Here is a 144,179-nt window from a genome sequence, read left to right on the forward strand (position 1 = left end):
GCACAAATCTTTCAAGTACTTTTTATCAGCCTATTTATCCGCATTCTCATTTGTTTTGAGGTAGAAACACTAAATAATATATAAATCACTGTATAGGCAATGTACATGTTACCATCATGACTGTGACCCAACAAGTGTGTAATACTTTAAAACATAATAGCAACATAGTGAAGAGTTAAAACAATTTCACTGATTTTTATTTCTAGCTCTTAATGCATCACTGGTCTTCTTCCTTTCATGAGTCAATTTCCTTTACTACTCTTGCTCATTCAGGAAAATTTTTTCAATCATAGTTCTGCTACCATCACTAATAATTAAAATATATGTGAATATCCTAATGTTTAGCTACAGTGATATTTCCAGAGACAATGGCAATGGAACTACCATTTGTGGGAAACTGCCTTATACTTTTGTTTTCCAAAAGTCATTTTGGTACTCTCCTTTGATTAAGAGTCCATGCTTCACTCAAACAGAAGTCTATCCTGAAATTCTGGTCCATTACATAATTTTCAGAAGCTGGAAGAAAGGCATTTGCATCATTTCTGTTCCCAGATCTGTTCAATATATACTTCCAGTCTGTCATGCCTGAAATTAATTTTTTACAATCTGGATCTTTACTATATGCTAAAAATTCAGTACAAAAAAGGACCTCCTTCTGCAGAGAATATGTAAGCCAGAACATCATGTTCCATCTTTATAATGAAACACACAGTTCCTATCAAAAGGCAAATTTTTTGTTTCAAAATGTTTGAAGAGAATAATGCTTCAAAAGATTTCAAATAGTTACTTTTATGAAAGTGAAAAGATTCCTATGTCAGATATATTTTAGCCTGGATTATACAATTTTTGTATAAACTGAACAACTTTTTATTTACTTAAACCTATTTCCCTCTCTGTATTTCATGCTTATGAGGTTGGAAAACAAAAGCAAATAATCCTAGAAATAGTTTCTCTCAAAACGCTCACATTTAAGTGAATGGCTATTAAAATGCAAACTAATTGTTAATATCTATCAAGTTTTAAGTAAATGATAATTTACCACTTTGTCTCTCTAGTCAAGAAGCTTATCACCCTCACACCTTAGTATTTTGTTTTCCTCAAAGTATGAAATTACCTGTCTTGATTTTTTCAAACTAGTGTAGCCTCCCAAAAATAAATTTCACATATCATAAAAAACCATGATGACATTCAAAACCAAACAAATACAAACACTCTGTAAGATCTTTGACAAATTAGTTACCTCTGAAAGTGTGTTCATTCTTCTGTTAAATAGGGATGTGTACATGAGAGGATATAATGAAATGATATACATAAGGGTCATAACACAGGACCTGGATTCAGTTCTTCTCTTCCTCTTCCTCCTTCTCCTCCCTCTCAGCCTCCCCACCAGCCCTTCTTGAGGCTTCTGCTCCTCTTCCTCTTATTTTCCTTTCTCCTATTCCTTATTCTTCCTTAATTTCAAAAATAGAAATTTTTGAGGCTTCAGAACTACATAGCATTTGACCTGGGTCCAGGATTCAAAATGAGACCTGAACCACACAACATAATCTTTCTTCATCCTAGATTTTTAATTTTCTCTAGAGGTTCTATTGATTTTGCGTAGTGAATTTGCCACAGTCTATGAGAATAAAACTTGCTACTGTTTATTTATTTATTTTTTTACAAATACTGTATTTCTAAATATTTTTGCTTCATTCTTTTGGGTGCTATATTGTTTGGTGCATGGGTATTTATTAATGTTTGGCCTTTATAATTTTTTCAAATGTAAATAATAAACTTGTGTTTTTTGCATTAATTTGTAATTTGTTTGATAATACTAACACTCATATGACCGATTTATACAAAATTTATTCATAAATATTTGTCATTATTCTAGCTATGTGGATTCTTTTTGCTCTGGGTCCATTTCTTACACATAGTTAGCATTTTTTTCTATTCAATCTGATATTTTTAATTTTGTTTGTACTTTATTTCCATTCAGCTTCATATAAGGTTTGCTCTTTGTCATCTTCTGCATAATTTTATTAGTTAAGTTTAACTGATACTTCCTTTTCTACCACAGCCTTTGATGTTTATATTACGTTGACTATCATAAGGCATTATACAACTATCCTTCTGCACACTACATATACAGGTCTAAACTTTTATGGAGCATAAAGAATATTGTGCTTTTGTACAACCTCTTTCCCTGCTCTTTTAGTTTTTCACTGATTTTATCTGTAAATATGACATTGGTTCTTTTCTTTCTATATTCTTATTACTGTTGCTATCCCTACCATTTGTTAAAAGTAAGTCTTCTTTGGATTGTTTAATCAGTCAAGATCCACTTCTCTGTTACAGCCAGATATCGCAAACTGATCACGAAGGGGCACTACTTGAGTCACTTGACTATATGTGGCTGAAAGCTCAATTCACAGTAGCTTAAATAAACCAAAAGTTTATTTTTGTCACATCACCATATTCTGAAAGGGAGAAGTCCAGGGCTCTTATGTCAGCTTTTCCATGACATTAATGATGTGGTCTCCTTTAGGCTTTCTACTCAGCTGAGTTTAGAATGATCTTTTGCCATTGGGCTTATCATTCCAAGATCATAAAATGGCTAGACACCACCAGCATCTATCTGAGTTTTGGGAAAGAAGAATAGTAAAGCCAAAGACAAAAGGTATGTGCCTTCTAAGTCTTTCCCTTTAGAACGGCTATGTTTAACCACAAGAGAGGCTAAGGAATGTTGTATTTTATTTGGACATGTTGTTGTCCCATGCAAAATCAGGATTCTATTATAAAAATAAAGATGTAAAAAATAGATTCTGCATAGGCAAGTGTAGCAAAGTCTGCCAAGGGGACTAACTTCCATGCCAGTATCACAGGATTCTACTGTCCCCCTACCCAACCCCGTCACTGCTGATTTGTTGCAGGGTGGACTGGACCCCTAACTTTGGGTAAACAGATTTCCCTACGTGTCAACCAGGAATTGTGATTCAAAGAGAGTATTTAATCTGTGTTGGATGCTGGAGCTCAGGACCAAAGCTGGGGCATTCATTGTCTACCGTATGCATACTGAATTAGGGACAGTCCAGAGAGAGAAAAGAGAAAAAAAACTCCTCTCCAGAAAATTGCAGAGCTTAAATAGCATGTAACTTCAGTAGAAAAAGAGCAGTTCCTCCCCCTATTCCTTCAACACATTACCCTTTTTTTTTTTTTCCCAAGTAGTTTGACAGTGTTTCTGTTTTCCCATTCAGATATGCAGAAGACTATGGTATTCTCTCTTGGCATTTTTATCTAATTTTTGTTTTGTTTTAGTACTTCTGTTTAGCAAAAATTTAAACTCTGTGGGAGCAGGTACCCCTATGTCTATTCAACATTCTATTTCCTCAGCTTAGCATGGCATGTTATCAATAAATATTTATTTAATGAATAAAGCTTTATTATAAACTAAGCATTCCCTTATTCTTTTTATTATATCTTATCTTTGATTTTTTTATTGGTTTCACTAGTAAGTACTGGTTATTTTCTACAGCAGTATTCTCTTTTAAAAGTACCTTTGTTGAAAGATATCTGGACAATATTCTTAATGGTCCTGTAGGAACAGTTAATGTTGGTGTAGTCAATTATCTGAAAATATACTTTACATGAGAAAATCTTTCTTTTGCCTTCACATACATTAATATTTGAGGACATGAACAATTAGCATCTGCATATTCCCTGCCATATTCATAAACCAACCGAGAAACAGATAGAGATGGCAGCCAAAATAACATCTCAATAGCAACTATTCAACAAAGAATTGGGTTATATCTGTATTCTGGTACACTTCATAATGCCGAACCCCTGAATTAGGCATAATTGCTCACCCAGAGGTTCTGGAATAAGACAAAAAGTGTGCACTAAATTACACTGCCCTTATAAGATAAAGTTCAGAGAAATTAAAGTGAAGAAACCCAGTTGGGAGACGTCTCCCAACAAAAGGTTAATTCTGGCGTTTTGCATTCAGCATATGGGAGGGTTTGTAATCCACTTATTCATAATTCCTCCTCTCAGAGTTCCATTTGAGCCATCATTACATTCTTCCATATGTTTGTATGGCAGAATATGACTTGGTAGCATCCCCATTGTGAGGTCTTTTACAAAGTTCTTTCTTTCCTACACAGTATATGGAGAGCGTCTGAATTCCCGTTTCCCTCTGGTCCCATATTTTCTGTACTGCAGAACTTAACTGAGTGACTTTCCATCCACAAAGACCACAGCCTCTTTCTAAGCAAGCATTTGCAGATCTCTGGCACTGAGACTATTTCCACTGCCTCTTATGGAATTGCCTAGGCCTAATAAATACACTTGTGAAGGAAGTTTTCCTTCTCATATGTAATTAACCAATTCGGAACAAATGTGTAATCATGTGGTGGAAGGTAATTCTTGAGCCTTATGCAAAAGGCTACATTAATTTTAGATTACTCTCCTCACTTTCTCCTTCCTAATACTGAATGTAAAGTGGATTTGAGTTAGCTTATCTAGAACTGTCTGCCTCGGGATGGAGCTCACAATTTAAATTAGAATTTCACTAGTCCATGAAACACATTTGTTCGTCAATTTAAAAGCAGCGATATTGTTTTTAACCCATTGCTATAAAGACTCGAGGAGCTTGCTCACTGTGACTCTCCTCTCCTCTCCCACAGTTAAATCTTTGCCTCAGCTGCTCCTGCTTTTGCGTAATCTGGGAGATGGAAAGGCCAGGAGTGTTAGGTGGATAGAACCCCGACCTACAGAGGAGAAAGAAGCTTCCCATCCTCCCAACTCCCTTACTCCTTAACTCCAGCCATAAATTAATGACAATTTAGTTTTGCATGACATTTATGTATTACTGTCTTGCTTTCAGCATTCTGAGGTTAGCCTTCTCTTATATTTGGGCACTGACTTGATACCAACTGTAGATTCAGTTTAGATTTAGATTTGGTTAAGCCTCTCAAGTCTTTTCTAATTTACTCCTTAATCTATTTTCTCTTTTCTTTCCAATGGATCCGTCAAAAACATTGGACTACATCTTTCACAGAATTTCCCACAATCAGATATTTCTTACTGCATTTTTATATGTTCCCCTGTATCCTGCACATTGGGATTAGATCATTAGGCCCAATGAGATTCAAGTTTGAGTTTTTGGCAAAAATTCTCCATATTGTACACTTCCTTCATAATGTTTAAAATTTCCAGGTATCTCAATTTGTGATAATAATTGGCATTGGTAATCATCACCCAGATATAATTTCATTAGACATTTAAAAAATGGTGATATTCTTCCACTGTCTTCTACGTCTGTCATTTTATCTTGTTATTTCTGATATCTTCCTCATTTCATGTTTCTTAATTCTGTTTCCTGTTTTATGAACTGATGTCCAGATGATTTAATTTTCACTACTTACTTATTCTCAATAATGACTTGAATTGTTCTTCAATAAGTCTTGATCAATTCAGGTTTTGTTTCCCAGCTACTCTGCTGTCTTTTATTCCTTACAAAAGAAAAGCAGCTATTTTCAAAATTTACTTTTGTGGTGTTCTGTATCAGGGATGGCACAGATATTTTTTCCCTTGCCTTTTTTTTCTTTTACTTAGTTCTTTAAGTCAGTTATTATTATTGTTCTTCATCTTCCCTGATGATTATTTGGCTAAATCTTAGAGACCATGTCTAAGAGCAACCAGATTTGCGGTATGGTGCTAAGTACTCAGTTCATGGCTCTATTTCATACTGGGTGAAGTCCTACTGGTGCCATTGCTAGAAGAAATATTCTAAGATCCAGCTATAAACTCAAGAAATTACTTAGTCGGGGGGACAAAAGAAATTTCTTTCTTTAATGCTAAGACTTTTGTTCTTGTGTATGGGCTTTATACTCATTGAAGAGTTACTGGCATGATGTATCACATGGACTTGGGATTGAAGAGCACACTATCTTGGAGGGAAGTTTTATTCCCTGTCCCATACTCTACTCAGTAAAAGTTGGCTCTTCTTAGTAGCAGAGTATGTCTTCTATGTTTAAAAATTAGGAGTGTGTCAACTGGAGATGAGCATTTCATTCCTGCCTTTTTTCTTAGACCCTCGGAATTGGATTTAGGGCTTAGGCCAATTTTTTTTTCAGGTTTATTGGAGTATATTTGAAATGCCAAAAACTGCACATTTTTAATGTAAACAACTGATGAGTTCAGACATATGCACACACCTGTGATACTATAACCACAATCAAGGTAATAAACATAACCATCACTTCCAAAAGTTTCCTTGTGTCCATTTATGTTGTTTTCTAGGTAAGAACACTTACAATGAGATGTACCCTCTTAACAAACTTTGAAGTGCACAATACTGTATTGTTGAATGTACACACACAAGCCAATTCTTGCATCTACTTTTTTTCTTCATTCAGGCCTGACATAATTGGTCATACTAGGGGTTGAAATGTTGAGGCCATCCTCAATATTATATTCCCTATACTGCACCCAGGAGATTGATCCTACTAAGCCAGGTTCCAGAAATCCAAGCTGTAACTGTAATTGTTGCAGTTCATACCTCCCTTGTTTGCAACGCCTGACCCCTGGCAGCATGCCTTTCCAGAAAGACTGCCTAGGGATCTGAATGACAGAAGACATTGTTCTTGGGTTCTATCCCATTAGGTGAGAGAATCTAGAAATTCTTGTAAGTTTTGGAAATTTGATTTCTGTCATTCTTTTAAATAATAGTTAAGGATTATTTTTCTTTTTTAGACAATTTCATGGATATGTTAGAGAGATATAAGAAAAGGGAGATTTTGTTGTATTTGTATCTTGTAAGAACAATGTATTTATTTATAAAAAACTATTTATTTCTTAATATGCATCCATTGTAATTATTTTACCTTTATATAAGAATGCAGATTATCTAACGCTAGAATATTACTTTTGCATTCCCCACCTCAGTTTTACAAAACTGTCCCCCTTCCAGTCAGTTGTACTAGAAAATGACTTTGTCCTACACCAATGTAGGCTGCTGCTGTGAGAAGCCCCCAAGAACACCAGAGGTTTCAAAAAGTCAAGATAGCTCTTTCTGTGATAAATGTTACCTCTTTTTTTCAGGGCATGCATCAGAATTATCAAAAAAGAATTATTTGGAAACAGTGCCTAGAATACAATTTTGAATCTCTTCCTCATTTGCATAAAATATAGTTCTCTTATTTTCTACCTAGTTGAACTTGAGATTTTCATTTTGGTTTTGAAAAAAAGGAAAGAAAATTTCAACTAAGAAAGTGATCAAAAGGCCACCTTCAGATTATGATTATTTAACACTGGGACTGGTATATTTACAATGTAAGGTATAAGTGGAAGGTTTTTCTCCTCTCTCCTCTCTCCCTCCCTCCCTCCCTTCCTTTCTTCTTTCCTTCCTTAAGAAAGTTTTAACTCCACATTTTGTGTTCAGCCCTCACTTAGGGAGGGGCAAAATGGGTTAGACTACGGAAATGTGTGAAAACTGTATTCAGAGTTGCTCTTATAATGAATGAGTCATCATCTCCCTTAAGCAGAGAATTGGGATGTTAGATTTTGCTGACTGTGATTATGAGTTTGGAATCTCTTCATTCTGACTCACTATCTTCTCATCCTTAAGGTCTTAATCTTTACTAGTATTCATATCACAATGTTGAACCCAAAGGATTTGACCCTGGCCTAAAAGACATCAAGCCCAGTTTCTCTAGACCTCTGGGCCTTGGAAAAGAAATAAGAACATTCTTTTCCAAATGCTACTAACGTCTATTGCCTGAGTTACTGGACTAACTTGTTAATGTTTAACTATTCAGTAATAAATGCTGGTAATAACAGTTTTATTTAGTCAAACTGCCACACTGAAATTTATAGGGATGAACTTATTTTTTGCAGTGCTAATAATAAATAAGCCAAATTAAGTAAATTCCTTTATGAGTGAAGGAGACATAATCTGTCATTTCAACAGATTTTTACAACAATAGTATCTCATAGAGAACTGCTTCCAATCATATAATTTGTGTTATTTAGCAGCCTTAGTCGCTTTTCAGCCACTCTTTCTTTTCCTTTTTTTTGTATTTTCTCTTCCTAAAAGGTTGGAGTTATTTAGTCTTTCCACTCTCTGCTCACTTCACACAATTACGTGGTTAATTAATAACATCATCTCACATATAGAGTATCTCTTGAATCACTTTTCATTGGTTACATTGTCAAATGTGTAATATATTTAATTAAAGCAAAAATACTACCACCACCACATTGAATTTATTCTGGTTGGCGAGATTACATTGAAACATCCCAAATGTATGTTTGTCTTTCTATCTTCACTACTATTGTTGTACTCCATGCCTTCAGAAACCTCGACTTGCCTGCACTACAGATTTTGGAAAAGCTTCCTATTTTCCTGCCACAATTTTCTTGCTACACCACTTTTTGTTCCATTTTGCGACTAGAGTTATCCATCTAAAACCCAGAAATAATTATGTCATTCCCTCTGATAAAACCTTTACTGAACTTCCTTTTGCACATAGATTTCCTTAGTTTGATGTATACTGCCTTTGGAATCCTCCTCAAACTTGGATTTGGTAGATGTTCTTCTCCTCTACAGTCTAAGTGGCCCTTCTGTACTTTTAATAAGAGAAAAACACAGGTCCAGGTAGAATTCTGGTTTTATACCTGGCAGGAATAGAGGTTTGACACATTTCAATGTCAGTTATGATGTTACTCCTTCAAAACAGTCTATAAATAAAGACTCAAATAAAAAGTCCAAAAACAAAGCATTTCAGCCTAGAAACCTCACATCTCAAAACATCTTAGGGAGAATGGTCCAATGGAGTTGTAAAATCTTAAATGGTTTAAAAGCCAAAGTAACCCCAGGCAATGGAGTCTAACAGGAAAATCCAGGGGTGAGAGTCAGGAGGAATGACCATCTTAAGCTTTTGAGCAGCCACCTTCATTAATTTATATTTATTCAGAGGGACAGTAAGTTGGTGGAGGGTCCTGGATGATTAGAAATTGAATACTGAATGTAAAATTATCTCTTGTGTTATATTATTCAACTTATGGTGCTTTAACAAGTAACTGAAATCTTAGTCACTTAAAACAGACATTAATTTTTTGCCTGCAGGTTTGCAGGTTAGCTCAGCTTCACTCCACGTCTTCTCATTCTATGAACCTAGGCTGAAGGCAGCCTCTATCTGGGATATGCTGGTTTTTTTGGCAGAGGACAGAAGAACCCAACCAAAACATGTGCAAGCACATTTAAAGCTTCAGCTGACAGGGTATATGTCACACTCATTTGCAAAAAACAAGTCACATGGCTAATCCTGACAATGAAGTAGGAAACTGTCTACCTACAGAAAGTCATGGTAATAGTAGGGCTGAATTATACTTATTGAGGGGAAAGAGGGGATAATTGAGAACAATAATAAAATATATCATAGATCTCAAATATACTATACCTTATGATTCATCCCTCCTTCTCATATAGAATTCATCATTTCAGGAAAATATTATATATGCTCTGGCTTGTCTTAGAGTACTTTGAATATTTGGTATCATATGGGCTCAGATTATATATGACACCAGGTAATCAGCTATAATAGAATGAATGACAACTTTTAAGCACTATGGAGTTATTTTCATTATTATTTCTGTGCATATCTTTTACTTAGATTACTGGATCACAATCTAAACTTTCCAGACATTTATATACCATTTATAAGGCATTTTCTTGTAGTGCATTCTGGCAACTGCTCTGTTGCATGTTTCTTCATTTCCTGATATTAAAGTACCTTCAAATATGATTTTTTTAAAGATTTTATTTATTTATTTGAGAGAGAGAATGAGAGAGAGAAAGCATGAGAGGGGGGAGGGCCAGAGGGAGAAGCAGACTTCCTGCTGAGCTGGGAGCCTGATGTGGGACTCGATCCCGGGACTCCAGGATCATGACCTGAGCCAAAGGCAGTCACTTAACCAACTGAGCCACCCAGGCACCCCCAAATATGATTTTTCAACCCTTTTTCTCTGTGTGCATGGCTGCCAGTGGGCACACTGGGTAGACATAACACATACTACCAATATACTAGATTTACATAATATTCTAGAAGATTCCCTATACTTCCAGGTTAAGTGAATGTCACACTTTGTACATATTTGTATGCAATGATCCATAAAATCATTCTTTACAGATATTTATCATAATATTATGAACACAGATTTGAGCCAATGCTATTATCACCACATGTAAAGTCTCAAAATAAGTACACTTCTTTGAGATTCAGGGTAGATAACCAATTCAGAATAGCAAGAAACTAAAAATTCTGAAGACTTTAATCAGTTTTCATGAGTTTTTATTGAATATTTGATTTTTACTTCTAAGTTTAGCCATTCATATATAAGAAATTAAATAGAAATTGGACCCTCTGAGCTTCTGATAGTATAGTTATGCATTAGACAAGCCTCAGCATGGGTTAGAATAAAGCACAGTGAGCTCATTGGAGCAAAAAAAAAAAAAAAATAGGGATAATGGCTAAATATGGGGCTTGCCCCGAATCATGAAAAATTAAACCTTTTCTCGGGGCACCTGGGTGACTCAGATGGTTAAGCATCTGCCTTCGGCTCAGGTCATAATCCCAGAGTCCTGGGATTGAGTCCCACATCTGGCTCCTGGCTCAGCGGGGAGCCTGCTTCTCCCTCTCCCTCTGCCTCTCCCCTGCTCATGCTCTCTCTCTCTCTCTCTCCCCCTCTGCCTCTCCCCTGCTCATGCTCTCTCTCTGTATCTCTCTGTCTCAAATGAATAAATAAAATCTTTAAAAAAGAGAAAAAGAAAAAGTAAACCTTTTCTTTACTCAAATTCGCAATTTTGTTCCCATGACATTGTCCCCTGATTTTTAGTCCTTTATCTTTGCTATGCTGATCCTCTTACAAGTCATACAATAGGGATGACATGTACATGAAATATGAGTAAAACTGCTATCATTACATTTCCTTCCAAATCAGGATGGTGAGATTTGAATTGTTTACTTTTCCATTTATCAAGAAGAATCTCAGATGGAGGATTTTTAAATCAATTTATGTAATTATCTAGTTTGTAGATGATTCCCCTGGTGCTTAATTTGCTAATTTCCTACAGACTGAATGAAATCTATCTGTTGTGTTAATTGGACAGCAATACAAAAAGAAGTAAATATTTTGTCTATCCATTTTGCTACAGGATAATTGCACTAATAAAATTTCATAAAAAAATCATTGGTTGGAATTCTTGAACGAGATAATGGTTAAGTAGGAAGAGTACATTTTACTTTGCTTGATTTCTCCTTGCTAACTCTATGTAGTGTCCCATAGAAAATTTTGCTACATGTTTTTGTTGTTTGATTTTAGGATGCATAATAATTTTTTAAGATGTGTAAAAATTTTAAAATCTGCATGCCACCAAATCTTGTACTTGTTTTTAATATTTATTTATGGTATTTTGGAAAGAGTGAGAAGTCTGGATTTGTGATTGAGCACTAAAAAACTAAGTCAGTATATATTAAATATTTAGTAGTCAGAAAGATAACCAATTAAATATGGGGCCTACCGATTATGTGACAGATACGGAAAAAAGCTACTAAAAGACACATCACATATAGCATCTTCTTACTGCCCCCCTTTCATGTTCTTCTGGATAGGAAGTTGACTTAACTAGTCAGTTAAGAGGTCCCCGGGGGACAGGTAGAGAGGATACTAGGAAGACTAGAGGGAAAGTTCAGTCTTCTGCTACCTACAAAGGAGAAGGTGGTATCTGGAAGAGAGAAAATATGATATACAAGAAGAAGTCAGAGAAGCTTGACAAAAAAGAGGAGAGAAAAGTGAGTATAAAAATCCAGCATAGGATGGGACATGTCAAAGGGATGTAAGTGCCAATCTGAATGATCTCTCAATGGTCAAACTTGGAAAAATTTGAGCAACAAAGTAAACAGCATAATTTTATTGGCTTTGTAGGTTGCCATAAGAAATTACCACAAACTGGGTGGCTTAAAACAACAGAAATTTATTTTCTGCCAGTTTTGGAGTCTAGAAATCTGAAAACCAGGTGTTAGCAAAGCAGTGTTCTCTCAGAAGGCTCTAAGGGAGTGGTTGCAAGCAATCCTTGGCATTATGGTTTATAAGGCCACATCATTCTAATCTCTACCTCTGCCATGGTGTTCACTCCTGTGAGTATGCCAAATTTCCCTCTTCTTGTAAGGACATGACTGATACTGGATTTATGATCTACCCTAGTTCAGCACGACCTCATATTAACTTGATTAAATATAAAAAGACCCTACTGCCAAATAAGATTATATTCACAGAATTGGGAGGACAGGAACCTTCAGAGGTACTTTTCAACCCAGTACAATGATACAAAATTGGAACCCAAGGTATAAAACAGATATATATGAATACATACTGGCATAAACAAATAATGAAATAAAATAAATAAATGGGGGAGAAGAGGCAATCGTTACTTGCAAAAGAATTCCAAATATACATGTAGATACTCCTCTCTAAGAGCATATTTACCCAACCTCCTCCACCAACATCACACCACACACACACACACACACACACACACACACACACACACACTCCTTGAATATGTGACGGATTTAGTAACTCATCCAAAGAATGGAGTATGGAAACAGAAAGCATAGTAATTTATAGAGGAGAAATCTAGCAAACATGGCCTTACACAAATGATCATGTTAACATCACCCTGTTATGTCATATGATAACAAGTGCCCCTTAATATGATATGCTAAGGAAGGAAATTCACCCATGCGTTATTCTCTAAAACGCATAACTTCAGACTAAACATGAGAAAAATATCAGAGAAGATTACATCAAAGGACATTCTACAAAATACCTGACCAATAACCCTCCAAACTGTTAAAAACATTAAAAACAAAGAAAGATGGAAAAAATGCCACAGATCAGAAAAAACTAAAGGAGGCAGGATGATTGCATGCAAGATGGTATTCTGAAATCAATCATGGGACAAGGAAAAAGAACATTAATATAAAAACTGTGAAATCTATACACAAACAATGAATCATGAAACACTACATCAAAAACTAATGATGTAATGTATGGTGATTAATATAACATAACAAAATAAAAAAACTGTGAAATCTAAATTAAGTCTTGAGTTTAGTTAAAAGTAATGTATCAGTGTTGACTTAGTTTTCACGGATGTACCATGGCAATGTAAGATGTTAACATTAGGGAAAACTTCATGAGGAATAGTGGGGAACTCTACGTTCCCATTTCAATATTGCTGAAACCTAAAATTATTCCAAAATGGAAAGGTTTATTAGAAAAAGCATACAATATTTTTTAAAAAGAAGAAAAATATGAACAATTGTTTGATGTCTGAGACACCAGACAAGGACTTAGTTTCAAGAAGATATACAGTGTTTGTGTAAAGTGTTGTGCCTCCATTGCCTTCTTAAAAGATGACGGACATTAATTTATTTTAAAAATCATTTTCCTCAGATCTGAGTTCTTTCTGACGTGATTCTATTTTGAGGTTGACCTTGAGGTGGGAAGCAAAAACCTGTTCTGATTACATATAGGATTTGAAAACAACCCACAACTTTCACTGTGCGGTTATAAGAGTTAAAGAAATGGAAGCTATCTTGCAGAACAGTTTAAAACAAACTTGTATTATATCAAAGATTCTTAACCCCACAGAATTTGCCTCTGCCCCTTCTTTGATGAATAATACTATGACATTCTATCTTCCATTTTAAATTCTGATCTCTTCAAATGAAGGATTCTTCCTGGCTTCTCTGTGTCTTTCTCCAGAACCCCATGTAATGCTTTACTTAACAGAAATACACAAATACTGGCTGTTGAACTCGTGGCTATGACTCTCAAAATTCTTTTAAAGTGTTGCCCTGATGAGGTCTTTAATATTAAATAAAATTTTATTTTTGAGTTTTCTGATATCTTTGAGTAATCTTTCATTTTTCTGGTTCTTAGGCATCCTAAAGAGTTGGGCTGTGTGAACTCTCTGAGATCAAATTATAGAGAAATCCATTCAGCATTAATAGGCAACTTCTCATGAAAAAGTGTGAAGTAGAGCTAGATATTTTTTATATAAAATGTGTCTTAGTTTTTGAATTCCATTTGAAAAAAATGAAAATTAAAACCCTCTTTTCAATCAATTTCACCTCACCTTGTTAAAATTTACCTACTACGTAATTTTAAACCTCTGTATGTAAACATACTTGTATGTGTGTTAGAGACACCCATTTTACCTAAAGTACTTACTTAACTAATGAAACGATTTTCTAGAATACACTGTAATCATAATTTAGGAAGCAAGTTTGGCTTTTAGGAATGTAAGAGTTGTGAGAGCTGTTATTAGTACTAATAACGAAAAAAGTTGAGTATCAATATATTCATGGCTAAAGTTTCAAAGTGTACTTTAATTATAACTTCAACGCAAAGGCATTATCAGGTGTATGCTTAATTTAAAATGGATATTTGTATAGAGTGGCTAGAAAACATATAAATAGTGTATTTATATGCCACTCTTCCCTCCCTCCCTCCCTCCCTTCCTCCCTTCCTTCCCCCCTCCCTCCCTCCCTCCCTCCCTCCCTCTCTCCCTTCCTTCCTTTTTAGAGAGTGAGAGCATGCACACAAGTGGAGGGAGGGGGGGAATCTAAGCAGGCTCCACCCCCAGCATGGAACCCAATGTGGGGCTCCATCTCACCACCCTGAGATCATGAGCTGAGCCAAAATTGAGTCGGATGCTTAACCAAGGGAGCCACGCAGGCTCCCTTATGCACTACTTTTATACTGTTTTGAGACAAAAATATTTCTCTTCAAGATAAAAGATATAGACTATTATGATATGTATAACTTGCAAGATATTTTGGACAGATCAGTAATAGAAATAATAATTACCTTTAGGATATTTTAGTCTTGAGTCATTTAAATTATCACCACAGTTTTGTCATCCACCATTTAGAATTTTAGTCAACAATGCTAAGATCCATGATAGAAACATCTAACCAAATTTATACTTGCCTCTCATACTGACTGGTGATGGAACAAAAGATAATCATGGGAGAGAGGGGTAAAAGAAGAAGGAGATTTCTCATGCACACAGACCTCTGTGAAGGATAAGACAACCACTGATAGATCCTGAACAGAGGATCTGGTTTAGGAGACTGACAGAGCAGATGGAGATGAAAATATGACCTTCAGGGAAATGAAGGGGTACTGAAGATTAAAAACAAAAACAAAAACAGAAGTAGAGAGCAAATTGAACTAAGGACCATTCCAAAGAAATGACTGTCTTGAGCAATCAGTTTAAAATAACATCAGTACGATTTTACTTAACCTTTAGTTAAAAGTCATTTCCTACCACAGAACCATTTTTTGCTGATCCCATGGGTTATCTCCTCAGACAGATTTAATAGAATTTCTGTGTGAAATGTATGTACAACCCATAGACTAATTTCTAATGCTAGATTTCAGTGAGGATTAATGTTTGGTGTCCATCAATAATATCTGTAGCCATTTTGAGAAGAAAGACCCCATGTATTTGATTCTGTTTCTCCTTTTTTACCATTATGTATCTCTTAAAATAACCAGTCCCTTTGGATATGATAGTTTTCAAATCTTCACTGAATCATTTGTCAGTAATCTTCTAGTTGTTAGGAGAGTTCAAAAAGGTATATAATTTAGTTAATCTCCATTAATTACTATAATTTCATTTGACTTTAAGAAAATGTGATAATTGAAAATTATACTGTGATGGAAAGAATCATCAAGAAGATTGGCTGAGGATTGGCATAATAAATAAGGTTTTGTTTAAATAACTGAAAATGGCCTAAATATCATTTATTACATTTTAGCAACAAAATGGTATGTTCACTAAACATCAGTTTGACTCATCTCCCTATCATTGATTATTGATATTTTATAATTAACAAGTTAAAATTCCTTAAAATGGTATCAGAACTGGAAAATAGAATCTTTATAAAGACAATTTCATTAATTTTGATATGGTCAGATAGTTGTTTTATAAATTGATTCTTGGAGGATCTTCTCAAATAAGAATGAATAAAAATGTAAATTAATAGAAATATTTTTGAAATTCTTTTCAGTTTTATTGAGGTATAACTGATATACAGCACTGTATAAATTTAATGTAGACAGCATAATCATTTGACTTACATATATTATGAAATGATGACCACAATTAGTTAACATTCATCATCTCATATACGTATTAAAAAAAAAAGAAAAAAAAATTTTTTTCTTGTGACGATAACTCTTAGGATTTACTCTCTTAACAATTTTCAAATATACTGCATAGCAGTGTTAACTACATTCATCCCGTTCTACATTACATCTCTAGTACTTATTTATCTTAAAACTAAAAGCCTGTACCTTTTGACCACCTTCATCCAATTCCCCCACCTCACCCTCCCAGGTTCTGGTAACCACAATTGTGATCTTTTTTCTATGAGGCTGTTTTTCTTTTTAAATTCCACATACTGAATGAGATCATACAGTATTTGTCTCTAACTTATTTCATTTAGCATAATTTCCTTAAGGTCCATCCATGTTTCTGCAAATGGCTGAATAATATTTCATTGTATGTGTATACCATAACTTCTTTATCTGTTTATCCATCGATGGACACATAGGTTGTGAAATTCTTAATAGTGTTTAGAACAGTGAGTTCTCCTAGATCTAATTATTAATTTATTCAAACTATTTTTCCAAAAAAATTAAAAGTAAACTTAATCTTCTCGTTCAAAATGGTCGACTAAACTCAAATCTATGTTTTCTTTCTCTAAAATTCTCTTTGAAGATAAATGATAAATTTAAGTGAATGACACCATGATACTCTGGGAAACAAGAAATGTGCATCGTCAGTGAATCAAAATTTTATAAAAATTCTGGGAAGATAGCAAACAAATGAAATATGACTGGTGGAGAAATGAAAGATAAAGTTTAACAAGTCATCAGAGATCCCCAAGGTGAATCAACAAACACAAAGGGTGGGGACCGGTCAGGGGCCAATCCTAGGTCATTATTTAGTCATTTACTTTCCAAACAGCTGGGGAATTTGAGCTCTCTACCTCTACAGGTGTAAACAGAGCTACAATTTGGCAGCAAAAGCTTCTGCTTAGCAGTGAAAGCCCAAGAGCTGTTCTCAAAATCAAGTGGGCATGTGGGTAATGTTGCTAAGAAAGTTCTCTTGTGAAGATGCTGCTGTTTGAGAGGGAAGTCAGCAGACCTCCACACACTAGACTGCCATGCAAACACAGAAAACAATAGGTTTAAAGGGACAGTCAGAAAGCACTCCCTTCTGGGAGTGGAATATACTAGTCCTGGAGGAATTTCCTGTTCTGTAACCGGCTTTTTTCCAAGGGGCACTTGAAAGAGACTGCCTGTCAAAACATTCCCCTGACTTTCCCTACTTACACAGAACCTTCAGTCAGCTTGATTCTCACTGAGGTGAGAGGTCTCATGGGAAAACAGTCCCAAACAAGAGCAAACAGAATATGTGCTAGCTACCTTTTTGATTCAGTATAGTCCATCATTTATAAGTGTGACTACACATCCAAAAATCTTGAGAAAGTTGGGGAAAACCAACCATATAAAAGAGGAATATGAACAAACAAACTGTCCTCAGAACTGTCCTCAGGACTACAGGAAGTGGTATAAGACTTTTCAGTAGGGGGTAGATTTAATATTTGAATTTTTGGATGATTCTACTCACTGCAATATGGAAAACTAATTTAAGGGGAGCTCAACTATAAGAAACCATTTAGGAAATTGTTTCAGTGATTCAGGGGAGAAATAATGGTGACTGGAGAGGATGTGGTGGAGAAACTCATGAATATAACAGAAGTTTAAGAGATAGACCTGGCATTGATGAGAAGTAGGGGTCAGGGAGAGTCAGGAGTCAAGGTGATATCCAAATTTCTGACTCACCTTTTCACCTTCATTATTTTCATTTTAGAGGTGAGTGGATATTCTTTCCAACTCCCCAGGCCAAGTTACTTAGCAAGGGACATAATGGAGCCCACCTGGTCCAATTTGCTTTCTGCTGAAGCTGTGAACAATGCACTGATTCAAAGGCAGCCGAAGTCTGCTAAATTCCCAAGTACCTGGTTTTGGCCCGCAAGTCACCTTACTGTTCAATAAATCAGTGTATGTTAAGTGTCTGGATATTTTATAGAGTTACCAGAGCCCTTCATAGACAAAGAGGATAAGAATAATTTTAAAGTATTATATTAACATAAATCCAGGAAAAAACCTGATTTTGTGATAGAATAATATTGAGAAGATTGTTAATTATATATGCATATATTTATATGTATTTAAACATATCTATATATAATAGCTAATAACCATGTATTATAAAGATATATTTAAAATCTGTTCCTAATTGGTTTTTATGTTTTATATTTGGTATATAGTATGATGTTTCATAGTTTAGAAAGAATAAGATCCACTGTGAAATACTTTAGAATATTAGTATTGATAGCTGAAATTAATTCAGATTTTCATCAAATAGAGCTATTAGTTTAGACATATAATATGACAAATGCCATAATCATAAATCTATGCAATGGCAATCTGTGAAAACAAGTCATATGGTGTTTGGTTCTGCCCTAGACCATCTTTTTGGGTAAAGTAGAAATGTCTGGCTGAATGTATTTCATTTTGACTTGTATTTTCTAATGCTTCATGCACTGTGAGTATAAATGGACCTCAGTGACAATAATATAGAAAGCTTTACTCTTTCTTGTCTCCATTTCAATCTGTTAAACACAGGACCCAATCCTCTGAAATATTTCCTCAATTACATCTTAAAGTAACCAAAGGCTGTTTCTTGGATTCCAAAATAAAACCATGCACTCTAATAAATGCTTTGTATGATATAAAATTAAAACCCTATTTTTAATTTTAGTTCAGTTTTAGTTTAATTTTAGTTTAGTTTAATTTTAGTTTATCACATATGTTCAAATATCTTCGAATCCGTACCTAGAATAAAACTTGGTACCCCGCGAATAAAAGAAAAAGGCACAGACCATAAAAGGGAGATAAATCTATGTTGTTTCAAGTGTTAAAGGATCCTCAGAAGTATACTGAGTTTCCTGGCATCCTAAAAGGCAGAAAATAAGCATTTGTATGTAGGTATCCCAACAATTTCTTTAAAAAATCTGAAACGGCAGTTAATTCCAGTTTCAAGAAAGTAGTGACATTTTAATTTCTCTAAATATATTGAACTTGATTTCCACAATAAATTAGTTCTAATATAGAGGAAGAAAAAATATTTTAAGGTTGCATTTTGATCCATCAATAGTATTTAATTAAAATAGGTTAAATTTGGATAATGTTCCTTAGACTTTGTCCAAGCATGCTTGTATCTAATAGTTCATTGGGTCTCCACCATCTTTTGAGGCACAGCTAGAATCACAATCTCATTCGACTCATGAGAGAACTGAGACCCAAAGAGATGAAGTGATTTTCCTAAGAACACAGGGCTAGTGAATGCTAGGACCATGGCTGGAAAGCCATGTTCATGATTTATAAACTAGTATTTCACTTAGAAATTAGCGAAAATGAATACTTGAATTACAAATAAAGAATACAAAAGGCCACACAGTGTGACTTGAGAGACTTCAATATTTTCTCAACTGCCTTCCACAGAGCCTGAACGCCTCACAGTTCCAGTTAAGTCACTATCCCCAGAAAGTCCCTAGTTGAATGCAAATACCCAGGGTTTCTGATTTACCTCAAATCAATGTACATAATACCTTCTTTCCTGCCACACTTTTCCCACACACTAGTCCCTTGCAGCTGCTGAAATGGGAACCACAATGTAGATGAACGGGACTTTTTACAGATTCTATGGTGCAAGAAGTTGAAAATGAAAAAGGTCCCTGAATCATGAGCATTGTAGACAAAAAGATCCAGAGGCAAAAGTCTAGACTGGTATGATTTGCCCATGTGTTGGCTGCAAAATTAATCATTACATATTATCTGAACATTTTTAGCTATAGTTTTTCTGTTATATTACAGTTCTACAAATACATGATTTATTTCGGTCACAACTATTCTAACCACTCACCCTTTGGGAGATTAAGGGATTAACAGTCATTCGCACTTTCATGAAAGAATGGGAATAAGTACTCTCAAGCTGTTTTCTACCAACACAGTTGAGGTCACCTGTTCTAGGAGACTGACATTTCTGATCAGGAGAAGGGGCGGCCAGGAGGGGAGCAGGGGTACTCAATGTTAAATACAAGTCCAAGATTTTGTTTTGTTTGTTTTCTGTGAATTTAGAAGCACAGCAACCATTTATAACATTATTTCTGTAGATAATTCTCTGAACAAAATCCCTGGATAGAATGGATGTTTGCTTGCTTGTTACATAGGATGTGTAGTATATTGGTATCATTCCATTATAGTCCATGACACTCAGAACTCTAGTCTAGAAAACTGTAACAGTCAGTGAGAATGAACAAAATATATGGATAGGGCACTTTCTAAAAATCCTACATTCTTAGGGGCACTAAACTGTGGGCTCCCTGAGGCTTTGGAGTGGGAACACAATCAAGAAAAATGTACTAGAATATATACTAGAATAATAAAAAGAGATGCAGAAGGCAAGAGAACAAAAATTGACTCCTTCCCACCACTTATATAGGGCCAGCTTTGACAAAGAATAATTTTCATGACAAAACAGATGTAAGAGATCTCAGGCACTATTCCTAGTCTCCATTTTCAATTTTAATTTTATAAAGAAATTCAGGACACATGCTCAAATGAAAGTGCCTTCTTTATTTCAAGGCAACATGTGAACAAAGTGAGAAACTTCATAAACATCCTCACCCTATAAAAGAGCAGAACACAACTTTGCCTGTTTCATTTTGAGATTCTGTGTGTGTGTTGAGACTAGAACAAACCTCAATTTGTTCAACCATCACACGAAAATAAAACATTAAAAGGACTCCCCTACATCTTTTAAATGAAATCTTATATCCCACATTTAGCCAATTCTCAATTATCCATAGTGAATTTAAATCTCAGTCTGTCTGACTTTGTTCTGTCACCACAGCATACGTGTACTAAGTTACTTATCTCAGTAGTTATGCATTTAATTCTAACCTAACTACGACCCAAACATTTTAAAAATAAGACTAATTTTCTTTAAGAAAGTACTTATTTTAGAGGTAACTACGTGAGTTATACCTCTGTTGTTATAGTCGTTTATGTGTATACACACACAGTAGTTCACTACATTTAAGCAAGCTCAGTGGAAAACTTTTTTAAATGTTGAGGGTCATGGTTCCAACATATATATCTAATCGTTCTGTGAAGAGTAGACAAAAGAATAAGACTCTTATTGAAAGAGTCTTATTTTTAATCCTAAGTAAAATTTCAACTGGATAGCCATCATTTGTCTACTTCCAGAGGTGACTGTCTACCATAATTTGTTGGAAGATATATGGTATGTATAAAATCTAGAAATCCTGAGGACGGTATTTCTCATAATATGCAATGTGCTATGAGTGCATTTTCATACTAGAATTTTTCTTAGCTTCTCAACTGCTTCGGTTGAGAGCCTAGGTGTCCAGACTTACAATTGACCCTAGAAACACAATGTCAGAGACTCTCTCTCCACTCTGCTTTACTGTTTCATTTAAAAATTGGTGTATTACATTTCTGCTAATAAAAGCCTTTCTAAGGATTCTGTATCACTCTTTTGCAAGGCACATTCACATCCTTCAATGAAAGTTGCTATTATCAGAGCAATGTGCTTTTACTATTTATTTATTACAACAGCCCTCATGACTGCTTACCAGGCAAGCACTAGAAATATCCAACTCATTACCACTACATAAAATAGCATGGGGTATTTACAGAATGAAAGAGATCAGAGCATGACAAATTCTAAAGTTGCTCATGTCCCTGTTTCCAAAGAAAAGGAATGAATGCTTTTCAACAAGCACTGATAACTTGTACTATTGAAGAGCATACATTAGATTTTTAGTGAAAGTATTGCCCAGACAAAATCTTCGTGGATCTTGCCATCCCCCCCACCACCCTTTTTTGCAGTGTGGTCCGAATCCCCGGGGATGCTCTCAGGCCAGCCGATGAAAGAAAATGGACCCAGATGGAGTCCAAAACTGAAAATGCCTATTGACTTATTCAGCTAGAAGTTGATCCCGGTTGCTATTTCAATCTACTGCTTTAAGTGTCAGCAGACATGCTGCATTCCTTACAGTGGTACAGAGGGCAGACATTTGGGTCAAAATACTCTTGCCCATTCTCTACCTAATGTGGGCTTTACAATGTTTACAAACAGCTGCTACAACAACCCAACGATCCAAAGAAAAATGTGACATATTCAAGAGTCTGACAGCTAAAACCCAGCATTTGTCCAGATAGCACCTTGTGGTTGGAGGTAATAAGACCCATGATGATAATGGTATTTGTCACATTCAGAGCAGCTGTATTCATGAAAGTGGAAGTGACTACCCTCCTCCACACCCAGCGACTACTTTGAACCCAGGTCTATATTTTGGCTGTCTTGGCAACAGTGCAGCAATAACAACTGGGGCCATAGTGGCAATGTCAATCCCGAGACATTTTTGGATAAAACAGGAGTCTTGACTTTCAGTATAGAAAGACAGAAAGCAAGCCTGTAAAAGAAACTGAGAAGACAGGTATCCACAGCACAGATCAATGGAGTATACTGAGACTTTATATCCTGAGACTCTAGGATCTTTATTGTAATAATTAAGTTTTTTAAAGGCCAACAATTTTCTAGTGGCTGTTCTTGTGTGGAAAAAAACACGTCACGAAAAAGGGTCTTGGCAAGTAGGGGACTAGTTTTTTGTTTTTGTTTTTGTCTGAAATGAAACTATAAAGGATAAACTATTCATTAATTTTGACCATGTTAATCAACGTTAATCAATGATTCCACATAATCATTATGATGAGAAGAATTATAAATAACAATGAAAACAGACAAAACTGACCACTCGGCCTTCCCACCGGTTAGTCTAATTGTGATTGGCCACTGGTATCTCTTCTTTTGGTCACCTGGTAAAATTGCATTTCCCTGTCCTCATGACATGAAACCCATTTATATCCTCATGACTCACTTTGGTTAATGAAATGTGAGAAGTGACAGGTGTCACCTTGAATCTTTAAAAGAAAAGTTCAATTTGCTGTTCCCTTCTCCTGCCAAGGCAACGAGTAACTTTCCAGAGGATAGAAACATCATCTGCCTGGAGTGAGGAAATGGAGGACAGAGTTCCCAGGTGTCCTGGGATGAGCAAGAAGCTCACGTATGTTGCTAATCAACTGCAGTTTTGGAGTTGCTATCTCAGTATAAGCTAGCCTATCCTGGTTATGCTCACAGTATGATCTGCCGAAATTTAAAGAACACCATTCTTTGTTGAAATACATTGTACATACAATACCGTGTAAATATAAGTTTCAATTATAAATAAGTACACAAATACACATGTTAAAAAATTACAAAAGAACATCATTCTTTATCTTTTCACAGAATCAGAGGCTATAATGAAGACAATGCTTCAACTGTTTTGACTAGAATAAGAGAGGCTGTTTCTGCTCTGGCAAGAGATAAAGTGTGGGATCATGAATTTATAGTCTTAAGTATGCTCTTCAGACAGAAACTCAAATGCACACTAGGACCAATCCAGATGAACCGTTTCACTGCCTGAACTAACCAGAAATAATTCCTTTAACTTGTTGTCTTGTAAATCAAACCAAAATTTTATGAAATAATATTAATTTTCAGCCAGACCCCATTCATTTTCTTTTCATTAGCCTTTTCCTTTTGTATAGTAAACTTCATACCCTATCTTTTTCCCCCAGAGCCTCTTTCTCTCTTCTTTAGTTATATGGCATTCTCCTGTCTGACAACAAGAGAAAGTGATTATTACTACTTTATATAACAGATTCTGGCAAAGTATTTGTGCTTCTGTTTTCACAGCAATTTAAACTGTTTCTGCTGTAAGTGGAAAGCAAAGTGAGATGTTGGCGTTATGGAACCTTTGCTAGGATTATCAGTTCCATTAGGGATTTTTAGACTCCAAAAAATATTTGGGCCCTTTGTAATATGGGTAAAATAGAACACATGTAACTCTTAAGTAGTCCTACTGTATTTCTCTGTTTACCTGTGAGATTACTCCAGAACAACAGCTTGAGTGGTATTTCTGTGAGCACAATTAAATGCATAAAATCAAGGAGTGTGTACATACATGCTCGTGTATTTAAAGTAAAAAAAAAAAAAAGACAATGTAATCAGTTAAAAATGGACATTTATAAATTTTTAAATTATGACAAGTGACAGCATTATATTTGCTCATACTCTTTCTCCAGAATTACTACAATCAAGCTCCACACTTATGGATTTACTTGGCAGAAGGCCATGAAGACTTCCCAAAAAAATCTAAATAGTGACAAAGTGTATTATTTACTTTACTGATCAGAAGTAAATTCTTTTTTTAGGCCACAGAAGTTTTTTAAGTTTTGAAGCACTCATTAGTTAATGAAGCACTATGGTATGGTATATTTTTTTTCAGAAAGATGTTTTTTTTCCTTTGCAGACTATCAATTTTTCTGTAAAATAGTGGTTTTGCACAAGGTTTATTAGTTGTTACTTTCATCTACAGTATATGCACCAATAGAGAGTCTGCAGGCTTATAAAATTTGACTACGACGTTAACACAACTCTAAGTATTATTTGAATGGATCACATTCCATATTTGTATTCTCTGAATCATGGGTTGGGATTGTATATACATACATTAAGGAGAATTTGTTAACAAAGTAATAATTTTGATAATTTGTTAGTGTACTCATAACTCATGGTAATTATGGCTTTCAATAGGGGATTTTTAAAAGAAAACTCCCCTACCAGAGTTACCCACATACATCTTTTAAATATGAAAATCCACTTTGCATTGATCACAGTCTTTATTAAGAAGACTGTTGATTTCAATACGAAAAACATTCCAAAGAATGTCTCATTGTTCCAGAAAATTTCTGAGCAATTGCTTTTCTGGTGATCAAGCTGATCATGCGCCATTAGGCAGTACAGGATGAGGTAGGCAGGGGTGGGGGACTTTACATTTTCTAAGCACCCACTACGGCCCAAACGTCTTTTGGGCACTTTACATATATTATCATGTTTAGTATTCATAATCAGTCCATGATGAAGCAATTATTATCTCCTGATTACAGAGGAGGAGGCTGAGGCTCAGGGAGGTACGTAATTTGACAGGGGCCACATACCTGGTAAGAAATGGAGTAAGAATTTATAATTTAGGTCTTTTGATTTTAATATCTGTATTATTCCATTATGCTACATTGCTTCCCAGAGAGTGCAATTGCTGCTTCTCTAATTTAGGGCTTATTTTCAAATGCAGTGTCTATAAGTACTTGGCCAATTATTTTCCTATGAAATTAATTTAAAATATAAAGAAGATGTATGGTTCAAATTTTTCATCACTGATATTCATCAAGAATTTGACACACCAACAACAACAAAAAAGAATTTGATAGAACAAACTGGAAAGAATTACTGAAGAAAACTTCATTAACAGGACCAAAAAATTTGTAAGACATGCCTTACAGTTGTAGCTTGAGTCCTATTTAGGAAGGGTTGGACTGACACTGTTTCTACTCTGTGGTCTCTCTTTCCAATCTCTTTTCTTCCTTTCTTTTCTTTTTCTCTTTCTCTTTTTCCTTTTCTTTTTTTCCTTTCTTTGGAGGGGGGACGGTTTAGTATATTAGAGATGAAGCAGTTCCTTAACTTCTACCCATTTATCCCAGATTTGGAAAACTCTGAGTTAGAACTGTAATTTACTCTCTCACTCCCAGTTGAAATGCAAATGTAAATATATGGGCATTTTATCTACTATCCATACAGAGTTCTGCTGCTTTGATCCTGCTTCCTTCCTAGATCAGATCCTGGACATATCACTAATTCTAGCTTTATGTTATTCAGAGGGTGCTGTGCTTTTTATTTTCAAACAAATTATAAACAAAGTGGTATAATTCTGGCTTTGATTTTGGCATTCATATTTTCTAAATTTTAAAATAAGGCCTCTCTGCAATACTTTGTTCCTCCCTAAGATTTGGGGCAAAATTCTAATTAACAGATTGAACAACAAAAGAACCCACTGAACATCCCCTAGATTTTTTTTTTAGGGGGGAAAACATTCTATAAAAAAACACTGACTGCTGTGAGACACACACTGATGAACACCTAGTGCTTAATGAAATTCATCATCACCTAAATTCAGTTCCTTCTTGCCCCACTTCATTGCCTCTACCCCCTCCACACACAAGCAAAAGTCCTCGTAAGACCAGTTTTAATAGCATCTACACCACAATATACATTTTTCAAAGAGGGTTTGTAAAACTGGAAAACTTGGTTTGTGTTTCAAATAGATGAGATAATCGTTTCTCTGATGTCTGAGTTCCATTTTGTGGCATCAAACTAGACAGCTCGCTCTGCTTGTGCCATCCTAAGGACCATTTTAAAAATATCCCCTTCTTTTTAGAAATTATAAAAATATAATTTGCTGAAGATTTTTTTATGGTAGACTTTTTAAAGAAATGTATTTTTTTCCAGCAAATTAGTAATAACTGGAATTAAGCCAGAAACACACTAAGGAATGATTTACGATGGACTATAGATGACAGCAATGTTGAGCAAAGTTTTTTTCTTTTAACATAAAATATATAACAGGTAGTGTGCAGCCATTTTGTAATGTAAACTCTAGAAGATATCGCTTTGGGCTATACTTAGTGTAGGTATAAGCACGTATATTATAGGTGTAAGAATAAAAAAAAAAAACACTTGCTTATACATTATTAAGTTTTGGGGAGGAGGGGAGAGCCTAATAATTTTTACACAAGCAAGGTTTAGGCCATAAAGAGGATAGAAATATCTTATTTTCTATTCAGTTAACAGGTTTTAGCAGTTTTCTGAATACTTATGAGTAGCTCAGAAATTCATATAAGTTCATGTAATTCACACAGCATCTGTTGTGAAAAAATAAAGTGATAATTTACATCCAATTAAAATATTTTTCATTAGATAAAATGCTTTAATAAACTAACAAACATATAAGAAAATAGTATTCATTGGAAATAAAACAAGGTAATTTTCTATAGAGCATGAAAAAAAATCCAAGATTGGTCAACTAAAAAAAGAATTAAGAGTCCAAGTCTTTTATGTAAAAATTTGATCCACTGAATACTTTTTTAAAAACTGTGGATCCTTAATACCTTACAATTTGTGTAAGTTATCTGAAAGCATATCTGCTTACTGGGTGCATTCTTATTAAACTACTAAAAAATATACATCTACCAACCCCTTCATATCTACTACACAAGTAGAAATTTCAGGAGTGCTTCTTAAACATAATCACCTTTCGTCTTTTAAATGTTTGCCAATGATACTACCCGACAATACATGCAGCCATGGCTCAAAAGGGAGTTAAAGGTTGTTTTTTTATTAATTTCTTTTTTCTGATACAAGGATTCTTTACCTTTAAAAATAAGCTTATATCCAATTTGGCAGGCAATTATGCAAATGTATTCTGTTAGGGCAGATTCCAATGGTAAAACATAAAATAAACTTAAGAAAAATGGGGGAGTCAAGCAAAGAGAAAGTTGGTGGGTCTTGCTATTTTTTTTTTTTTACTTTAAATATTTTTAGGCCTCTTTACACTGCTGTTGGGTCATTTCTCTTAGCTATACTAAAGAGCCTTTGTCAGTCTGGAGGAGGCAGCCATGTGTCCATGAATGCTTATTTAGTACGCTGAGGACAGATGGCCTAGAACTGCTGAAGAAGACCTTAAGATATATTTAAAAGAGGAAAGGGAAAGAAACAATAAGGGAGGAAATAAATTAGAGAAGAGGCAAATGTGTAGCCAGGAAAAGTACCCGCACACACACACACACAGGCACACGCACACAAATGAAGGCAAACTATAAAGTGGTACGTAGGACCTGATTTTTTATAGATTTGCTTTTTCTGTAGAAACTTTAATTTTCATTATTGTTGATTTGTTGTCTTTTTAGGAGAAACCTGACAATCATAGCCACTGCTGGTTTGGGCTTAGTCTGTTTTAGCTGATATATAACTGCACTTTTGCTTCTTATAGCATCCAAACTTGAAATATAAATTTTGATTCAGAAAAGCTCAAGGGATTTACTTAAGTCAAACTGAATTAAATTGAAATCCCCGACACCCTAAGAGTCAATGATTTAACACAATTTGTTTGAGTCTATCGTAATTAATTTATCCTGCTCAGCATTTTATTTCATTTTTTTTTTCTGTTATTTTAAGAAAATGTACACACGCTTGTCCAATCCAAACCTCATGAAGCGCTGTTTCAGGTGTACTGGGAATGGGGGAGGAAGTGAGGATGGAGAACAAATGGGCACGGAGGCATCAGTGGATAACACTGTTTTTGTGTTTTTGTGTGTTTTTTTTTTTTTTTCAAATAAACCATGTGAGATGATTAAAAACTGACATTAGTGGATTTTTACTGCATATTTTTTTCTTTCCAACTTATCAAATTAACATTTTCTCATTTTCTTCAGATTCATTCTATTTCAACCATGCTCTGACTCTGCCAGGTATCAGAGGGCTGTTGCTTCAATTGCCAGGTTTTCTAATGCTCATAAAACAAATATTAGATTCCAAATTTCTTATTGCCTTCTGAGTTGTCATGGTTATCAAATGACACCTTCTCTAAATTCTCTCTCATTTTAACTCTTTTTCTTGCTTTGTATAAACAGGCTGCTTGAAAATCAAGAAAAAAAAAACATCAAGTTTGGGTGCTATAAGAAGCAAGAAACACAGAAGGAAAGAAATATTTTGTTAACCACAAATTGAAAGTGGAAAGATTTTATCCAGAAGCATTAAATGTCATTAAACATAAGAAGTCTAAAAAATACCTGGTTTATATAATGGTTCTCTGAACAAGCTCTTGGTAACTTGCAGCCTGCTAAGTGAGTGACTCTTGCATTGTGGTTAGAGCTTTTCTGCAACTACCCCCCTGCCCCCCCTCCCACCCCACACACCCACCAACCACCACCACCATTGAAATAGGCATCAAGGACGCTGGATCATTCTAAAGTAAATATAAGGGATTTTTTTTTTTTTTTTTTTGGATACAAGCACCTTTAAAAATAGAAAGGCAAGAAGATTCATAAACAGAGCCTTTGAAAATGCACAATACTTTTGTCTTACAAAAACATCTGTTGCTCAGATGAGTATGTGGAACACTGAGTGCTTCAGATTACCCCTCAGAAGGTGTGTTGGGAGGTGGCTCTCTGTGGACTTGGCCCCAGGGGAGGTCAACCCAACTCTCGGCCTGTTGGCTCAGCAATTTACCAGTGGTCAGCCCGTCTTGCCATAATCATATGCTGGCGCCCCAAGCCTGTTTCTTAACTGTACTCTGTACCTTCTAATGAAAGCATCCCAAAATATCTCCAACCGCCCAAATTCTGGGGCAGCCATGACCTCAGACTGGACTGCTGGACACACTGTATTTGCTCAGACAGAATCGCTGATAAAAATCTCCCTGCCTTGATGACTGAAATTCTCATTTTCTCTGCTAGTTCTTGTCACTTCATAACTTATGGTTACTTGCATGAATTCCAGAATCATTGACATGTAGCTGCTTAGGAAGCTCTAACCCAATGCATAACACCACAATCTCATGTAACCTGGAGCTTTTACAATCAAGAAAAGAAAAATAGGGGGAAAGGTCACTATAAAATAACTTTCTGTGCTTAAAGCAATAAATACAACAGCAACAAAAAGTAACATGTGCAAATCAAAAGAGATCATTTGCAAGTTATTTGAAAACTGTAGTTTATCTCCTATACAAATGAGAAATGATTTCATCGTGGAGCTGCGCTAAAGTGGCTGTGGATGAATGTGTATGATCTCAGACTTTACTACAACCCTTTAGGTAAGCTTTCAGCTTTGAGGATAACAAAACAAAATGAGGAGAAGCCAGTTTTCCTGAAAAGTTCAAATGGAAAAGCAAGGAAATAAACAAGAACTCTATTTAAACTCAACAGGTGTCCTTTGGGCACCTTCATCTTGTCAAGCCTTTGTGTTATTAAGTAAGGTAACCCAGTGTCTTGTTCAATGTGGCTTGAACAGAAAAAAAAAAAAAAAATTAACAACCTGTTAAGGAAATAAGCAAAAGATAAAACTTAGATAAAAAAAATCAGAGAGATCTCTATTGTTATTTTGCCATGTTTTATATGCATTTCGAGAGCTTTGAAGGCTCTTCAAAATAATGCTCATAGATATTCAGCACAATTCACACAACTTGATTCTTACAAGTGCCTTGGATAATATCAGTTAGAGCATATGTCTGAACTAGCCTCCCAGTATTAATGCTTTTATTTTCCTATTTCAGGGAAAAAATTTACTTATAAAAAATGGGTAATACAAAACATACTGACATGGTTTTGTTAAAAATACAAAGCATAATCGTTTATATGATAGTGACTTTCTCCCACAAGTATGCTTTGTAAATGTGATTGAATGAGAAGGAAAAAAAATCTTTTATTATCTCCGATCTCAAAAGCTTTACTGTTTAAGCTACAGTTGCTCCTAAGTATAGCAGAATTACAATATGTCAGGATGTTGTAGAGCAAGCAACTAACAAGGCACTAATAAGGATTCTTGCATGCATTTAAGTACAGGTTGGCAAAACTAATTCCTCTATTATTTATTTAAAAATATAATGCTGAAGGCCGAAATTCTGATGTAGTGTTTCGATTACTAGCCCATTTCCTTCTAAGATTCACATATTTCAAATCTATGCACTTCACTTTGCTGTGAGTCAGTAATATTTTCTAAATGCACACAAACATATTTATATATAGTAGCCAAATATACGTGTATAAATGCAGATTATATATATTTATCTCATTGTATGTGTCTTTATATATATATATATATATGATAATAATTATAGTGCACTTCTTACAACTAGGGAAAAAAAAAGCACAAAATCACTGTAACCTAGGAACTCCGTGGGTCTTTGGCTACTTTCATTTTTCTTTCTTCACTGGGGTGGGACAAATCTGCCGGAATCACAAGCAGTGCTGAAAACAAGTGCGAGTCAGTTGTACCTTACTAATTTTTCATACACGTTTTTCTTTAACTGCAGAGCTTTCTTTTTTCTCTTTTTCTTTTCAGAATCACTTAAAAAAAATTTTTTTTTTGCAATCTATTTTTTTCCCCTAGAAAGTAACCCCTTGTGTCCTACCTCAGGCTCCTCACTGAATGATCTCTTTTTCTTCTAATTATATTTCTTCACCTTGGGAGGGACTCACACTGCTTCAGGATAAGCAACCCAGAAGAGCCTAAGGTCAGGTGTGCCCTAGAATCTAACTCTAGAAATTACAATCACGGAATAAGAGCAAGAGAGGGAAAGAAGAGGCAGAATAGGGAATTTGTAATGATATTGAGGCTCATTCTGAGGAATAATTAACCAAACAGCATCCTATGTTACATCACTTGCTTGAAACCTCAGAGGACAGACTAAAGAATTTAGGAAGCTGATCTGAATTGGTTTCTGAAAGCCATGAGGTTAACAAATTAGTTGTATCAGTGATCAAGCCTCCAAGTTTTATTTCCCAAGTATTTACTGCTCCGGGGTCCAAAAAAATAGAAATTTATTCACAAACCAGCAGAACACAGAGAATAACAATGGCATCTTACTTACACATTAAGGATACTCAAATTTGAATCATCCAAAGAAGAGGAAACAGACTTAATTTGATGGGAGGCTTTCATTCCTCTTAAAATGGGGTTCAATGAAGGAATTAATGGGGGTCAGCAAGACAGAAGATTTCTAAGATAGTTCTTGAAGTAAAAGGGAGAAGTGTGGGGACATTTGTGAAATGCAAACTCTTCAGGTAGAGGAATTGTAGGTAGAAAAGGGAAGAACATTGGGAGAGGTTTTTAAACCAGATTTTCAGCTGGGCTTTTGTTTAACACATATGCAAATGTGTGCACTGCTTCATTTGAATATTTATTTACTGCATTTGTGAAGGAAATTGGGGGATTATAGCCTCTTCCCAGCTGTGTTTTAGTTAATGACTGGTCAGCCTATTAGCCTGCTCCACTAAACGGATTCTCTGCACAAGCAACACCTTTTTTACCCTGCCTAGAAATTCTTCACATAAACAACAGTGGGGAAAACAACAAGCCAAATCCAGGGAGCTTTACACCAAAAATGAAAATATTCCCCCAGAATCATTAAAAATAAGTAAGAAAGTTATTTGACAATGATGACTTTTGAATTTTTATAATAAACAAAGCAAACATTTGCTATCAAATGTTGTAGGGGAAAGGGGAGTCAGCTAATCAAAATTTCTCTTTACTGAGAATGAATTCAGGTTACTGTTCTAAATGGCCTTTCTTTTCTTTCCCTGGTACTTCCTCACTTATTGTCCTCTATGAGCATAAGCATACACATCAATGAAAATGTCATGAATTACTTGGGCAATTATTAATTTTTGACAAATTCATTGGAATGTGAATTTCATAATTTCCCCCCATCTCCTCACTGCCAAAAAAACACAGAAGGAGAAAGAGTAAATAACATTTCTCTAGCACCCAAACTCAGTGTACTCTCATTGCTCAAACCAACTTATTTGGAGGCATCAGTACTGGTTACGAGATTAAAGACTATATCAAGACAAGCTCATTTCTGAGGATTAATGGTGAGCAAATCTTTAGGTCAAAAAGCTCTAATATGTGTAGCAGTCTACAATTTATTGATATTAAGAAAAGCAGCATCTATTTTCTGCTAAGTGTAAATGTCTTAACCAATAGGAAAAAATTTACCTTACTTCCAAAATGTCTGTCTTCTTTATATCATTTCAGATTTTATTTACTATAGATCCACCCATCCAGGTGAGAACATGCACTAATTTTAATACAGTCAGAATTAATCCATGGAAATGCAAGAGCCAAATTCTTACCATCAAAATTCGGAACTTTTTTGTCTGGATCTAAGAGAAGCCTGAACTTTGATTTTATTAGCAAGGTGACCTTTACAGAACAAATCTATAAAATAGTTATTTATCAGAAGTATTAATACTTAAGAGGATTTTTTTGTCAACAGCTTGTTTGTGCTCGCTTCTATACGAAGTACTACAGCAAATAAAGAGACAGCGATGGAGAACCTAAGAGCCACATGGACATGAGGAATTGCTCCTGGAGCCACATTATCGTTTCTCACAGTTGGAAAAACTGAGTATCATACAATAGACTGAGAATTCAAATATTTATAGAACAAAAGCAAATAATAAAGGAAGACATGCTGTCAGACCTCAAGATATATAGAGAAGTAACAGCGATGTTGATGAAAGAATATTACAAGAATAAATATTCTACCTAAAAAAACACCTTCAGCTACTTCATTGCTAAGATCCTGTCAGTGCTGCCCATTATACTTAAAACCATTGAAACGAGCAGAAGGAAGTTTCAGGTACACATTTCATGCCATCTTTCTACATCAGAAGTGAATGGTGTGCCCTTAATGGCATTGTCTCCCCCCCCTTCCCACATGAGTTTCGAAACCATCTCATAAGCTTGTCAGGCATATTTCTTGTTCATTCCTTCTGTGGGGCAGAGGCAGACAGATTGCTGGATCAGATAGTGCAATACGCTGTATACTGCATTTGAAATGTGCCTTTTTTTAAAGCAGCAGATTTATTGATTTTCTTAAGTAGAAAATATGCACCCGGACATTAGACAAACACAGACTAAACACAGACTGAGAAAAAGCTGATAATTTGATTAAACTGACTGAGCTTTTGTTGTCTGTGTTTGGGGAATTTCCAATAATGCACAAGTGCCAAGCGCCCCTCTTCTTCTGAATTTAACAAATGTAATCCCTAAGCACAATGAATGTTACAATTACACTGTATTTGGAGAATTGTTTTTCTTGAGAAAAATATTTTGATGAGCCCATATATTGCTTAGGTTGAAAGGAAGGTGGGGTGAAAATCTTGCCTTGCTCAAGATACAGGACTTTATTCAGAAAGGGGTAAGTATTAGCTAGGCAAAAAGCATTCGTTCTATGGAAATGTTTTCTTTCTTTCTATCTACCTACCTATCAAGATTACGGAGATATAATTGATTAGATGTAATTTGCTCAATTTGAGGGTCAAATTGAGTTCAATATTTAAGGTTTATAATGCTTCACAGTGTCATTTCACATGTCTTAGGGAACAGTTTAGTTGTCTAGAGATGTCAAAAAGCTCTGGATATTTAATTTACTCTTGTGGATGCCTGCAATGAAATTAGTGGCAGAAGGTAGGTGTGTGTGTGTGTGTATGTGTGTGTGTGTGAACAGGGATGAGGGAATCATAGCTGAAAGTATGTGAGAATTACTGAGTTCTATGAATCAGCTGGATGAGACCTTGTGAACTTGAACTGTAAACACCTCTGAGCTGTCCCTGTATCCTTTTTTTTTTGTCATTTAGACTATGGTATTGAGAACAAAATCTAATTCCCTAATATTCTGCAAGGACCGTGCCACAAAAATAACCATTTCTAGCCACTTAACCACAAAGACTTTCACGTTTATTATTTTCTATGCCATTTTTAATCACTCATAGTGTTCCTCACTATCTATTAACCATTCTTTTGCGATGCTATTTTGTTCCTTCTTTTCCACTGGCTCAATCCTCAGGATTTTATGTGTTGCCATAAGGATATTTAACCTACTGCTAGTTTTTGTCTAGTCCAGTTCATATTGGATAGCTTTCTTAAAACTCTCTACTCCAGCTAATCTGGCTAATAATACATCTGATTACAACTTTTCACAAGTGTGTTGTGAATATATTTCAACTCTGGGCTCCTTTCCTTGGCCTATGCTTTTTCCTAAGCATAGGCTTAGACCCCAAATAGGTAATCATTATGGTGACCAGATATAATCATAACCTAGAAGGTCACCACTTAACAAGTGCTCATCAATAATGGGACAGCTGAACTATTAGCAAAATCATCTCAGTTTTGTTTTTACTTACTGAAATGAATTTCAATTACAGATTCTACTGTTCCTTTTAAATTTGAGTCAAGGATATTTATGCACAAATTAAGGTAACACTGAGGTTTAAAATCACTTTTCCTTCCTTGTATTAATATAGGAATTTATTTAATGATTCATCTCAGCTGGCCTGAGGATGTTTAAACAAAGCCACATAGGAGATATATTTAAAGATAATTTAAATCTAGCCTTTTTCTGACTTGCCTCTCTGCCTTTTCAAGTATATGACAAAGATAATTTCCACTCTTTTTCATCCTTCATGAACTCATTAGGGAAATAACATATAAAAAAAAAGTTGCCAATTTTTAGAGAACATTTTATAATTGTGTGAAGCTTACCACAATAACGTCCAATGGCAATTCAAACATATTCCATCTCATTCCATAATTTATAATTTTAGCATTTAGAAATTGTATGTGTGCATATGTGTGTATGTATATACATTTATTTAATTATATGAAATATGTAAATATGAATTATATGATAATATAAAATATTTAGATCTATATGTAAATTCTCTTTGGGGTTCTAAGAACTAAATCATATGCAACGAAATAATGGCCCATTTTAATTTGACATACATTCCTGCTCTTTTAATCTGCTCTTTTAAAAAGGGTCTGGGGGAAATAGGTATTTTCACTAACTATGAAATACAACATTTGTTGCTTAATATTAAGGTGGTAATTTTCTTTAGAGAAGTCAGCCTATGAAGTCCAAAGACTAGAAGTCAAGAAACCTATATTCATCTTGGGATTCTACCTTGGGCAACTTATTTACCTTTCTCAGTCTGTTTCCTCATCTGCAAAATCACAAAGTTAGAATAAATGTCCCTTACAACTTAAGAATTGAAAGTCATATATTAAAGTTCTGTGGATTTTTATTTTCTCTTTGTGAAAACTTTTTTGACAGTCATGAGAACCTCTGAAATCAACAATCAGGGCTTCACCACATTCTCAGATGTCTGGGTACTGAATCAAACCTCTAAGACCCACAGTCCATGAAACCCTAATTCAAATCAAGAAATGTGCTGTGGGTGGTGTAGGTGAGCTCCAGCAGCACACGGGAAGCTTTACCGGAAGGTATCAACTGAAAGGAAACACACATGGAAATATCCTGTCACCCATACTGAAACCTTTTGCAGCCAACCGAGGCCTTTTATGGGCTCTCCCAAGCATGGCCACCCACAGCTGCCATCATGTCAGCCAGCTTCTCTTCTTTTAAATAATTACTAAATATAGGCTTTTATGATGTGTGTGTTGCTGAGGATGTATCTCCCATATACCTTCAAATAACTGGCTTTTCTGATGAGGTTTTAATGCATTTTTTCAACCTAGGGCTTTCCATACTACTTGAAATTTCTTGGACTTCAGTGGAATTGAGGGAAAAGAAAGACTTTGCAATCTCTATTAAGGAAATTAGTTTTGAGCATAACAATGTTATTTCCCATTTTTAAACAGGAAAAAAACCCCACTCTGCCTTATATGTAACTTATTAAATTACTTTTTAAAAGTAGCAGAAAGGTTTATTCTATTGAAATAATCTTATCTCTTGCCAAAAATAATTATTAAATATAGGCTCTTTAATTTGTATTGTTTCCATGGAATGAACTATACATTTTACATATATTATGACATTCATTAACTGAACTATAATTCCATTACAGATTAACTATGACAAATTTTATCCATATTCCATTTTCTAAGTTATTTTTCTATTAAAAATTTTATTCCTAATGCAGATACGTACATTGATGCAAACAAAATACAGTTACCCATTTTACATGCAAACATGGAGGTTTTTAAAAAACAGAAGGATGCAGCTGCCCATGTCATGTCATCCTACCAACAAAATGCATTTCAAAAAACTAAAGCCGCCTTCTTCTAACCATTAACAGTATAATAATTATTTTAAATAGTCAATCATGTCAGAAATAACACCTAGTGATAAGAAGTGAGAATTTTTCTTAGTAGTAATATAATTATTTTATATATATTCAAAATATATTTATCAAGACTTAATCTGCATTATTTGAACAAATATTTATGGAGCCATGCAATTTTATTTGGTGGGGGGGGGGAGAAAGATATAAATAAGATCTGATTCTGGACCCAGGGATCTTTCTAATATATTAGGTGAGATAAGGAGGGGGTATAAATAGCTTTAGCACAAGATTCAATCTGGTAAGGCACTTATGTTTAAAAATGTGTGTGAGCATGCGCATGTGATTATGAACATTTCAGCAGGTAGAAACAGGGAAGATTTCAACTGAGGTTGATATCTGGGCTGCCCTTTGAAGGAAGAACATGTCAACAAGTGGGAAGAGTGGGGATACCTCTTAACCATGTGAAGGCAGCCGCATCACCAAGGTGTTTGTAACTACATTCATTCAACAGTGGTCAATTCTGATTTAGCTGTAACAGTGCAGGGTGACTGAGGGGGACTTCTAAGTGGCACATTATAAAAATGAGGTACAGCCTAATTTGCGGAAGGCCTTGAAAGCCAAGGTAACACCTCAGGGTTTGTTTAATGGGCCCTGAGGACTCATTCATGGGAATAAAGATAAAAAAGAAAAGGAGTGGCTGATAATGATGGACTTGGCAAGAGAGGATGAACAGAAACAGAAGCATCATTTAGGAAGGAACACAAAATGTGGGCAATGTAAAATAAGAGTCTGAACAAAATAATGAAAAGAGAAATGACATGGAAGTATCGGGTACAAGAGAAATTCCAACAGAATCAGAATTGTTGATGACCAGTAGATACCTGTGAATTGGGGAGAATATGGGGACACTGAAGAGGTCTGAGTTTGGATTAGGGGCAGGGAAACAAAACTACTAACATAAAACATGGTGATGGTTACAAAAGAAGACAGATAGAGGGAAATCAACTCTATACATACACTCTCTAGGTGATTTCCAAATGGCAACTTGAAAAGTAAGTCAATGGCATCAGTGTGATTATGATACAGGGTAGAAGGGGAAGCCTGAGCTTTTTTTTTTTTTTTAACACTGAAAGAGTAATTTAAAATGTTAAATGAAATGAAGTGGTCAGAATGAATCAGCTAAGAAGGTTGTCAAAGAGAATCATAACTATTTCAGGGTTCAGTCATCAACTTAATGCTTCCTTCCTCCCTGTCCTGTAAGTTCACATGCTCCCTTTTCAGGCCTGATCTTCTCCCAGGATTCGGCTTCTGCTGATGGCCTGAATCTTAAAGTCTGGAGCTGCAACGTTAGGATAAAGAAAAAGAGGTGGATGTCATGTTCACAAAGGCAAAAATAAAAATTTTGGAAGTGGATGGTATCACTAAAAGCAGAGGGAATAGGGAGAAAAGGGAAATGGCTTTAGGGGAAACACCTAGATTTAGGTTTGAAGAAGAAGCAGGAAAAATTAGAGGAGGCATGGTAAGAGGCATCCCCAGAGAGAATCTGGGGAAAAAGTGTCAGGAAAGCGGAGTTTCCTGAAGAGCAGAAAGGAGAAGTGGTCAAGAAATCTGAAATGTTGCTGGCAGATTAATGCACAGAGTTCTGAGGAAAAGCAATCAAGAAGAGATGTTATCATAAGAAGGTTAAATCAAGGCAAGATTTTCAGTTACTAACGGGAGACGTGGGGACTATACTGACTAAGGGTATATGATAAGATGAGCACTAAGTGGGGAGGAGATGGGTGGACAGGATAGGTCAAAGTTGGCTAAAGAAGGATTAAAAAAAAAACAGTGGAGAGAAAAGGTCAGAATTTGTGTCAGATTGGTAACTGTGCATAACACTTAATTGGAGCAGTGTGCAGGGACTTCTTAGGGAATAAAGGAGATTTTGATTAAACTAATGTATAGAGCTAATCAAAATCAAATCTGCAGTTACAATGTCAAAATGCCTTGCGATGTGGAATCTCTGTGATCAATGTTTATTGGTTCTACTGAAAACCTTTCCAACAAGCTGATGAAATCAGGTCTTGAATTTTGAAACAAGTCTGGCTACCACCCCCCACCCCAAATTCATATTTTGAAGTCCTAAGGCATTTGAAGTGATGGCATTTGAAGATGAAGCCTAAGGGAGCTAATTAGATAACTAGGTTTAAATTAGGTCTTAAGGGTCATAAGGTAGCACTCTCATGGTGGGATTAGTGCCCTTACAAGAAGAGACACCAGAGAGCCTGAATCTCTCTTCCCCACCATGGGAAGACATAGGGAGAAGGTAACCATTTGCAAGACAGGAAGAGAGCTCTCACCAGGAACTGATCATGCTGGCACCCTGATCTCCAATCTCTAGCCTCCAGAAATGTGGGAAAATAAATTTGTTTTTTAAGCCACCCAGTCTATGGTATTTTGTTAAGGCAGTCCAAGTTAATTATGACACAGTGATTTTTACCCCTATTTAGGGTATTTGTAGTATAATATTTAATTACAGTCTAATACCTAATTTAAGAATATGAAACTTTAGGGTGCCTGGGTGGTTCAGTTGGTTAAGCGACTGCCTTCAGCTCAGGCCATGATCCCAGGGTCCTGGGATCAAGTCCCACATCGGGTTCCCTGCTCTGCGGGAAGCCTGCTTCTCCCTCTCCCACTCCCCCTGCTTGTGTTCCCTCTCTCGCTGTGTCTCTCTCTGTCAAATAAATAAATAAAATCTTTAAAAAAAAAAAAAGAATATGAAACTTTATAAAACAAAACAGAATCTTTATAAGGTTTGAATAGAAATTTACTGATGAAAAAGCAGGAAAAAATTACAGAAGGAAGAAGGAGCAAAGAAACAGTCATTTGCAAAATTTTTAAACATCTTGCAAATGTCCTCAAATAAATAGCTAAGAATAGTAACAATGGAAGTTGATCTTTTCCTGTGTCCCTAGCGCCTTCCCAAGCCATCTCATTTAATCCTCATGAGATCCCTTTAAGGTAGGTAACACACTATTGCTACCCACTTTTCATAAGGAAAAAAAGACCCAGGGAACTAAAATAAAGCTTGCCCAATATTACCCACATGCCATTAAAAGAGCTAAGACCTTGTTTCCACAGTATCCATATGCTTTGAAGATTTACGTCAATTAAAAAAAAAAATTTCCTTTATTTTCTTACTTTTATATAAAGTTACACTTACAAAAAATATTCCATGCTAGCATTTATTTACTACCTCTCTGTCTCAAAATGGAGATGGTAAGCAGCAGGAGTAGAGATTAATATATACATGAAATGCCTAGGACAAGGTTTAGATTTTGGATTTTCAAGGTTATGTTCATTGCAGCATTATTCACAGTAGCTAACATACGGAAACAACCTAAATGTCCTTCAACAGATGAATGGATATATATAATATCTATCTACCGCCCTCCCCCTTCCCCCTCATACATACAATGGAATATTACTCATTCTTAAAAAGGAAGAAAATCCTGTCACTTGCAACAACACGGCTGGAGCTGGAGGATATAATGCAAGACACAGAAAGACAAATACTGTATGACCTCACTTATATGTGGAATCAAAAGTTGTCAAACTCATAGACACAGAGAGTAAGATGGTGGTTGGCAGGGGTTGGGTGGGGGAGGGATATGGGGAGATGTTGGTGAAAGGATACAAAGTTTCAGTCATGGGAGATGAAACGTTCTGGAGATCTAATTTACTGCATGGTGATGGTAGTTAACAATAGTATAGATATACTTGAAATTTGCTAAGAAGATAGATCTTAACTTAAATCTCACCACACCTACAACCACACAAGGGGTGATGGATATGTTGATTAGTGTGGGGTGATCATTTTATGGTGTATACATTTATCAAAATATCAAGTCGTACACCTTAAATATATACAATCTGTGTATGCCAATAACTCAATAAAGCTGTTCGGAATTGTTTTCTGAAAGGTCCATCATTTAGTTAAACTCTCCTTATTTTCTTATTCTACACAAAACCTCAGCAAAGATCTAGTTTCTTGATCATTCCAAGTGACAATGAAGAACTTCTAACCCTCAAAATGTCTCTTCTCTCTTAACTGCAAGTTTTTAAAAAGCTGTCTATCCAAAATTGGTTGTAACTTTCAAACTTGGATTTTAAAAAAAGAAAAGGGAAATACAATAATCTTCTAAGTGTAAGTCTATAGTTGAGGTGCATTGTCATTTCACAGAGCAAGGATCAAGGCCCTACACTTTATACTTGGCTGTTTTTACTAATGAGAGTTCATTCAACCCCTCTCATCTCTTGGCAAGAGCAGTGACTGAGCTAGGTGGCCTGTGCCTTATTTAGATCAGCACATCGTGTGGCTATAGGATGGTGGCACATTTCCTTGGGGCCCAGAGGTTGCGGAGGCAAGTAAAATTTTACAAGGTGGCTTTTGGGGGAATCTGTGGTTTTATACTTTTTCCAAGAGTTGAGGAGCAATAGGGAGTGACCTGATCCTGCTGGAGACATTGCCCAGTAGTCTGTTAGCGGGACAGTTGAATGTGTCCAGGGCAGAACTGGCCAACTCTGCCAGCGCCCAGCAGGCATTCATGTGGTGTATCAAGATCATCCCTATGGCTGTCACTGAGGAAGCAGCATTTCACTTCTTAAAATATCTTGTACAAAACTAAAAGGAAATTGCACCAAGTATGGCATCTGGGAGTGAGGGACACAGCTGCTAAAGACAGGAAATTTAAATTAAAGCTGCTTTCCTCCATGCCCCCGATTAGATTCCTTTGTATATTTTTTTCAGGTCTCATGATAATAGAAGATGAATGCAAAGTGTCAGAGAGATTGTGGAATTTCTCTATTTTCTAAGCAGTCCAATCCAATGCACCTCAAATTTTCCACTGGGGGTTTGTCGGATGATGTAAGAAGAAGGAATAGGTTGGTGGTTTGAAGAAAAAAGAAGAGGAGGCAGAACAACTTCCAATTGCTTACAATTTACTGTTGGCCAAGCAGTAAACATAACTTCTAGACTTGCCAGCCTCCTTACACTGGCCATTTTTATCTCCCTTTCTCTGTAAGCTGCTCAAAGCCATACCCCAAAGTACTCTGACACAAAACCATTGGAGGGTGTGGTCTCTGCTTGTACTGGGCAATGAATAGGGAAGCTATTTATTTCTAGGGCATCTCTGTTCAGTGACTCATGTTTGGACTGGAAAATTGGCCACAGCTTTCTAGCAGCTCTTTCCTGCCAGCTATCCTGGCATTCTACCCAGTGCTTCCACTGCCCCTCCCCCTTTCTCCTTGCCCAGTCTGCTTTTATATTCCTAAAGCCCCCACTTAATAATAGTCATTGTTCCATGTTAACCTTGAGGATCTGGGAGGAAGGACAGTGAAGGGCGTAGCTGTATGCTATAATGAGCATTTGGCGCTATAGCAGGTGGAAAAGGCTTTGGGGATCTGGGCAGATTAGGAGGAGAGGGGGCTCTAGCAGATGTTGAAGCAAGATGATGTATTGCTGCTCACTCTGGGATTCAGACAATACCAGTGCAAAAGTGGAACAGGGAAAAGGGGGGAAAAATTGATCCCTTTTGATACAAACTGGGCTAGAAACCAGACACACTTGAAAGTGAGCTTTTAAGGAAGACAAATTTGTTTCCAGGCACTGGGTTTTTTGTTTGTCCATTTTTGTTTTTGTTTTTTGTTTTCCTAATGGCAGATCAATTGCCAAATTATTCTTTTAATTTGAACATTAACTACATCCAAGGCTTGACTTACTCCCCTCAGCTAAACTCTTATTAATCTGACTTCTTCGTAGTAAAACAAAAATAGAAATAGTTGCATCAAGAATTTCGTTTTAGCCGCCTTCAGAACTGAGAACCCCAAAAAAGCAAAGGTGAATGATGTTTAATTAATGATTGGTTTTACCATTTGAAGAAATATATATTTAACATTATTCATTTGCTTTGCCCGAGGCAATTAAATAATTTTAAAAGTTGATGCAAACAAACGTTCTACTCACTTTACAAAGAATAAGAATGAAAATTAATCTTAATAGATCTATGTTAACTATTCCCAGTTCTAATTTCTAATATTTATTTCAATGTGTTTTGTGAAATTCTAGAAATAGACATAAAGATATATTACCTACTTTACTATATGGTTTGCTTAATTATTCACATATTTGCACATACACATACACCCACACACATATGTATACACATATACACACATACATGTATATAAGCATATAACATATTCCGAATGTGGATGGACAGATGGTACCCAAGAGCTAATCAAATGTATCAACAACAAAAAAAATCACAGTCCTCAAATGTTGATAGCACTGTTGAAGACAGTTATAATCAAATATATTTTAGGGAATATTATATACAGAGAACTGAATTGTTAAAAATTATTTCTAGAAGTTTTAGTCTCTTCCCTTTCCCCAGAACTCATTACATGTGTTCTACTAAATCAATTTGGGTAAAAAGGAGACTAAAGCCTATCCATATTTCATTCTAGTCAAGGATGACAATTAGAAACTAGAAATAATTTCTAGCCTGTGTCTACTTAGGCTGCATTGTTTATGACTTGATTGGTTTAGGGACCATCTATACAACTGGAAAATAATCATACAGTAAGCAAAGAGAAGTTTTGAGAAGACATTATGAGAATTCTGTCAAGGTTCTCCAGAGAAACAGAGCCAATAGATCATTTATTTATTTATCATAGGAATTGGCTCATTGATTTTGGAAACCAAGAATTCCCTTCATCTGCCTGATGAAAGTTAAAGAACCAGGACAGCCAGTGGTATAATTCAGTCTGAGTCAGAAGGCCTGAAAACCAGGCAACCCAAAGTTAGCATCTGAGAAAGAACAGCGAGAAAGTGAATAGTCCAAAAGACCAGCGAAGAAGAGGCAAGGCTCCTCTGACAGCCTTAGAAGTCATGTGGTACCCCTCCTGCCACATTCGAGTGGCTGCAAGAGTCATTAAGGCCAGCCTAGACTAAAGAGGTAGGGAAAAAGACTCCACAACTTGATGGGGAGTGGTAAGGTCACATTACAGAGGAGCGTGTGGGATAGGAGACCACAGTTGCGGCCATCTTGGGAAAATGCAATGTACAACGAGTTTTTCTTACAAAATATTACAGTCAATTCTTCCATTTTTTTAAGCCAAACTTTACTCTTCACAATTTCTGAAAATAAAAATATATGCATATAAATATAATAAAAATATTATTAAAAATCTGTAAATATCTATAGATTTCTAAAGCACTGTTGGTTGGTTGTGGTTATTAAAGCATATTTTCTTGAAATCTGATAAATCAGTTTGAATCCATTTTTCTACTCATTAGATGTGAACATTGAGGAACTATAAAATCCCTGGAGCCTCAATTTTTTTCTCATCTGCAAAAATATAAAAATAATTCCATCTACAAAATGAAAACAATATGAAAATTATGAAAATAATATATGCTTTATACAATTACTAGGGTTAAGTGATATATTACAATGAAACCAAACAACTTTCAGGATTTCAAAAAATGTTTGTTATCTCTACGGGTGTAGGCATTGTCTGTGACTATAGAAATAGGAATCCAGACATTTCTAGATTAATATCAACAAGATTATCTTATGGTACAATTTGTGACAAATGCTCTAAAGTAATAAAATGCTTTATTTTTTACTTAATATTATTAAAATTTTGAGTTACTTTTTTTCTGACATTTACTGAAGCCTCCAACACTAAGTAAAATAAACCTCTACATCATGTGGTTCTTTGTATACAGACTACATTATTGTCACCTCCAGAGTTATTAAATCAACATTCACCCACTCAATGATTATTAAGGTCTTTTAAGCCAGTCCCCAGTGATACACTGGTGATAGAGATGGAGTCTTTTTTTTTTTTCTTAAAGAAAACAGAGCTTACAATTTGTGGTAAGGAGAACGTCTTGTATTAATTCAGCTACGTGAGAAATATTAGGACAGATTAAAATGACAGAGCCAATGGACACAAGAAAAATTCATTCATCCATTCATTCATTCAATAAATATTCAACCGAGTGACCACCGTAATGCAGATTCTGTAGTAGACAGTTAACACAGAAAGATGATCAAGACACAATCCCTGCCTTAGAGGAACTCTCCTTCCCTAAGGGAAACTGACCCATTAAAAGACAATTCTAAAACAAAATGTGGGAGTAGTAATAAACACATATGTGTTTGGGTAGGGAAGGCTTCCTGAAGGAGGTGATGCAGAAGCTTTGTCTCAAGAACAGTTATGAATTAACTTGATGAAATCAAGTGGGAGAGAAGAGTGGGGAAAAAAAGGTTCACCAAATTTCCCTGGAAGGTTTATTCTGAACTTATACTACTTGTCTAGATAAACATGAGAGAGTATGTGGTAGATATTTTGCCCAGTTCATCCTTGGAGGAGGAGTTTGTGGTCCAGATACTGGGCATGCTATTAGAAGATAAACTTTTGCTGGGAGGCCCTTCAAGAAATTGCCTCATCTGGACAGAGCAGCCTCACCCAAGGCCACACCTTGTCTGGGAGGCCAACATCCCATGACATTTGGGTACAAAGACTTGGCCATTTTGGAGTCAAGATGGGGCAACAATGAAGGGCCAGTTTAGTTCCAGAGCTCCCAGTGGGGTCAACCAAGGTTGACACGGAGCCTGTGACACAGTTCAAGTTCTCCCTCTGCTCCCTTTGTTCCCTTTCACAGGTATTGATCCTGTGGCCCTTCTCAACAAACATCCTAAACCTCAGTCTCAGAGTCCATTTTCTGAAAAACCCAACCTGTGACACTATGATAAGCAGAAGGCATTTTAAAGAATTTGATTGTGAATTTATCTCTGTACATTTGATCTCTCTGATAGGAGCACTTCTCCCACTTTATGTTTTTAACAGACTGCTCAAATATTAATCACATCAGTCTGCATTGTAAAAATAATTACTCAAATTTGGTTGAAAAATATTACTTAGAAAGCACAGCATAAAGCTGGGTTTTACTCATGAATCTCTCATCCATTTATCATTTGATCATATTTTTGGATAACTGCTTGCCAAAGCTAAAAATTTTAATCAGAGCCATTTTTGAGTAGGAAAAGCAGAAAGGATGCCTTTGAAAGCAATAATTCCTTTTTTGTTTCTTTTTACTTTTATACAATTTAAAAATAGTCAACTGGATTTTTAAATTTTAAACTGATAAATAAAAATGCATTTGATCCTCGCCAAGTTGACTCATATTTTATAGATGAAATTAGATTAATTAAGATACTACAAATTTCATGAAGTTATTTATTTTTCTCTTCTGTTGAATAGCAAATACTAGCTTTGGTTACACAATGATCATGAGAAATAATTATCTTGAGAGGTTTCACAATATTATTATGATAATTTGTTATATTGTATTTACATAATATTTTTTAAATATTTTGTAGTCTTAGAGCCCAATCTTGCCATGCATACTCACAAACAGGGTTTGTTTCTTGATGCATGTATGTAATGATTCTTCCCATAAACTGTGGTAAAAATATAATGGAAAAAACACAGCTCTTTAGCTTTCCCATCTTTGCTTCAGCTGACATTAATGTGGTCCCCATTTTTCTCCTTTCTTTGCCCCATTCCTTTCTATAAAACCCCAGGACCATGTGAGAGATAACAATAACAATGATGCCAATAATAATAGCGAGTATTTGTTGAACTTAAACTATACACTTGTCATTGTTCTAATTCCTCCACGTATTTCAATTCATTTAATTCTCGTAACAAAACTTTGTACAGAGGTGCTATTATTTTCCGTATTTTAAAGATAACAGATGACCCTTCCCTAGAATGAGACAGAACCACTGAAAGAATACTGTACATTATGATTACTTTCACTTTGGGAGTTAAATATAATCTCTACCTGTTAATCAGATGAGAGGCACAGCTTGTGTGTTCATTAGGAGCGGTGAGAAAAAGAACCAGAGTGTTCATGTAAGTGTGAATACTTACATGATGTAAGTATTCACTGAATACTTCTGAATACGATGCAAGGAATTCAGAAACCAAGAGTCAGAAATGCAGGGAGACCAGTGGGTTTTTTTTAAGATCTATTTAATATAAAGAAAAGCTACAGTTGTGCATGTTCAGGTGGGTGTGTTGGAGGGGAGGTTGCTGAAAAATGGAGAGAGAATTTACCAATAAACTGTCCAGTGTCTCTCCATGTGTGCTGGAAAACATGATATTTTCTCTTTGAATTTCCACAATTTCCAGTTTTCTATAATGAGTATGCCTTACTTATATATTTGAAACACTAATATGAAGGAATTTTAAATGCTCACATTCTATTTTCATAAATACCTGTCTGCTCCTATAACAAACAACTATGCTCTGTCCCCTTACTTCCAAAGAGTAACTCACTTCTTTCACCACATGATTGTAGGACTGCCTGGGTCCTACACACACAGTGAGGAGGACTGACTAAATGAGGTCTCCAGAATCATCTTTATCAAATTCTGAATGTGGCAGGAATGTCAGGCCACTTACGCTTCTATATACTTTCACAGTCATTAATGTTTTAATTGGGAAGTTAATGTGACTAATATTACTAATTTATATATTAGGGCCTCGTTATAATGCCATCTTCTCATTCTTTGTGTTAGTATCTTCTGAAGCAAAACCCACTATGTGCCAGGCACACAGGGACTAGATTACTGAGCAAGAGCAAAACGGTCCTAACGTGACTGAGGTGTAGAGAGGGGTGGAGGACCCAACTTTGTTTCAGAACATCATTCAGATTTTTCATTTCATTTAGCTTATTATTATTATTTTTTGTTTAAGGATGGTAAAATTTCATGTTATATTAAATTTCATATTTTAACTGATTTTCTGGGAAGATCTTGGTTAATATCTAATAAAAATTAATCAACTGATTTAAGTTTTGCTTAGCACACTCCAGCTGACTTCACAAGCAAAGCCAAGTGCAGAAAAGTTTTTAGATACAGGTGAAGTTGGTGATTCTTCTCATTTCATGGAGAATATGAACTGCTAATTACTTACATATTGACAACTAGTAAAACCTCTTGCTCTGCCCAGGGTATACACTTCTGAACTTGATGAAAAAAAAATTATAGTAACTTGAAACTTTGGGTTTTTTATTTTCTTGAAGAAAGTGCTTCTAGTCTGTTACCATTTTTAAATGTTAAACTTTTAACGAATTTCGTCTGCGTATACCAGTGGGCATAAAAATCTACTCTGAAATATTTACTGTCATTTTGAATTTATTCAAAAGTCACCATGAATATGTGTACATTTCTTATACCTAAGAGGATGTTATTGGTGAGACGATCTCATATGTGTCAATACCTTGAGGATAGGGACTTACTCAGGCTCGCCTCTAGCAAGTGCTAAGTGCCTGGGAACATATAATAAATATTTGATGACAGCAAGATGTTAGAGTAAGAGGCAAAACCAGATTCTTAACCAAAAAAATTATACTTATTATGTTCTCATTTGTGTACTATTATAACTATAAAAGTATTTTAGTTAAGAATTAATTTGTATTATTAATACAAATACTTGTTTTCTCTAAGACTACCACATACACACTAATGAAAACTTAGAAATCACAAAAATTTGCAACATATATATATGTGTGTGTGTGGATATATACAGAGAATAAAATAATAAAATTTTCATCCTACCATACAGAAATGACTACCATTTGACATTATATACCTTATAAATGTATAGTTTCACATAGCTAAGGTATCCAATAGATTCACTTTTGAATCTAATTTTTAACTAAATATTATATCCTTTAGAATGTTCAATGACATTACTTATACATGTCTTTAAGACATCTGAAAAAATACATACGATAATTTTTAGCTCTACAATTATTTAAGGTTATCTAAAATTTGGGGCTTTTATTGATAGTAGCAATTTGCAATCATTTCTTGAGAGTTTGCTCTGTCAGTTACCGTGTCCTTTTTATAACAAATCCATGATGTTAGGTAAATTATCTTCAATTTCAGATGAAAGATTTCAGTTAAAAGAGGTTCAACATTTGTCTCAAACTAAATGCTAGTTCATGGTGGAGGCAGGATTTAAAGACAGGTTTTATCTGACTTCCAAGATTGCCTATTAACCACTTTCCTGTTTTGGCCCCATATTGGATATGCCATGTTGTTCAACATCTTTGTGGTACAGACTCTGTGTACTTTTTGGATGATAGCCTTAAGTATATTCTCAGAAATAGAATTAGAGAGTCAAAGGCATGAACCCTTTTTGAAGCTCTTAATATGTCTGTCCAAATAGGGGCGCCTGGGTGGCTCTTTTGGTTGAGCGTCTGCCTTCAGCTCAGGTCATGATCCCGGGTCTTACTGATCTCTAAACTCGTGAGCTATTTAGGATGTTACCCATACTGATACGTTTTAAACAAACTTTTACCTATACATTCCTCAGTGTCACATTTCAGGGCATTTTATATGTGTCCCTCCCAATCATATTTTTACAGAGGAGGAAGTCTGAGCACACAGAGAGAGTAAGTACTTTCCCCAGCTCACAGAGCTAGTAAGTATGGAAGTTCAAACTCTGGCAGGCTGGTTCGAGCAATCATGCTTTTATACTATGTATGTCTTACAAATATTCTGTAAACTTCACATTTTACATTTTATTTGGTTTATTATTACATATGTTAAAAATTAGGTTTCAGAGGTGCCTGGGTGTCTCAGTCAGTTAAGTGTCTGCTTTCAGCTCAGGTCATGATCTTGGCGTCCTGTGATTGAGCTCCCTGCTCAGTGGAGAGTCTGCTTTTCCCTCTCCCTCTGCCCTCCCCCCCTTCCCCTGATTGTGCTTTCTCTCCTTCTCTCTAATAAATAAATAAAATCTTTTAAAAAATTAGGTTTTATATAATCAGATACATTGATATAGACCTTCTTCTTTGGTATGGTAATTTTTTCCAAGTATATCCCAAGGAAATCAAACAACCGTACAAAGATGTTTGGTCAGGTACATTTGTACGGATATTGTTTAGAATAGCAAAACAACCAGAAGCAATTTAAATGTTCAACAACTAAGAACTGAACAAATATATTATGATACATTCATACATAGATCTTATAGTGCTAACAGAAATGGGGAATCTATATTTGCTGACAGAGAATATGGTCATGTCACACTGGCAAATATAAAGGTAAGTCTTGGAAATACAAGCTCACTATGTTAAAAAATATGTGAATTACATTTTTTACCTAAACCTATTAATATATTAGCAAAAATTTCTCTTGGCTGCTTATCTCTTTTTTAAAACATCCTAAAATGAGAATGGATTACTGGTAGAAAAATAGCTTTTTCAAAAAAATCGAGGTCCTAACTCTTTCACCAATGTACCTGGTTCACTGATTAAAATCAAGAAACATCCTTATTTCTAGGAAAAAAAGCTTTTCTTTATCAAGAGTCCAAAGAAATATGCACTTGTTTGGGCACTGACAGTTTTTCTAAAAAATATATAATCAATGTTAAGCAAACATGTTTTTTGTACCTCTTTCTAGATCTCCTTGCACTGTAGGTTACAAATATAAGCAATCCATTTGTAGGTAAGATCGGCCACAACCTCTTACACATAGACCTCTCTAAGAACCCTCTTAATACCCCATTATTAACTGGATACTTATGCTAGAGTCCATAATAGGCACATAGTAAATATGTGCTCACTACTGAATGAAGAGCAAGCACTAGCACGCTGACCAGAGTTCAAATTTAATTGCATTGAAGGTTAAGTTCAGAAGCCCATTCTTATTCTTAAAATGATTATAAAACATGTATTTATGTGCACCAAAATGTAAACTTTGAGGGTAGAGATTTTTATTGCTTGGTCACTGCCACATCCTTAGCTCCTATATCAGTGCCTGGCATAGAGCAGATGCTTGATAAATATCATTTTAAAAAGTAAATTAATTATGTACTATGTAAAATAACCCATTTTTATGAAATAATCCACTTGTCCTAATAACTGACAAGTGAGGTCAGTTTTATTGTCACCAAGTCACAGATTACAAACTAAAACTCAGAGATTAAGTAATTTGACCAAGGTATCACAATTCGTAAATCCTGGATCTGGAACTCAAAGCCTCATGGTCTGACTTTCAAGTTCATGCAGGCATGCTCTATAGCTTCCCTGAACACACCACTCTGGGAGCTCTCCAAGTAAACAGAGACTTACAAAACATGCTCCCCTACTCTATGGCTACTCAACTATCCTTTCATTCATTTGTTGAGCAAATATTTACTTCCCTAGCAGACACTTGTTTAGACACTGGGATTGCACTGGTTAAAAAAAAAAAAAAAAAAAAGTCAGGTGAGGTCTCCTGTCACATAGTTCTTACATTCTCCCCTGGAAGGCAAAAACAACAACGTGCCAACTAGGGAATAAATAAGATAATTTTAGAGACTCATACGTGCTCTGAGGAAACTTTAAATAGGTCGAGGAGGGATGGTGCTTCTTAGCAGGAGACCCCTTCCACACAAAGATTTAGGGAAGACTGTTATAGGCACAGGATTAAATAGCAAGTTCAAAAGCCCCGAGTAAGAAGTAAATAAGTCGGCACATTTGAAGATATAAAATGGCCAGTGTGCCTGGAATCAGGGAAACTGGGGAAAATGAGAGCTAGGTGGGAAGTCCTGCTAACTTATTTTTTCTTTCTTTGGAATTCTTAAAGCTACTATGGAATAGTTACTCAATTCAGGCACATTAAGCTAAATAATATAATGTCCCATTAAACCACAATTACAAATTATTAATCCTTCCAACCAAAAATAAGAGTTATTTTCACTTTCAACAACACTTTTTTTTAAGAGAACAGGGAAAACAGAGATAGTAAAACTAGCATTATGAAGGCAGTGAAAGATGAATTTAAAATAAATTACTAGGGATGTTAGGACTGGCTACAGAAAAGGTTGCTTAACACTGGCATTGGCTTTCAAGAGAAATCATGGAATCTCCCCTCTAGAAATGATTTAAAATAGGATTAGATATATTCCCTCAGCACAGTCTTGCCTGAAAGCCTCCGCTGACCTCTCAAGGTCTTGCCAGTCCTGTGATTCTGTGATAAAATTAGACTCTTTCATTGGGCGAAAACAACCCAGGGTTCACCATGCCAGCTGCAACCTGGGATAATTGGAAGGGACTGATTTTGGAGTAGTATACCTCCTACAGCTGAGACAAGATGCAATTAACAGATCCCCAAACCTCTCTTATTTCATGCTGTACTGAGTACTCCGCTGGTTCTCAGCCAATAATGGCTGGAATCAGTGATACAAGCAAAGTCAAGTGGTCTGATCCATGATTAAACCGTAGATGTCTTTATTAGCTGCTGACCTTGCTTTGAACAGCATGGCTTCAAGAATTGTGGACCTATTAGCCGATTCTTTGATCCTTGGAAATAGGAACCAGATGAATCCAATACTGCATTTTTATTTGGCCTCTTCTCTGCCATTCTCAAGATGAAATAACTCAAGTTCTGATGCCACGAGCCTTAACCTCATTAAACAACTCAGCTCCACTGTTCAGATACTTAATCATCAGCACTTACCCACTATATTTTCTCATTTAACAATCCCTACTTTGAATATGACTTCAAGCAATTTTTTTTTTTCTGTGACATTCTCATTTAGAAGCAACGGGCATCAGGACTAGAGCACAGCTCTATCTGGATGCCAACCTGGGTGTGATGTCAGCTCTTTCCAACCCAAGATGTGTGAATCTGAAGAAGCTGCCAAACTCCCCTGAGCCTTAATTTCTTTATTTGTGTATTAGGGACAACATGAGTCCTACCTCACAGACTTGATATTAGGATTAAATGAGATAATGTAAAGTAGTTTGCTTCCCTCATCTTATGCATTGTTCTTTCCTATCTCTGATGCTCATTTAACATAGAAGCTACGAGATATAGAACTTCCTCTCCCTCTCTCTCTCTCCCCATATATATATATATATATATATATATATATATATATATATGTTGACTTATTGTTCTTCTTTCACTTCCCACCTTCACCCTCTGTACACACACACACACACACACTCTCTCTCTCTTACACACACACATCCAGAGGTAAGCTCCATGAGGACAGAGACCCCTTTTGGTTTGTCCATGGTGCCTACAAAGAGGCTGCACAAAAATGTTTCTGGGAAAACATTCATGGAGAAAATGAAAGCATGAAACAACTTGTACAATGGTGTCTGATATGTGATCAGCATTCCATAAAATATTAGGTAACTTTTTCTCTTGGAAATAATGGAAAGTTTACTACACCTATTGGTTCAATATCTGAATCAGCCTTGGGCCAAGGACAGAGTGAAGGAAGCCTGTACAACAGACAGGAGCTCACTTCTGGCTTTGACAACAGTAACATAACCTGGGACAAACCATTTTATTGCTTTGGATTTCTCACATGCAAATTACTTCCATATATGAGATTGCCTGAGATCTATGTTCTTATTAATATTGTCACTTACAATTGTGTAAATACAGATCACGTTCCTTAGTAAAAGTGACATAAAAGACCAAGGGAAATATGCAGGTAGGCTGTTAGATGCTTTCAGAACCAGCTTCCCAAATTCTTGGCATCTCCAATTAACCTCATGGTAAATTGAGGATATGAGGAAATAGATCAAGGAATGGATGAGTATGCGAGCCCCTTCCAATGAACATCTACACTGCTACCCTTTTTTTTACCCAGGCTTGCCCCAGAAAATCGCTCAAGCTTGGATCAAACGGAAGAACCTGAGCAACTTGGTGTGAGTTTCTGGATCATACCTGTCTGCGTTGCATGCCAAGATATCTACAATGATTGTGTTCCAGAAAAAGTGGTTCTTTAGTCTCTTTCATAGAATTTCCTTTGCTTTTTTACTTACTTTTCATACTTATCCATCACATTCACTCTGTACATTCAGGTCTCACAAGCTAGGTAGGGCAAAGCTGGGAAGAAAAGCAGTTCATGGCATGAGGCTCAAATTCTGGGAGGAGGAATAGCTAACCTAGAGATTCAGATTCTAACACAGCTTCTTTAAATATAAAATTTTAAATATGCAAATTCAAGATTAAAGTATACATGCTCCTTTGTGTTTCATTAAGTAATTATCTGACGAGCATTACAGGATGGGACAGATGATCATGGAAAAAGAAAAAAAGGGACAAGAGGGCAGAATAAAGACAAGAAAAATGTATGAAAGAAAGAATAAAAATAAATGCAAACTCAAAATGAAAAGAAATGCTATCAACAGGTGGACTAATAACTAGAAAAAGTGCTTTAAGGGCAAAGTTTTTAATTAAAATTTTTTTCAGAATTTAGAAATTAGATGGTGATTTGATTGGAGAGATGTTTTGAAAAGGGAAAAAATGAATAGTAGAAATGTCTAAAGATGCTGATTGAGAGGAACAACAAAGCCAGATGGCATAAATGGCATCTTTAGGGATTTTGTGGCAGAAGAAGCTATGCTAAAAAGTGCCCCCGGTGTCCTAAAAATGCTGCAGTCACACTCTGAGCATGCTCGGTGTCCTAGCTAGCCATGATAACCCACTTACTGGACTCAACCTTAAATCCTCTCACTTGCTCTCAGCCACTCAGGCCTTTGCTTTTTCAGCTGTCTTCAGTACTTCATCAAGCTGATTTTGCTGCCCCTGTGGATATCTTAATCAGTAAAAGTCATCTTCTTTATGAAATTGTTATGGCATACCCACACTCACCAATTTTAAGCAGCTATTAAAAAGAACGGGAACATTTATATCTAATGAACGTAGATTAAGTTAAAAATTAAGCTGCAGAATAATTTATATAGTGTGATTCAATTTTGATTACTAACAACATGTATATCATTTATTTGTATAATTCTAGAGGAATGTGGGAAAATACACATAACTGCTAGTTTTGGTTTTCTGAGAGGTAGGGAGGGAGACCGAATAGCAAAGATAAATAGGGGAAATGATTAACTTTTTTCTTCGCACTTCTACATTGTTTGTTATAATAATGATGCATTGCTTTATTGTAAAATAGTATTGTAAAAAGCTATTCAAAGACTTCCTTATAGTTATTGTGGAGGACTGTTTGTTTATATGGACTAATCTTTCAGGTGAATTATTTGGAAGCTCATTCCCAAGTAATTCTCACGTTTGGTATTTACTCAATGCATGGTTTAAACATTGTGACAGACACTGCTAATTGTCTATCCAATAACCATTTGCCTTCTTCCTTACTGTATGAAACCTTAGAACAGTAGCAGAGTCAGCATGGCCAGCTTAAAAATAAAATAGAATAAAAAACAAAAATAAATAGAACAGAATGAAGCAAAACAAAACGAAACTCAAACAAAATAGAAGCTTTTATCTACAGACAACTAAGGGTGGTCATGAGAATAAAATCTAGCCAAGGTGACATAAAAAGAAGTTGTGTAGGGCTTGCAGAACTCCTTGAAAAGGAAATCAGGCAGCCCGGGCACACCCTCTGCCTTTCCCATCATGCCTCTTCCTGCTGCCTGGAACAAGGACTTGAGGAAAGAAGCTCTAGCAGCCACCATGAACCATGGAGTGACACTGAGGACAGAAGCCACACAGTGAGGACAACAGAGCAGAAAAAGAAAGGAAGGAAGGATTTCTGGTGACTCCGTGGTTCCAATTATCACGCTTGGCTGCTTACTTCTGAACTTCTTTTATTTGAGGGGATGAATTTTGTCATGTGTTCAATCACTACTATTTTTGGATTTTCTGTTGTATGCAGATGAATTCAGTACTAATTCATATAGACATATACAGACAAACTAAGTGCATGTGGAAAATAAAATTTCTTATGGGAAAAACAGAATTATAAAATTAGATTCCATGTTTTTGCTTTTGTAGTAACAGCCATATTCTTTTCATAGTCAGATCCAGAGCAGCTCCTTGCTACATCATGATAATTCTGGTTGTGTCTATTTTGCTTCCATAAAACACTACCAATTCTGATGAATAACTGAGTGCTTGTAGCTGTCGTGAAAGTTTTTGGTCTCTGTCTTTCTCCTGCTAACAACAGAAAGTTTTGATGAATTGTTTAAGTAAAAATAAAAGTGCACTGAGGTACAAGTGCTATAATCATGTAATCCTGTTTTTAAGGGGTCAAAGTGCTAATCTGTGAAATTTTAGACAACAACACACCACTGAAAATAAGAAATCTGAGCTGAAATGGAGCACGAGACTTGTTCAATGACATGAGAACAGACCTAGAAGTAAAACTGTCTAATGGGTTCTAATTCTGGCTCTGCCATCTAATTATCATTTGTGCCTAAGTGATATCATTTAGCTTATCCACGCCTCATTAGTGAAATGGGATAAGTGACCCATAGGGAAAGGAAATATTTCATGGTGGAGTGAAGCATGGGTTGAGAGAACTTTGTAAAAGTCTTCCCTCTATGAAAGAAGGTATATTCTGAATGCCTATGTGCCTGGCAATCCTGATATACTTTTGCTCAAAGCATGATTTGATCCCTGGCAAATGGTGCTTTGAACATATGGTGACAAGTCAAGAACAGAGAAGGTTATGGTGTATAAGGGGTTTTGTGAGCAAGCAGCATGCTTTCTTTCCTCACTCCTCCCAGTTTTGTCAACGACCATGATAGTGAGAAGTAACTGTAGTACTAGCTCCTTTCATTAAATATAGCTCATGTTACATAATTTTACAAATCATCCTGAATCTCCTGTGCAATCCATTTTTTAAATTTTGATTAAGCAGAAAATGGGAATTACTATCCCCATCTTACAGATGAGATTATTGAAACCCAGAGACAAGATATAAGTTGACCAAAGTCACTCAGGAATTGAATGGCAGAACTGGAATCCAAACTTAGCTATTAAGTAAAGAGTTTTCCAAGCAGAATCTTAAGATAACAACAGTTCAGAAACTCCAGCAGACAACAGGTACATCTGTTGCACTCCTGACACCTCAGGGCTTAGAACAATGCCAGTTAAAGCAAATGAAGTAAAAAATATATATATATTTGTGAATAAAGTGATGTTTGAAGAAAATCCTTCTACCTGTAGGTGAAGGGTCCTTTTGAATGTCTAGTCGTTCTGAAAATCTGGTATCTTTATAAGCCACGTAGTTCAGGTTCTTGGATCTATAAGACTAAAAATGTAAGAACTTTGCACAATGACACTACAAGATTCTAAGCCCATGTGGGCAGAGAAAGATGACTTTTCTTTATTTTTACTATAGTATTTTCAGGAATATCATACTGCCTGACACAGTTTAATTTGCAAAGTTCATAAATCAATGATGTACTAGGTTCATTTTCATGTAAATAATGGCTTTGCTACAGTAAGTAGAAATCGAATGGCTTTGAAGAGTTAATGCAGCTTTTACAAGAGGCTAACTTTACACTTGGTAGCAATTTTGGCACTACGAATTTCAGTCTCCAATGGAATCATTTATTTATGTAAAATTAAGGAACTCTTATAAGAAAAACAAAACATAAGGCTTAGGCCATCAATTACCATGGATTTAAGTTTAGGCCAAAAGGAAAAAGAATGTTCCTCTGTTCAGCTCTTGTTCCAACACAGGTAAGAGTAAAGACATTAATTTGGATCCCAAATGCCCTCACTACATGTAACAAGAATTGTTTTTTGTTGCTGTGACCATACGATGTGCTCCAACACTCCTGAGTTTACGGAATTTCCCTGAAGCAGATGGGAAGCCATTTATCCTGGGAAGGGCATGACCCTTTTTAAGATTTAGATCTGACAGGAGAACTGTGTCAGCACAAATGAGAGAAGGCTGGTGGCCCTGGAGCAAGGTCCCTCTGCCAAGAGGACCAAGAAGGAATTTCTCGGGGAATCGTACAGGAAGAAATCCTTCAAGGGAAAAGTAGGAACTTAGACCATTAGGCCCTTTCACCTTCTGCTAAGGAGAAGGATTAAAAATCTAAATGAATCCAAAGAAGTCTGAAAACAGGATGAAAAACGACCTAGAGTACAGTGCTTATTTTGTCTACATATGTCTTTTCTCCATTGAATACAGAGTCAGGGGCCTTCCCTGGCCAGAGACTCAGACTATACCAGAGAATAAAATATTTATTAAACCATATATATGAGAAATAAAAACAAACTTACAACAATACAAACGAGCCAGATAAGAAAAATAAATTGTACAAGTCACTCTATTGCTTCCTGGCAGACCTAAAATTAAAAAAAGTTCTAAATTCCCAACCAATCCAATGTGGTAAAAATTTGGGATTGTTTTATAAATAACTGTACCACAGTTGCCAAAGAACCTGGAAATCTATTCTATAAAAACAAAATTTTAGTTATGAATTTTTGAATTCACCATCATAAATCACTGAAATTCAGATTAAACACACTTAAGAATATACAACACTACATATCTCCCAAAATAGCTAGAATTAAAAATACAATACCTAGTCTTGGGAGGGACTTGCAGCAGCTGGAATTCTTATACACTGGTGGGAATGTAAATTGCTTCAACCTCTTCCTAAGAATATTTGTTAGTATTATCCCAGAAATTCCACTTCAACACATAAACCTAAGATAAATGAAAACATGTTTGCACAAAGATTTGAACATGAATGCTTCTGTCACTTTATTCATAAAGGTCAAAAACTAAAAACAGCCCAAATGTCCATTAATAGTATGCTGAATCAATATATTTTGTTATATTCATACTATGGAATACTACACAGCCATGAAAAAAACTTAATTGCTGCTTCATACAACAATTGAATGACTATCACAGGAATAATGATGAATGAATGAAGCCAGACACAAGAGACAACCAATGTATATGATTTCATTTATGTGATGTTCAAGAACAGGCAAAACTAATCAGTGATGACCGAAATGAAAATAGTGATTACTTCTTGGCAGAGAGGTGAGATGTGGATCAATGCTGGTATTGGCTGTGAACTGACACAGGAAACCTTCCAGGGTAATAGAAATGATTTATATCTTAATATGGGTAGTATTTAAATATATGTAGGTATGTATGCATGTGCTATTTATCCGTCTATCTCTATGGTGTATGCGTATGTGTCCATTTAACCACTCCCAGCTGTATACAAAAATACACATCATGGCTATCAGTTGAGCTGTACACTTCAGGCCTACACACCTTCTCCCCTCGTTGTGTACATTTATACCCCAAGTAAAGGTCTGTGTCTAAAATATTTATCTTGAAAACAATTTAAAAATATAAATTGTAAATATTCTCATTGAACATAAAGGTACAGTAATCTTCCCAATAAAAATCTAGTGTCTGACCAATGAGGGATACTTAATGACAGACATATTAAATGGATAATGATTTACTTAAACTACAGAAGCAAAAGATGCCCATAGTAGTAAAAGTGTGAATTGTAATAACCCATCAAAGGACTATAAAGTCATTCCTTTAAAATATTTTGTATTCTTTCACCTTTGCTCCTTATGTTCAGAAAATGTAATCTTAAAATGAGTAATACTAGTTGAGATGACTAAAAGAGCTGATTAAGGAAACAATCAGATGACTCAAAGAACTAAGAGGGAAGACAGCATGGGCAGGTGATGTACTGTTAGTGTCTTTTTGTCTTGAGTCACAACTTAAGCCATCTCTGAGATGGCTCAAAAATAAAAGGAAATACAACATAGAGCAACTCTAGGGATCTTAGGGATTAAGATGGGAGACGTTGTCACTAATGCTGCCATCCCCTCTCACCATGTTTCATAATTTTCGTAGGCACCTCTACATGGAGAAGAACATGTCTACAGGTTTAGGGTCACCTCTTACAGTTCATGAACAAAGCCTAAGGTTTCAATTTTGTCAAAAAGCCAAACACCAGTTTTTTTCAGCCCACTTTTGTCAAAGACTTGCTCTACCTATCAGAATAAGGTTATATCAAAATAGGAAAGTAATAACGGGGGCACCTGGGTGGCTCATTCGGTTCTGCAGCCGACTCTTGATTTTGGCTCAGGTCATGATCTCAGGGTCCTGAGATCCAGCCCCGTGTTGGGCTCCCCACTCTGATTCTCTCTCTCCCTCTCCCTCTGTCCCATTCCCCCCCCACTCCTTTTCTCCCTCAAATAAATGAATAAATCTTTTTAAAAAATTGGGAAATAATAAGCCAGAAAGTTTTGGCAGTTGTCAAGGCCAAAAACTATGTGTAGACCTTGTTGTATCTCATGTTTTGCCCTTAAAAGCCATAGAAATAGCCCTACTTTTCCTCTTCCAATGAATTCAACTTACTTAATGTTCGTCTGGATGTCTGATCTTACACAGCTTACATTTTGCTCTTTTATAGCACTTTGACAGCTCTATGGTCAAATAATCTCAGTAAATCATGTTGACTGATTGACAAACTCTTCATATCAAAATATCTCAAAAGACTTCCTCTTAAAGACTTCTGACATCCATAGTTCATCATATAACTGGTATTACTAACCATAAAAAATATTTTTATTTGAAGGGGATTCTGCTGATGATGTTGCTACTCCAGGGTCTTAGAGAGGTTACTCGCAACCTGTTTCATGATTAGCCAGTGTTTGGCAGTGATTCTTCCTATTTAGCCACCAGGTTTTTTCTTCTTAAGGTCTATAATAACCCTTAAACTCAGAGTCCTCATCTTTGACTGCTATGCAGAGGTCATTCTAAGTGCCTTTCTTGCAACTGATTTAAATAACTCAAACTTATATGTTCATCAAAATTTCATAATTTACTACCTGTGACTAAATAATTTTGAGCTATCTAAACAAAGCTTGCAGAAAATAGATCAGAATTCCACCAGTATATATATATATATTTAAACAAGTTGAATATTAAGAAAGGCTTCAAAGTCATCTTAAGGTCATCTTAAGACCTAGAGAAGGCTTCAAGGTCATCTTAAGCCCTAGAGAAATTCAGTGACTTGTTTGAAGCCATATGCTTCATTGGCAGATGAAGACAGTAACAATAGAAACTAACATCTGTTGGACACACAACAGAAGAGCCGACATCTGTTGGATGCCTACCATGTGTCAAGTGCTACAGTAAATGCTGTAGGTGAGTTATCCATTTAATCCTCACAGCAAATCTATGAGGTAGGTTCTATTATATCCTCTGAGAGCCAGTTTGAATGTTTTTTCCACCGACTTGCAAGACCTCTTGTTAATATTTGAGGAATGATGATATGCTTAGGGTTGATGTTAATCTTTTCACAGAAGTGAAATGATAGAATGCTAAGAATGTGTTTGTTTTTGACATTTTTAATGTCAGTTATGTGATACCATATTATAATTTAGACAGTTATTTTCTTAACTTTATCCCAATATTATTATGCTATCATCCTCTGACCATTGTGATTTGTTTTTCTATTTTATTCATAAGTCTGTAACTGAACCTTGGCAGTAAAAGCCAGTGGCTTTCATTAAGTAATTAGGAGATAATCATTGGTTCCATTTTTATTTTATGAAATCTGACTGGTATGTGTTAATCCAGAGGTCTTTGCAGAATATGCAAAATAACCTGTTTCATGAGTTTGTGATATAAATGAGGTCATGTCTATTTCTAGTATTCAAATTAGTCTCTAGAGCCTTTACACGCCCATTAGCAGAAACTCAAGGATCTCTCTTGGGACACCTCCAACTCCCCATAGACTTCAGGAACTCTGGAGACTTTCTCATTCAAAGCAATCAGTTCTGATTCACACTTTGAGAAAAGAACTGGAACATCTGATCAGTTCAGTGGAAGAAAGTTCCCCTGTTTCTGATGCATCACTTTGTTCTTAGCCACATTTGTCATTGTAGAACACCTGCGGACCCATGTACTAGGGTGATAAATTTATCTGCTGCTAATATCACTGGTATTCTGGCAATACTTTCTCAGGACCTAAAGGGCAGGAGGCATATTTACCAAATGTTTCTTTAACCACTACAAGCCTAAGTCCCAGTTCTGAAATTATTCCTACCATCTTGCATCTCAGCCCTGAAAGTAAGATCCCACAGTGTGAGTGTGCTAGGGACAAGGGTGCCCCAAGCTTGGGAACCCAAAATGTTGTAGTACAAAAATTGGTAGACACTAGAGTCAAACTGCCTGAGGTCACCCCTGGCTCAACCAGTTAATAGCTGTGTGATCTTGGTTAAGTCATTTACTCTCCCAACTTTCCTATAGGCAAGGTGTATATCCAAAAGTTGTTTTGAGCAGATTTATATGAGACACACAGAAAAATCCTTGCTACAGTAATATTATTTTATTGTTATTAATAATAAATAGCATTACCTGAAAGCACAGCATTGGGTGAGGCTACTAGCTTGAAACAAACTCCCCACTGCCTTTGTGCACCAACCCATGACCATACACAACTTGGCACTGAACTCAGTCACCATTCCAGTCATCCCATGTAGTAGAAATGCACTGAGGTGCCCCTGAGGAATCTCTTCCTGTGGGCCTCTGTTGCCTACCTCAGTTCATCACAGACAATGTACTAGGACTGAGTCTTAAAAGGGAAGTGGTGTAGGACTTGATCCCTTTGTTCCTAAAAGGTTCACTGACTTCTACACAAATTTTTCTGCTTCCTTCTCAGTGACCAATACTACTGATTAAATGGGTATCAGAGGGACAATTCTTACCCCCAAAAGAATATCTTGCTAAAACCTTTTAGAGTGCAATAATACATACTTGCCTTATATTTACAATTGTAGAGTCAACCTTAGAGGAAACATTCTAAAGCCAAAGAGGAACTCCTCTAAGGCAATTTTCTCTTTACACTAAGATAAAGACATGGCTGGCCACTTTTAGAAAACAGTTACTTTTTTTTTTTTTTAATACTAATGTTCTATCTACATCATGTGTCTTGGTCCCCATCTATTTCATACTTAATTACATAGGTTTGCTTTTTGTTTTTGTTTTTGTTTTAACATTCATTTATTCATTTCGGGGTGGGGGAGGAGCAGAGGGAGGGAGAGAATCCTCAAGCAGGGTCCCCACTGAGCATGGAGCCTAATGCAGGGCTAGATCTCAGGACCCTTAGATCATGACCTGAGCCAAAATCAAGAGCCAGCTGCTTAACTGACTGAGCCACCCAGGCGCCCATGTTTGCTTTTTGATATGAAAACTTGTGGACATGCCTAAAGGAAGTTAGACTGAGAGCACAGAATTTAAAGGACAACAGAAATAAAATCCATAGTAATAGAAGAATAACACACTATGCCTTTTGAAATCATGTATATCTTCACTATACTATTGTTAATTCAGAGAAGGATTGATTAAAATTCTCCACTCTGGAAAACCTCTGTAGTAGATAGGTCCCCAAAAGCTATTTATGAAGTTGCATTGCTGGTAATCTAATCGCACTCTATGCAAACATAAAACTCCCTCAACATCACAACTTTTACTATGCCTGCATATAGTAATAATGTACCTAACACTGGGTCTGTGCATCCAGTAAATATTTAATCCACTCTACTTATTATATGTTTTTAAGCTATCTTTGTACTAAATGCATTTTTTGCCAGTGAGTACTCTGTGTTGTCTCTTTTACACAAAAGGGACCAAAGTATGAAAAACTTGATATAAACATTGTGCACTTCAGAATGCTCATACTAAAAACCAGAAAGTAATGATTGTACTTCATACCAATCTCATAAAAATCATAAGTTATAGTATAAAATAGAATTTATAAAAATAATATTTTTTGTTTTGAAGGACCAGGAAGAAAAGAATGTATCACACTTTAAAAAAAATAGCCAAATTAACAAAAACCATTAGAATTATATGAAGGGTGACTGAGATGAGATCTTCTGTCCTAAGATTCTAGGGTTCTCTCAACTAGTTATTTGAGAAGTGATTGTTGATGGGGTTTATAAAGTATATTGTGGTCAGGACATTACTTTTAAAGGAAAAACCACATGATACTTAAGTGTGAAAAGTAGATGTGCATTACTTACAGTCTTTGCTTATGACACAACAGAGCATCAACATTACTTTAACTGTCTCTGTAGCAATGCTGCTATGATGCCATCAAGAGAACCAAACTTTGGTAGTCCAAGTTCATGGATACCCTATTATAATGCCATTATGGTAGGAAAATGATTTCAGTGCAAGTTAATGGAAACCACATTATACTGGTAAGCGATTTTATTGTAAGTCTACGAAGACCACATTATAATGGTCAAACAATTTCCCTGTAAGTCTATGAAGGCTGCATTAATAATGCCATTAGAAGAGCAAAACAATTTCAAATAAACTCTATGGGGACTCATTTCACTGTCATGATGGTGGCAAAATGATTTCAGGGTATATTTATGGAGAACCCCTTTACAATGCCATTATGACAGCATTACAATAGTAAAAAGAAATTATGGGGAGCCCATTATAATGCCATTATAATTCCATTACATTGGTTAAAAGATTTCAGAGTAGTTCTACAGCAACACTACTACAATGGTAACAATTAGGTCATAGAAAATATCACAGTGGGTGACACTTACAAGGAAAAACCTCTCTATGTTTGGAAAGATCAGATTAATGTCCAGGAAAAGATCAGGTCTATTAAAGTCTTAACCTTACTGAGGTGGTGTAATTTTATGAAAATTTCACCTCTTGATTATCCAATCCGTCATCAGGGATGGAGAAACTGTGGTTTAAGTTAAAAATTCAATCCCTTCTCTATGAGTTATTTTTATTGGCCCTAATACGTTACTACCTAGAATATGGTGTCCCTGGGGAACCTATCCTACCTGTGGACCTCTGTTGTCTAGCTGCCACAATCCATTAAGAAATATTGAACCTTAAGCCCCAAGAGGGAAGCAGTGAGGGGTCTTGATCTCTTTGTTCCCAAAAGATTCCTTGACCTTGTGCAAATTTGCTCAACTCCTCTCTGATCATTTCTTCCTTTTAAGTGGATATTCAGAAACCAATTCATAGTTGGGTAATGTTCAAGATTTTGCTACCACACCAGTCAAATGCAGTCTCATGAAAATCAATCTATTGTATGACAATGGATTATATCCCCATCTTCATCTAGCTGATCAATAAGCATGGGTTATTGAAAAGAGTGTAAGGTATGTAAGGAAGATTGTACATAGCTTAGTATGGTAGGCTGAAGAATGGCCCCCCAAAGATGCTCATGCCCTAATCCCTAGAACCTGTGAATATGTTCTCTTACCTGCTAAAAGGGTCTTTGCAGATGTGGTTAAATTAAGGATGTTGAAACTGGGAAGATCATCCTGAACTATCAGGGTGGGCCTGTATTTTTGCAAGAGTCCTTATGAAAGGGAGGCAGAAGGGTCAAAGACAGCAAAAGTGATGTAAAGGCAGAATTCTGCACAGATTGGTGAGATGAGACCATGACCCAAAGAATGCTGGAGGTCTTTACAAGTTGCAACAGGCAAAAAAAAAAAAAGATTTTTTTTTTTCCCCCTAGAGATTCCAGGAAGAAATTGGCCCTGCCAACACCTTGATTTTAGCCCCCTAAAACTCATTTTGGACTTCTTACCTCCAGCACTATAAGAGAATAAATTTCTATTATTTTATAACACTACATTTGTGGTAATTTGTTAAAGCAACAATAGGAAACCAATATACTCAGTAAAATGGATTTTTCATCTGCTATGAAATAAGCAAATTTAAAAACTTTGTTCTAATGACAAGACCAAAATTATCACATTATGTTCAACTTTTACAAGAGACAAAATACAATTCTTTATTTTTAGTTACTCCACTTATTTGCTTATATGTCTTTAGGGGTTGAATGTTTTACACTTGATCTTACCCAAAAGGCCAAGAAGCGAGAGGTGTTGGCTGTTTTAGAGATAACTGTTTTTTTCCACTGTTATCGTACTTTTCCTCTTGATTCAAGTCCTTCCAATAATGTCCTTCAAATAAGACATGTGGAGAAAAGGAGAAATACCAGAAACTTCGAAAACATAAAGATTGATACTGGCATCAAGAAACAGGAAACTTGAATGAATATTTTAAACTCAAGGTATCTCTAGAAACATCTCACTCTATAAATATTTATTTTTTCTTTCCTGGCAAGGGAGAGAATATATGCATATGGAGATACTTCAGGGGCTAAGAAACAGAAAAACAGAGGACAGAAGATCAGTTAGCCAGCGTGGAATGAGAGCAAGTTTGGCATGGCATATAAGAACCAAGAGTGCTCAGCAAGGGTCACTATGCTGACTCACACTTCCCAGCCTCCTTTGCATTTGGGCTGGGGACATAGAAGTGAGTTCTTGGCAGATGAAAATGTGAGTAAAAGTGATGTGTCACTTCTTGTTTAGAGCATTTAAGAGCCAGTGGCCTCCTACTCTCTTCCCTCTACAACCAACTTGGAAGTCATATGATAATAAAGGGACATGATAAAATGGAAGAAACTTGGACTCTTGAGTTAACAAATGGAAAAGAATTCTCTTGCTAAACAGTGTTGGATACTTCTTTGCGTTAAAATACAAAGACTTTGGAGTTTGTCTGTTGTGGCAACTAGCATTAATTACCTTAACTGGTAACAGATAGGGAACAAAAATGATAACTGAAAATTCTGTCTCATAGTTATTCTTACATTTGGAATGAACTCCATTTTTTTCCAGAGGTCATAGTATGTTACCCAAAATAAAAGCTATATAGCTCCTTTTTTTTTTTTTTTTTTTAAGATTTTACTTATGTGAGAGAGAGCATGAGCGGGGCGGGGGGAGAGGGGAGAGAGGAAAGGGAGAAGCAGACTACCCACTGAGCAGGGGAGCCCGATGCAGGGCTCCATCCCAGGACCCTGAGATCATGACCTGAGCTGAAGACAGTTGCTTAACTGACTGAGCCACCCAGGTGCCCCAAAATCTATATAGCTCTTAACTGCCACACCAACATAAGAGAAAAGGCAATAGGAGATGGAACTTAGAGATACGATTCTTCAAAAAGACCTAAAGAACTGATATCCTAGAAAAGCATTATTGTGAGGAGGGTGTTACAAAGGAACTTATTTTATAACTATTCTTCATTTAATTTTCTTAGAATTGGAGAAGGAATGAAGATAAAAACAAAAGAAACTTTTTAAGAGGTAGAAAGAAGTTCAAGAGCAAGGTAAGCTTGGGAAGCATAACCTCAAAGGTGTTTACACAGAGAAGGGGAATGAATCTAGTTTAATGTAATTGTGTAAGCTGACTTACACCTAAACAACTAGTCTTCCAATGGAAGGCTCATTTTAAGACACCTTGGTGAATTTCAAGCCCCAAGAAAAAGACTCCTACTTTACCAACGTTCAAGAGCATGTGAGCATGAACGTTATGGCACTAAGCTCTACCCAACAAAACCTGGTTGTGGGCACATTTAGCTGAAGGCCTTCAGCTGTAGCACCTCTAGATCCACTGTGTGGTTGGTGCCGAGTCCCTGCTTCCCCCAGCCTACATCATGCCCAGGGACAGACTCTAGTAAGCAGCCTTTGCTAGGGGACTCCTCGTCGGGCTGGCTGAAAATTTCTCAGAACTGCAATGAATCTGAAGTGCTTCCTATCCAGGTTCCCTGTCTTCCCATTCTCCTTGCACAGATGTCAGATAAGCATTGTGCCAGGGCATGGGTCTTCTCCTCTCCTACTACCCTACCCCCTCAACCTTCAAAGGCTTTTCCAGCTTGTCATCCAAAGTTTCTTAAAAGACCTGGAGTGACAAAAGTGACACTGGGAGTTAGGTTCGAGGACTGGCCCCCCTCCCACCCAAGGGCAATGAGGAAAACCAGCCTGGGTTAGCGCTTGGCACAAGGCAACTGCTACTTTTTTAATATCAGGTTTTTTTAATCCAAAAATTGTGTTCTCGTTCATCTGTTTTTCTCCTTGTCCTATTTTGTCTGGCTGTTGGGCAATCTAGAGTTGCCGTGGACCAATGAAGACCAAAATTACCTCAGTGAGGTACAACAATTTATGCCAAACCTACTTTGTTCATATTCATTTTAGCCCAGAGAATCAGAAAAACCAAGCTTCCTCACCACTCCATCCCAAAGTTGTCTAGTAAATCATTTCATGAAAGTAAATCATTGCATGCACGTATAGGCGGTATACGTAGATCTTTCTTTAACTTTCAAGGTTTATATCTTTCAGACACTGATCTTGGGAGACATTTGAAAGAATTTATCTCATGTTTCTCTCATATACAAGAGGAACAGAGCAAGCTGGTATATGGATCAATAAAGATGTCCTGGGTGTCCTTACCTATAACAACTTCTGAACTGATAAGCAGGTGAAGTATAGGATCTTTTTCATAGAAGCATCTCTCCCTGGCCTCCCATGTTATGTTTAACTGCAAAACCTAGTTTTCCGTTAATTTTGTGGAGCATGCTATTATGGTGCTGGTTAGGGAAAAGGGGGAGGGTAACCAAAGGTACAGAACAGTTGCTTTGGACAGAATTTATTATTGGATTTAAAATTGTGTGAAAAGTCCCCACACGCAAGAGCTCAACAGATATAAGGTTTTTGCACATCTGTGTGTAGAGTATGCACTCAGTAATTGTCTATTGTTCTTCAACAAAATTAACAAAGGCAACATTACATCCAGTGCCAAGAGTGTGCTAAAAATGTTCCTTTAAACAAATCCATAAAGGAACTGCTAGAGAAAAATGAATTGCCAAAATAAATGCGATCAAATAAAGGTAGACAAAAATTACTAAAAGATGGATTGGAAGATCATATGGAACCTGGCATGTAAATTAACCTATTAGAAATCAAAATGTGGTAATGTTCAATATCACTGATATGGACTATTAAAAGTAACATAGCAATTGCTTAGGATTGTTGAGGATTCTAACAAACTTGATCCAACAAAAATTGTAGATAAGCCATGTTAAAAACCACAGACTCATTCTTAGAATTTTGTAAGACCAAAGCCATGTTTCCCTATAAGGATTTATTAATGGTGCACTTGATAATACATATGGTTAGAAGAATAAAAATATGTTGGCATAAAGCAAAATAGAAAAGCAAAGCAAAACACCCTCTGGAAATAGAGTAAGTCAAATTTGAGGTTGTCTCTATAAATATTCAAGACAATTTTCTCCTTGATTCTATTTCATACTTAAAAAATTAGGCATCACACAACATTCATGCACCCCCGCACCCCAAATTTCCAAAATAATATTTTGGATATTTTTAGTTTGGTGAAGTCTAAAACTGTTCTACTCTCTTCCCTTTAAGTATTAGCAACTATGTGCAATTTCAGAGATACTTGATCCTTATGTTTCTGATTCATTTGCAATTAAAATGATTCAAAAAGTAACTTCTGACGTTTTTAGAATTTTTCCCCACAAAGAACGGGAGGTCATGCTTTGCCAAGAAGGCATGAACTTGAATTTTCAAAGGTTTAAGTTAGGTTTAAATTTTCAACCACAAGAACATTCACTGAGCTCTCAACTCAGAGAAGTAAGTTCTCAAATCTTCTGTTTCTTACCTGGGTCCTTCCCAGGGTCCTGACAGGCATCTTAACCAATAAATTCGAGCCTCTCTAAAGGTGAGAAATGACTGAATTTGGTGAAGACTGGGAAGCTATGTTCTAGATAAGTCCACCTCTAATCTTGGGGCTACAAGAAGAGACAGGATTATACTTGAGGAGCAGACCTGGGAACAAAAATACAGCCTCTTGAAACCCACTGATACCACCTGTACATCTCCTGAATTCTGACAGATATTAAGATCTAGGTTCAGATGCATTCCCAAGCCATGTGGACTTACAGTGGCGCATTCTGGAAAGCTGACTCTGCCCTCAACACTTAAGATCCTACGGAAAGTTATCCAAAGCTAGATTCAGGTATACTTTGTACTACACTTATGCTTGGTTCCAGTGAAGCCAACACTAGATTTATTTTACACTGTGTGAGGAAAAGTAAAGATCAAGTTGATCTCCAGAGAGTTTCTGACTCTATCTTTCATGAGAAAAACCAGTAGTACATTTCTAAGAAAGGGTCCAGTGGACTTCTCCTTTAAGTTGGACCCGAGTTCAGAGCTGAATTGCAGCAGGAGAGCTCTCAGGCATCTACACCTTGCCCTTGTGCATGGCTTACATTTTCCTGATTTTTCCAGGGTAGCAGAAGGTACATAAATGGCTGGTTGCCCTGGAAACTGCAAAGTGGGCTGCCACAGTACTTTCCTGGCCTGTGTGGGGAGGTGGACAAACCCTACTTGACTGCCGTCATTATTAAATGCCAAAGGAGAAAACAGTAACAGTTAAGTGCTTCACAAAATGCCCTACTGTTTATACCCACTTCTGCCCTCCTAGTTGCTTTTAAGGGCCAGGGTTGGGACAAAGTCTATATTTTATACATAGCAGCAATCATCACTGACAAACTAGAGAGGGCAAGGAGGGCGGTCGAAAGGACACAGGATTGTAAGTTGCGAGATTTGATTTGGTGTTAGCCACAAACCAGTTTTGTGACCTTTAGCAAGTCACGTAAGTTAAGCCATTCCCAGGATTCTCATTTGAAAAAAAAAACAACGCCCTGGTGATCCTGTGATTTCCTCATTTCTGTACAAAGGCATGGTTCTATGATTCTAAGTGGTGGCACAGGGATCAATAGGAGTTACAGAATGTCCTTTACTAATACATAGGATATTTTCATGGAAAGGTTAGACTGTGTTAGTGTCATGCTGAAATTAAAATTTCATCCAATTTCCAGGTGTTTTAGTTCCATGGAAGGATGGAATTGGTGCTTTGGGGTATAGAAACAGATGAGCTGTTTAGGTCAGCCCGGAAAAATATCTTGGTTGCATGTGACATGCAGGGGCCATAAGTGATGGGGAAACAGAGTCCAGTCGGTTCATCTCATGTCATCCTTGAAAGATCATTTATGCATTTGTGCATTTATGCTTAAAAGAGCTGACTCAGGAATGCTGTGACAGCTTTTAACTTAGAATTCTCTTATTTTTCTGGATTTCTGTCTCCTTCTTAATGGTATTTTAATGCAGTTTTTGTGTTCAATTATAATAGTGTTGCTAAATACAGTAGGTCTGATTCCACAGAAGAAGAATAGTTTTTTCAAAATCAGCATTTTCCTGCTGATTTGCCAGCTGTTTCAATAAATACTCATCTCCCAACTTCAAACGAGGGTATTGCACTCTTACTAAATATAAATGCCATCCACAGCTACTGTGTTCTGGCTTTTGAATTCTCCTTAGAGTCAAACACAAAATCGGCTCTAGGAGGGACCCCTTTCTCGACCGTGTGCAGGTGATTTTGCAGACTCAGGTGTCTTAACACGTAGTCCATGATTGCTTCTCCAATCATTTCTTCCCCATGTAGAGGGCTAAATATGAGCAAGGGAATTAGCACCGCCTCTTCTAGTTCCACCATCTCTACTGTTTCTATCTTTAAACTACAAGAAATGATTAGTCAGGGCAACTTAAATCTATAATAATAATCACACCATGTCTATTTCATACCTGTTTTTGTTTGTTTTCCAAAAAGATTTCTGATCTACCCAGTAGGATATAATCAAATGTATATTAGGCTCCAAGCATAAATTCTTACTTTTGGACATAGTAGAGCAGATGATATATAAGTTCAATGTAAAGAAAGGATATTGTAACAAATAAACTAAAATGGTAGTATCTAGTATCCTCAATATAAATTTTGTACTTTTATACATGAATATTGTAATAACCCTTGCTAAGGATCAGCAGGAATATCAGAGTATATTTTTGGCCGTACACTGTTTTTCTAACAGTCCTCACTGAATTGTATGTGTGCATTTTTCTTATTTTTAATCAGCATTACAAGAAATCCAAGCAATTAAGCCTTTCAATATCTCCTAACAATAGTAAAAAGGCAGCTATAGTAATTGCAGTAAGCATATTTGTTGGTGTTTGTATTTAGAAAAATACTAGTTGGTCTTTTATTTGACAGAAACTGAAGCTGGGGATTGTTACAGAAACAAATGCAATTCAAAAGCAAAGTTGCTTCACTTAAAAAAAAAAAATGTTAAGCAAGTCTTCGCTTTTGAGTAAACAGTGCCATCCAACAGACCAGTGAGGTTAATGAGGGGAAGCTTGCTGGGTTCTTAGGTAGCAGCCCCTGCTGGTTGATCCTTGGACTGATAATAAGCCTCTATGGTAACTATGTCTCTGCAACCACCAGGGAGACTATTTTCCAATCAAACTATTTTTTTCCCCACACCTTCAGAAGATGAGAAAAAATGTGAGGCCCTAAGGTACTCAGCCTGGTGTACTACATTCTTAGACACGTGGGTGGCCAAGAGCAAATGGCCAGAAAACACTCTTATTTGGTAACATGTTGTTTTCACAAAATGACATTAGTGGCCCACCCTGAATTCTTGATACACAGACTATCTATACATAAGCGCCAACCTGAGGGGGCAAGAAGGCTAAATGCAAACAACCAGGTATTTACTAGATTTGGCCACTTTTGGTTGTTGGTTTTGTCAAAATAACTGGCCATTTAAATGAATTCAATCATTTTTAAAATCAGTTTGTGGAAGCAGACACAGCCACAGTCTAACATAGTTGACATTCTTTTCCTTGCAGCTGGAATTAGAAAGCAGACACTTTTTTAGACTCTCATCCATTCATAGCCCATTTTCTTTGCATACTTTATGGTTTGAGATTTCTGAAATAAATCTTATATGCGATGTTTGATTTTAAAATGTTTTAAGTCAGTGTAATGGGAATTGTTTGCAGCATTTTCTGTGACTTTTATCAGATGATCGTCATTCTTACATTGAATCATACACATTTGGAGACATTCTAGAGTTTGATATGAGATTTACAGATAAAACTTCTAGTTGAGTACAATTTTCAAAGTTTATTCAGAGATTGTGGTTAAATCTGCAATTTGAAGAAGAGCTGTCTTTCTGATTTTACAAAACAATAACTGATTAGAAATTTTTAAAGAGCTCTACTTCTTCAACCATTTAGAATGCAAGTCTATTTATTTATTCTACCCACTGTACCATAAGCTCTCTGAGGGCAGGGACTTGGCCTATGGTTTCATAGCTGTACTCTCAATGCCTAGGGCAGTGCTTTTCTAATTTCAGCATGTCCCCAAATATATATTAAGACATTTCACAAAGTGTTATCATGTGCATGATGCATTCAAATGCCATGGCACCCTGCCTTGTTTCCGCAGTGTAGTGGTCATCACATTCACCTCACAAATGCCATGGCAGATTCTGGGGTCACCATACAAAAGATACACTTTTTGTAATAAGGAAGCTAACAGCCCAGTAAAGAGAGATAAACAGAGAGATGATTACAATATAGGATAAGTATCATTTGATGTAAAGCACAGAGGAGAGACCCTCTACCCTAGAATGAGGGAAGCAGAGAAAATTATCCCACATAAGTGATGTCCCTGCTAAGATTTTTAGGGATTCACAAGAACTGACCAAATCAAGGAGCAACAGACCGATGGCTGGAGAAGTAGGTAAGGAGCTAAATCTTGAAAAGCCATGTGAACTCAATTGAAAAAATAAATAAATAAGGACCATAATTTGAAGAGAACAAAATCACTCAAAGGATGTTTTGGGAACATGGCATAGAAGAGTTGAGGTTCAGAAAGATTGTTAACTACATTATGGAGAATGGGTTGGAAGAACGGTTGAAAATAATTCACTTGAGGCATAATGCAGATCTAAAATAGAGGAACGGCCTGGGAGCTGGAGAGACTTAAATGGATTTGAGAGATAGTTAAGAAGCAGGACAGAAAGAATTGAGACACCTGCAGGTTTAGGAATGGGATGAAAGACTTGGTAGAGCTAAGGGGGGGGGATCACCCTAAGCACAGCTTAGAAGACAGACCAGATGGTAGTGCCATGCAACAAGACAGAGAAGATGGAAGAAGGAAAAGTTCACAGGAGGTGGGTGCTTGGGAATCATATACTTAATTTAGAGCATGTCGAACTTGAGATGCAGTATCACACAGAAGTGTAAGTGTCCAGTAGAAAGTGAGAAATATATATGTGGTGCTGAACAGAGTGATGCAGGTTGACAGAAGGGCCTTGGAAGTCATCACATACAGATGAAGTGAGGTCATAAGAGAAGATGAGATCATGAGAAGAGAGCTGAAGATGGAACCAAGAAAAAGAAGCAACCTAAATCAGAATTAACAAAAATGTAAGAAAAGAGAACATTTAAAAAGGCAGTGAAAGAAGTGAACTTTAAGGGGAACAGAGCTGATGTCAAAAAGTGACATTAAAATCAGGTAAGATGAGGACAGAAAAAAAAGGTATTGAAAATAAAAGTCTATCAGACTTGGCAATTAGGTGGTTATTGGTCAACCACACTGAAACAGAATAGTGTGGTCAGTGGCCTGGAAAATAGAGAGGTTAGGAAGTGAAGGACAGACTCCTTTTTACAGACCTGGCTAGAGCATGAAAGAAATCCAGAAGCTTATAAGGCACAGAAGATTTACAGAGCAGCTTTCCAGTTTTAGCCATGATTATCTGTTTACTCATTTGTTTGCTTCAATATTGGATAGAGTTAAGAGGTAATAATGAAAAAAAGAGAGTCTCTGAGTAGGTGTGAGTCAATGGGATCCAGGCCATAAGGGATGCTATTAGCACTACTGGGGGAGAGGCAACAGTTCTCTGAGATACGAGGGGAGGAATGATGTGTATATGGGTACAGATAAGCTGGTTGGGGGGCACCTCATGGCTTCCATTTGATCTTTGAAGTTGGGCTAATAATGGGGTAAGCTTTAGCAAGCTAGTAATGTTTTGTACAGAACTCCTGTACAGAATAGGAGAAAATCTCTCTGGGGTGTATTTTACAATATAGCAGTGTAAGTTTAATCTTGTCCAGCTTTAGGTATTTTTTTCATTTTATGTTCAGTGGTTGTTCATCAACAACTACAATCAATGCGGGGCGCCTGGGTGGCTTAGTCGGTTAAGTGTCTGCCTTTGGCTCAGGTCATGATCCCAGGGTCCTCGATCCCAGAGTCCTGGGATGGAGCCCCGCATTAGACTCCCTGCTCAGCGTTGAGCCTCTTCTCCCTCTTCCTCTGCCCCACCCTGACTCATGCGCACGGACGCGCTCCCTCTCAAATAAGTAAAATCTTTTTTTTTAATTTTTTAAATTTACTTGACAGAGACACAGTGAGAGAGGGAACACAAGCAGGGGGAGTGGGAGAGGGAGAAGCAGGCTCCCCACTGAGCAGGGAGCCCGATGCGGGGCTTGATCCCAGGACCCTGAGATCATGACCTGAGCGGAAGGCAGATGCTTAACGACTGAGCCACCCAGGTGCCCTTCAAATAAATAAAATTTTTTTAAAAATCTACAATCAATGCTAATTTTGTCCAGGTGTACTATCTCTGTTACAGTTCATTCCTGGTGACCACCTGTGCAGCGCCTCTGGGTCGAAGATGGATGAAGAGGTAGTAAGGATCAGGGGAACAAGAGCAGGTTCACACCCAACTGACCTTGGCTTGGACACCTGCTTTTGCATTGTTTGCTGGGTGAATCTGCTCCCACCACTCTGAGCCTAAATTCCTCATCTATAGCACAGAGATGATAATCTCTGATGTACAAGGTTTCACAGGGTGATTAGGAGGGTCAAAAGAGATCGTGAGTTTAAAATTCCTATATAAACACAAGCTGTTCTCTTACAGAGTACAGTGTACATCACGACAGGCATCTAGATTCAGGAGATAGTTCAACTATGTCCCATGCAACAGATATTTTCAAATCTACCAGAGCCAAAAAAAAAAAAAAAATACTCTTTGTATGGATAATCCCATATTTCTGTGTGTGGGGGGGGGAAACAGTTTAACTAAGGCTTATTTTTTATTAAAAAGAATACTTTACCAGAATTCTTTAAAGTACAAACTGTTTTGAAGAACATCTAAAATTTGCATCACAACAAGTTCAGGAATGGTAGCCAATTGTCTACAAACCTTTAATTTTATCATCTTTGATTTACTGCTAGATGCAATACCGTTATTACACCTGATATATCAATAATTACAGTTATGCTTAGAGCTAATTAATTAGTCAGCTGTGTCCAAGCACTGTACCTAAAAGTGATAAAATAACCTATGAAATTGGGCATTCACCCATTACAGATGAGAAATCTGACATTCAGAGAGATTAAATAAGTTTTCTTCTAATATTATATCTGAGTAGATTTGAGCTAAGTTCTTCCTCATCCTGATATTCACTCTCTTAAATATGGCACTCTGTCTCTGAACAGTGCACATCCATGTATCCTGATATAATATGCTCCTGGAAGACAGAGTATATATTTAAAAGACACAAGTGGAGTGAGTGGAGAAAGGCTAGGGATGTGAAAGGGGTAAGGAAAATAGGGGAAAAAAACAAAAAACACATGGTACTGGACATCCAGCAATTACTACTACCTGGTGGGAGATACTGAATGTACATTCAGACGTTGGATTTAAATATATTTACGAAATAATTAAATATAACCACAATCATATGTTGAATATTCGCAAATATATTCATTTCAATTCATGCCTCCTTATTCGACTTCAGGACCATGTATCTAAATACTTCCTGATACCTGTAGGCCCCACAAGAATGTCCCTTCAGCCCAACAAGTCAAAAACTACACTCCTATATACCCTGACCACCTACCTCCTCACACCAAATTCTTCCCTTCTTATAAAACATTTGCAGCAACTGATTTAATATTTAATTTAGATACTGGATATTTGCTAATTATCTCTGGTTTGTTCACCATTATCTAATCAGTAATAAATTTGGATAGTTGTACTTCTTAAAAATCTATTTTTTTCAGCTTTAATAGTACTACTTTCATTGACTCTCATTTTCTTTCACCTAGACCATTGAAGTTTCAATTTATTCAGTGAATACTTATTGAATACCTATCATGTATTAGGCACTGCTCTTGATACTAGAGATACAAATAAAAATCTTTGTCTTCCTTGAGTTTACATTTGGTGAGAAAAAAGGGGAAAATAAAAATAAGTATAATAAATAAGTTGTATACATGTTAAGAGATGAAAATTGCTGTCCGATCCCATCATTTTTATCTATCACCTGCCACTTGACTGGATTTAACTTTCTAAAATAAATCTCATTAGATCAGGTACCTACAGTCTCCAAGCTCAGATTTCACAGCCTGGCACTCAAGATTGCAGATGAACGCACTCCCTACTCAAACATCAAGTTTATCCCTTCCCATCTTTTGACATACTCAGTTTCATTTCGAAGAAACTATTTTCAGTTCCACAAGTTCACTACAACGTTTTATGCCTCCCTCCTGTGCTGTTTCCCCCACTTAGATTGCCAATTTCTCGGCCATTTTTTCTGGATTCAAGACTCGGCTCATGGCCACTACTCTCTGAAGTCTTTCTGGTACTCACATACAAGGGAGATCTGAGATAGCACTGTCCCCCATGTATCCCAATGCCATCCCACACCTACTTCTACCATTCCAATTATAATATTGTACTGAATGTTTTGCTACCAAACTGCTTCCCAATATTACCCCTCAGGCCCTGTGAATGTAATGACCATCTTCTGGGTTGCCAGTATCTAATGAAGTACTTGTCATCAGCTATGTAGATTAATATTTGCTAAATGAATAAATAAATATATATTAAAGAGTTTAAAATTATTACAACTAGGGTTCTGTGTTATAGCTGATGAAGAAATTAGTCTTTCTAAAAATTATTCAGACTGCCTCATAGACTATAATAGTTATAGTTTATATTCATGATTGCTTTTTATATGACAGGTACTATGCTGAGCACTTCATATGAATTATTCAATTTCATGCCCCCAAGAATCATACAAAGTAGGTGTTACTATTATTCTTATTTACAGATGAGGAAACTAAGAGGTTAATCAGTCCTCTACAGTCTGACTTCAGGACCTAAGCTCTATATCCCTACATTGCACCGTCTTCCCTCACATAATTACCCATTATATTTATTCCTGGATATTGCCCCAAATTAAAGAGAATCTGAGAACTATTTAAATAACTGATTTATCTGACTGATGGAGAATGCCATATTGGATGTTGGCTATTACCCGTCCTCATCTGAGCCTCATCTTAAATTTAACCTTTGAAGGTTAAAACTGTAATGCCTTCAATTCCATTTATTAAAATTCTTATGCTTATTCATCATTTACATATGGCTTGTCTAGAGCTGTTTATTTTTTTAAATCAGGGTTGGTAAGTATTTTGACATAATTTTATATAACCCCAAATTTTTAAGTATATGTTTCTTATTATAGAGACATTATCTTAGTCATAAAATTATAACTGAATAAGGATATATGCATGTGTTTAAATATGAAAGCGCTTCTCTACATGGTTTCAAATTGGGTAATTGGGCAATGGGCATTAAGAAGGGCACTTGATGTAATGAGCGGTGGGTGTTATACAGAACTGATGAATCACTAAATTCTACCCCTGAAACTAATAATACACTATATGTTAACTAAATTGAATTTGAATACAAAATCATATATATATGTATATATATATAGAGAGAGAGAGAGAACACTCCTCTTTCAATAGAGTTACATGACTGCAGATAAATGCAAACCTATTGTATTCATACTTATAACTGCAGAAGCTGGAAACAGGCCTAATAACTTTTTTGTAAAATCAAAACATCAGGGGCACTTGGGTGGCTCAGTCAGTTAAGTGTCTGCCTTTGGCTCAGGTCGTGATCCCAGGGTCCTATGATCTAGCCCTGCATCGGGCTCCCTGCTCAGTGGGGAAGCCTGCTTCTCCCTCTCCCTCTGCCTGCCATTCCCCCTGCTTGTGCTCTCTCCCTCTCTAATAAATAAATAAAATCTTAAAAGAAATCAAAATAGGGGCTCCTGGGTGGCTCAGTCGTTAAGCGTCTGCCTTCGGCTCAGGTCGTGATCCCAGGGTCCTGGGATTGAGCTCCACATGGGGCTCCCTGCTCGGTGGGAAGCCTGCTTCTCCCTCTCCCGCTCCCCCTGCTTGTGCTCCCTCTCTCGCCGTGTCTCTCTTTGTCAAATAAATAAATAGAATCTTTTAAAAAAATCAAAATATCATATTTATGAAAAAATTCACTCAGCTTTTACTTCTGTTAATCCCTGCATGGGCCCCAGCTAGGCACAGTCCTGGACATGAGAAGAAGAGAAAAAAACTACCTTTGCATTCTACTTTTTTCTTACCATGTAAAGCCTTGAACTTGCCTGAAAAAACGTGAAGGCTATCTTTGGTCATCACTAGATTGTTTCATTCTTTTCTTGGGGAAAGTAGGTAAACTCTACAAGGGGTATTTTAGGCACCAGTAAATTGTTGGTGGACATGATGTGGAAATCAAAGCGGTCTTTGGAAGGACACTGAAAGCTAATCTGAAAACCAAGGCCTTTCATTCAAAAATAAAAATGACATGAGTGAAAGAGAAAGAGGCAGGAAACTCACAGCATATGAACACAGACACACATGCAAGAGATAGGATCTGCTATATTTCTTCAAATATGGATCCTGGGACAGTCCTGATCATAATAAATTTAGAAGAACATAAAATACATAAAACACATTTTGTTCCCCATAAACTTAAACTCATTGCTTACCATCTTCAGTTGTTCTTATTAGTGAAGATTTTACGGTAAATTATTTTGAACACATTCATGTGTCCCTTTCCGTAAACCATAAAGTCTTGAAACTTGAGGCTGTATCTTACTCATCTGAGTATCCTAATCATACAGCATAGTGTCTCAATTAATGTGTAAATAAAAGAATGAGTGGCTAACCAAATAAGTATCTTTAGCAGTGGGGTCACTGCCTTTGCTATACCCATGTGCTTAGTAATTTTTTGCCCGAGTCCTGACCCTAGTCATATGGATACTGTGGCAGTACCTTTCACATGATGGCTCTGCCACCAGGCTCACTCACTCCTTCCATAGGAACAGTCTCCCCAGCAGAATGGAGATGTTCTTCCTGAACATATAATTGGTCTAGTAGTAGGTAGATCTAATAGTCACCTGATTTAACTTGATCCAAACAGATCCTCTCTTCTGGGATGTTTGGTAGATAAAAACCACAGGGTCAAGAGTCACTGGAGTAAATTCTCAACAGGAATAGCATTCGAGAAAGAAAAACCTACAAATTTCTGCTGTTGTAGTTTAGTTTCCTTTTTTCAAATCTTAATTATCTTCTTAAATTTCATAAGCTATTTTTCTGCTCTTCCACTGAGTTTTCTGTTCAACTAGCCAGAGTTTTTATGCTTTATGGACTGCTAAAAATATGAGTGAGGATGAGTCTCAATCCTTTCCTTTTCTCTCCCATCTTCTATAGAGAGCTGCCTGTTGTGCTTCGTATGCTATATTCTGTTTCTGTGAGAAGCTCAGATTTTCAAGTGTCTCAATTTCCAGGCCAAATTGCTAGTCCATGAATGGCCCAGGTGTATTCTTTCTAGAAATTCTAAAATATTGGGAAGGGCGATAAGAGCAAAGATCTAAAAATAGTATCGAGGACTGTCACACACCAAGAGAAATTCTTTGACAAGGAAGCCTCAGTTTTATTGTTATTTCTATGGTTACCATTTTCATCCCAGAGATTAAAAAAAGAGACCAGTTCTTTTGCAAATTTTTTTCACTTTTCCCTCAGGGAGAACAATCTGTTTCCTTCTGATTTTCTGTTACCCTGTTCTTTACCCTTCTCTTATACTGTTCTTTGAAGTTATAAAGTCCTATTTTACTTAAATAAGACCATTTAGATATAGATAATGTGGTATAGAACTTTAACTTCAAACACCAACACGAGCATAACAAAAAGATGCAGGTCACAGGCAAAAAAAATTCCAATATTCTGCTTGAATCAGAAAAAAAATTCCTGTGTTAGAAAATTTAAAATAAAGAAAAGCACTTGTTTAACAAAATGGCCAAGAAGTAGCAAACACTACTTACTAGGCTAAGAGACTCAAGATAAGTAAATAGTGCATAATACAAAAATGTTAAATTAATTTTGCATTTTATAATGTTTACTGAAGAAATAAGACATCCAAAAATTCAAAGAGACTCTAAATATATTGAGATATATTAACTAGCCTTTAAATTTCCTGTGAGTTGCACATTTAATTTTGACAGGGAGATAATTAAAAAAAAGAAAAAAACTTGAGTGTTGATACACATTGGTAAGACAGCCAGGACTGTATTTTCCCCAGTTTGGTCTATTCACTCACCTTAAAGTCCTACAAGCCCTAGACATTAAAAGAGCAACAGGTAACATGTGTTTTGAAATTAAAATCATATAGAAACCTACTTTTTATAATTAGTGCCACAAAGAGCATCTTGCCTAATTCAAAATCTCAAACTCCAAATGCTGTCTTCCTTTGTCACCCAAAATAGTACAAAGATTTTAGCTAAATCCTCTATTTTTGTTAAAATCAAATATTGGCTGGAAAATTATATATTCAGATCCCTTTTTAAAGTTTATTTTTATTGTGAAATGGTTCAGACAAAAATAAAGACTATCAGACCCTATTTATTAAAATACATGTTTGACTGCATTCTCCCTTTTTCACAACAGAAGATGTGATCAAGCCCATCTTAGATTCTTATGATAACTTAGCAAATTACTCCTCAACTATAAAAATAGGACTGGTGATTTCCAAAGTGTTCAAAGCTTTTTAAATTTTATGAAGTACTTAACACAAGTACATGTAAGCCGCTGAGTTGGTAAAAAAACAAAATAAAATAACCTTATTGTTTATTTTTGTTAATATTCTAGCCACTAATAAATGTGATACTCACCTATTCAACCCTGACCACAACATACTCAAAATGCAATGCTGATTATAAATGTAAATGTCTCATGGACCCTGAGCTCTACTCTCACAAAACTTACCCCCTAGCAGGGAAGTCGTCATAATATAATACATGGCAATATATGGGAAATATCACAATATACTTGTGCAAACACCGTGCTATTGGGAGTTTGAGGAAAGGAAAAATATTTTTAAAATAATATTTTAAGTCTAAATATTTTTAGCAGCTATTAAATTCCTCAGATTTGCTTTGCTATTTAAGTCCCTCGTTTTTCATTAACTTTTGGCTATTTAAAAAGCCAAAAAGAATTCTTCAATTAGTTTATGATCAAATATGAAATCTTGCTCTTCAGTATCTTCACTACCCTCTGTTGGATACTGCAAGAGCACAAACTAATATTCTTTCAATTATTATCTTTGTTTCCACATCTCATTAGCACTTGCTTCGCTAAATACAAAGAAGAGAGTCCAAAGTTAAATGGCTCCTTGAGCCACTGCAAGAGGAAGGTCAGCTTCAGAAGAGTACTGTCGTAATTCAGGATGTGCTCTGAAACACAGTGAGACTTGGGGCATATTTACAGTCTTCCTCCTTCCCACCCCCCACCCAAGGCAAGGAAGGCTTTTAAGACCTATTGATGGAACACTCCCAGAGCTCAAGCTGTTGCCTGGTTGTAACTTTACCAACCCTTGGAAGCTGGCTCTCTCAGACCACTTGGGAACTGCTGTATTTAGGTCACTCACAAGCAGGACTTATAAAATACTACATAATACTCTGATTCAGCTTCCTAATGTGCCTCATGGACTTCTAAGGTGTAGTTCAGAGACAAGGATCTGATTTCTAAGTTATGTGCCTTTGAATTTACCAATATGTTGTGAAGCCTTTCTTCATTTTCACTTTGCTTTTACTTTTATTAAAAAATATATATATATTTTTTTCTATTCCCCTACTTTCATTCAAATAACTGTAACATTTTATAATAATGTTATATAACAACTAACTAGAGTTAGTAAGAGATGAAATGTAGATAAAACATGTAATATTTCAGGAACTACTAACCATCTACAAATGTGTGTTTGTATCATTCTCTGAGTGGCAGGCAGAGTAGTACTCTAAGCCGGTACTTGCTATATGCTGAATATGTTTTTAGAATACCCCAAGAGAAAGACTGGGCAAATGACATTACATTCACTGATTCACAAAAGGAGCTTTATAAATATTCCCTAAACATATGAAAAATGTCCAGACATGTTGGAATTAAAGTATTTTAGATTAAAGCAAAAGTATTTTTATCTGCCAAACATTTTTTAGTACTCATTGTTGGCAAGGGTACAGGGAAAGAGGCACTCTTGCATATTCCTGATGGGATTGTGAACTAGATCAATTCTGGAAGGCTAGTTGCCATTTGTATCAAGTGCCTTGATAGTCACATGTAAACTGGGGGAAACTGCAAAAAGCATTCCATTCTCTTTTCTTCTCTTTGTACTTGGTCCTACATAGTTCTTATATGCCTTTTGTAGGATCTTACTTTCCATTTAATGGAAGGGTTTCTACCAGAATATTTCAACAAAACTTGAGGACAAATGTCATGGATTGTGAAATCCGAATACTTAGTCCCATGATACATGGATATAGGACTAGAATATGATTTGGGGTCATCTCCCATTAGAGAAATGCTTATGTGTGGAATAGTTGATTATGTTATATAAATTGTATGTTGGAGGAGAAGGGAATTTTGGTCAGCCAAGAATTGGATAGTATGCAAATTAGTTGTTGAATATAACTGATAGTGTTTCTGTTTGTTTATTTTTTTGTCTGACCGGCATCATTTATTTGGAAGAACTGTTTCTCACTCTATGGTATGAAGTTCTGATAGTTCTTTCCCCTTATGGAGAGAGTATGACCCAAATTAGGCCAAATATATTCTCTTTTCCCAAGAATTATGGGAATGGAGGCACAAAGGGAAAGAAAACAGTTGGCACTGAGTCCCTTAAGAGCCAACCCTTAAGAAACTCTCCATTTATTTCTGCTGCGGAGGTCCCACAGATTTCTCTTGCTGTCGAGACCAGAGATTACAACCTACTTTTGTTCTGTGAGTTACACAATATTCTTCCAACAAAACTTTTTATTTAAAAAAAGAAGGAAAAAAGAAAAGAATGAAGGAAGGAGGAAGGAAGGGAGGAAAGAAATTGCTCATAACTTTGACCTAATAATTTCATTCCTAGGAATTTTCTTAAGAAAATTATGAGATGTCAACCTAAAAATTCACATATAAATTTACAATGGTAAAAAATAATAACTAATGAAAGGAGCATATTGGAATACTATACTATTAAAACAATTATTTTAAATAATATTTTATAACAGTGGGAATGATTATGGTAGTCATAAGAAAACAAAGCAACAACCAAAATATAAACTATATACTATATAATCCCAGTGAAACACACACACATAGACAATCATGTAATGTTAGGAAGAAAATCTACTACATGCTGACGGTGGTTATCTTTGGGGTATAGAATTGTCTGATTTAACAACTTTAATGAAATGTCATTTCAAATGAATTATAACAAAGTCCCCATAATTTTTCTTTTTTCTAACATTCTATCTTAATGAAAAAAGGTGAATGTTATTCAGTTATTAAAAAAAAATAAAAGAACAACTGTGATTTAGGTGTCATAACTTCCATAGTAAGACTGTGAAGTTTTTACACTTGTTTCCAATCCATTTCATCCAATTCAAAAATCCAAAGTAATTTTCTCTTCTGTGTAGTTGGGCCAGGGGTAAGGAAGTTGGCAGGTCATGACTATATACTAGAGTTCCAAGCCTTACACTCTGTGTGCCAATCAATTCACTTATTACAAATTAATTTATACCCCTTTCATACTCTATATTGTAGTTCCTTATGACCTCTGACCACTAACTTCCACCTTCTACCTACCTACACACGCTATTACTCATTCTGGCTATGTGACTGTTTTTTGCCTCAAAAATTCAAGAAAGGTAATCATCATATAAAATTGTTGGGTTTTCTGATGTTTAATTTCAATGTCACTACTATAATGTTTTCTTCTATTAACTTTATTTACATGATGCAGTAAAGAGAACTTTTCTAGGGGCACCTGGGTGGCACAGTCGGTTAAACATCTGAATCTTGGTTTCGGCTCAGGTCCTAATCTCAGGGTTGTGAGATCGAGCCCCTCGTCAGGCTCTGTGCTCAGAGTGGAGTCTGTTTAAGACTTTCTCTCCCTTTCTCTCTGGCCCTCCCTACCCTATGTTCACTCACTCTCTCTCTCAAATAAATATATCTTTAAAAAAAGAGAGAGAGGGCGCCTGGGTGGCTCAGATAGTTAAGCATCTGCCTTTGGCTCAGGTCATGATCCCAGAGTCCTGGGATCGAGTCCCGCATCGGGCTTCCCGCTCCTTGGGAGCCTGCTTTTCCCTCTGTTTCTCTCTGTCTCTCATGAATAAATAAATAAAATCTTTAAAAAAAAAGAGAGAGAGAGAGAGAACTTTCCTGAAAACTACTATTTATAATACCAATCCTTTAAAAATGTGTTTTACATTAAATCAATTGAAAAAATAATCTTTGGGGAAAAATAAAGATGAAAGCTTTTTATACTCAGCTTATATTGCATTACTTTGCACATTCACTTACATGATTATAAGTGGTCTTATGCTATTTGAGTCTATTATCTCAACTGGACTGTGTATTCTTTAAAGGAAAGAACTATTATTCCATTCTCTGTGTTTCCCCTATGCAGTGCTTTATACAATATCTTATATACATTAGTGGCTTAACATGTTTTCTAATCTACTTTATCATTTTTTATACCATGATTCAGAATTTATAGTAACTAGTTTTCAGAGAGCCATTAACAACAGTACCTGTGAAAACAGTGAGTACTGAAGCAAACCAGGGGGTAATTTTTACCTGTTCCCAGTCTAAATAACCTACCGACCTTATATATGGGTCATTTTAATTTAGTTTGTCTAATAATGAGTTTATATTGACTTCAAAGTTTGTCTCCATAAAATACAGTATTTTAGCATTTAAAACTAAAAATTGGATCTAAATTAAACCAGGAGAACATGACCTCTAAAATTCCCTTTATTGACCTCTTATTTAGAATGAGTTGCCACTTGAAACGGATCAGCCTAAGATGAAATTGTGTGAACCAATTCATTTCAATGAAAAATAAAATGCTTTTTAAAGAATCCCTGAATTTGTACAATAAAATTCAGCTATTCTACTATTTATCTAAAAAAAAAGAAGTGAAGAATACAACATTCCTCCCATCTACCTCTCTCTCTCTACCTATAACTATACACATATACATGCAAACATATGTGTATTATTTGCTTGTCTTAAAAAAATGAAACAGTAGACTTAAAAAAGTTGTTACCTTAAAAAGGAGAGCAACGTCAGAATGAAGATAGACAAAGAACATAGAACTCCAAGATATGCCTAGTTTTACATAGTGGACTTTGAATTCATGTAAATCTTTGAACATAATTTATAAAACAAAGCCAAATTGATATAAATGCAACCAATACCTAAAAATCAAAAGCAAAATGAAACAAACAAATGACAGTGTATTAGTGGTACATCACAGGGAAAAACTGTTTAAAGTGGCTTTAAACAGTGATTTTTACAGAACTTGGTAGTATGTATCTTAAAGACAAAAAGTATTTGGGAGGAAAAGCAAACTTCAGCAGCTTTACTAATATTGTTTTTTAAACCACTGTGTTGAGGTATGACTGACATATAGAAAGCTGTACATACTTAATGTATACAACCTGATGAGTTTGAGGATAAGTACACATACACCTTTGAAACAATCACTGCCATCAAAGATATAAACGTATCTGTCACCTCCCAAAGTTATGCGTCCTCCTGCCCCCTTTATTATTATTATTTTGTGTATGTGGTAAGAATATGTAACAGAAGATGTCTTAACAAATTTTAAATATACAATACAGTATTGTTAGCTCTACACTGTATAGTAGATCTCTAGAATTCATTTGTCTTATATAACTGAAACATTATACTCTTTAATCATCACCTCTCCATTTTCCCTCCCTTAGCCAATAGTACCTCCTCCTTCTACAAATTTGACTATCTTATATTCCACATATAAGCAAGATCATACAGCATTTGTCAGTAATCATATTGTTTATGATAATGGAGCCTGTTAAATGTATATGAGGAGATAAAGCAAATAAGTAATTAAATGGTGTCATTTACACCTTGGATTTTTAGTAAGAAGAAAGGAGATACAGATAAAAATAGAAGTTAATTAAAAAAAAAAAAGTAATCCTGAATTTGAATTGGAAGTACCAAGATGAACCCATGATTTTTTTTTCTTAGCTAAAAGAGCCTAGAAAGAGCCGAGTTAGTATTGTTGGGCATCTCTAACATTTGTATTATGCTCTCTAAATATCACGTCCTCACTTGGAGAAGTGGCTGGGGGGAGGACACTGGACACAGAAGCATCAAGTGATGCCCTTAGAAATCCACTCGGTTTGAAACTCTTCTCGTCTGCCTCCACTGTGTAGCAGCAATCCTAAGCCCACAAGTGTTTTATATATTTTATAAAACAAGTGGCAGTCAGAGCTTCAAGTTCAATGAAACCTGAAGTATGTACCCTAGCAAAAAAAAAAAAAAAAAAATCCTCTGCCCCACATGAAAAACAGAATCTCAAATTTCATAGAACCTAAGACTGTAGAGCTGAGAATCAAAAATTTCACAACTGAGTCAAAAAGATGATGATGGAAGGGGCCAATCACATACTACAACTTCTTTTTCTAATTCCCATATATTCTACTACCAAAGATATAGCACCTGATAGTGGCCATGAGTTCAGGACATATACCAACTCATAGAAGACAGAGCTAAAATCCTAGAGCTGATGCCTTAAATGAACATTTTCCAATGTTCTATTAAGCCAGCTGCTTCTGGGTAAGGTTATATATATGTTAAGACTAGTAAATATCTTGTTCTAGGGCCTATCATAACACCTCCTTTATCATAAAATTGGTTATTTGGGCTGAAGTAACATTGTGTGGGTACCTGTGTTGAGAGATGAGACATCCTGGTAAGCCCTGGTGGTCATGATGGCAGCATTTCAGGAGTGGAAGGCAAATCAATATCAAGGGTATGGTAAGGATCAATCTGGTGAGGATTCATTACTGATCATGTAGGATAGATGGTAATGATGTAACAAAACTGCCACAGAGTGGCTGACTAATCCACCTTGAGAAATGCTACCATCTTGAGTAGTCAGAATCCATGTCTGGTAATGGCAAGTCAAGACCTCAGCAATGGCAGTAGTGTGGTCAGGCTTATTGAGAAGGAACACATACTGTTGGGTCCACACAAAGCCTTCTGTCGTACCATCATGAACACACGCTTCATGGGCCCATTGGACCTGCCCTAGAATGTCCCTGTAGTTTCTGAGAGCTTCTCTGCAATGGAGGCTCGCGTATGCATTAATATAAAATTCTATTACTCCCAATTCCATTGATTGATCTATACACTTCTCCTTTAGACATCCTTGGACCTGCTCCTCTGATTCTGTCCTTTAATGACCCTAACCAAATCATTTACCACTAGACAGCAATCTGTGTATACCTGCATTTCAGTCCACTTATCCTTGTATAAAAAGCAAATAACTAAGTTTCTGCTCAGAGCTCTAGGCACTGAAAGATTACTTTTTACCTCTATTAATCAGAGTGAGCCCAAAATATGACAACCATGCACTTTGGGCTAGTACTGTTCACCTGGGTCTAATACCAACATACTGAATAATTTACAGATTAAATCCTCTAATATTGTCACTTTGCTTTAAAATAATGAGAGAGGGAAGTGATAGCTAGTAACTGGGCAAGGTATAGAAGAAACAAGTTGATAATTCTTAAAGCCTAGCAGTGGCTACAAAAGTGTGCCTTATACCATTTTCTCTATTTTCATATGTGGTTGCAATATTCCCTAATACAACATTAAAATAAAACTCCCACTACTAAGTTCTGGCAAGCATGCAGTGAAACTGCATATGCAATAACATGGGGAAAAATCATCTTAGCAGTTGGTATGATAATGCTTTTGTAGAGAAAGACTTACTCTGTAGAGAAGATAACAATCATTTCAATAAGATCGTATGTGCTTAGTGATATGGCCACTCTTTACAAACTTTAGTAAAGCTACAAAAAAAACATGCTTGATATATTCAGATTTTCTGGGAAATCCAATTAATGAATTCAGTTTTGAATTAAGGTTAGGGAGGTGCCAAAATACAATCAACCAGAGCAGGAAAGGATGACAGCTGGCAAATGGTTTACACAACGTGACAGGTAGTCTCTAAAGATGGATATCATCAATTCATTCCCTTTACATATATACTTGCTACTTTGTCATCCAGAAGGGGATCTATTTTCCCTCTCCTTGAATCTGGTCTGGCCTTGTGCTTTGCCTTGACCAACAGAATGTGGCAGAAGTGGCACCATGCCAGTTCCAATTTTAGCCTCTCAGAGGTATGGCAGCTTCTGCTATCTCTCTGGGAAGAAATCAACAATATTATAAGAAATGTGAAGGTCCTGAAACCACCATGTTGTGAGGAAGCCCAAGGTAGATACATGGAGTGTCTACATGAGGGAGAAACCAGGAACCAGACACATGACCTGAGTCCCAGACCAACATCTGAGCAACCATCTGAGCAATACCAACAGAGGCTCCAGACTTTATGAGCAGAGATAAAATGTCCCTGCTATACCATGTCTGAATTCCTGACCCACAGAGCCATGATTAAATAAAATAACTGCATTTTAAGCTACTATTTTGGGGGATAGTATACTATGAAAAATAGATAAGTAAATGTCTAACAATAATATACTACATTCACTAGACAGAGATTTGTAATTCTTTATGAATGATAGCAGTGAAAACAGCAAATGTTTACAAAGTAATGATGGATGACAAATTGATATACAACATTACATGTGTACTCTGATTAAAATTGAATATAAAAATAATGAAAAGATATATAGGAATATTATATTAATGACCTAATATTTGTGTTCAGAGTTGATATTAACTAAATTTACTGAGTATACAATAGAGTTTATTTTTATTTCATGACCATCACATTCCAAACAGTGTTCACTCAACTTGTTTTATGCCCAGAGATTTATAATTGCTTTGGGACTGTATGGTACCAGGATAATAGAAAAAGAGCTAAGCTTAGAAAATCAGCAGAAAAACGATTACCATTTTCTTTCTGAATCATGCCTGGGGTGTGTAAAATCCTCTATAACAAAATGCCTGGCCTAAGGTACTCTTTAAATAAGTAGTAGTTGACAAGAAGAGAGAAAGAGTGGAAGAAAAAAATGACAAATTTTAGATCTTGATTTTAAGCAGGAGTTACCCCAATATAAAAAAATGCACCTCAAGAAAGATACTGTAAGACCTAATGCAAAAAAAAAAAAAAGCTAATATGGAATATTCTCCCTTTATTACCAGCATTTATTTTAAAATTAGTTGGTTGAGCAGTAGAGCACATTTCCCAAAGAAATGACTGAACACTGGTATTATGCCAGAATGAGGTTTGGCTCTAGAAAGGAGCCATGAGATTTGCTACTGGTTACAAAACTAGAAGAGGGCCAAAGAACCAGCAAATCAAACTAACCACAAAGACTTTAATATATTTTCTGGCTTCATGATGAGATTAGGTTTGGAGACCTGTTGGAGTTATGAAAGTATATAACTCCAGAAACATTTGACACTACCAAGATCTCATAGATTCATAATTTTACTGGTTGACAAATTATAATTGAATAAGACATTTTTTTTTAAAGATTTTATTTATTTATTTGAGACAGAGAGAATGAGAGACAGAGAGCATGAGAGGGAGGAGGGTCAGAGGGAGAAGCAGAGTCCCTGCCGAGCAGGGAGCCCGATGCGGGACCCGATCCAGGGACTCCAGGATCATGACCTGAACCGAAGGCAGTCGCTTAACCAACTGAGCCACCCAGGCGTGCTGAATAAGACATTTTCTTTATTGATAAACACATGTGCAGGTCTTCCTCTAGAGAGTAACATAGCATTTAACATTTAATTTATACTTGGGCCATCAAAACTATTTCAGCAACATGGCTATTTAAGCTAGAATTATATTCTTATCATATATAAGGAATTATTACAGTTCTCTAATTCATAGTTCTGAAAACAAATATCAGTAAAAATAAACTCAAAATATGTCATTTAAATAAATATATTTCCATATGTAACAACTCTACTACTGTATACAATTCACATTCATTACAAATCTCTTTTTAATCATATTAAAGACACACAGCCATCCTAACTTGGGATCACAAGATTTTAGAGATTCTAATAGGGGTTTTTAACTAGATCCCTACCTTGGATCCATCACTTAAGAGCTATGTGAACTCAGGGAATTTAAATTCTGTCTCAGTTTTCTCATCTTTGATGCACTTCCTCCTAAGTTTGTTAATAAGTTGAAAAAATTCCCTCGTGAGAGTGTTTAGAATAGCACATGGAACTTGCTAAGTACTCAGTAGTAACTTAGTAAGTACTTTAGTAACATCTAACCTGATTTACAGTACAAACTTCCCATGAAAAAAAGTTAAAAGAAGATCATAGTCATTGATGAGGCAGATTGGCCCACTTTCTAAAGAAGGCATACTATGCATGTTGACTTTCACTGTAATTTCCTTCCTCCTGGAGCATTACCTTTCTAATATTCCCAAAGTTCTAGATAACCAACTTGCATATTGAATCTCTGGAGGATAACTTCTAATTGTTTAAAGTACCAAAAGGAAGAAATCTCTTCCTTTGTTTTTTATTTTTTTTAAAGATTTTATTTATTTGACAGAGAAAGAGAAAGAACAAGTAGGCAGAGTGGCAGGCAAATGGAGAGGGAGAAGCAGGCTCTCCGCTGAGCAGGGAGCCCGACGTGGGGCTCGATCCCAAGACCCCAGGATCATGACCTGAGCCAAAGGCAGCTGCTTAACTGACTGAGCCACCCAGGCGCCCCAGAAATCTCTTCCTTTAAAGCATTTAGAAATCAGTAAGTAAACCCAAATGGAAAATCTGACCTACACAAAGTGTTGCTAACTTGGAATATTATTTTCAAATATATAATATTTAAAATGGGAGCAGTTTACGTAAGGATATTTTATCAGTCATGCTATTATTATGTATCAGTCAACTGAAAGAGGGGCACTAGAGAATAAAATATGTACAGTGACTTTCCCAAGGTAATACAGAACCTGGATGGTTATTCCTGAGTCCTTAAATCCCTGTATATCTTGACTGGCCATGTGCCTGGGTATTATATGTTGGCCTACATCAAAAGGCATAGGTGAAAATTGCTTTATGTGATATGTCTGGCCTGACTTAGAAAATGTCTCAGAGGAGCAAGATGGTGAAGGAGTTAGAGACAGAAATTTCCTCTGGCCCCAGGAATTTGGCTAGATAGTTATCAAACCATTCAGAATACCTACAAACTCAACAGGAGATCGAAGAAAAGAATAGCAGCAACTCTCTGAACGGAAAAGTGACCACTTTCTGGAAGGTAGAACGTGTGGAGAAGTGAACCCGAGGCGTTATTCGGGAGGATAGACGGCAGGGGAGGGGGCCTCCATCAGCCCCTACTGGCAAGTGATAGAGCAGCAGAGCACAAAATCAGAACTTTTAGAAGTCGGCTCCGCTGAGGGACAGCGCTCCAGTGGCTAAGTGAGGGGTGGAACCCCCCCTGGGACAGTGTGGTCTCAGGATCCTCGGGGTCACAGAAAGACCAGGGGTGCCTGAGTGTGGAAGAACTCCCAGGTATTGGAACGGGGAAGCCGGCTGCAGAGATGGAGCCAAGGAGCGGGCTTTCAGCTCGGGGTTGCCATAAACCATGATCCGCAGCACAGTCGGGCCACTGCTCCTCCAGCAGGGACCCAACAAGCAGCAGATCTGTGGAGACTCCCCTTCCTCCCCCAGGAGGAGCGGCACAGAAGTGCACCACAGGGATCTGCTGGGTTTGGAGACTCCACACAGGGTTATGTACCAGAGATAGAAACGCTCGGTCACAGCTGGGTGAGCACGGAGTGCAGCCGGAGACCGGGGAGATGGGAGTGATTCCTTTTCTCTGGGGGCTCACTGAGGAGCGGGGCCCCGAGTTCTCAGCTCCTCTGGGGTGGAGATTGGGAGGCTGCCACTTTCACTCTAATCCTCCAAAGCTGTAGGGAAAGCTTGCAGGGAACAAAAGCTCCCAAGAGCAAACCCAAGCAGATTACTTAGCCCAGCCCCTGGCAAGGGCAGGGCAATTCCACCTCAGGCAAAGACATTTGAGGACCACGGCAACAGGCCCCTCCCCCAGAAGATCAGCAAGAACAGCCAAGACCAAGTTTACCAATCAATGAGAACCGCAGAACGCCAGCACTAGGGGAATATAGCACAGAGAATTCATGGCTTTTTTCCCCATGGTTCTTTAGTCTTTCAAAGTTAGTTTTTTTAATTTTCTTTTTTTCTTTTTCTATTTTTTTAACTGAATTTTTCTTCTTTCCTCTTTCAACGAACATCTTATCAATTCGGTTTTTAAAATTTTTTAATTTTCATTTTTACAGTCATATCCCATCCCTTCATTGTATTTACCCTTATTTTTTGTATATCTATTTTTCTTTTGTTAAAATTTTGGGATACAGTTTCTTCTAACAGACCAAGATATACCCTAAATCTAGTGTATGATGTTGTCCTAGTCTCCTGCCTGGTAACATTCTCTCTCTCTTTTTTAATTTTTTTCCATTCCTTTTTCAACCAACTTCTTATTTTATCGATTCCTTTTTTAAAATCTTTTTTAATTTTCATGTTTACAGTCATATTCCATCACTTCATCGTATTTACCCTTATTTTTGTATATATATAAGTTTTACTTTCTTTAAAATTTTGGGAGGCAGTTTCTTCTAACATACCAAAATACACCCAAAATCTAGTGTGTGGCTCTGTTCTATTCACCAGCCTGATCATATTCTCTTTTTTTCCCCCTTTCTTTTCCCCCCAGTTTCGGGTCTCTTCTGATTTGTTTAGTGTATATTTTTCTGGGCTCGTTATTACCCTTTTAGCATTTTGTTCTCTCATTCATCTATTCTCCTCTGAACAAAATGACAAGATGGAAAAACTCACCTCAAATAAAAGAACAGAAGGCAGTACCGACTGCCAGGGACCTAATCAATACAGACATTAGTAATATGTTGGAACTAGAGTTCAGAATAATGATTAAAAAGATACTAGCTGGGCTTGAAAAAAGTATAGAAGATACTAGAGAATCCCTTTCTGGAGAAATAGAAGAACCAAAATCTAACCAAGTCAAAATCAAAAAGGCTATTAATGAGGTGCAATAAAAAATGGAGGCTCTGACCGCTAGGATAAATGAGGCAGAAGAGAGAATTAGTAATATAATAGATCAAACAATGGAGAATAAAGAAGCTGAGAAAAAGAGAGATAAACAACTACTGGATCACGAGAGGAGAATTCGAGAGATAAGTGATACAATAAAGTGAAACAACATTAGAATAATTGGGATCCCAGAAGAAGAAGAAACAGAGAGGGGTGGAAGGTATATTGGAGCAAATTATAGCAGAGAACTTCCCTAATTTGGGGAAGGAAACAGGCATCAAAACCCAGGAGGCACAGAGAACTCCCCTCAAAATCAATAAAAATAGGTCAACACCCTGACATCTAATAGTAAGACTCACAAGTCTCAGAGACAAAGAGAAAATCCTGAAAGCAGCTCGGGACAAGAGGTCTGTAACTTACAATGGCAGAAACATTAGATTGGCAGAAGACCTATCCACAGAGAACTGGCAGGCCAGAAAGGACTGGCATGATATATTCAGGGTACTAAATGAGAAAAATATGCAGCCAAGAATACTATATCCAGCTAGGCTGTCACTGAAAATAGAAGGAAAGATAAAAAGCTTCCAGGACAAACAAAAACTAGAAGAATTTGTGAACACCAAACCAGCCCTACAAGAAATACTGAAAGGGGTCCTCTAAGAAAAGAAAGAGCCTAAAAGTAACCTAGACCAGAAAGGAACAGAGACAATATACAGTAACAGTCACCTTACAGGCAATACAATGGACTAAGTTCATACCTTTCAATAGTTACCCTGAATGTAAATGGGACGAATGCCCCAATAATCTCACGAAACAAACTGAGGGTTGCTGGAGTGGTGGGGGGTGGGAGGGATGGGGTGGCTGGGTGACAGACATTGGGGAGGGTATGTGCTATGGTGAGTGCTAATGAAGGGGGGGAAATTGGAAGGGGAGACAAAGCATGAGAGACTATGGACTCTGAGAAACAAACTGAGGGTTTTAGAGGGGAGGGAGGTGGGGGGATGGGTTAGCCCAGTGATGGGTATTAAGGAGGGCATGTATTACATGGAGCATTGGGTGTTATATGCAAACTCTGAATCATGGAACACTACATGAAAAAATAAATTAATTTAAAAAAAAAAGACACAGGGTATCAGACTGGATAAAAAAACAAGACCTATCAATATGCTGTCTACAGGAGACTCATTTTAGACCCAAAGACACCACCAGATTTAAAGTGAGGGGTTGGAAAACAATTTACCATGCTAATGGACATCAAAAGAAAGCTGGGGTGGAAATCCTTATATCAGAAAAATTAGATTTTAAACCAAAGACTATAATAAGAGATGAAGAAGGACACTACATCATACTTAAACAGTCTATCCAACAAGAAGACCTAAAAACTTTAAATATCTCTGCCCCTAACATGGGAGCAGCCAATTATATAAGCCAATTAATAACAAAATCAAAGAAACACATTGACAACAATACAATAATAGTGGGGGACCTTAACACCCCCCTCACTGATATGGACAGATCATCTAAGCAAAAGATCAACAAGGAAATAAAGGCTTTAAATGGCACACTGGACCAGATGGGCTTCAAAGATATATTCAGAACATTCTATCCCAAAGCAACAGAATACACATTCTTCTCTATTGCCAATAGAACATTCTCCAGAATAGATTACATCCTAGGTCACAAATCAGGTTTCAACTGGTACCAAAAGATTGGGATCATTCCCTGCACATTTTTGGGCCACAATGTTTGAAACTAGAACTCAATCAAAAGAAGAAAGTTGGAAAGAACTCAAATACATGGAGGCTAAAGGGCATCCTACTAAAGAATGAATGGCTCAACCAGGAAATTAAAAGAGAATTTAAAAAATTCATGGAAACAAGTCAAAGTGGAAGCACAACTGTTCAAAATCTTTGGGATGCAGCAAAGGCAGTCCTATGAGGAAAGTATATAGCAATACCAGCCTTCCTCAAGAAACAAGAAAGGCCTCAAATACACAACCTAACCCTACACCTAAAGGAGCTGGAGAAAGAACAGCAAATAAAGCCTAAACCCAGCAGGAGAAGAGAAGATCAGAGCAGAAATGAAATAGAAACCAACAGAACAGTAGAACAGATCAATGAAACTAGGAGCTATTTCCTTGAAAACATTAATAAGATTGATCCCCTGGCCAGACTTATCAAAAAGAACATAGAAATGACCCAAATCAACAAAATCATGGATGAAAGAGGAGAGATCACAACCAACACCAAAGAAATACAAACAATTATAAGAACACATTATGAGCAACTATGTGCCAGCAAATTAGATAATCTGGAAGAAATGGATGCATTCCTAGAGATGTATAAACTACCAAAACTGAACCAGGAAGAAATAGAAAACCTTTCAGACCCATAACCACTAAGGAATGAAGCAGTAATCAAAAATCTCCCAACAAACAAGAGCCCAGGGCCAGATGGCTTCCCAGGGGAATTCTACCAAACATTTCAAGAAGAATCAATACCTATTCTTTTGAAACTGTTCCAAAAAATAGAAATGGATGGAAAACTTCCAAACTCATTTTATGAGGCCAGCATTACCCTGATCCCAAAACCAGACAAAGACCCCATCAAAAAGGAGAATTACAGACCAATATCCCTGATGAACATGGAAAAATCTCACCAAAATACTAGCCAATAGGATCCAACAGTACATTAAAAGGATTATTCACCATGACCAAGTGGTATTTATCCCTGGGCTGCAAGGTTGGTTCAACATCTGCAAATCAATCAATGTGATACAATATATTAATAAAAGAAAGAACAAGAACCATATGATCCACTCAACAGATGCAGAAAAAGCATTTGACAAAGTACAGCATCTTTTCTTGATTAAAACTCTTCAGAGTGTAGGGATAGGGGGTACATACCTCAATACCATAAGCCATCTATGAAAAACCCACAGCAAATATCATTCAATGGGGAAAAACTGAGAGCTTTTCCCCTAAGGTAAGGAACACGGCAGGGATGTCCACTATCACCACTGCTATTCAACATAGTACTAGAAGTCCTAGCCTCAGCAATCAGACAATGAAAAGAAATAAAATGCATCCGAATCAGCAAAGAAGTAGTCAAACTCTCACTCTTTGCAGATGATATGATACTTTATGTAGAAAACCCAAAAGACTCCAGCCCAAAACTGCTAGAACTCATACAAGAATTCAGTAAAGTGGCAGGATGTAAAATCAATCCATAGAAATCAGTGGCATTTCTATACACCAACAACAAGACAGAAGAAAGAGAAATTAAGGAGTCAATCCCATTTACAATTGCACCCAAAACCATAAGATACCTAGGAATAAATCTAATCAAAGAGGTAAAGGATCTGTACTCAGAAAACTATAGAATACTCATGAAAGAAATTGAGGAAGACACAAAGAAATGGAAAACGTTCCATGCTCATGGATTGGAAGAACAAATACTCTGAAAATGTCTATGCTACCTAGAGCAATCTACACATTTAATGCAATCCCTATCAAAATACCATCAACTTTTTTCAAAGAAATGGAACAAATAATCCTGAAATTTGTATGGTACCAGAAAGGACCCTGAATAGCCAGAAGACTGTTGAAAAAGAAAAGCAAAGCTGGTGGCATCACAATTCCAGACTTTAAGCTCTATTACAAAGCTATCATCATCAAGACAGTAAGGTACTGGCACAAAAACAGACACATAGATCAACGGAACAGAATAGAGAGCCCAGAAATGGACCCTCAACTCTACGGTCTTCAACAAAGCAGGAAAGAATGTCCAATGGAAAAAAGACAGTCTCTTCAACAAATGGTGTTGAGAAAATTGGACAGCCACATGCAGAAGAATGAAAGTGGACCATTTCCTTACACCACACACAAAAATAGACTCAAAATGGATGAAAGACCTCAATGTGAGACAGGAATCAATCAAAATCCTAGAGGAAGACACAGGCAGCAACCTCTTCGACCTCAGCTGCAGCAACTTCTTCCTAGAAACATTGCCAAAGGCAAGGGAAGCAAGGGCAAAAATGAACTCTTGGGATTTCATCAAGATAAAAAGCTTTTGCACAGCAAAAGAAACAGTCAACAAAACCAAAAGACAACCGACAGAATGGAAGAAGATATTTGCAAATGACATATTAAAGGGCTAGTATCCAAAATCTATAAAGAACTTATCAAACTCAATGCCCAAAGAACAAATAATCCAATCAAGAAATGGGCAAAAGACATGAACAGACATTTCTGCAAAGAAGACATCCAAATGGCCAACAGACGCATGAAAAAGTGCTCAACATCACTAGGCATCAGGAAAAGCCATATCAAAACCTCAATGAGATACCACCTCACACCAGTCAGAATAGCTAAAATTAACAAGTCAGGAAACAACAGATGTTGGCAAGGATGCGCAGAAAGGGGAACCCTCCTACACTGTTGGTGGGAATGCAAGTTGGTGCAGCCACTCTGGAAAACAGTATGGAGGTTCCTCAAAAAGTTGAAAATAGAGCTACCATACAATCCAGCAATTGCACTACTGGGTATTCACCCCAAAGATACAAATGTAGTGATCTGAAGGGGTACATGAACCCCAATGTTTATAGCCGCAATGTCCACAATAGCCAAACTATGGAAAGAGCCTAGATGTCCATCAACAGATGAATGGATAAAGAAGATGTGGTACACACACACACACACACACACACACACACACACTGGAATATTGTGCAGCCATCAAAAAAAAAATGAAATCTTGCCATTTGCAATGATGTGGATGGAACTAGAGGGTATTATGCTAAGCAAAATAAGTCAATCAGAGAAAGACAAGTATCATATGATCTCACTGATATGAGGAGAATTTGAGAAACAAGACAGAGGATCATAGGGGAAGGGAGAGTAAAATGAAACAAGATGAAACCAGAGAGGGAGACAAACCATAAGAGACTCTTAATCTCAGGAAACAAACTGAGGGTTGCCAGAGTGGAGGAGGGTGGGAGGGATGGGGTGGCTGGGTGATGGACATTGGGAAGGGTATGTACTACAGTGAGTGCTGTGAATTGTGTTAAGACCGATGAATCACAGACCTGTACCCCTGAAACAAATAATACATTATATGTTAATAAAAAGAGGGAAATGTCTCAAAAATTTAGATTTTCTGATATGATTGTTGCCTATTCTTTATTGTTAATAGAAATCAAGCAGTCTAGTTTGTTTTCTGACACTTGTATCTTCAAATACCCATTTCATATGAGATTGTTTTAAAACAAAACAAAAAAGTGAAAACTGTAGAATTTCTTGAAACCATTTTCAGTAATCCTCTGATTTGGTTGTATCCGTGCTGTGTTACAGCCCAATTAGGAGCCTTGCTTCTAGAATTCCTATAAGGCCCCCTTTTTTTTTTTCTAACAAAAATATGACTTTTGAGGATAAATTCATTTCAACTGAATATTAAATAACCTAGAATGACAAAACTATAAAACTATGTGGTACAGTAGGGCCTTTCTCAGGCTGGGCAAAACAAGAATTGAGATAATGATTTCTTAAATCATTCCTATTTATTCTAAGGGGCTGCTTAAAAACACTGTAGATTCAGTAAGGGTTCATTTATAATCACAGTGATTTCAAACGTTTGCATAATTCTCCATTGATGTTCATACAAATGTGCACATGAACTGTCAACACATGCCTAGCCTTGAAGACTACAGTTTTATGTCCAAAACCACCCACACATGGTGAACCATCTTGGGCTGTTGTGCATCAAAAAGATTATATCTTGTTTCTATGGGAAAAATGACATTCCCAGTTCTTAAAGAAATGATCTTACTGATTCATTTCCAAACGGGTAAAGAAACCCGCCCTGGAATGTTTTTATAAGCTCAAATATTGGGGCGCCTGGGTGGCTCAGTCGTTAAGCGTCTGCCTTCAGCTCGGGTCATGGTCCCAGGGTCCTGGGATCGAGCCCTGCATCGAGCCCCTCATCGGGCTCCCTGCTCTGCGGGAGGCCTGCTTCTCCCTCTCCCACTCCCCCTGCTTGTGTTCCCTCTCTCGCTGTGTCTCTCTCTGTCAAATAAATAAATAAAATCTTAAAAAAAAAAAACTCACATATTATCAGTTACTTCTGTTTTTCCTGCTCCATTCTTTTGCTACTCCTCTCTTCGTGGAATTATGTTCTTCCATGTTTAGTCTATCCCTAGAATGTAGTCTTTCAAATATTCTAAGTAAATGTGGGGAACTCAAGGTTATGGCATGTACAATTAGTTGCTGTGCTGAGAACTTTGATATCACAATCTCATCATTTTGGTAAGTTTTTCAGTCTCCTTCCTATTTAACTGAGATCAGGTCACTTTTCCTGAAAATAAAGTTCACAGAACATTTGTGATGAATTTTAATGAAAACAAATGCTGTCAGGAAACACCACATTTTACTATGAGAAGATTGGTATCCTGTGTGGAACCATACCCAGCAAAATAAACTTAAGTATTATTGAATGTTCTGTTTAAACTCCTGAAAAAAATTTATCCATTTACCCACTCAATAACTTACTAAATCGTTCAGAAAACATTTTTTGAGGACTTGCTAAATGTTGGTGATGAAAGGGTTAAGAGGAGGTGGCTGCTTTGATAATTCATCTTAAAAATTTAGGCTTTCTATTCCAATGAATAGTCTGAGTATATACGGGTATAAGGAAGCATTTTTGTATGTCAGAATCTAAACCGTACAGTTCAAGAACATCTCTGGTACTAAGTGCAGCTCTGTCATTACAAGCTGCATAACTTCAAGAGAGTTGGATAACCCCCTAAACTCAATTTATTCATTTGTAAAGTGCATACAGTAGTGGTACCCTCAGAAACCACCAACAGAAGCTACTTCTCATGGCTTTCTCATTTATAGATTTCAAATAAATGATAATTTTAGAGTCAATATATAAAAAACATTTCAAGATGTATTAGTTAATGTCTGGCTGCTTCTTCAGATGTACAAAGCAAAAAGGAGTGTTGCTTCCACCCTACCAATAAGAAAAAGACATGTAATTTACAAAATGATAAATTTTCTTGGACTCATCAGATTGGTGAGATTGCAGGACAACCAATTAGCCTGTAATCTAAAGGAAGATGGCTTCTCAGGAGATACGGTTCTTAAGCACTGATTCATCAGGAGCAGATCAGGGGAGGAAGATGGGGTAAGTAAGGGGAATTCAGCAAAAATGTTAATTCATTGCTGAAGTGCAGGCTAACATGAGGTTATAAAGCCCCTAGGAGCCAAAAACATAGGGGAGTCTACAGCCACTCAAAGGTCTTCTCCATGAATCTCCACTCGGCCCCATGGAAGAATTGGAAATGGAGACCAGAGAAAGACTCCCTCAGAGTGCAAATGAGGGGAGGAGGGGCCCCTGTCAAGACCATTCTGCCCACGGAACAAGAGCCTAAAGTTGTGAGAAAGCCAGGAACCCGTGCCACTCAAAGGTACAGATACAGACCTGTGTAGCTGGGGAGGGAAAGGAAAAATTCCATTGGTACTGAGGGATTATTAGTCTCCTACCACGGAGGGAAGGGAAGACTCCCTGAGAAAAGTTCAAGCCAGGGACAAAGAGAATAACCCTATACAAAGGCCATAGAGAAGGCGCCTGTCTTTCACCAAAAGACTGGCAAGCACAGAGTAACAAGCAACAGCTGTACACTTCTGGGAAGGGAAGGAGCATGGAGACAGATCCTCCCTGAGTGTAGGCACAGAGAGAAAACCTCATACTAACAGAGAAACATTGGGAAAACCCTCTGGCAAACCAGTTCCACCCCAAGAACAAGGCCATGCTAGAGAAACCTGAAGTCAGTGATACCCTGAATGTAATCAGAGCAATGATGGAAGATAAACCCAGCTAACCTTTTGACCAGATTGACTCATACTCTCACACAAGTAGCCAAGGAAAAGAAAGTCCATGGCTATTTTGAGGCATAAATACTATTTACAAATCATACAAACTGTATGCTCGTCTCATAACAAAATTTAACTAGGAATCGGTGAAAGCATGGGGGGGAAAAAGCAGATGGAAAAAACTCAAATATTTGGAAATTAAGCAATATGCTTCTATATAACTCATGGGATAAAGAGGAAGTCTCAAGGGAATTTAGAAAATAGTTTAAATTGAATGGAAATATAAACGCAGAATATGAAAATTCTTGGAATTCAGCTTACTCAGTACTTTTAAGGAATATACAACGTGAAATGTTTTCTTTAGAAAAGACAAAAGCCTGAAATTCTGTGAATAAACTAGAAAAAGAAAAGCAAATAAAAAGAAAAGCAAACAGGAAGAAGAAAATAATAAAGGGCCTAAAATGATATTGAAGACAAAAAACAGAGACAATCATTATAGTAATAAAAAAAAAAACAAACTGGTTCTTTGAAAAAATAAATAAATAAAATGGATAAATCTTTAGTCAGACTTAGCAAGAAAAAAGGGAGGAGAATTACCAAAATCAGGTATGAAAGAAGGACCCCACAGATATTAAAATAGTAACAAAGGAATACTACATACAACTTTAAGCCCATACATTTGACAACAGATGAAATGGATGAATTCCTTGAAAGATACGAACCACCAAAGCTCACTCAAGAAAAACCAACAACTTGGATAGTCTTACATAGTAAAGTAATTGAATTTGTAGTTTAAAAGCTTCCAACAAAGAAAACCCTAGATAGGTTCACTAGATGACTTCTACCAAACATTTTAGAAAGAAAATATATCCAATTCATTGCAAAATATGCCATAAAATGGGAGAGAGTGCCTCCCAACCTCTTTTATGAGGCTGGCATTACCCTGAAAGCAAAATCAAATAGTGCCATTACAGTAAAACAAACCTACAGCCTAGTATCCCTCATGAGCATAGACACAAAAATATTTGAAAAAATTGCATCTAGTAATATAAAAAATGTTAATACATCATGATAAATCAAAGCATTTGTACCATACCAACAGACTAAAGAAGAGTAAAAACATATGATCATCTCAAGCAATGCAGAAGATCATTTGACAAAATACAATACCTGTTCATGATAAAAACTCTCAGCAAGCTAGAAATAGAAGAGAATGTCCTTTATCTATTAAAAAGGCACCTAAATAAACCTTAGAGCCAGTTTCCTACTTAATATTAAAAGACAATTAAGTATGAAAAGAAACATAACATTGGGCAGCTCATATTATGACTTTAGGAGTTGCTTTAAAGCTACAGCAGCGAAATTAATATTATATCAAAGAAAGAAGGGAAACACAAATCAACTGTAAAGAAAAGAGAGTCCAGAAATAGATGCACACATATATGGTGAACTGATTTTTTGGCAAAGCTGCAAAGGCTGTGGAGAATAGATGTTCTTTTCAGCAAGTGATGCTGGAATATGGTCATCCATAACCACAATAATTAACTTCAAATTGTATCTTATACCCTAAACAAAATTAATAAAAACCAGTCATAGACCTAAATGTGAAACCTAAAATTAGAAATCTTCAAGATAGAGCATAGGAGAAAAATCCTTGTGAACTTGTTGGGCAAGTGTTCCTTTGTAACACTATAAGCATGAGCCATAAAAAAATATGATAAAATGGACTTCACTGAAATTAAAAAATTCCCCCCCCCAAAAAAAACCCTTCACTCTTCAAAAGATGTTAAGAGAATGAAAAGACAAGGCACAGATGGGAGAATATATTTGTAAAACATTTATCTGATAAAGGACTCGTGTCTAAATGTACAAAGAACTCTCAAAACTCAGTTATAAGAAAATAAACAAACCAATAAAATAGGCAAGATATTCCAAAAGACACTTCAGTGAAGAAATAAAGCTGTCAGTAAGTATATTAAACCACATTCTCAACATCACTTGTCATAGGGAAGTGGAAATTAAAACCCAAATAAGCTAGATGGTAGGAAGGCTCTAACATGACCCTCCAATGACCAATGCTCTTGTACATCTGCGTCTCCACGAGTGTTGGCTGGGGCTTGTAACTGTGATGGGATATCAGGCCCATGATTACATTACATTATACAGCAAAAGTGAAAGGGTTTTATAAGTATGATTAAGGTCTCTCATCAGTTGATTTTGGGCTCATCATAAAGCAGATTACGTTGGTGGGCCTTTTCTAATTAGGTAAGCCCTTATAAAAGGGTTTAGTGGTCAGAGACAAAGGAAATCAAAGAGACATATTTCTGTTGGCTGCAAAGCAGAATGAAGCTGCCCTGTTGTGAGAGGGCCCATGACTGAGAGACCTTTAGGACCTGAACGTGACCGCAGACCAAGAGCCAGCAAGAAAACAGGGACCTCAGTCTCACAGTGCAATAAACTAAACTCTGCCAATGACCTAAATGAGACTGGAAGAAGATCCGGAGCCTCAGATAAAGTTGCAGCCCTACAGATACCTTGCCTGTCGTCTAGTAAGACTGTGCAGAGTAGTCAGATGGCCCATGCCCAACTTTCTGACCCATAGGAACTTGAAGATAACAAATTTGGACTGCATTAAGGTGCTAAGTATATGGTACTTCTTCACACAGCGATAGAAACTAATACAGAGTATCATCAAACCTTTATGAGAATGGTCAAACAAAACCAACCACCGATAAGAGCAAGTGCTGTTTGCAATGATACTGAACAACTAGAACTCATACATTACTGATAAGAGTGAAAAATTATACAGATACTTCACAGAACAATGTGACAGTTTCTTATAAAGCTGCACATACACTCACCATATGACCCAGTGAGCCCATGCCGGGGTATTTATTCAAGAGATGTGAATATGTATGTTCACACACAAACTTGTAGGCAAATGTTTACAGTGGCTTTATTCAAAAATGCCCCAAATTGGAAACAATCCATATACCCACCAACATTTGAAAGGTTAAACTGCGATACACCCATACAATGGAATACTCACCAACAAAGGGACATGAGCACGTGATACAAGCAGTAACACTGATAGATATCAAACATTCATGCTAAATTACTCAAAAGTCTACATGCTGTATGGTGCCATTAATTTTACATTTCATAAAAGATAAAACTAGAGGGAAATAAAACAGATCAGTGTTTTCCGGGGATGACAGTGATCAGAGATATGGACGGACTAAAAAGGGGGCATGAGTACTTTTTGGGGGGTGAAAGAACAGTTCTATATCTTGATTGTGTGGTAGTGACTACACAACTTTGCCAAAATTCATAAGCTATACACAAAAAGTGTTAATTTTACTGTATATAATTATGCTTTAGTTAAAATAGCAATAAGAAAACTGAAATACAGCTGCTGGTTTAAAATCCCAGTGACATAATATGTAAAGTTTATCTCTTGCCCAGGAAAGTTCAAAATAAATGTCTGTAATCCATAAGCAGTTTTCCTGCATATGTGATTCAGGGAACCAAGCTCCCTCCATTTTCCTTCTGCCTCTGTATTCATCAATACATGGATCCCAAGTTCTCCTGGCTGGTCTGCCTCAGGCTGGCAAAAAAGAAAGATCGTGGGTTGGCTCCCATGAGAGGGCCGGGCCTGAAAGTGGCATGCATCACATCTGCTCACATCCACTGCCCTCACTGAATCCAGCACAGCTACTGAAGGGAGTAGTCAAATTTAGATAAGTGGTTTATATGGGAAATACAGAAAAAATGTCTTAAGAAAAGATAATCAGTCTATTATCTTATAATAAATGCAAAAACATAGGGACACCTGGGTGGTTCAGTCAGTTAAGCATCTGCCTTTGGCTCAAGTCATAATCCAGGGACCTGGGATGGAGCCCTGTATAGGGCTCCTTGCTCAGCAGGGAACCTGCTTCTCCCTCTGCCTGCCGTTCCCCCTGCTTGTGCTCTCTCTCTCACTCTCTCACAAATAAAATCTAAAAAAAAGAAAAAAAACCATAAACTATTTCCCACAGACAATAAAGTCTGGCCTAACAATCAAACAAACAAACAAAAAATAAAACAAAAACAGAACCAAGTAAAACAATACCCACAAAGATGATTGTTAATTTTTGCAGACTATTAAATTCTTGTGGAATATTTCCACTTGAATATTTAAAAATGAATTCATAAAAGCATTCTTGCATAAAATGTTCACCTATGACATCATCTTTCAAATTCTTCCAATGAGACCTATCTCCTGCATCGAGATACTTTCCCACAATGCCACTTTGCCTCTACAAATTCAAATTACAGAAGTGTGTACCAGAACAAAGATTCTGTCCTGAAGAAATCTCCACAAATCACTTTTATTTAATATGGATAACTTTAAGTGATGTTTTAGTCTATTTGTTCAGCATTGGCAATCTAATAAGATTTTTCTAAAAAATTACACTTTCCTGATGAAAAACACATAGGGATAAAATACAACAATTTTGTTCCTGGGTTCAACTTTGGGAAAAACTTGAAAATTGATGGACTCTTCAAAATAATATTTAGTGACCTAGATTGTAAAATCATTTGGAGAATGAAAAATAAACTTAATTTAGCTCATTTTAATATTTTGGTTGCTAGATGATAGAGCATATAATTGCACGTACACAAAATGCTATTATCTGTTTTTCTGTACATAAATCATTCTTTTAGGGTTAGTGAAGAGCATTGCTACAGTTCACAGTCTACAAAGCAATATTGTTTTTTACTCATATAATTTTAACATGGTTTTCTAAAAGCCATGTTTTTAAACTTGGATTGAATAATTCCACACATCATTAGCGATAAATGAGAGACGTTTTGTACACTCTAAGAACTAAAGAAAATGATTTTTCCATTCTATGAATATTACCCAACTATTGTTTTAATCAACTTCTGGAAGAAAAAATGTCTTTAAAAAGGGCATGCTGGTCCCCTTTGAAGGATGAGAAAAGCAAAATGTCACAACTGCCTATTGCTTCATATATGTAACAAATCACACATGGCATTATAGATTCTGGTCGTCTGTGTAAGAGTGCAGATATGGTTCTTCTGTATACCTAAATTTCATTACTCAAATTGTTTCCTGGTCTATAAATTGATTTTAAGTTGCAATCTTATGAACTTCTTCTATCAGTCATCATCTATGGTTATTATGCAAGGGATGTGGCATGTTTGTGTTAAATTGGCACAGCATGAAGCGTGAATTTTATGATATATTTTAAACTCCATGTTCATGAATTGTTTTCTTCTGAGTGGGTGGATCACAGCTATATAAAGACACGTTATGTTTCAAGGTCTGTCTCAATTTGAAATATATATATTTATTTACAGAGTATAAATAAGAAACAAAATGAGGAAAATTAAATTTGAAGAGCTCAATATTTCAAAAGCTTGGAGCATTATTTTAAAAATTAGTTTTGAGGAGAGGCTAATCAGTGGAACAAAGATTAGAGAACACTATCAGACTGATTCTAATGAAAAGTATAGTGTCAAGGAAAAGTGTGACCAAGGGAAGAAGAAAACCAGGAAGTGCAGGGAGATGGTATGGAGTGGGCCTTCTGTGTTCCCAGGGATGTCAATTCTTCATAGGTTTTATGCTGCATGATATGCCTGGTTTTAAAAAGATTAGTTACTAATCAATTATTAACCAAGTAACTAATTTGCTGTTTGAATGGATTAATCTAATAATTCATCAAATTTAGTCAAAAGAACCCAGAAATTTATTAATGCTGTATATTAATAATAAATTCTTACTTTGGCATGTATGAAATATCATACAGCATAAAACTGGGAATAATATATACTACATAGGTTCAGAAAAACACACTTGATGCACATACATTGCAAGCTTTCAAAATTTACTCTCTCCCTTTGGTTTTCATGTCCTTTTCTGTGCTATGGTCATATTAGAGAATCACAAGGTTAGTTCTCTATTGAAGTTCTAGCCTAGTAGTAGCATACTTCATTAAAAATGACAGTTGAGTGCTGTCTAGTTCATTCTGTTCACAAAGAGTTACTGTGCACCTACCACTGCCAGGCATTATGACACATTGGTAACAAAAAACATTCCATGGTGCCCACAGGGAAGAGGCTGGAGATGTAAATTCTAATACTCCTACCAAAAGGGCTTGATATTATGATTAGGATACATGCAATGAAGCAGAATTTTATGGTGAGATGTCAACATATATGAGGAGATCATGAAAAACTTGAGTGCAGAACATCGAAGTGAGCAGCTGTACTCTGAAAGATGAACATGACTTAATCATCTAGAGTATCCCTAGAAAAGGAAACAGGGCGTGGAAATAGGTTATAGCAAAAAAGAGGGCACAGAGAGGGAGGGAGTAGTGACCAGACAGAAAGAGCAAGAAGAGTAGGAAGCATCAGGCTGGAGAGGTATGCCTTGACTGGACCTTGCAAGGCCTGATAGGTACTGAAGAAGTCGCCTATCGTTTATCTGAGATCAACGAGAAGGTCTCAGAAGTATTTTGTGTTTGTGTGTTGGCGGTGAGGGTGGGAGGTGGCAGTGCAATGAAAATATTTGCATTTCAGAAAGATCTTTCTGACTTGCAATGGGGAGAACCCACTCTGGGTCAGGGAGGCCAGTAAGGAAGCCACTCTAGTTGTCTAGGTGAGCCAGCCCAGTGCCCTAAACAGAAAAGATTTTCTAAGATTTTCTAAGATGTTCTACCAAGAAGGAAGATTTCATGGTCTTATTTGTAACCTATTCTTAATTACAGTGATAGTCAAAATCTAGCTGCTTTTGTAAGAAATCAGAAATCTTTACCAAGCAGTGCTGGCCAAGTCAGAAGTGAAGGACCTATCAATGAGAAGTCAGAAAGAGCTCTTGGAAAAAATGAGGGCAAAAGACTAGATATTAAGTCCATGTAGTGACTGATAAATCCAGTTTCTTCCAACCTGTATTTGTTATCTATTGCTGTTTAACAAATTATCCCAAGAGACAATGGCTCAAAAAAAAGGCAACATTTATTATCTCACAGTTTCTGTGGATCAAGAGTCTGATTGTTGGCAGATTCAGTTGCTTCTGTGCTATTGGACACAATGCTTCAGTTTCTGGCTGACAGTTGGCTGAAAGCTACCCTCAGTTTATTGCCATATGGGTTGTACAATGGAGCAGTTCTCAACCTGGCAGATCACTTCACCAGAGCAAGCACACAAGACGAGCCACAGAGAGAATGTGTAAGGTGCTCCTGCCATATTCTACTTGTTAGAAGCAAGCCACTAGGTCTAGTCCACACACAAAGGGAGGAGACTGTCCAAGAGTATGGCTGACTACCCAGAGGCAAGGATAATTGGAAGCTCTTTTAGGAGCGGCCTACCACAAAGGGCAAGCTTTCAAATGCACAACGAACATAAACTGGGAGACAAAATGAAGTCATGATGTAGAAGCTGTCTATTCGAAAGAAAGATAATAAAATACATTCTGGTGCATTCCAGGAAACAAGCCTGCAAAATAGAATAGAAAGAGGGGAAAAAAGAATAGATTTAAACCTCTAGAGAAAATGATGACAGGCTCCAGGCAAGCTGGGGATATAGACCATACTCGACAGAACTGCCTGTTCACTCTTCTGCATTTCCCACTAGACTATGAGCTCCGAGAGGACAGGGGATGTGTCATCACTTACCCTTACAACCTCAAAACCTAGTACACTATAAGAACATTTTAGGTTCTCAATAAATATTACATGAAGGACAAAGAACTTTGACCTCTTAACCTTGTTTTAGGAAGCTTTGCCTACGCAAGGGTAAACAGTTATTCCCACAGATCAGATATGAGATACCAAGGCCTTCTAGTTTAATAATACTTGTTTATGATTATGGTTTAGGAAAAACGGGTTAAGTTTAAAAATCTATTTGCACATTACCAGAGTAAGTTATATTCCCGATCTTTTAAATGGCACACAGTTGTGAGAATTTGGACAAGGGACAGGAGGAAGTGGGAGTAGAATAGCTATAATTCTTAGCAGCTATCTTCTCTGTTCTTCAGAAGTTTATAAGTAGAAAGTCCTGATACATAATGGAATAACCAAAAATTCAAGACAATTTGTAACAAGTATCAACTAAATTATCACATCTTAAGAGCTATGGATATTTAAAGGAGAGCAAAGTTACCAGAATTAGGACGGTCAGGAAACCTTCGTAGATGGCTTGGGAATTCAAAGGACGGAATTCTGAAAAGAAGAGAGGAAGGGACAGACAGGCTACATAAACAAGAAGATGTAAGAATACTCAGGGAATTGCTACAGTGAAACCATAATGACGGCTGATATTCTTTTGATCAGTGTTGGAACTCACATGTGGCTTGTGGTCAATTTATAGAACTTAAAATAAGAAGTATGGTTTAAAAAAATACTTTGCACCTTGCTTTTAGCTCCAGTTCACCTACCTATCAATTTCCTCATCTGTAAAATTGAGAATCATCGTAGCCCATGTCCTGGGATTTGTATGAGGATGAAGTGATATCTGTGTTCAGGGGACATTATCATTTGGCAACCATTACTAATCATGTTCTCTCTTATTTCTTCTATCACTCAGGCTGGAGACACAGATTTTCTATTGTCTTAGCCATCTTCCGACCAGAGGAACCCCCTTTCTAAACCTGAGATTTCAGAAAGTTGTCTAGGAAGGGCTTCTCTTTTCATAATTAAAAGATAAAATCTTCTGAACGTCTAACATCTCTCCAAAACTTTAGCTAAGGCTGCAACACACACAGAGATGTTAGGTGGTAGTTCGTCGGTATGGAAAAAATGGAACATAGAGATTATCAGCACGGTAGGATGATGAAATGATCCATAAAGTGAACTGATAGAGCAGAAGCTTGGAGTTAGTCCTTGTAGGTCCCCGAGAAATTCACAAATTCCCTGGAAACACACTGCATCTTCCACAGACACATAGTAGGGACAGGTTAAGTGGGGGTGCTAGGAGCATAGTAATGGGGACTGTTATTGGAGTTACAGGCATAAATAAAAGAGACTTCTCCTGACTAGTGATCAGACTGCACAGAAATAGCTGTAATATGAAACTCCTTAATGTTTGTGTGACATATATGAAGTTTCTCATATATTTAATATTATTCAGGAATAGAGTTTATTTATCAATTCTTTAATAACTCTCAACTTCTAAAAATTTGAGGGCTATCTTAATTAGGGTCCCATAATTTATTATAAGAACACAGAGGAAATTAGGGGAGGTTTTTGCAGACAACATTTTAGAGGAGAGGATCTGAGAGAAAACCTGGGATGACCAAGTGAATACTTCAGAAAATTGATCAAGGGATGCTGTTTTGTGACCATGGTTCTTATTTTTATTGCAGATATTCCACTGGATGCACATGCACGAGTGCATGCCTTTCAAGAAATTCTTTGCTTAACTGTTTAGCATCTGACACAGGTGGCTACTCCTTTGGTGTCCATGCTATTAGATTTTTCTGATCTTCTTTTGCCTTTCCAGTTTCTTTTTTGCCCTTTCCAGCTTTCTTCCTCTTTAAACTTTTTTGACAATTAGTAATCCTCAAGGTCTCTCCTTGGCTTGCTCTTCTTTTTCTTCACCCTACATTTCTCTGTCCATCTATGACACACACTTCTGCATCCCTGACCCACACCTCTCCCCTAAGCTTTTCCTGGATCTTCAAGTCAGCAATCCCAAGGCACATCCATCATTACTGTCCCCCTCCAAATCTATACCCACTCCTAAACTCAATCTGGTGAATGATACTACCAATGTCAGACTTCCAACTAATTACCAAATCCACCTAAACAAATCATCTGTTATCTGTACCTCTCTAGCCAAATCACTACTCCTCTCCGGGCCCTTAATATCGCTTACCTGAAGTCATGTCCTAACCAATTACCCTGCTTCTAGTCTTATGACACCACACCTGTCTTCCACATTGTCACCAAAGTCATCTTTCTAAAATGCAAAGCTGTTTATCACTCCTCAGATTAAGAGTTTCTTTAACACATATACAGAAATGTAAATATTAGATAGCATTAGGGCGTTCAATGATTGTTTCTCCACTGGGCCCATCGTGTTGCCTCACACGCTGGGCTTGCCCTCCCAAAATGCTCAGAGGTGTGTTACAGTTCTGTGCCTTTTCTCAGGCTGTTAGCCCACTGAAATACCCCTTTTCTGCCTGTTGACAATCTCTGTAAAGACTTTTTTGATCCCTCATAATTAGAAATTGAATACATATATTTACATGCACACACACACACACACATTCATTCCCAGTGTTGGTATATTATTTAAGTATTCAATGACTATGTGTTAAATCAATGTATAAATTAATGCATACATGGTGAAACTAAGAAATATTAGAATGAATGGATATTCTTGGTCCTTTCGCTTATATATACCCATATATATAAGCCACTCTGTTTTCTTTAGCTGCCATTTTGTCAGTTCAGATTGCTAGCTTCCACACATTAATGGTTGCATAAGTCATACAACTTTTAAAATCCATGAACCAATCCTTACTGGCACTGACATTTTCATCCTTTGATCCTTCACCACTTTGCTATTTCAGCATCCAAGAGTTTTAAAGCTTTGAATGAGTGGTGGTTGAACTCAAAGCTAGTCGGTGTCCTCAAGGCCCAACCCTCGCTCCCCATTGCAGAGCATACTCCACATTTAGCTTACAAGAACCCATAATATCCAGTGTAGTCAGTACCACTTTTTTCATTCCTTTGCTTTTATTAGTCATTCTGAAAGACTTTATGGATTGTTTATCACATATGCCTAAAAATAGTGAGACCCATTTTAATAATTTAGTACCAAATATATATAAACTGTTCTTTTACAAATGCATTCTAACAGCTATGCTAACTTTTAAATAATTACTATGTGCCAGTTATGTATACAGTTATGCATATTGCCTATACACAGGCATTATAATCTGTAGACTACCATAACACCCATTCTCCTCCTTTCCAATTCTTTCTTTCTGCTTGGCTCTGCTCCTTTCCTGAACTCTGATATTTGGCCAACAGCCAGTGGATATCCCAAGAGTGTGAATGGGCAGTAACATGGCACTAGTAAGCTCTCTCCCTCCCATTCCCCTCAGAGGAAGTGATGAAGGGCTACTCTGAGAGTATAGTCTGGGACCCTTGAGCAGAGTCCCTCAGGAAGCAAGCTTAGAAAGCAAGGGTGCATACTAATTCTTCTCTTTGTGTGATAAATTGGTAACACAGCAGCAATGGGCTCCAAGTCATTAAATCAAGCCACCTTAAATCAAAAATCTCTTTTCTATAGAGTGTGTTGATAGTAATATTGGATGAGTATCTGTGGTGTTAGCTGATCAGGATCTTCATTACAGTAATAATGTATTAATTTTCTTTTGGAGAGCCAATTTCACCCTCATTTTTTAAATTTCCGTGTTGTGATGGCCTGACCTGCATAGTTCAGGGTTGCACGTGTGACCCCGAAATGGCCTGTGAGAGTGAAGCCTGGAAATTGGAGTACAATTGTTAGGGAAACAGCCTGCCAGAGAACCAAGCCAAAAGAGTGTCTAGAGAGAGAAAGAGACAGATTACTTAATGTTATCATGTGAGCTCGTAGATCCGTATGTGCCTAAAGCCAATTAATTCCCCGGACTTTTCAGTTGAATGTACTGACATATCAGTAATGCACAGTAAAACAATTTTTGCAAGCCAAAATAGTTATGACTAATAAAAATAATTGATACCACACATATGCCAAGCAGGTAATGCTCGTTCAAACTGATTATCAACTTGGCTGGATAAACCTTAACTAACACACTTTTCCTAAGTATCTGCTAAGCACGTATTAAGCCTCCTGTATTCATGCATCGTGAGGTCATTGGTCTTCCAGTTTTCAGAGGAATGTTATAAAGTGACAAATTTCTCATTCGTTTATTATGAATATTGATTACGCATCTACGATGAGCCTGTCACTGTATCTGGCAGGAGGGTGTAATAATAAAAATAATAAAACCCATTTTCTGGCTTGAGGCCAAAGACTTGTAGCAAGGTGGACATCGAGTACGTAATCACACAAACAAGTGTACAATCACAACAGTTCAGGGATTGCCACATAGTGATCTGAGGGCCTATAAAAACAATAGAGGCATTTGACCTTTCAGGAAGATTAGGAAAGACTCTCCCAGGTCAATGACCACAGGCCTGCTCCTTTCATGGGCCAGACGTAAGTCCCATGAAGCCCCTGGGAAGCCACCCACCACTTCTGTTTCTATCGCCAGACCACCACCTTCGTGAACAGTTGACACAACCTTCACCTCCTTCGCCCCTTCTGGGAAAGCATACTGGTGCCCTCAGGAGAAGGAGCCAGGAAGACAGTCCAGCACAAACCCTGAGGGTGATCTCGGGCATATTTGGGCAGGAAATCTGGGGGTCCTGAGTACCTGAAATGTCATCTAGTTGGGGGGGGTTATGGGCGCCAACCTGGCCTGTCCCCCAGGCCAGCCCAATGGATTCTGTCAACCTTAAGAACGGCACAGTGAGGGGAGGGCCATAGGGGGGTCCTCCAAAGCACAGGGCTCAGAGCAAGAACCATGTCTGACCGTGTGCAAAGCAGAATACAGGACACTTACAGGAGCTCTGAAAGCAAAGCGTGTGAGACAGAAACACAGAGGAGGTAGGTAGGCGCAAGTGAGGAGAAAATGGCATGAGCTATCATTTCAGTGAGAGAACAAACACAGTCTTCATCAGTAGAAAGCCTCAAGTTACTTGTTTATGTTTTTTAATGTCTTAAATATGAATATGAACAATGCAAATAATAATAATAGCAAATAGCCACAGAATGTAGGTGGGCTAAAATTGCTGCATAGTGTAATTTTCGCACCAAGCTATTGTCGCAAAATAACCAAACCACACAATTACATGCAGAGAGATGTACAACAAATAAACTACGTTCCCCTTCCCCCTCCAAAAAAAAGTCCTGCTATGTTTTTGAAAGAAACGATGTATTCTGTATAGCCTGCAGCTACCTAATCACTCTGAGACTAGTTTAGCTGAGTGACAGTCACTGAATGTGTCCACAGCCTTTATAGTGACAAGAGCAATTTACCTGTACTTTTGTTTAATTAAAGAGCAATCAGTGAGTGGTAATTTAGACCCCCATATATATGAGTATATAAGAAAGTATGACAGCATGATTTGCTAAACTCTTGAGTGTTCATCGTATTTAAGGCACTGGCTAAATTTCTAGGTTTCAGGACACTTAGTTAGGCCTGCTGCTGAACTTGAAAGAATTTATAGCTTTAAGGCACAGATTTATTAAAGGGACACATTAAACCCACAGACATACAACTGATTTAGTACGTAAAATACTTTTTTTCTAAGTACTGGGACATGATCTTTCCACAATATTCTCTATTTTGGCTCTGAATGATACATAGTGGCAAGTTGGCTACGAAATGGTTTGCCACTCTTAACCAATTTTATCAGTCGTTACTATTATTGAGAATAAACATCTTTCTCTAAAAAAATGATTGGGAGTTCACAGTCTGCAGAACACTTTAAAAATAGCACCTTAAAATAAGTCCTTTTTTTTTTTTCACTATAAACTAGATAGAGCTTTAACTGGATGAGATTTTATCTGATTTTCTTCAGAAAATGTGTATATTCATCAGACATTATCATAGCATCAAGTTTAGCGAATTTTGTCATTTAAATAATTTCAGTTATAAATTCCAGTTTCCTTCTCTTATGTAAATAGCCTCAAAATTGCTTTGGAGCAGAAGCTCTCCAAATATGGTCTCAGCCTAGAGGTGATTTTTTTTTTTTTTAACAAAGTTTTTTTTGTTTTTTTTTGGTTTTTTTAGTTATATTAACTCTCCAATGTAAAAATCCATGAAACCCAGTGAAAAAAGGATCTGAGAAATTCTTTCACTTTGATAAATCTGAAATGCTGGAACTTTCAAGTTTAAAATTTTCCCTGGGGCACTGTAAGAAAACTGACAGGAGATAAGTTTTAAAAGAATGTTATAACATTTAGAAGTTATAAATAAATTAAACAACATAGGTCATTGCATAAATGAGCATTAACTATTTCTATCAGGCTTGAAATTTTCATGACCTACATTTCTTAGTATCATATTATGAAGTCTATATTCATTCCCAGAGAATTTTTTTTTTTTTGAGAGCCATGAGAGCTGTGTGGAAAAGAGGTGAAGCAAGAGAAGGTTAATGAGGGTGAGGGCGAAGGAGTATGCTCCTGCCACCTCTCATTCATGACCCATTTCACGGAAGGGTCTCCTCCTTCCAGGACTGACAGTCAGGCATCTTGCATCACTCAAAAATGAAGCCACGTTCAATTAAAGCAAGAATGAGACATTTCATATGTGGCAAAGGAGGCCAAAGTCTTTGAGGTGTAAAATATACCTCTCCATCCTAAGTAATGGTAACAGGGATGAGGCAGTTTTCAGCTACCAGCTCACCAAGAACCACACTATTTTCCTTCTCTTTTATATAACCTACTTAAAAAAAAAAAAAAAAAAAAGCCTCTGCTCTGCAAAATTGTTCCATGGCATTCTCCTTCAGATTGATCCTGAATTGATTTTTGTAAAAATTTCAAATTAAGAGACAGGTAGCATCCAAATAACTCAAATTGCCATGTGTCTTACACTTAACTAGAACCCTCCAGGGAAAGTGTACCTTTAAGCCAGAAAAGCTATAAAAATAATGATTATATTTATTTTATTCTCCGTGTCCTCCCTTGGGTGGAAAAGGGCTAGAATATTTTGGGTACATATTTGTTGAATGGATAATGGAATAATTGCTGGCTAATTTCAAGGACAGCAACTAATAAATCCTATCGCAAAGAACAAAGCCAAGCCAATGTATGCAAAGTGTAAATGTTCAAAGTTGCAGAATGTCAACTTACTCAAACTTAAGTAAGTCATCTACTAACACTCACAGTCTGTCTTCCCCTCTGTTCCTGACAACTCCCAATTTCATATCATTTGCAAATTCAATTAGCCTGCTCTTTACTCCTGTCACATAACCCATCTGACCTCCTCTGTCTTTCTGCTCCATTTCACCCTTCTATCCCCACAGACTCTCCCAGGAACAGAGGAATACATTTTTTAAGTCCTATCCATCTCTGCTTCCTATTTTCTCTGCTGTGCTCAAAGGAGGAGAATTATGAGAACTAACAGTTATGTACATTTTGGTAACTGAATAGAAAATCTCCAGAACGATTATTCATCCTACTCATTTTTACCTAATCTATGCAATAATTCAATAAGTTCATACATGATTAATAATTTTATGCAAGATTTCTATGTGCGTTTATTATATATTATTATCTATGAATGCCCTACCATTTATAATTGCCAAGTGGAGAATCTGATGTTACATGCCTATGACATCAAATTCATATTGTGTATCACAGCGTGCACAGCAAAGATAAATTTACCTTGGAGACTAAACTAACTGTGTGGTTATAGGCACAAATATTAGCTTTAAACAAAAAAAGTATTTACGTGTCGGCATTGACCTTTTAATTAAATGGAAACGGCCAGAGTCAATCATCTATTGACAGGTATTTACATAGCAAGTAATTATAGGGTAAAGAGATTATTTCGGTTATAAAATCAGAGGGCAAGTCTCACAAACTTTAGAAATAGAGTCGCCAAGTAATCTGTAAGAACATGTAATTGCTATGTTTTTAACTGCCATTTACCAAGCGAAACTAAATTCTTACAGTAAGTAATATTGTGAAGTGACTTGTAATTGGGGGCATTAGTATGATTTTATTTTCTTTGTGATTAGGAGTCTGAAATCTCTAATAATACTTATATTCTTACTAATATGTGAAGGAACTTTAGAGCATCGCAGCATGGAATTTTTTGTACAACTACTCTGCTCTATTGTCAGGAAGCCAAGGCATTTCAAAGCTGTCTGGGGGATCATCTCAGTTCATCCTGATTTTTGCCCCAGGAACAGTTCTTCATACCTTTAAGTGCCCTAGAAATAATGTTTCTTGAGAAATATTTCTTTTCTTTTTTTTTTTTTTTGAAGATCTTGTTTATTTATTTGACAGAGAGAGACACAGCGAGAGAGGGAACACAAGCAGGGGGAGTGGGAGAGGGAGAAGCAGGCTTCCCGCCAAGCAGGAAGCCCAATGCGGGGCTCGATCCCAGGACCCTGGGATCATGACCTGAGCCGAAGGCAGACGCTTAACGACTGAGCCACCCAGGCGCCCCGAGAAATATTTCTTTTTTAAAAAAATATTTTCTTTATTTATTTGACAGAGAGACATAGCGAGAGCAGGAACACAAGCAGGGGGAGTGGGAGAGGGAGAAGCAGGCCTCCCACCGAGCAGGGAGCCCAATGTGGGACTCGATCCCAGGACCCTGGGACCATGACCTGAGCCGAAGGCAGACGCTTAATGACTGAGCCACCCAGGTGCCACTCCTGAGAAATAGTTCTCTGTCCACTATTGACAAAGGACACGGAGAATCATCAGAACAGAATTTCTGATAATTTGAAGATCTGATGGATATGTTTTTCTTTTGTTTGTTTGTTTGTTTTAATACCATACCTTAACATAAAGGTATCTGGATTCTGGCTCCAGAGATTAGATCAAACCTTGGAGGAGATCACTACCCTTTTTCCCTCCTTCACTTCTTTTCTCCAGATTCACTTTAATGGTTACAAATCACTTCTCAAGGGGCACCCCTGGGTGGCTCAGTCAGCTAAGTGTCTGACTCTGGATTTCAACTCAGGTCATGGTCTCAGGGTTGTGAGACTGAGCCCCGTGTCCGGGCCGGCTCTGTGTTCAGCGTGGAGTCTGCTTGTCCCTCTCCTTCTACTCCTTCCCCTGTCTGTCTCTCTCTGTCTCTTTCTCTAAAATGAATAAATAATATCTTTTAAAAAAATCACTACTCCGTTTTCCTAGTCTCTAAATTCTGAATCTCTTATGCTATAGAAGGTACAAATTAGGACTATTGTGATGGATATGACAATTAAACATTTTTCACATTACACATTTGCTGAAATTATTTACTCAAGTCACCCCTCAGTTATTTACGTAGTCATGGATGGCTGTTTCCAATGTTCTATTGTCAACTCACAGTATCAGTAGGCTGTGAATTCAGGCTACTGAAAGTCCACAATACAGATGGTTTATATTTCTCAAATGAAGACAAATGCTCCAGATGAACTCCCTGCTCCAGCATAGTAGTTTGTATGTCATTTTGGCTTGGATAGTGCTGTTATTTAAGGGGGAGTATCAGTGGGTCTGGGCATCAAATGAAGAAGTCTCACCCAACTGTATGAGTAGAAAATAAATGAGGAGACTGGACAGATGAGAACAGTAAAATAGAAATAAGAGGAACCTTCAAACTCGAAACATACCTTTTTAAGCTATCACTAAACGAGTGTTGAAGTAACTTTTACTGGTCATAGGGAGAGGGAGAAGAAGAGTCTTTAGTTAACATAAGTAAAACAAGTTCAAATAATTTTAGCTCCAGGCAGAAGCATGGGCAATGACAATTCTACAGAGAAAACTTCACTCTGATCAGATTTCCTAAGTCTACTGGCACTTCCCAGGACTAAACAGTAACAGGCATGAGAGATGGAACAAATCCTTTGGAGCCCTTGCTATGTGCTAGGCAAATCCAGAGTGCTTAGGATCTATCTGTTAACCCATTAACCACTGTATGCAAATGAGGAAACTAGGGCATGGAGACAGAAGTTGCAGTTCTGGGGACTTTTATCCTTATGCTAAACTTCAGTGTGTTTCTGTTTCTAGCATTACCAGCTTCACAGAGACCAGGGACTTTGGCTCTTGCTGCATCTTTTTCTTTTTTCATTATGTTTACTCTATGAAGCCAGTTTGCAGAAAATAAAGTTTGGTATTAATCTGGCTTCATCCACTGAGGAAAGGCAGAGAGAAAATATGCGTTTAGCTATAAAAATATACACACACAATACATTGTTAAAAGTAACAGTGCCCTCCCCTTTTTTTTCCATCTTCTTTGCTTAAACACTCCTCATAAAAAGTGGTATTTCTTGGCAAGAGAAACCATTTTTCCTTTATGTCAGAGTCACTGTTAAGTTCACATTTGTGTTTGCAAGTTCTGTTTCCAACTTTCCACTCCAGTTCTATCCCCCACAGCAAGAAGAAAAATCACAAAATTTGCATATTGTGCTTATGAAGTGGAGTAGCTGCCTCAGAGAGGAGCACCAAGGGGTTAGGAATCACAAGTGCTCGCATGTATATGCATGCGCACACACACACACACACAATGCGCGTGTGCGTGCATACACGTTGCCGAAGAATCTTAATCTAACGTATTTGTCCTCTACTTTTATACACTTCTCTGCTTTCAATTAAGACGCCTTATTAAATAGCATTCAGAGATGTGAAAGCAAAGACAGAGCCTGACAGAATTTCAACAGGTTCTGTGCATTCATACTGTATGTCACCTCTTAATTAGCAACCAAAATGCAATGAACAGATTGTACAGTTTACCATCCTAGCCCAGCTCCTACACTTGCTATTTGTGCGTCTGCAGCATATTTAAAGAGACCCCCACCCAGTGGGATTTTCATACTTGCTCCATCCCTTGGAACAGAACCACCATCAGCTAAATGCCACTTCATGGATGCCTTAGCCTGCAGCAGCTAGCATTACCAAGCAGTTGAAAGGACATTTTAATCTCCTGTTTAATGCATTTTTCTCCACCTGGGATAAGAAGCCAAAATTGCTGTTAGCAAAAAATGCCTTAGTCATTAACCGAAAGTGCCTTTTTTAAAAAGTGTTCCATTACTCCCCTACTGGGAAATTTCAGACTTTATTAGCATTTTTTGAATTTGTATTAGTAGTACCTGAGTGGTAAAATGCTAACGGATGAACACTTAGCTATTTTCCACAGGTTTCTCTTTTGGGTACTCCCAGTACCAAGCAAGAAAAAAAAAAAAGGCGAGAGAAAGAGAAAGGGGTCAATATATTGCACTCCAGCTCTCCAAAAGTGAGGTCCATAGTCCGAGGAATCATATTAATTGTCTATTATTCCATCCCTGCAGAAGCACAAAAGAATGGATTTAGGGACTCTCTCTTACCTAAGGGCAACTAAGAGGATATTAAATGTTCTTTAAATGGAAGTCTGTGTATTTAAACCACACGCATGCTGGGCTGGTATTACCTTGCTTTGGTGATCGCACTGCATTGCATTTAGGCTGTAAGGAAATAGAAATTCTCCCACTGAAACACACACTGTGAGTAAAAGGCTGCTTGGTCATTTCGGCACAAGAGACCTAAGAATCATCCAAGCAAGGATTTGAATCAAACATAATTTAGATTGAGGTGGTCCTATTTTTAACTGTTTTACCCTGTGTCTGCTAAACAGACACCTCAATTTTAGAAATCTTCTGAAATAGCAGGTAAGCCTGATGCAGTTCTCGTTTGGTTTGGTTTTGTTTCTGTAAGGAGGACATGCGTTGGTTATGGGCTAAAATAAATAAATATCTAAATGTAATATAGCCACTTGGGGGCCAGATTGCAGATACACTGAAATCTTCTATCAAAATACCTGTCTGTCTAGTAAGAACTGAGGAGGAAAAACAGAAGGTCAAAACATTTTTGAAAGTAATGTAGCCAGTATTTAATCCTTCCTTTATTATCATATTCAACAGAGTAATATAATGTCATCTTATATGACTGCCCCAGAGACCCTCTTTGTGCCTGAAATTTTACTTCTGCTATTTCCTGGCTTGCTAACAGAGTAAGGAAGCCTCCTCTGATATGCAGAAACTATGGTTTCCTTAAGGTATAAGCGAAATTGCAGTGCGTTTCTAGTAAATGGTGGAGGCAGCAGGGATAAAGAAAGACTATGGGTTTTAACAGGGATTAAGGCTAACAAGGCACAAGTCCCCAGGGATGTGTTTTCTGGAAAATTGTGAGACAGTAGGCTACGGGCTCTGAGTTAGAAAATATGTAGGAAATATAATAGGAAGAGAAATGATTAAGCATTTTCTAAAACTGTTCTGAATTATCTGAATACTCAGAAATCATTATTAAAATAACACTGAAAGTCACAAAATAGTGGCCTTCCAGTGGCTTGGCATTCATATTCCATGCCAATTAGCTGTATTTTTATTATATCCAGGCCTCTAAGTCTCACCAAAAATGCAAGCAAAAATGTGGTAAGCAACTGCAAATGGCCAGTTTGCCTGGCTTATTAGAACATATAGGTATGCATGTGGGTGGATGGATGGATAGATGGATGGATGGCGGGAGGGAGAGGGAGAGAGGGAGGAAGGTAGGTATTCAGATCCCACTGAGGAGGTGATCTTCCCAAAACAGTCTCCTGACTGAATCATTAACAAACTGGACTGCATCTGTTCTGCAATATGGCTTCATTGTGCATTATACAAAAATTTAATAGAGATTTTTAGAGCATCCAATTATTACTTCTCTTTTATAACCTAATTTAAAAGCCTCTATAGTTAGGAGATCATAAACACATCATGGCCTTTGGAGTACAAGTCAATGGAATACTTTTGTATAGAATCCAAATGCACCCTCAGCTGTGGAAGTCTGTGTATTTAAACCACACGCATGCTGGGCTGGTATTACCTTGCTTTGGTAATACCAGCCCAACTACATGGGTGTTTTCCAAGGTTTTAAATCATAAATTCCTTTCCGAGAAGCATATAATTTTGAGGAGCCCTCTTACTATTTTTTAAAATTCCTTTGTAAGTTTCTGTATATATGGAATGGAATAAAAATATTGTTTTAAGGGTTTTTTTTTAATTTGTATTACCATGTTAAGAAAAGATTGCATTATAAAATTGATTTTCATATTCTGATAAATTTTATAGCATGTAAAGACAAAATTCAACATTTCCCACTTAGCAAGTCATTTATATTATTTAATTTACTTTAACTTAAATGTTTATAAAAATCTTGATTTTGAACAAATTTATAAAATGACATACCACATTTGAATTGGGAGACGGAATGTCTATTACCATGCAGACCGAAATAGAAGTTTTAAACAAAATAGACAAAAATTCTTAGCTCAAATAATATTGTAAATTTTCACATTCTTTCATTAAAAATTTTTAAAATATGATTTTTGTGTTTTCTCCTAGATGATAATTTAAAAAGAGTTCAGGCTATTTACAAGCACATACACACAAAAGATACATAATGGATATAGACTATCTTCATCTCAATAGATAAAAATACAAATTAGATATATTCATCACTATATATTTTTTCTTTTAACAATGGTTCTTGAGGTAGTAGAGACACATTGATTCGGGTCAAGATGAAAGCAATTTAGGACTGTGATCATATGAAAACAGCTGAAGGCCTTCTTCAGACAATTTTGTAGAATTAAATTCTCCTCACTCATCTTTATTTCATATGTTTGTTATGTTTTCTGTCTTTTATCAACATTACATTATAGATAAAAATAGTATATGACTGAGAATAAAAATTTGAAATTGCATAATGGTCAACCATCCTAGTTCCTAGGGGTTTTTGCTTGACTGTCGAATTGAGTAATTCTGTCGTGACATTACTCACCATTCAGTTGATACACCCTACTATCTGCTCAGACTACTTTTCAAAATAGGAAAATATTTAAATAACAGTATTATCAACTTAAATGGAAACAGATATCATTATCATTACTAAAAACGTGACCCTTTATTTGTATTATGCTAACATTCCTGGAAATTTTGAGATCCTAAGTTCAAAAAACTTAGAATCACCTAAGCGATGATAGAGACCACCATGCTCTACCATCCCTGGGGTCACACACTTCAGGCAGAATCCAAGCCCAAGTGAACCACAGAAATGTCTCACAGAAGCACTCTCTAATCCATCGATTCAGCATGTACCTCTTGAGTTCCACTAGTATTAAACCAGTCAGGGAGCTTGGATTTGAGGAGAGGAGAGACAGAAAACAGAATCCTAGTTTTTGAGCAACTCACTAGCTAATCAGGGCATCAAAACCTAAGTAAGAGCATTGCAGTTCTGTTCAGTGCTATAACAGAAGTATAAACTATTGGATGAAAGGGATGGGGGCAAAAGGTATAAAAAATGATAAACTGTGCAGGGTACAATTAAGGAAATCTTCACAAAAGTTACACTTGGACTATATCTTCAAGTATGAGCGGAAGTTTTTTGGGCAACATCAGATGGGAAAGGACATGTCAGCATAGAGAATGACATATGCAAGGCAGAGCACGACTATTTCAGAAGTGATCTGAGTAAGCCTGTGATTTAAGTTCACCTGTAAGAGTAAGAGTAAGTAAGGTGGAAAAGGTCATGAAGGACGTGGCCTACCAGGCAAAGAATTTAGATTTTATATACAGGTGATGGTAAGATATTGAAGGAATCTCAGCCCCGGAATAAAATGACCAGAGATGCTTTAGAAAGATGATTTCTGACAACCAGGACTCACTTCAACCCTGTGTCTCTGATCCTCCTGTCACCAATATGTGGTGAGAGAAGAGGAAAACTATAGCATATTGATAACATTCGATCTAGGTGTGCGGTGATTTGGAGAAAAAAAGTTTAAATGAATTTGAAGGCACTAGATTTTTTTAACTTCTATGGGTGCTCAGGGACGAGTCAGAGTATTGCTGCTGATCTTTTTTGAAATCCTTAGCCAATACTCTTTTCTATAATTTTATTTGCTTCTCATCGAATCATAGCTCGCATCTAGCCCCTAAGTCTCAAAGAGAGTTTAACATTTATAATGTTAAGGAATATTTGCCATTTCGAAGTTTCCTAAAAACTTACTGACTTGAAATTACAGCCTAAGAAACAAATTTCTCTTTTATGAAATCACATCATAGATCTAAATTTAGAAATAAAAAGATATAGTGTATACAAGGTTTTCTTCCCTTGTAGTGGCCACTTACTGGGTTATAGCTCTATGTCATGAACACTTAGATGCATTCCATGCAGTATGCCTAAACCTCTCAACTGAGAGGTTTGAGAATATCCATATCCATATTTGAGAATGAAAAAGCTAAGGATAAGGCAAATTATACAACTTTTTCAAGAGTTCTTTCTCCCCTGCAATACCTTCTGGTGAGATCCAGATCTATAATATTTGCCCTTGTCTTCTTGTTTGTTACCCCTGATTTTACTGATCTAGATTGCAACCTAACTGTCCTTCTGGGCCCCTGATTTTGACATGACAGCCTGATTGATATTTTACATTCCATTTTGGATCATACAACCTGATTCTCATCTTCCAGATCCTGATCTCTATGTCATCTTTGTTATTAGCAAAGTCTTAATCTCTCTGTTCAGCATAACAGAATAAATTGACTGCAGTCTGAATCTCCTCAGTCATAGAAACTGATGTCTTCTGAAGGTCACTAATGTAGTGAAAAGATGTGAGTCTAACATTCAACTTACAGTAGTGACACAATTTTTAGGAAGCCCAATACAGAGATTATTTAACACTGTTTTCAATTAATATATGATTTAAAAATTATAGAAAGAAATGGAAATACTTTCAAATCCATTGCATGATTACCTAGAGGAGAACATGGAAGAGAAAGAGACAGAGACAGAGTGGGGCCAGGGCGGGGTGTGGTGTGGGCAGGGAGAGAGAAAGATGGAGAGAGAAGAGGAGAAGAAGAAAGAGAAGGAAAAGAAAGAGAGTTTTTACAGCAGAGTAAAGAGCATAGGCATGGAATGAGGCAAGACTTGATTTGAGTTCTGTTTCTTTCTTAATCACTGTGTGACTTTGGGAAAGTTATCTAACCTCTCAAAGACACAGTTTTCCATAAAACAGGATTAATAACATAAATTCACATGGTTGTTATGAGGGTTAAATGAGCTAATGTGTAAAAAGTTCCTGGCCAAAATAAGAGTCCAGTTAAAGGGCGGGCATAGGGAATATAGTCAATAACATTGTAACAATGGTGTATGGTGACAGATGGCAACTACATGTATTGTGAAAAGAAGTGAGTAATATATAGAAGTGTAAATCGATATGATGTAAACCTGAAACTAATATAACATTGTATGTCATTTATACTTCAATAATAAGAAAAAGTAAGGACACAGAGGTAGACAAAATAGGTTCTGAAGAATAAAGTAAGCTACTCTTGATTTCATGCTTTAGGTTTTTCATTTTAGAGTAACACTTGTTCTCATCAATAGAAATTCCAGTAAGCCTGCATCACTGTTCTTCTCAGCTCTTCGTCTACCTTTTAGATTTAAACTTAAAACCTTTTAACAACCATAGACATAAGAGACCACCAAGAAAAAAAAATATTCTAATTCAAAGACAATGGCTAGAGCTGTCCAAAAGGAAGGAGCTGATTTCATCTTTGAAACAAGTTTCCTAGCAAGCACTGCATGGTAAGTAATAAATCTTTGTTGGAAATAAATAAGATACCAGTCTGAAATGTCTGAAAGAACATTAGAGAAATAGCAAAATGATCCCCAAAGTAGCTCTGTAGAATTTTGTTACTGGAATCTGAATGCATAGAAAGCCAAATATTCTAGGAGCAAGACGGGAAAGCAGAGAATTGTTGTGTAGCAGAATTTAAGGTGGCATAGATGCGCTTACTGAATGTAGCATGAACACCACGCAGAATCACTAGGCTCCACTTCCTGCCAAAACGTCTACAAAATTCATTCATTTAACTTCGTAAAACCTTGTAGATTAGAACAACCAAGAAATTATTATTCCTTTGTTACAGATAAAGAATCTGACACACAAGGAACTCGCCTACAGGTATACCATGCTAGTACGCGGGGGAGTTCCTGACCCAACTGAGTCTGAACACAAACATGCCATTGAACATCTTGCCTGCGACATTATGGTTCTTCAGCGGATTTGGCCAAGTCACTGCCATGCTTTTCTAAGATAAGCTTATTAGAAAAAAGTCTCAAATAAAATTTCCATCAGAAATACGTGATTTGAACATTAAGATAATTTCTGTAGTCTCCTCTTCTTTCTTTGGAAAAATAATCCTTTTCTATCCTATTAGCCTTTCAGCACTGATATGTGTTCATCTATAGACAAATCAGAAATTGTTTCCACTGTAAATTCTCCAAATGAGATTCATCCCAACACCCTATTGCAGCCTGTTGAAATTTAGAGAAACAAAATGTAAGATGTATTTTTAAAAAACAAATAATGATGTCTTTTTCAATAGTAAATTCTGTGAGAAAACACCTAATAAAAACACTTAATATAAAAAATCTTGGTAACAACAATAATCTGTACCAACAGTAGCAGATTTCCTATTCTTTTCCAGGATTTTATGTTCTTGAATCCAGATTTCCAGAATTTATGTTCTTGAATTTCTAATCCTTTGAAAACTTGGATGTTTTCTATTTAATTATTATAACTAGAGATAAATTTAAAAATGAAAAATTGGTTTAAAGTTTTAAATTTCAGTTTACTTATTTAGTTTTATCTACTCAATAAATAAAAAATAAGTAAAATTCTGGTTTGGGAGAAAATAGCTACTGTTGGAGAAACTTCCATATATTCATAAAAGGTTAAAAGGAAATTAAAATTGAAGATCAAAGTCTAATATAAATCACTAAGTAAAACTGTGTAACAGCTACATTCTGGCACTAGAAATCACAGCTACTGTAAATATACAGACTTCAAAAATTTAAAGGGACAAACAAAAATCTTGTTTTTCTTTTACTCTCAGTACAGAGAAAGTTGTTAAATTATACATGAAGCTGTTCCTTCTCATTTGCTATATACTTTTATCACCACAGAAGCGTTTTGATTCACCATTCTAAATACTGCTTTCAAGGCAATAGTATGATTTGGTAGTTCTCACTAGAGATTGCTTTGTTTTTGAAGAAACCCCCTTTAAAGTTCCAGTCACAGAATTAAAAGGGATGGGAAATAGCCCAGCTAAATGAAGGGTTCAAAACAATGCCCCCATACAGCAGTTGCAGAACCCGTTACCACTACCCAAGATGACAGAGTATTGTAGCAGGTAGAGTGGGGAAGGACAAGCCCTGGCTGTCCTGCCTGTTGACAGAGGAAATAAATCACCCTACACACTGGAGGATACCTTTCCAGACTGCACGCTGGGAACTTCATTACACGAGCTGTGCCACATAATACTATGCATATTGCTGCTGATTGGACATAGACGCATATCCACAGCCTATTTCTGTCATTGTCTGATGGGGGAGGTATCTATTTTTCCTCCACAGACAGACACAGACTTGAACAGGACATGGAGAAAATGATAATATGTGCCCAAAGATCTCAATCTTTAGCAAAATATGCTCTTGACTAATGATTTGTCTAACTTGCCCTAAGCCTATCTCTTGGTGCATAAAATGTGATATTTACGGTTTCACATTCACACAATCCCATTTGATCTGAATTTGATTCTTATCAAACATAAGTCTTCTTGCCCCTGGTCTCAGCCTCATTAAGAAGAGGGCAAAGTATTTTCCCATAGAAGAATTATCTGTACCTTGACATTTTTTTTTTCTTTTGAATTGGTAATCTTTTTGGTTCATTCATAAAAGACAAACTTTATTTGCTCAGGTTTGTTCATATGCCATGAATGTAGTTTCATCTGATTTGGACCAGGGTGATAATGAAAAAGATTGCAAAGGAAGACTTATAATCTTCAGGGTGGAAACAATGTCATTTTTGCAGTCAACAACATAAAATTAATGAACCAAAGGAGATAAAATTAATGAACATAACTATTAGCAGGTTTCCTGTAGCTGAGAAAACTAATGTAATTTTAACTACAGATGCCTCATAATTTCGCCTCTTCTTGAGGAATTTTCTATGTTAATAATTCGGCCACTCCTGCTTTGGTTGATAATATGTTCCACCAAAAAACACATGCAACATTACTGTTGCTATGTGTGACACCTTAAGCATTGTAAAAGTATAAGGAAACAGATATTTCCTTCAAACTTAAGTCAAATTGGTTTCTGAGTAAAATAAAACTTTAGTCTCAATGCTCAAAATGCATATAAGAAACCAATGCATATAAGAAAACAAAAACAAGGGCTTGATACATCAATTGTCATTTCTTAAATGTTGCTTGTGGGCAAGAGGTAAATAATTCAGATTCTACATTCCTTTAGTACTAGAATGGCCTAATATGCCATTTTAGATTGTATTTATGGCCTTAAGAGAGATGGTTATCTTTAAACAGTGTTTCCACTTTGACTGACATCAATACCTCACTCATCAGAGAAATGCTTCCGAATCTCTGTGAGACTACCAAGATTAGCTTCTGAGTGGCAATTGTCATGTGATATATTCCTACAGTCAAGAAACTCCTACCAGACTTAATTTTTTGAGTTAGAAACATATTTGTAATTTTTTGAATATCAGCATTATTTTCTGCTGATTGACATTTGGAGTCTGAATTTACTAGTGTTGGTCTGCTTTTAGTAGGTATCAATTTGCCTGAATCCCCATAAATAAGAAAAAAAACAAACAATTCAATATGCCCTTCTTATTTTACCACCAATGATTACCACAATAAGGTTAGTTAACACAACTATCATATCACATAATTATGATTTATTTATGTGGTATGAACATTTAAAATCTACTCTCGGGTGCCTGGGTGGCTCAGTCGTTAAGCGTCTGCCTTCGGCTCAGGTCATGATCCCGGGGTCCCGGGATCGAGTCCCGCATCGGGCTCCCTGCTCGGCGGGAAGCCTGCTTCTCTCCCTCTCCCACTCCCCCTGCTTGTGTTCCTGCTCTCGCTGTCTCTCTCTCTGTCAAATAAATAATAAATAAATAAATAAATAAAATCTACTCTCTTAGCAATTTTCAAGTATATAATAGAATATTGTTAACTATAGTCACCATGCTGAATATTAAATCCCCAGAATTTCTTTATCTTCTAAATGGAAGTTTGAACTCTTTGCCTTTGAATCTGTAGATGGCTTTTGGTAGTATGGATATTTTAACAATATTAATTCTCCCAATCCATGAACATGAGATATCTTTCCATTTATGTGTGCCTTCTTCAATTTTTTCATCAATATCTTATAGTTTTCAGTGTGCAGATCTTTCACCAGCTTGGTTAAATTTATTCCCAAGTATCTTATTGTCTTTATGCTATTGTAAATGGGATTGTTTCCTTTATTTTTCTTTCAGATGTCTTGTTAGTGTACAGAAATACAACTGATTGCCATATGTTGATTTCATATCCTGCAACTTCACTGAAATCGTTTATTAGTTCTAACAGTTCTTTGGGGGGAGGTGAAATCAATAGGGTTTTCTATATATAATATCACGTCACAAACTCCTACCTACATCACAAAAGTTCCCACGAAGGTACTTTTGTCCACAAAATGGATGGATGCCAAATTATTGCTTTTGAGGGGGATTACATGCAAGGGATGTCTTTTTCAGCCTTCTTGCTGTTGTTATTGTTTCTCTCACTATCTTTGCTATTTTTTTTGTTTGGGATGTAAATGAGTGTTCTTCAATCACAATTATCATCAAGTCAACACTTTTAAGACACACATACAAATAATGTTATAATGTCTAGAAGCCCAGCATTTGAACTTACTTTGTAATCCCAAATGTATTATCCAAAATTGTAATTTAGCTGAAGATGATTTTTTAGAGCTAAGTGTATAGTAACAGAGTAAGAACAGGCTAGAGAGGGTGAGGCAGAACAGAGAGGATATACTGCACGAAGACAAACAATTTGGCCTTTTGGGGCCAGAGCAATATGGCAAGCAGTATAGACTGAGAAGGTTAATCTGACAATACTGTGAAGGATAACTGGTTGATTAAAGAGACTAAAGGTGGATAGATTATTGTTGTGATCCAGAAAAGAAGTATTAGAGACCTGACTAGAGTGGTGTCAATGGGAACAACAATAGTAACAGCAAGAATAATAATAGCTATCATGTGCTGAGGCCTTCCAGAGCAGGGCACTGTGTCAAGCCCCCATGTGTACTATAATATTCCTATTTATAACTTCTTATTGAGATCTATAATATTTTCATCCTCATTTTGCAAATGAGGAACTGACCTAATATCAAACGGCAGAAGGGGGCTTATACATAGATCATTTAGAATACCACAATATATAAGAATGTAAGGAAATATCTCATTTAGAGCTATTATGGTGTCAAAGTGAGATGACTAATGACTTACTGGATATGATGGTTAAGGAAGAAATCAAGAATATCACTCAAAATTTGAGGATAGGCAACTGAACTAATAGTGAAAAAATAGGAAAATTAAGAAAAGGGCAATATTGATGGGACACCCCACCAAGGAAGTGACATAAAAGATACAATGGAAATGCTATACAATTTGGAAAGAAATAAAAATATCAGCTACAGTGAATCTGACTCATATCCTGACTAACTTCTGAGAATATGATTAAAGGTTGCCCTAAAGTTTTCTCTATTCTTTGCATCAAATAGCTAGAAAGGGAGAATAGAGTTTCATTAATTTTTTTCAACTACAACTTTAAGTACATTTCTTCAAACAGATATGTTCTTCTATTTTATCTTTTAGGAAGAAGAATTCCATTTTTTTTATTAGTAAGTTCACTGCTTTCTGTAACATTCTTTATACTTTACAATAGAAATTATACATTCTAGTCCCCTGCTTACCTTAATTAATGTCTAGTTTGTTAAAGAAAGAAGTGCCTTCAGCTTTACTCTAGGGTAAGGAACAAACTAGCTACAAACTACTGATGATGGATCAGCCTGGGGACTAATCATTAGGTGTATCTCAGCAGTGTGTAAGATTAATTTATCTTAGATTATTTAAATGAAAATGTTTGTTCTTCTGTCTCTCTTTTAGTTCAAATTCTAAATTTCCCTCATAGGCAGTCAAAAAATCATCCAGTCGAGAGTAAAGATGATAGTTACAGATACAGGAAGAGGGTTCAGCTTCAGACTACTGGGGTGCTAATAACAGCTAACATCTTCAATGTGCCAGGCAATGTTCTAAGTACGCTGTATACTTAATGTCTCTAATCCTTCCACATTTTTGAAGCAAATATTGTTATTTTTTGCATTATATACCTATGGAAAATCTGAAGCACCAGATTATTGCCCAACCAGGAATTGGTGGAGCTAAGTTTCAAATCAGTCATAATGATTGCAAGCCCCATGCTCTTCTACTGTCTCCTAGACTCAGTTCTGTTAAATAGCAGCAACTCACCTTAAAAAATATAAGCTTATTTACACAAAACAGATAGAAAAAAAACTTTAGTTAAGTACCTATAAAATTCAGGCTCAATGAGAAATAAATTCCTGCAGAAGGAAAATTATTATTATGAAAACCTATATATCAACAAATTGGACAACCTATAAGAAATGGACAAATTCCTAGACCCATATAAACTACCAAAACTGAAACAGGAAGAAATGGAAAACTTGAGCAGACCAATAACCAGCAGAGAAATTGAATCAATAATCAAAAAACTCCCAACAAACAAAAGTCCAGGGCCAGATGGCTTCACAGGGGAATTCTATCAAACATTTAAAGAAAAGTTAATACCTATTCTTCTCAAACTATTCCAAAAAATACAAAAGGAAGAAAACTTCCAGATTCATTCTATGAGGCCAGAATTACCTTCACACCAAAACCAGATAAAGACTCCACTAAAAAAGAGAACTATAAGCCAATGTGCCTGATGAACACAGATGCAAAAATTCTCAACAAAATACTAGCAAATCAAATCCAACACTACATTAAAAAAAAATCATTCACCATGATCAAGTGGTATTTATTCCTGGGCTGCAAGGGTGGTTCACAGTATTCGCAAATCTATCAACATAATACACCACATTAATAAAACAAAGGATAAAAACCATATGATCCTCTCAATAGATGCAGAAAAAGCATTTGACAAAGTACAATATCCATTTGTGATAAAAACTATCAACATAGTAGGTTTAGAGTGAACATACCTCAACATAAGAAAGGCCATATATGAAAAATCCACAATTAATCACATCCTCAATGAGGAAAAACTGAGAGCTTTTCCTCTACAGTCAGGAACAAGACAGAGATGTCGACTCTCACCACTGTTACTTAACATAGTACTGATAGTCCTGGCTACAACAATCAGACAACAAAACAGAAATATAAGGCATCTATATTGGCAAGGAAGAAGTAAAATTGTCACTATTTGCAGAAGACATGATACTATATATAGAAAACCTGAAAGACTCCACCGAAAAACTATTAGACCTGATCAATGAATTCAGTAAAGTCTCAGGATATAAAATCAATGTACAGAAACCTGTTGCATTTCCATATATTGATACCAATAATATAGGAGCAGAAAGGGAAATTAAGGAATCAATCCCATTTACAATTGCACCAAAACCAATAAGATACCTAGGGATAAACTTAACTAAAGAGGTGAAAGACCTGTACTCTGAAAACTTGAAATGGAAAAAAACAGTCCATGCTCATGGATTGTTAGAACAAATGTTGTTAAAATGCCTATGCTACCCATCTACACACTGAATGCAATCTACACACTGAATGCAGTCCCTATCAAAATACCAACAGCATTTTTCACAGAGCTAGAACAATCCTAAATTTTATAAGACCCCAAATAGCCAAAGCAAACTTGAAAAAGAAAAGCAAAATGGAAGGCATCACAATTCCAGACTTCAAAGTCTATTAAAGCTCTAGTGATCAAGATGGTGCGGTACTGGCACAAAAATAGACACATAGATTAATAGAAGAGAATGGAAAACCCAGAAATGAACCCACATCTACATGGTCAATTCATCTTCAACAAAGGAAGAAAGACTATCCAATGGAAAAAAGATAGTCTCTTCAACAAATGGTGTTGGGAAAACTGGACAGCAACATGCAGATGAATGAACCTGGATCACTTTCTTATACCAAACACAAAAATAAATTCAAAATGGATTAAAGACCTAAATGTGAGACCTGAAACCATAAAAATCCTAGAGAAGAGAGGCAGTAACCTCTTTGACATCAGTCATAGCAACTTCTTTCTAGATATGTCTTCTGATGCAAGGGAAACAAGAGCAAAAAATAAACTTTTGGGACTTCATCAAAATAAAAAGCTTCTGCACAGTGAAGGAAACAATCAACAAAACTAAAAGGTAACCTACGGAATGGGAGAAGACATCTGCAAATGACATATCTGATAAAGGGTTAGTGTCCAAAATTTATAAAGAACTTATCAAACAACACGGAGAAAACAAATGATCTGATTAAAAAATGGGCAGAAGACATCAATAGACATTTTTCCAAAGAAGACATAAAGATGCCCAACAGACACATGAAAAGATGCTCAACATCACTTATCATCAGGGAAATACAAATCAAAACTATAATGCGATATCACCTCACACCTGTCAGAATGGCTAAAATCAACAATACAAGAAACAACAGGTGCTGATGAGGTTGTGGAGAAAAGGGAACCCTCTAGCATTGGTGGTGGGAATGTAAACCAGGGCAGCCACTCTGGAAAACAGTATGGAGATTCCTCAAAAAGTTAAAAATAGAACTACCCTATGATCCAGCAACTGTACTACAAGGTATTTACCTGAAGGATACAAAAGTACTAATTAAAAGTGGTATATGTACTCAGATGTTTAAAGCAGCATTATCTACAATAGCCAAATTATGGAAACAGCCCAAGTGTCCATGGACCGATGAATGGATAAAGAAGATGTGGTATGTATGTATATATATATACAATGGAATATTCCTCAGCCATAAAAAAAAAAAAAATGAAATCTTGCTATTTGCAACAACATGGATAGAGCCAGAGAGCATAAGGCTAAGTGAAATAAGTCAGTCAGACAAAGACAAATAGCATATGATTTCATTTATATGTGGAACTTAAACAAAACAGACAAAAAGGGGGAAAAAAGAGAGAGGGGAACAAACCAAGAAACATACTCTTAACTACAGAGAACAAAGTGATGGTTATCAGAGGGGAGGTGATGGGGGGAATGGGTGAAATAGGTGATGGGGATTAAGGAGCGCACTTGTCATGATGAACACTGGTGATTAAAATAACGTTAAAAAATACAAATTAAAAGACATATATATTTGTTTTCATTCTTGTGATGTGGAAAGTTTGGGTGGCAAGAGCAACCACTAAATCACTAATTTTCATGACATTAACAACATACAACTTTGATCTATAGCCTCAAGAAATTAGTTTTGATAATCCAGTTGTTTTCCTCCCACACTTTTACGCTCTGTGTTGAGCTTGGCTGAAAGGGAGAGGCAGGAGGGATCACATATCAGGAGTCATTCAACATCTCTAGAAACCCACTATGTATTCAAGTGTCCTTGTCTCCTGAGTGGTAAGGTTCTGCCTGTTGAAACCCTAAGACGACCGCTTTCACCAACAGAAGCACATACAAAAGCAGTTGTGAGAAAAAAGAGATATGCTCCTTACCTCTCTCATCCTTCAGGAAGTGTGTTCGGTGTATTTTTGGTTCCAGGGCGGTTTATTTTTGGTTCCAGAGAACTGTATTTCTTCTTTCTCCTATAATCTTCTCTGACTTTCATCTGTCTCATCTTCTTAACTTTGAATAGCTGCACATCAAAGAATGTGTCCTGAGATAAAAAGAAAACAAGGTTGATGCAAACAAATGCACATTTTCAATGAGTCCCAAAGAATTCCAACCTTCTTAAAGTTAGACTGTGATCCCAAAGCGATTAGCCCTTACCGCTCCTCAACCTACCCTCAATGTAATAACCATACCAAAAAATGTTTTGGTAGACTGAAAAATGGACAACTCCAAAAAAGGGCTATCAAAGACTATTTAGCTTATGAATGGCATTTTGCCTTAATTAGGAGGACAAAATGTCACTTTATATGGATTAGCGGCTGTTAAAGTAAGGTTCTTGTCCACCTAGGACATAAAAAAACTTAGGAAGTCTTCTTCAAAAGTTTTAAAGTAATTCTTGCAGTGTTCAATCTCTAGACTTTTGACTGATTGTTTTGCCTGAGTCGAAAGCTTGTCTTCTATTTTGATAGCATGCAGTCTGATCTGAACATTATTTCTATTTTGACTATTAGCTACTCTTTGGACTAGATGAAATTTCACATGGCATAATGTGTATGTTTGTACTTTAATCACTTTCACTTCCTAATTGGGACAGGCATATTAAATCGCCATGTGTTATTAAGTAGATTTTTATCCTTGACTTCCTGTGCTTCAGTAATGGATGAAAGCTTGGAAAGTTGGAGAAGGCTTTGACAATTATTAATTTGACAATGAGAAGAATTGTACTAACAAATAAATTACAATTTCACAAAGACAGCTACTGGTTACTTTTCAGGAGTTTCATAAATAGTACAGATTGGTGTATATATGCTCTGGAATTTTCCAGATATATTATTATACCAATGATACTTCCAAGGTGATTTTTTTGTTCTCAAAAAGGAAGAAAAAGTTCAGTATCATTGAAAATGTAATTCAATATATCAAATAGTCATTTCCAGTCATTTTCTTAAAGATCCTCTTAAATGCCTTAAGTATTGCTATGAAATGTAGAACAGAATCTCAAAAGAAGGGGTGCCTGGTGGCTCAGTCGGTTAAGCGTCTGCCTTCAGCTCAGGATTCTGGGATCATGCCCCAAGCCCTGTGTGGGGCTCCCTTCCCAGCAGGGAGTCTGCTTCTCCCCCTCCCTCTGCTCCTCACCCCCCACATTTGCTCTCTCACTCTTACTCGCTCTCTCTCTCTCAAAATAATTAAACAAAATCTTAAAAAAAAAGAATCTCAAAAGAAAGTAAAATCAATTTAACTCTACATAATTTTACAATAAATATTTGTACAGAGAATTAAGCAATAAAACAGTTGGTAATGGAAATTCCAAGAGATTGAGTAAATTTTTCAAAGTCTGATTTACCCAGATGTTAAATAAATGTTCTCTTACATCTTCCTATTTTTTGTTTTGCATTCATTATTTTAAAAATGATTTTTTTAAGTAATGTCTACGCTCAGCATAGTGTTTGAACTCACAACCCTGAGATCACGAGTTGCATGCTCTACCAACTAAGCTGGCCAGGTTCCCCTGTATTCATTCTTTTTATGTAATGTTGATATTAATGAATACATATGGAAATTAAGTCCATATTACCAACAACTGAAATAAAGGCAAGAGTTATGCTAACAAAAGCAACTAACCATAAGCTGCTGTGGTGAGGTGAACTTTGTCCCTCCAAAATTTATGTGTTGAAGCCCATCTCCCAGTACCTCAGAATGGGACTGTATTTAAAGATAGGGCCTTTCAAGAGGTAATTAAGTTAGAATGTGTTCCTTATGGTAAGACCTAACCCAATCTGACCATTGTCCTTATAAGAAAAGGTGATAAGGGCACACACACAGCCAGAGGAAAGGCCACGTGAGGGCATATGGAGAAGGTAGCAAGCCAAGGAGAGAAGCCTCAGAAGAAACCCAACTTGCTGTCACCTCAGTCTTGGACTTCTAGTCTTCAGAACTGTGAGAAAATAAATTTCTGTTGTTTAAATCACGCCACTCTGTGGTATTTTGTTATGGTAGCCCTAGCTTACTAATACAGCTATCAATTAGCAGCACCAAGTCCTTTCAATCTGGAACCATATCCAAAATAACTATATTTTAGATTTCCAGTCAACTGTTACTTTATTTCACTGTGAACTAATCAGTTAGCTGGTTTGTAATCTGAATAATGGCTTGATGACAGATATTTTATGTGGTCTCTCGCCAAACTCCAACCAAAAATGTCAGCGCACTGGAATGATTCTGTACATGCACCTTTGTCATAAAACATCATTTAATCCAAAACAAGTAACTGAGATTCTAAAATGACCTTTCATAAATGCTGGTGATTCATTCTTATATGTAGACATCATCCCATGAGTTAAAGCAACAATTGCTAGCACCCTTGTAATATCATTGTGAAAATACAACAAAGGTAAACAATATTCAATGAAAATCGACGCTCTTTTTTTTTCCTTTTGTTAACAAGTATGTTCCTTGTTCCAAAATTTGTTTGCTCAGATTATTAATATGAGAAGAAGAGAAGTTATTGGGGGGAAAAATGTTTTGTCACCGTTTGCAAGGCAGATGGAAAAGTAGGGAGTAGCAATGCCAGCAAATCTCACATTTGTTACAACTAGAAAAGTAGCAGTTATGAGGTTTACAATAGTCTAAATCATCCTATTTGCATCATCAACATATCAGGGCCTCTTTTACATTGAAATTGCTCTTGCTTAAGCATCCTACACAAGTGAAAGTGTTGAAAGACAACAATGATAAATGCAATCTTATCAATATCTGCCCTTCCTATGACTAGTAATGATTTCTTTTTTATGGAAACTTGTCAAAATAATTGTGTGTTGGATCTTCATCTAGGGAGACTTAATGCATATATTTCTTGCATTATTATCATTTTCCCTGACATAATTAATTTTGGGGACATTTGCTACCATAGCTCGTTACTTTAGACAGAGTTGCTGAAGTTGTTCTGACTCATACTACAATCGAGCAGGAGGTGGCTCAACCCTTCGTGTGAAATCATAATTAGAGGCTTTTATAATAAACAACTTAAACACCCAAATAGATGCACCAAATTTCTAACTGTGAAAAGGTAGAAAACTCCATTTCTCCAGAGGAAGAGTTATGGAGCTATTATTATAAGAGCTGTTATGTTTAATTTTGGCTTGTGCAGCAGCCTTTGCCCCATGCAATTTCTATTTAGCCTATCAGAGATAAATCCTTATTTACAACTCCCTATCTCTGTAAAAGTTCATTTTTTAATGATTTTTTTATTATTATTATGTTATGTTAATCACCATACATTACATCATTAGTTTTGATGTAGTGGGTGTTATATGCAAACAATGAATCATGGAACACTACATTTTTTTAATGATTTTATTTATTTATTTGAGAGAGCACAAGCTGGGTAGGAGGGCAAGGGGGTAGAGAGAGAAGAAGAAGGCTCCCTGCTGAACAGGGAACCCAGTGACTCAGGGCTCGGCTTGGGGCTCGATCCCAGGACCCCAGGATCACAACCTGAGCTGAAGGCAGATGCTTAACTGACTGAGTCATGTAGGCAGCTCTGTAAAAGTTTATTCTTTTATATTTATCTTCTTACCATGTTAAAATAGTAGCCTAAAATCACACTCCTCTACTTGGGCAAGTAGCCCAAACTGATCATCTCATTGTATAAAGCCCCTTTTTAAGCAATATTTCAAGTATAATTTACCTTTGTATATCAATACAGTATTACCTTTCCAAAAACAGCTATGAAAATAATTATTGATACCACCATTTGTTCTAAATGTGGAAGACACACTGTATCATGCTATTTGTTATATATTGTTTTTAAAAATACCTGCAATATTTTCCTGGAAAATATTCTACATACTGACAAGAATAAGCAGCAAATATCTATGTTCAAGGAAAGAAAAAAATTGATGACTGGAATCTATTTGAATGAAGCAAAACTTCTCTTCAAAGTATGAATAATTAATCCATTTGATTACTCCCCAAACACCAGGGAGTTAACATTCCCAAGGCCCAAAGATTATTTGCTTTGAATCTCACTCTTATTTTGCTCATTTATCTGGGCATCTGGCTTAAACATTAAGAAGGATTTCAGGAGTTTAGGAGCAGATCTAATAAAAAGCAAAAGATTCTCAAAATGACACCTTGGAAAAAACTGTGCTCCCTGGCCTTACTTGGTTATGTCTGGCACCCTAGTCTTTTGCATTCCAGAGGCTTTGCCTTAGCTCTGTGGGGCACATGTGTGTGCCTGTGTGTGTGTCCATGTCCACGTTTATCAGCATACACTAAAGAAAGGACAAGTAGGGGCGCCTGGGTGGCTCAGTCGGTTAAGCGACTGCCTTCGGCTCAGGTCATGATCCTGGAGTCCCGGGATCGAGTCCCGCCATCGGGCTCCCTGCTCGGCGGGGGGGTCTGCTTCTCCCTCTGACCCTCCTCCCTCTCGTGCTCTCTGTCTCTCGTTCTCTCTCGCAAATAAATAAATAAAATCTTTAAAAAAAAAAAAAAGAAAGGACAAGTAGAGGAAGATAACTTTATACCTGGTGTGTACAGCATCCAGGCCTATGGGTTTGTAACATCACGTATGTCTGTGAAATTGAAATTTTCCACACCTAAGTACACTTTCACTGCATCAAATGTTGGTACGTTGAGAGTAAGCTTCACAGGTTTGCCTTTTGATGTAAGGGAAACGCAAACACTGAATATTCTGGCAGGAGTGAGGCAAACCATCCCCTTACTTTGTCTTCAAAGATATTTCTTTAGACCCTCCTTTTATGGTTGAAGGTTTTGTTCAACAATTAACAATTTGGCGGTGCTAGTCTGGGCGTACATGGACTGTTTATTAGCCAAGAGCCAGGCGGAGTCTCAGACTTCAGAGACTTGTAGATTTCAGGAACTAGATCCTTCACCTATGTTCTTTTGCCTTTCCATTCTCCAAGTTATTTTTGCTTTTGGATGGCTCTGATGGCTGCATGGAGCCAAAATCGTACAAAGGGTAGATGAATGAAAGCATTCTGGTATATAATCTGAGGAGTTCTCTGATCTGTAAAAGAATCTCAACTATCTCCAGAAGAAAACAGAGATGCAAAGCCAAGTTCTTCGGTTAAAAAAGATTTAGTCTAAAAACTACAAAAAGAAAATTATTACTCTATGCTGATACAAGTGTTGCTAATTCATCCCCTTGGCCGTATTAGTTTTAGTGACAGATGACTGCTCATCAGCCAGTATGACACAGGTGGCTTCAGGCAGGACTGAAGGTGGTGTTGGTAGGAGTGAATGAGCGGGCAAGGCGATTATTGATTGGGTAGTGTGCGCTGAGTGGTGGGTAGCCCACAGCATGCTGAGATTCAGTATGGAGTCGGGGTATAGGACACAGACCTCTCGCTCCCTGTGCATAATCTCTAACCAATATAGCCTCTCTTTTTTTGCCTCTTTTGGACACTGTGGTATTTCTGGACTCTCTCTGTGTCTCTCTTGCAAAGTCTCAAGGACACTGAGATCAGGGAGGTCTATATGTCCCTTTACTATTTATCTGTGTGGGAAGAAAAGTCATGGGCATGTGTTTCACTAGTGAGCACCATTCTTCCTTCTGTAGCTCAGAAGAAGGGCCTGTCCCAGATGTGGTTGAGAGGATGACTGCACTTGCATTCATTCAGAAATACAGTAAAAATGGTGAACAGTCAGTAGTTTCTGGTACCATGAAACCAGAAGAAAAAGCTGTGGCTCTTACCCAGGAAACTGGTTTGGCCAGAGGGAATATTTATTAGTGTTACCACTAAGACAGGGAGTGTCTACTTCTGACTCCCTTTTCCACTTTCATTCCCTTAGGCTTTCCACCATGTGGGTGCCTGTGGGTCTGCCTCCAATACAGGAATAAAAGTCTCTTCTTTTTTCCCCATTTCACTGGAATATTGAGGAGTACTGCACTAAAGGGCTTACTATTTCTGTCCTCCTAATAGTTTCCCTGGTAAAACTTGACCATTTTCCCTGTGGGGATGGAGAGAGGCCATTAACCCAATGTTAGTACACAAAAAAACATTTCAGGTTGGACTGTAGGAATCTCAGACTGAATCCAGCCTTCAGGCTTCCACAGATTATTGAGGAAACCTATGACCCTTTCGTTATATAACTCCACTACCAAGCAGAATAGAGCCCATCACCCAGGAAAATTCTAGGCCAATCCATTTCCCACTGAATATTAGAATAATACTCTGTGCATATTTCAATCATTGCCTTTGCAATGTTGGATTGTAACTGTCTCTAATCTGTTATTCCTGAAAACAGGAACTGAGACTTGCTTTTTATACCTTTGTAGCTGCATGCACACAGTCAATATTCCTTAGTTGAAAAACTGGAGGTGGAAAATAGACATTGGCCCAGGGCATTGTTCCACCAGTAATGCAAAATACCTCCTAACTAATGGCTTAAATCATCTGAATAAAACTTTTATCGACCCTTTATTTCTATTTTGCTCTGAAAAGATCATTCGCAAATAATATATTTTAATCACTGAGTTGGATCCCTGCATCTTAGTATCCTTCATTTTTGCTTTCCACATACTTCATAGAAATAATTAAAAAAAAAAAAGTAATAGCCAATATTTATAAAATACTTGTTATACCCCAGGTGGTGTTTTAAGTGTTTTATACATATAAATTTCTTTAAGTCATACAACACACACTATGGAGTAGATTCATATAGTTCTATTTTATATAATAAAAATTAAGTCTGGTGGGGGGGCTGCATTGACAATTTTGGTATTTTTTAACAATACAGTGGCATTAGAGTTGCCTTCAGCTAATTAAACCTTTCTTCCTGATTATAGACCACTGATCTCCCTTTTCCTAGAAAACTTACAATTGTTAATTCTTTCTCTGTCCCCCTGAGATGGAAATCTTCTACCAGCCTCTTGCCAGTTTTATAACCAAGAGTGTTTTTTTCAAGGACCTGGGATCTATTCTTCTAAAGTGTAATCATCAAGAGAGATAGCACCCCATCTCCAAGTCTCTGTGAGAAGGCAGGGGCCGACCTTCATAAGCAGCAATTCGCCAACACAGATGGCCTAATCACATTGACCAACCTCCCCCTAACATCCTCCAGTACTTTTCTACTAGCTCACCCCAACCTTTAAAAACTTCCCACCTTTTGTTTCAGCAGAGTTGAGTCCAGTCTCTCTCCCCTATTGCAATAGTCTTGACTCTTAACTGTAATGGTGTTGAAAAAAGTCTTCCTTGCCTATTTATCTCTGTACAGTGTAATTTTTCTTTGACACTTTCAAATTTATTTTCAGCTTCCCACAGACATTTTACACAATCTTTCTTTTCCTCTTTGATTCTCATAACCAAGTATTTGCCTTACTGACAGCTATAGCTCTCTAGAAATTATATATTCTTACCATCTTCCTTTCTGTCCATTCCAAGAGGGCAATTCTAACAGTCCTTCATTTATTCCTATGTCCCCAGCAGTCTTTTCTGCATCTTCTTTACAAAATCACTTCGACCAACTTCACAGAATGTAATTTTGCTCAATGTACTGTTCTTTGGTCTTTTTTTTTTCCTTCTAGAATTTTCCTCCCACCATGACCACTTAATCTTTCCCCACCCTCCATAAATGTATCTCCCATATTCTCAGCCACATGAACCTAGTTTTTGTTCTGAATCATCAAAGTGAAATAGACGAAAGGAACAAAAAAGAAACGATTTCAAAGCAGAAGTTTCCTAAAGCTCTGGATTGCATAAAAATCCAAGCTCTTGACTGCATTTATTTTTACCATTTTGAGAATAATTTTTGAGGATAAAATCTTCAGAAATGTTCACGGAGAAAGGAAATAAAGAGAGTTAATCTGTGTTCAACAAGTGGGAGAGAGGGATGGACGAAGGCTCACGTGACTGCCCTACTGCTCCAGCAGCAGCAGGCTTTCTTTCCTACAACAGGGGGTAGCCAGGCTGCTTACCCTTTTCTCCCATGATGGATGCATCCTGTAAACACCTTGTATTCCTAAGAGAGTTCTTGGTATTCATGACGTTGTTAATAATAATAACAGATGTAAGAAACCGATGAGTCCCCTGCCTCTTCCACATGAGAAGAACAAAGCAGCCCTAATTATCTACCACTAGGAAGTCGGTGCCAGGGTGGATTTATTTCCTTTCCAAACTAGCATATAGCATCACAATTGATTTTCTTTTTCCAATTCTAATTTTCCAGACCTATTAAAATGACTCTAAACCAAACTGCTTTGAAAGAAATAATATTGGCTTTCCCCCATTATTCCTTTCTTTTCTCCCTTGTCTCCTTTTCTACTAAATCAAATTAATCTGCTTTAAAAATAGAAAAGATAAGTGATTATATAATCTTCTAAGGGAGGCAGGAAGCTGTGGGACATAAGGCACAAATGAAATGCTCACACATCAGGCATATTTAGACAATACGCATGTCAATCCAAGCCTTTTGTGGCCCAGTACTGTGGGGATGCGGCAAATGGAGGTGGGGAGACTCTCCCCATCTGAGGCCCTCAGCGATGAAAAGTGCCTTCCGAGGGAAAAGAAATGTTTCCACGAGGCCAGAGAAAAATGCTACGATGCACTCTGAGCTCATGTAGTTCAGAATTACAGCCTGGAGGCAGTAAGAGCCCCTGTGACTTA

This window comes from Mirounga leonina, unplaced genomic scaffold (genome assembly GCF_011800145.1).
Source record: "Mirounga leonina isolate KUSES-001 unplaced genomic scaffold, KU_Mleo_1.0 Mir_168, whole genome shotgun sequence".
In the NCBI taxonomy this organism is placed as follows: domain Eukaryota; kingdom Metazoa; phylum Chordata; class Mammalia; order Carnivora; family Phocidae; genus Mirounga; species Mirounga leonina.